Raw genomic sequence first — 144,179 nt, forward strand, 5'->3', positions numbered from 1 at the left:
CTGAGGTTGAAATTGTCGGTCAATCTGAAGACACTGTTTTCAAGAGCTGTCCTGGTAGTTCCAAACACTGAAGAACTTCCTACCATTTGAGCTGAATTGCTAGTATTTCATACACTTTTGAAATATTGGCCAGAAGTTAAGAATCTCAGAAAGCAGCAAACACTATTGTTGGATTGTAGATATTAGAGTAGGTCTTATGATGATAGCATAGAGCACTAAGAATGTGTTCATGCCACTGGGAAGTGTTTTCTCTGGTGGATTTTATTTCTCTTTCTCTCTCTGCCATTTTTACATTTCAATGCATAAGCAAAGTAGTGATTTAGTAGACAACAGGCTTAACATCTTTCGAGAACATGAATGTGAAGAATTCAACAGGTTGACAAAACTCTCAATCCACAAAATGAAGATTCACTATTAATCTTATTCAAATGATTTTGATAGATTGAAATGTTAGTACACGAAAAGATAACAGGAGGTTTATAGGATACATAAAATGTGTTCTAACACCTGTGTAACTAAACCTACCATGTAGCAAGATATCTATCACATTCTTTCTGAAATCTTCATATAATTTTGTATATTTTAGTAAAATTTACTTTTAAAACATTTCTGGCTTTGTAAATTATGTGTTGGTTTAAGGGGGAAAGGTTATAAATGAACCGATAATTCTGAAACCTTATATATGTGCAATACAATATATCATGGCTTTAGGTAAAAGGAAAATATCTTTTTTTTTTTTTTTTTTTTTTTTTTTTGAGGGATGAAAACTTCTTTTCACACGGTTTCTTCATGGTACGTACATCTTATTCCTCAAGAAAGATGTAACAAATTATTCTTCTGACACCAGGAAGAGATGACGTTCATTTCAATTCGAGTTCAAAGGCACAGTGAGATAGGACTCCTAGGAGCTAAAGTTCAGTGGCTGGAGCTGGGTCCAGTGTGAGAGAGTAAAACTCTCACGAAGGGGCTTGGCATAGACTTCTCCGGGGCGGGACTGGCCCCACTAGTATTTGGGAGGCTCTGAACAGCCGGGTGACAGCATGCAGGGACCTTCCTTTGTAGGAAAGGCCATGTCAGCAGTGCACTAAATAGTTCTGACCCAAACGCAGCAGCGCAAGAATCCGTAGCGGACGCGCGGGCTGGCGTGACCTCTGCAGTTCCCGGTACTGCACGTCGCAAAACCCCAGCAGCGCGCATCGCTCCCAGTCAAGCAAATATCCCGCCTTGAACCTCAGAGAATTGTTTGGGGGCAGGGGTGGTGGCCATACCTGGACCCATCTTTTGTCTGGTCAGGGCTGTGCTTAATTCGCCTTCGTCTTATTTGTTCCTCACACCCACTTCTTTGGGGTAGGTGTGACTTTGCCCCATTTCACACATTACGTAAGAGATTAATTTGCTAGAGGACACCGAAATAGCGGAAAAGGGAAAGGGATTGTTGGAAAGATTTTAACTTCAGAGTCTTAACATTCTCTTAGGATCCTGCAGGGAGACTTTTGGCCAAGTCTCAGTTCCTTCATTTGTAAATCAAAGAGGTTGATCCAGATCCGTGTTTCCCCCAATTTTAGGGTCCTTAAGAACTACGTGGGACAGTCATTTTTTTTAATGTCTATTTTGGAGCCAACCTATTCTGTTATATGGTTCTACAGGTCCAGAGTGAGGTCCAGGAAACCGTGACTTTCAAAAATGATCCTGATGCCGGGCATGTTATGGCCCAGAGACTGGGGAGGCTGAGGCCAGAGGATTGCAAGTTTGAGGCCAGCCTTAGCAACTTATCAAGACACTGTCTCAAAAAATAATAAAAATAAAATAAAAATAATTAAAGAAAGGTCTAGGGGTATAGCTCAGTGGCAAAGCATCTCAGAGTTCAATTCCCAGTACACCCCCACCACCAAAAAAAATTGACCTTGGTGAGAAATTCTATTTAGACCACCGTTAAAGCCAATTGTTAACTTTTACAAACACGAAGTTCTGTTTATGTACTGTTGCAAACACATAAATTACAAATATTGACTCATTTAATTGCCATACCTGTGCAGTAGGGCAATTCTTAACTTCATATTGCAGCAAAGCAGTTTGAAACCTGTGCCCTGTTCCTAGGCTTTATTCATCTCCATTGTTAGCTCAGCCTCAGTGATCTTTGCAGCCTCAGCATCTACCTGCCCACTGTCCTCTGTGTACTTGACTAGCAGCTCCCAGGAATGAGATCAGTACAGGCTGCACCCTTGCAGGACTATCCAGACACCAGAGTGCAAACTCCAAGAACTGCATCTGGAAACCGCATCTTTACCCAGCCAAGTGCCCCACACTCTGGTGTGCTGCATTGGCACAGTAGAGATCCTCTTGTCATCTCACCAGCAAGATGTTAACCACCTCTGATTCTCTGTCCTTGGCTCTCTTTTACAAGGTTGGATGCAGCCTTTTGAAGATCAAGTTGCAAAGACAGAAAGGAAGTGCTGGGGAACCCCACTCCTGGGACTTTGCCTTGAACTGATTTATTTGCTTACAAGAAAAAGGTAACTGTCTGGATACAAGTCCCTTTAATGTGGTTTATGGGGTGACTGTCACTGAGCTTTCATTGATTTATGTCTAGGACCTGTAAACCTTAAGTATGTTTTTTTTTTTTTTTAAATCATTTGATCTTTTTGGAGGAAATTTTATGTGTGTTTCTGGTATAATGCTAATGCAAAGATGGATGTAACATCCTCCTCATCAGTCATCAGGTTACAATTTAATAGGTGAGAAAGGCAATTAAAAGGAGAGTTATAATACAGTACAGAAATAATATGGTACAAAAATGAACAGGATATTGAGGTAGCACGGAGAGGGCTTCAGGGATCCTAGCTCAGAGGTGGTGACATTTCGTTAGAGATCCCAAATTCAGGTGTGTTTGTTGTCACAAAATCTCAGGGTGTATGCATCTGGTTATTGGACATCACAATGATAAATTAGACATAAAATTCAGGTGGAGAGTAAATCTTTCTCTAACCACTTAGAACCACAGTGATCCATTTGGTGGAACCCGTCTTTGGGGCAGAGATCAGATGGCAGAAAAACAAGACTCAGGATTGGCATGAGAGAGGCAGGCTTCATCTGCATACTATTTTAAAAATAATTTTGAGCATTTGATTTGCACAATTAGAAGCTTTCATGAATCATTTTCAGTGGAGAGTTACTTGCAGCAGAAGGATCAGATGATTCAAAATTTTTAACACGTGTGTTGTAGCAGGTTGAGAACTGGGCTCCTGAATTTGTCAAGAGTAGCTTTATGGAAATCTCTAAAGATGTCACTGTGGTTAAAATTATACCATTTGTGGTGCAAATGTTACCTTTAGTTTCAATAAATCCTTCAACAGGAAATGTCAATCTACATAGTCTGGTAGAGAAAGAAGGAGTCTAATTTTAAAGTAGGACTTCATGCCCTATGATTCAGGTAATAATTTAAAAAAAAGAAAATTCTTCTCCTAAATAAGCACTGTAGGTCTTTGAATGGGCTTATAGGACAATAATTAGAGTAATGTATGTATCACTGATATTACTATTGCATACAATATTACCACATTTTCCCATTAAGTCTACATTTCTACCATCTTTTAAAATTTATTCTCCCAGTAATTCTATTTGCATTTTTTGGGGTACTGTGATCTAACTCAGGGGTGCTTTTCTATTGAACTACATTCCAAGCCTACCCCCTTTTACTTTGAGACAGGGTCTCACTAAGTTGCTGAAGCTGGCCTTGAACTTGCAATCCTCCTATCTCAACCTCCTGAGTTGCTGGAATGATAGGAGGGCACCACTGCACTAGGCATTTTTTTTACTGCATTTTCTGAAGACAAGATGAACATTCATTTTTCCACAGCAAACTTTGTCTTGTAGAAAAAATATTAGAGACCCAAGGTAATATAACCATTCTCCAAAGAGACTTCATCATCATTTTGGAAAGTGTCTTTTTGGATTGCCCATTTTGGGTTGGGGTTTCTAGCACTCACAGGTTGCTTTTATCTAATTGGGATTGCAGTGACTTCAAACTGACTTGTGTCTCTCTGCAGGCTGGGATATTTCCAGGGTGCAACCCTTTGCTCCCATAAAGATTATGTGACATTTACTATCGCCACTATCACTTGATGGGCCTTGATAGCTGAGTTTTCCTCAGCCTCACGATTCTCTTTGAATGTTGGTCAGGTACTCAGCATCTCTTCCAGGTTGACTGGTGCCTCTAAGTCAAGAGCCATGCTTACTGCGGAGCAGATCTTTTTGGGTTTCCCTCCTCATTTGCAAACTGATCCTGCTGCCTTGGTAGTACTTTGATGCCATTGCACAAATGCTGCCCAGTTGCCATCTAGATTTCCTGGTCATTTAATGTGTGTGTGTTGGGGTGTGTGTGAAAGAGTGGGTCTGAGATATCCAATTCACCATAATTAGAGGGAAACTCTGTAATTGACTTTTCATATTGCTCAATTCAAGTGGCAATTGAATTCACAACCTTCCTTATCTCACAAGTGAAATTTAGGTCATTTATTGAGAAAGACTATCCTAGAGTTTCTTTTAGAGAGAAGATATAGCATAGAATAGTGGTTACAGAGACTAGGGGTGGAAGGATGAGGAGATGATGGTCAGAGTACAAACGTACAAACTCTCAGATGCACAAGAAGAATGTGTGTGTGTGTGTGTGTGTGTGTGTAAGGTACATTGCATAGCGTGGCGAATATAATTAATAATAGAGCATCATACATTTCAAAATTGCTAAAAGAGCAAATATTAAATGTTATTGCAAAATGTTAAGCACTTAAGGGTTAAGTATTGGTTAACTACCTTGATTTAATTATTCCATGCTATATTCATATATCATAATATTACTTTGTACCATATAAAATATAATCTTAAATGATCAATTTACAATAAAAAGTGAAAAAAAAGTAATATCATAGGGGAATGATAATTGTGGGAAGCCATGTAGTAGAGAAGGGAAATGATCCCAGGGTTTTTGCTGGGACATTCCAAGAGGTATAGCTTTTCTATTCAGTTTGGTAGCTATTAGTCATATTGGACTGAGTAGTTGCAACTTATTCATCTGAACTGAGATGGACTGAAAGTATAGAAATAGACCACTGTTTTAAAAGAACTTGGAATGAAAAACCATAAAAAATCTCATTAGAGTGTATATATTCATAATATGTTGAAATGGTAACATTTTGGATTTGAATTAAACCAAATATAGTATTAAAAACTAAGAGAGGGAGAGACAGAGAGAGAAAGAGAGAGAGAGAGAGAGAGAGAGAGAGAGAGAGAGAGAGAGAGAGAGACTCTCCTTTTCTCTTACCACTGGTTGGAGAGTCACTGGGTTGGCTGGAGTTCAGTAGCCATCTTGGCCCCCTGATGCATATGGAGGATGGTGGAGTAACTTGATTGAAGAAATCTAATATCTTGACAGGCTGGAATTTCCTCAACCACAGAAGATTGTGTGCTTGTTCTATTATGTGTGAGAAAAATAAACTTTTCTTTAAGACCTTTTTTTTTTTTTTTTTTTTTTAATTTGGACAGTCCAACTAATGGCTAGTTGCAAAGGGAATACACCAACGTTCAGTTCACTTAAAAGAGATTTAATACAAGGGATCAAGGGCCAGTAATCTTTAGAATGATAAGAGCAACACTGAATTCAGGAGGGAAACACTGGAATTCTCGAGTTCAAGAACATACTTTCTCAGTTGCAATTTAGGAATCAGCAGAAATCTGCTTGAGGAAACATGCCTCTCTACACTGTCAAAGCGAACATTAGACACACGACACTGATTTTAGCTGCTGCTACTGCTGCAGCAACTTCAAGATACCAAAGAAGCTGAAGAATAGATGCTGACAACGCGGGCAACGCTACTGCTTCTGGACACTCACTTTTCTATGTCCTAGCTTTCCAGAAGATGCAGTGGAAGACGGGTTCCATTCTTCCCCACCTTGCAAATAACATGAAAATACACCTGTTTGGAGGAATCTAATTTATATTCAGAAATTAATCCATGATATTTAGCTTTTAGTATTCTGGACTCTGCACGTAAGAGAGGAAGAGAGACAAACAAGACCCTTCTTCCCTCTGCCAGAGGGGGTTAGTGATTGCTTAACTAGAGGAAAGAACTGAAAAATGGAAACATTTTACTACTATTTGTACTAGATGCTGACATCATAGGTGACGTGGGAGGAAAAAAACTAAAATTACCAAAGGATTCTGAGATTGAGAGGAACAATATATTTCCCACATAATTTTAAAGGCCTATTTCCCCATTATCTTGTTAGAGAACATGAATCTCTTTGCCATTTAGGAAGATACACCATCTTAGCCTTTAGTATGGTAAATAAGCACATCTTTGTGTATAAGTGAGTGAAGCATTTTAAGTGAGTCTCAAGATGATTTCAATTGTTTCTAAAAAAATTAAGTTTCTCACATTCACATGATTCTAATTCTTTCATTATTATTTCAAAAATTTTTATTTTATTTGTTCTGATTAGTTATACCTAACAGTAGAATGCATTTATACATTTTGATAGATCATATATAAATGGGGTATAATAATTTTTTTATTAAGAATTTTCATCCTACTTAAGAAAACAGCTGCCAATATTCTAAATTATTGGCATATTTTCCTAAAGATGGTATTTTTACCTAATATTCCATCGGTATTATCTGATGATTTTGAAATGATGACCCTTGTTTGCTATTTTTGTCTTTATTATGTCTTTCATTTTTCTCTTAATAATTTATGTTCTAGTTCTTTTTTCCTTCTCCTCTTCTTCTTATTATTATTGTGTTGGGAATTGAATCTAGGGGTACTTTATCACTGTCCTTTGTCCCAAGTCCTTTCTATTTTGAAATAGGGTCTTGCTGAGTTACTGAGGCAGGCCTTGAACTTGAATCCTCCTGCCTCAGACTCCTAAGTTGTTGGAATTACATGCATGAGTTGTAGTGCCTGGCTTTATTTTTCTGTTTAATATTACAAAGATTAGAATCCTTTGAATAACCTCACTGAATAAAACCATAAACTATATCTCCATGTTTATAAAAGTGCCTGAGGATATACACAGCAGCCAGTTGGTCAGATGCATTAAACACCAGAGAGTATGAAGACTAGCTAGAGCAAAATATGGTAGCTCTCAGTACAAGTGCACAATCCACCTCCGATAGGACACTTTGTGTAAACTCAGGGCAAGCAGTAAACATGATAGCAGGACTTCTGACTCATTCAGATAATGTCTGGGATGACTTCTTACCCTTTGATTTAATGAAATCACAGCATAACCATTTATTTTTTTGGTTCTGGCTTTCTGGATGACTAATTAAATACACCAAAGAAAAAAATTTGTCCAGATAATTCTGGAGGATATGCATTTCCATTTTCTTTCAGTTTAAAAATGTCATAATCTAAATTGGGCCCAGTCACACCTGCAATTCTAGCTACTCCGTAAGTTGAGACAAGAGAATCACAAGTTCAAGGTCAGCTTGGGCAATTTAGGGAAACTGTGTCAAAATAAAAAGAAAGGGCTGGGGACATAACTCAGCGGTTGAGTGTAACTGTGTTCAATCCCCAGAAATGGGGGGGGGGAAGCATAATTTAAAGTCCCATCTCTTCAAACGGTGGCTGGATAAAAAAACCACTTGACATCAGTGGTGTGGAACTCTTCATAAGTGAAGGTTACCTTGCACATTTACTAGTTCTCTCTGACCACAAGCTTGGATCTGTGCCTTCACCCACTCACAGGATGTACAACATGTCACCAGGTGAAAACATAACCATCGTTGAAGACAAGGCAAGTAGCGTTGCACCTTGCCTATGTTTCCATTATTGTCCCATTTCATGAACTCCACTCACCTACTAGGTAAGTTGTTGCCACGTTGCAGTTCAAAAGGAATTTGCAGTCACTTTTCCGAAGTGCTTTTTATCTGTGTTGGATTTTTAAAGTGTTGTCAGTTTGATTCTCTTCTGTTCTTCGTGATCTAATGTGTCTCTCCATTAAAATTAAAATATTCATGCATTATGACCTTGTTCAACATTTTTATTTTTATTTTTCATTATTGGAGATTGAATCCAGGGGCACTTTATCACTTAGCTATATCCCCAGTCCTTTTTATTTTTTATTTTGGGATGGGGTCTTGCTTAGTTGATGAGATTCCTAATAGGTTTCCCAGGCTGTCCTTGAGCTTGCAATCCTCCTGTCTCAGCTTCCCAGTAGCAGGGATTACAGGGATGCACCACCATGCCTAGTCATTTAAAAAAATTTTTTAAGAGATTAGTCACCTCATTTTTCATATCCAGATTAATAGCATAGTGCTTACCTAGATGGGGCCTCTGCCTAATTTGCAAGATTATTTTCTTCTATTTTCTGCTGAAATTATTTCTGTAATAATATTTAACCCTGGAAATTACTTTCGGCCTTATGCCTTAGACTTTGTGGTGGGAGAATTTTTTTCTGTTGTGCTCTACATCTTCAGTCTAACTTTCTTTGGCTTGTGGACTTTGCTCTTGAACTGTATCAGATCCCAGTAATTGATTTCATCTGTGCCATTTTCATTTGTTTACTTTTTTTATGGCTACCTTCTCTGGCTCATAGTTTTTTAAAGTCTGTTTCTAAGACTTTTCTAGATACTTTATCCACTATAAATTGTTTTCCATGGATTCTCTTATAACCTTTCCTCAGTCTTTCTCTCTCTTTCTCTCTTTTTTTTTTTTTTTTGTGCTGGGAATTGAACCCAGGGCCTTGTGCATGCAAGGCAAGCACTCTACCAACTGAGCTATATCTCCAGCCCCGCTTAGTCTCCTTTTAAGCTCATCTAGGTCAGACTTAAATCAACCATCTTTGCATAGGGCTTCTTCATAGTCTCACCCCTGAAGTGTGCTCCCTCTTTAGTGAGGGTCCTTGAGTTCAAGAATCTGTGCTCTTCCCATAGCGGCAATGTGAAGAAGAATGTGCTTGATATTTGCATTTTCCCATTGGCATGGGATCTTCCCATCCTCCTCCTGCTTACCCTTTCTTTGACCAAATGTTATTTATAAATAAGACTCTCTGGATAGCCACTTGAAAGGCACTCCTAAATATATACATCCATCTGTTGCTTTTTCTTCATAAACAATACTGTTCTTAGTAAAATGATTCTCCATCCCTTCACTGAAAATGTCAGTCATCTCAGGGCTGAATGGACACTCCTACTGGCCTTATATGCTGCAAACACACCACGGCCTAATTTCCTGGAACTTTCATTCAAAATGGAGGTAAAACAATATTCTTCATTGGTGTTCAGATTTGGATTCTGGGCTCTTCCATGCTGCGACCTTGCTCCTAAGCTTGCAGGTGCTGCTACGTGCTCTTATGTCCATAGATGTTGACCCACAGGTGTGCCTGAACATTCCTGCTTCGTGACGGTGTCCTTAAGAAAAGGAAAGATTATTTAATAAGAATCACCTTTAGTAACATGTTCCATGTTTTCTGATGATAAAAATAATAGATTTTCTTGAATACAAATAGGAGACTATAATGGCTACTGAGCAATGGAGAAAAAACAACAACCACTTTTCTAGCACCAGAAAGAATCATTCTCTGCTTTGTTTTATTTGCCTCCATTATCTTACATGCAGATCAGATCTTATGTTTCTTAAATACTGTGATGCATATGACTTTCTTTTCCACAAAGCAATCTATCCTTTTTTCACATGTCATTCGACGACCTTTGAAAATACATACAATATTTCACTGTATAATAATTTTAACCCACTCTTCTCTTTCTGAATATTTAGATTGTTTCCAGTTTTTGTTTCTTTGTCTTTGTGGTACTGGAGATTGAACCAGGACCTCGCACATACACAAGCCGTCTACCACTTCAACATACCCAGCACTGCTTCTGTTTTTTAGCTATCTCAAACATGCTTTGTCTACACATCTTAATAGTTCCCTAGAGCATATTTCAAGCAGTTGAAATACTACTGCTAAGATAAAAATACATCTCACAGTGTATGACTTTCCAGGAAAATTGTATCAACTTACTCTGCTCCTGATGTCAAGGAACCAAACTATTTTGGTCTTATTATTTTAAATGTTTGACAATTCATAGATGAAATGTCATTTAAGTTGACTATTTTGAAAATTTGTGTTTATTTACTTCCCAGTGAAGTTGGACTTTTGATATATCTTTTGAATATTTAAAGAATCACAAGGGCACTGATGGCATATGCCTATGATCCTAGTTAATCAGGAGGCTGAGACAGGAGGATCTCAAGTTTGAGGTCAGTCTTAACAATTTAATGAGAACTTCAGCAACTTAGCAAGACCCTGTCTTGAAATTTTAAAAAAAGTTAAAAAGACTGGGAGTGTAGTTTGTGGTAGAGTGACCCTGGGTTCAATCCCCAGCTGAGAGAGAGAGAGAGAGAGAGAGAGAGAGAGAGAGAGAGAGAGAGAGAGAAGAAAGATATAAAATAATCATCTTTCAAAAAGGAGCTCTCTTCTGAGCTCCAGATAAGGATATTTTGTAGCCTGTTTGACGTCTACTCTAGGATTCATCAGAGGCATTATTTCACCCTCAACACTTTCAAAACCAAAGTCATAAACTGACTCCTGCTCTTGTACCTCCTTGTCTGATAATGTTGTGTTCCCGGTCTGATAATGATGTCATCACTCACTCAACTGGTTTTTTTAAACTATGAATCATTATACATGAAAAAGCAGTGTACGATATATCCTATGTTTATATAACAACAACAACAACGATAGTAGACATCACATATGTGCCCTCTGGCTTAAGAACTAATTTATCAAACTCACTAGAGGTTCCAGTGTGCCCCTCCTTCATCTACTGCCCCTTTCTTATTGGCATGGAAAATCACTAATCCTGAATTTGTTTTAAAATTGTTGTTGCCTTACATTTCTTTAGGGATATATACATATGCAATAAAAGTACAGGTAGCATATTGTTTAGTTTGACCTATTTTCAATTTTATGTAAATGCATCCTGCATAATGTATTCTTCTGTGATTCATTTCACTCCTTTATTGAGGTTCATCTTCTTTTTATTGTATACGAATGGGGTACATCATTTCATTTCCATGGTTGTGCACGATGTAGATTCATACCACTTGTGTAATCATACATATACACAGGGTCATGATGTCTGTCTCATTCCACCATCTTTCATACCCCCCACCCTTCCTCACTCTCATTTCCCTCTATCTAAAGTCCCTCCATTCTTCTCTCACCCCCACCCCCATTATGTATCATCATCCACTTATCAGGGAAAACATTCGACCTTTGGTGTTTTGGGATTGGCTTATTTCACTTAACATGATATTCTTCAATTCCATCCATTTATCTGCAAATGCCATAATTTTATTCTTCTTTATGACTGAATAACATTGCATTATGTATATATATCACAGTTTCTTTATCCATTCATCTGTACTTCACACCAAAAATACAAAGAACCCAATCAATAAATGGGTCAAGGAACTGGACAGACACTACAGAAGAAGACATTCAGGAGATTAACAAATATATGAAAAAGTTCAACATCTCTAGTAATTAGAGAAATGCAAATTAAAACAACTCTAAGGTTTCATTTTACTCCAATTAGAATGGCTATTACTAACAACACAAGCAATAACAGGTGTTGGTGTGAATGTGGGGAAATAGGCACACTTGTACATTGCTGGTGGAGTTGCAAATTGGTGCAGCCATTCTGGGGTTCATCTGGATGATGAAATCCTATTTTCACTTTAATAATTCAATAGATTCCATTGAAAAATTAACTTTTTATGCATGCTTTTAGTTGTTTCTGAGTTTCTATTACTGAAAACAGTGATGCAGTTCTGCTCGGAATATCTTAGAATATGCTTCCTGATACATGTGTCTGTCAGGCACGGACGTAGAAATGGAATCACTCAACTTAAGGATAAATGTATCCTCACCTTTATTAGACTTCATCAAAGAGTATTACGAAATGGTGGTACCAGTTTGCACTTCCACCCGTGGGAAATGACAGTTCTCACCACTTTACATCTTTATATTGCCCAACTTTTAATGCTGGTCAATGTTGTGGGTGTGAAATGGCACTTTATTGATTGTTCACTCAGTCGTCTCCTAAATAAGAATGGGGTTGAACACTATTTTATGATTTTGCCCACTTTTCTATTAGATTATTTTCCTTTTATATCACTGATTATGCTGAATACATAACAAAGTATTTTATATATTCTGAACACAAATTGTTTATACATCATATATGTTAGACATTTTCTGAGTTTAAAACTTGATTTTTTTCATTCTCATTGGGCACCTTTAAAGAAAGATTCCCCCATTATGTTTATTTATTAAAGTAAGTTCTAAAACAAAATAAGAACAACAAGAGAAAATTTGAAGACCCTGCTTGGGACCAAAGTTCATTAAAGTTGGAGATGTGTTGTAGAAAATATCCTTCCTTTTCCCTGGTTCCTAACTGGAGAATCACAAAGCATTGTAACTAGCAAATAGGAGGTCTCTACAAGCTGAAGCCTTCCCATAGCAACAGAATCATTGCTTTTAAAGACAGGGTTTAACTGAAATGTTCATTTCAAACTTCTACTCCTTGAATGTGGTGAATATCTTTATCTCAATTTAAATTAAAAAAAATATTACCATGTCCATGGAATAGGAAAGAAAGCAACACAAATTTAGGTAGCATGAAAGAGAAGGAAGGGAGGGAGAATGGATTAACATTTGACTTATTTTGAGTAAAAAAATGTCTTGATGAAAAACTCATCTGCATGTATATATCCTTGTTTATAGTAGCACAATTCACACTAGCTAGATTATGGAACCAGCCTGCATATACTTCAACAGATGAAAGGATAAAGAAAGTATGGTATGTGTACACCATGGAGTTTTATTCAGCCAGAAAGAAGAATGACATTGTGACATTTGTAAGAAAATGGGAGGAACTTGAGAGTGTTAAGTGAAATAAGCCAAACTCAGAAGGTTAAGGGTCATATTTTCCCTTATATGTGGAAGCTAGAGAAGAAAAAGGAAAAGAAAAAAAACTGAGATCTAATAAAAATAGAAGGGAAATCAGTAAGAGTAGAGGAAGTTAGCCAGAAGAGTGGGAAAGGGGAGGTACTGGGGAATGACATAGAGCAACTTATATCACGTGTATGTAAAAATATGTAACAATGAATCCCACTATTATGTACAATTATAATGTACCAACAAAAATTATTTTTTAAAATTCCCTGGTATCTGAAGTCTCAGTGCCTGAATCCAAACCTTTGTACTGAAGTTCATGACCTTTGCAACTTTAAGCAAATTGGGCTTCAGTTTCATCACTTATTTAAAAAAGAAAAGGATGATAATGATTTCTATTGCACAGAATTTTGTTAAGTGAGATAATTCAAATAAAAGTGACACAAATAATTCCAGGTACACAGTGTTTCCCCAGCAAATATTATCTATATTATTTTTGCCTGTCTCTATTTCCAATTATTTTAAGTGCCACAATCATTTTTAAGTTACCTTGTTATCTTACAACACATTTTGCACTACTAGTGCTAACTCATACACTATCATCTTGCTTTTCTCAACACTTATATGTGTGACCGCATCAAATATATTTTAAACAACACAAGAGAGAGGATTATGACCACCATTCTTTAAGAATTGATCTCCTTCCTAGAGCCAAAGATAGCACTATGTAGAGTGCTGTTCCAATGAACAGTTGTTGAAAACCATTCCTTTAAAACTTCAAGTCTGGTTATTTTCCGTAGCACTGAATGACTTTTTCTCATTAGGCTTCATAGAATTCATGGTAAGTTCAAAGAGAATGTAACTAACTTCTACTACTGATTAAAATGAAGAAACAAGGAATGGATACCCAACTCCAACACCTGAGCTGATTAAAGAAACAAAGATAAAATGTATGGAAAAATGATTTTCAAATACCAGGAAGTGCAGAACAATGAGGTAAGTCTAGCTTAATGTGTGGAGATATTTTCCAGGGCATGTCTCAGGAGGGGATATAGGCAGGCCCTGGCAGTTTCTCTGAGTTAGGAAGACAAGCAGGAGTCCTGGGTGGCCCAGATGAAGCTTGTGGGACAGGGCACTACAGAGGACAGAGCTACAGCTACACAGAAATTTAGGAGATCTGTAGTGGGTACACCTCAAAATTAAAGCAAATCAAGTAGTCAGAAAAAGAACTGATACCACCGTTTACTGGTAACGAGTTCTACTCCTTCTAATGTTGAAGATTGAACACTAGAGAAGCACGCCAAGGCAAGCATATTAAGCAGGTTTTATTTAAAGGTAATAATACAGATTTCTCCTGGCAGGAAGAAGGGGGCCATGGCTGCTGTTCTAAAGTCCCAAGAAGTGAGCGCACCCTACATTTTTTATAGGTTAAAGTCTCTTTTGTTCTCCAGTTCTTTCCCCCCTTATCTCTCTCTCCTTTCTGCCTACGTGACTAGGCCTGGTTTTGCATTAAGTGAGAAGCCATGCGCAGGGGGAGGGCCAAGGTGATTCAGCAGGCAAGGGCCCAGGGGGCATTAATTAGCAGCTCCATGCTTGCAGTCCTTGATAAAGGCAGGTAAATTTGGTAATCAATGGACTCTAGAGATCCTTGACATTCCATTCTTCCAGGGGCAGTCTCCAACTTCCAAAGGCAGATGGCTACAGGGCTTCATTTCCTCCAATTGACCCGATTTCCTATTTCTACACTAACTACCTGTCCTTAATTCTGGCTTCAGAACCACCCAAAATGAGCAGATGCAACATTTCCTGAAGCTCATATAGGGTTGGGAATAGACCAGAGGGTAACTTCTCCCCACACCTCCTAGGGAGTTGCTTCCTTATTTATAAATTAAGGAGTTTTTCTTAGATCTCATTCTTATTGTTTCTGTGAATTATCCTTTCTAAATTTGTTTCTTAAAAAGAGAAGATTCCAGATTCCACCCTCAAAGATTCTGATTCTGTACATCTGAGGTGCAGTTATGGAAACTGCCTTTTCAGCCGGCTCCGTCCCTTGCTCCCCAAGTGAGAACCAGCTGCTAGACTCTTCTCCATGTGTCTGCCCAGGGGTAAAAACTCTGGACCTTTTTAATTGAGAAGCAGCAAGGAGTTCCCACAACTGTTGGCTGCCCAGCTTCCCATCCCAAGCCTCCTTGACTGTAGGTTGCGGTCCTTCTGCTCCGTGCTCTTGGCTGTCACCCTCCTAAGAACTCCTAGTGCCTCCCGGACCAGAAGAACCAATCACAGAAGGAGAGAGTCTGCCCCAACCCGCGGTGCACAAGGTGCGCAACGTGCTGTGTGAGGGTTTTTGCACCTGCAAAGGCAAGCCCGCGCTCTGGGTCACTGACCAGTTGAGCAGCAAGCAAGCGGGGTGGGTGTGGATCACAATGCACGCTCAGATGGGTAGAGAGGCCGGGCTCAGGCGGGAGGAGCGTGGGCACCCTACCCTGTTTGTCCTGATGACCTTGCCCCTGGCCTAGCGATCGACTATCCGCACAATCGGTCCATAGCCAGACAGATAAACTTTGAGCTATAACTTCCCTCGGCCCCTTCCCTGGTCCTGGGCGCCCTCTGTCTCCGGGTGGGGACAGTACAGGCCCGGAGAGGAACCAGGTTTAGCGCTCAAGAGTGGGAGACCCCTGGTGGTTTTTTGCTCTCTTCCTGGGCTGTGTGTCTGCGGCGATTGGGAGGAACCGGAGCAGCGCGCTGGGTCTCTGAAACTGCGGGATTAATAGTCCTGTGTGGCTTCGTGCGTGGCGGTCGCTGCCCTTCTGCTGCTGGGGTGGATGGATGAGCATCCGGGGAAAATCAAGAGGCCGCTGTAGAGCTCCGCCTAGACCTCGCGAAGCCCTGGCTCGGAACCCATGGGACGCCGCGCAGCAAGGTTCACCAGCCTCCAGCAGACAAAAACACCCACAGCAGGCTCCCTGGCGCCTGGTTAAATGAGGGACGGACTGATGAACAGGCTTTGCCAACCTGGAGGAAGGGGCAAGCACCAGCAATCCCTGGTTCGAACTTCACAGTCCTGCTGGAGGTGAAGTAAGCAAGCCCCAAACTGAGGGTCGAAGAAGCGCTCCGCATGGGAACGTGAATATAAGCAAATGCCTTCAGCATCGGGTGCTGCTTTGGAGAAGCTGGGAAAACGTGAGCACTTGATCAAGGTGATGATGGCAACTCTTTTGTAACTCAAAGGACAGATGTTTATGTAAAAGTTGACTGTATTGGAATAATCATGAAAACTTACAGATTAGCTACAATCACGGCCCAAATTCCAGGTGCTTTATGACGTTTGGATTGAGAAAACTGTGGAAGTCTAACTGTAAAAATAACATTGAAAGGTTAAAAGAAAAGAAGGGGAAATGATAGCTCTTGCTAATCCATAGTATTCCTTAAATCATCTGTAAGCTGCGCACATGACTAGCACCAACTGCATTGGTGGAAAATAAATCATGGCTCACTGGGACTTGCTTATTCTCTTTTCATTGTAGAATCTGGAAAAACCAGAAAGCTGTGAAAAGCAAAAGATGGTAGAGAATGGATATGAAGTCTGCCATCTCTGAGGACAGAGAATTTCCCCTGGGAAGAACCATTCATAGGGAGCATTTGCACCTGCCTACACTAAGCACCTTGCAGGCCCTAGTAGAGTCTAAATTTTATTATAAAGATGTGATATTCCAAAATGGGAATGTGAAGCTGGGGGAGAATGTAACCTAATCCATATTGTTAAAAATTACTCTGGCAACTGTGTGTACAACAAACTCTGGGGGTGCAAGAGTAGATGTGGAAGAGAGGGTGCCTAGGATTCTAAGGATTTCAGAGATGTTGGAGGCCTTGGTGGTAGTGGTGGTAGGGGGTTAGAAGCGTTGCATTCTATATTTATTTTGAAGGGTGTTTTAGTCAGCTTTTTTGCTACTATGACTAAAAGGATCTGAACAGCTGTAAAGGAGGAAAGATTTTTTTAAGGGCTCGTGGTTTCAGAGGTCTTAGTCCATAGAAGGCCGGCTCCATTCCTTGGGGCTCAAGGTGAGGCAGAACATCATGGAAGAGTGTGGCAGAGGGAAGCAGCTCACATCATCAGGAAGCAGAGAGAGAGACTCCATTCTCCAGATACAAAACATATACCCCACATCCACACCCCAATTCCCACCTCCTCCAGCCACACCCTACCACTTCAATTAATCCCATCAGGGATTAATTCACTGATCGGGTTTAAGACTCTCACATCCAATCATTTCTCCTCTGAACCTTCCTGTATTGTCTCACATGTGAGCCTTTATTTTTTTGGGGGGGGGTACCTCACATCCAACCATAACAGAGGGTAAACCCACAAAATTTGCTATGGATTGGGTGTTCCATAATTGGGAGAGAAAGAGGGCTCAGTGCAGATTCTAGGGCTTCTTACTTGAGCATCTCTGGGAGTAAAGTCTCCATTAATTGATACAGGGATGTCTGAGGAAGGAGCTGCTGTGTGCACCAAGAGTGGTACATGTGTGCATGTACATGTATGTGTGTGTGTGTGTGTGTGTGTCCACATGTGTATCAAAAATTCTAATTTTGACATGTTTATTTGTGGCTGCTCATCTGCTCCACCTAAAAGATAAGGAGTACAGTGGAAGTACTGATGAGTGTCCAGAGAGACTAAAAAAGGGACGAAGGACTGAACATAGGAGGAAAGAACGTAGACCAAGATAAAAGGAAAAATGGAAGAAAAAGAGAGGGAAGCTTAAGCTTACAAGAGTATCAATGCTGGTCATCAACTGAGAAGTATAATTGAGGTGCAGTGAAAATTCTCAGTTTATACCCAAAGAATTTAAAATCAGCATACTAGTGAGGCAGCCACATCAATGTTTATAGCAGCTCAATTCACAATAGCTAAACTATGGATAAACCTTGATGTCCTTCAACAAATGAATGGATAAAGAAAATATGGTATATATACTCAATTGAATATTACTCAGCTTTAAAGAAGAATGAAATTATGGTATTTGCAGGTAAATGAATGGAGCTGGAGAATATCATGCTAAATGAAATAAGCCAACCCCCCAAAACCAAAGGCCAAATGTTTTATCTGGTAAGTGGATGCTGATTCGGGTTAGGGAAGAATGAAGGAACTTTGGATTGGGTAGAGCGTGGGGTGAGGGGAGGGGAGGAGGCATGGAGGTGTGGGAAGGATGATGGAATGAGATGTATATTATTACCCTATATACATATGTGATTGCACAACTGGTGTGACTCTGCTTCATGTACAGCCAGAGGAATGAGAAGTTGTGCCCCATTTGTGTACAATGTGTCAAAATGCATTCTGCTGTCATGTGTAACTAATTAGAACAAATTTAATAAAACAATTAAAAATGCAGGAAAACTTCACAGGGATATATCTCAGCAGAGGATTAAAAAAAAAAAAAAAAAGCCTGCTTCCCCCTCACCCCTTGCTAGATCTCCTCTTCATTTGGTGGCATGTGTGTTTTTGCTTCCTTGTAGACCACCCTCGTTCATTTATAATGGCAGAAACACATGCTTTCTGCCAATCTCAGCTTCTCTGCTTCTCGAGTATCAAATAGTCAATGTTTCCAGTCCCTCTTCATTTGCTAGTTATTGGAATAGCCACTGGGCCTGTGCTTGGAAATACTTGCCTGATCCTATTTTAGATGGCAGTCTCCATTTTCTCCTCAAGTGTAAAACGAACCCTCACACAGGGACCACCTGCCTACAGCTGGCCTGGTCAGGGCCTGTATGACTGGAGCAGAGCCCCAGCTTGGTTTTCTCCTTTGCAGCTGTGCTGTAAGGGTTTTAGCACAAACTCCCTTTGAATTGGTAGCAGTGATGGAAAAGAATGCCCAGGGAAACTTGAGACACAGGAAAACCTCAGCTTCAGCTGGGGTTTTCAGCAATTGCTGAAATTGTTTCACATTCCTGGGGACAGAGTATTTGCCCTGAAAAGGAACATACCTGCTCATTCTCTTGAAACTTTGCATCTTGTTGGCTACAGGTAGTGAGGAGTTTGAATTTTATTATAGCAATGACAAGAGTGCCTTTGGCCAAGTGACAAGTGGTTATTTTGCTGTTGTCAAACTAAAAACAATATTAATAATAAAAAAGATCTCTTTCATGCCTAGGAGAGGTGGGAATGGATCTGGAGGAGTTAAGGCACCTCTACCTCTACCTGGGGAGTCTATTGCAGAGAAAGAGATTCAGAGTTGGACTGGGCGTGTAAAGGATGACGGACTGAAGAAGAGAGAAACAGAGGGTCTGTGAACAGAGGCAAAAGCAACAGGAAGGGTTAAGGAGAATTAGCTTCTGGAGGTGAATTTGGGATCAGAGCCTGGACATCCCATTCCAGAGTTTTCAAGGATTTTCAAAAGCTCAAAAGGGATAGTGGATTCACAGTGGACTAGTGTCTCCCCTGCTGAGAATCCTTTTCTGTTTGGGAGAGGATTGGGGTGGGGGTCTGTCTCTAAGCTCTCAGCCAGAAGCTCCAGCAGCTAACCCTTTCTGTGAGGACCCCCAGAGCCCTACTGGATTCCCCAGTCTCCAAGGAGGGGACCGTCTGCAAACTGGGAATTTTTCTTCAGGAAGAGAAATTCCCACAGCGCCACCAAGTGGGCGGATGGTTCCCTTTCCAGCCAGAGGGGCTCAGAGATGGAAGGGGGTGGTGTGTACGTATGGGGCCAGGAGTGTCATATTTTAGTTCAATCTCTGTTCGGGGTGAGCCAGTGATTGGTAGTTGACTCATCTTTTTTTTTTTTTTTTTTTTCAATCTCATTCGACATTCCAGTATAATAGTACATATTACCATATATTTTATTTATTCATTTATTAATTATTGTGATACTGGGTATTGAACTCAAGGGCCCTTTACCCACTGAGCTACATACTCAGCCCCTTTTTATTTCTCATTTCGAGACAAGATTTCCCTAAAATGCCTGGAACTTGCCATCCTCCTGCCTCAGCCTCCCAGGTCTCTGGGAGTACAGGAGTGAGCCACGCCTGGTTACCCCACTTCACATATTAAACAGGACAATTTGCCCAAGGCCACAGGACTAATTGGGGGTGGGAGATAGACTGGAGGGCCAAGGTGGGGTTTAACTTAGAATTTCAGTTTCTCTCCTCTCTTGGGGGTCCTATTTCCCTACTTCTAAGTTAGAGATCTGCCAGTGTGTGATTCCCTGTATATTAATGTTCAGATTTATCACTTACGTGATTTTACAAATGCGGATCCTGGGAATCGATTCCAATACTTAAGCTCAGTAGGTCTGGACTGAGGACTAGTCATGTGCATCGTTTATCAAGTGCCTAAGAAACTCAGAATAGCGCTCCTTCGCTTCCGAGGAGAATCCTCATAAATCCTCCGCATCAGAATCCCCCGGGGAGCAGTCCAATCGCACACTGCAGCTCCAGCCTCAGAGGCCCTGATTGCACAGGGTCGGAATGTGGCCTGGTAATTTCCGTTTCTTTGGAGATGAGGCCAGTGTTGCTGATGGGCGGCTCCACCTGCCCCTCGGTGGCTTCCCTGTGGCGCCCGCGGTTCTTCCTGCTCTCAGGTCCAGGGAAGGAGATCGACACCGCCACCCTGTCCCCGACCGCCTGCAGGAGCCCGCGCTGTCTCAACGCCGTCAGAGGACGGGCTTGCTGCAAAGGGGAGGGACGCGGAGGCCGGGAAAAGCAGGGCCAACGTGGATCGACACCCGGGAAGCTCAACCGCAGCCCAGCCTTCCATTCTCCGGCGCCGAAGAGTCCCATCCCTTTAGGTGGCAGTATTCCTGGCGCCGAGTGGAGGGATGGAGCGGGAGATGCGGAGTCGCATGCTCCCCTAAGGTAACCTGTTCCTCTGAGGTTGCTAAAACTCCTATTGACAGACGTTTTGAGGTTCAACTTATCTTTCAGTTAACTAAGACCCCCTCGCCTATTTCTGGGCAATCTGTCTCTCCATCCCTCTGTCTTGGAAGTTTTGTGAAAAGCCAGCGCAGCGCTGTTCACTTTCCTAGCAACTCAGCATTTCTGGTTCTGACAACCTGAGGTGGCTGCGCGGGAGTAGGGTCAAGAGAGACCTGGGGGAGGCGCGACAGGCACGCAGCGCTCACCAAATGCCAGGCATCCTGCTTTGGCACATTCCATAGGGTTGTCTGATTTAATCATCTTTTTGTTTCACAGATTAGGAAACAAGTTAACTAAATTGCCCAAGGACCATCTTTGGATAATTCTAACTCACGCCAGAAGTCAAAACTCAAGATCTTTTATTCTGCCAAAAGTTGCCTTTGCTGCATTTCTATGCATGCAGGTCCTGTGATTTACTTCTTCCTGCTCATTAAGCCAGTTCTGTCCCTGTGGACAGCTTCCCACCTCATCATCCCTGTCAGCAGCTATGGTAAACGAAAAAATGAACAGGAGGATGAAAAGAATAAGCAGATAATTAAAAAATCACCGAATAAATAAATTAATTCAGTTATAAAGGTATTGCATAAATCCAGATTATCTTTATTTTTTATTGGCTTCCCTCCGTAAGGGAAGTTCCCACTGTGATTATGGATCTGACAATCTCTCTTTGTATGTCTGTCAGCTTTCGATATATATTTTTTTGTCATCTTGTGTTCTGTGAAGAAGATTTATGACCTATTTTGTGAGAAGATTCTGTATTTTATCACACATTCACTTTAAGTTCTACTTGACTTGGTATTGATTCATTACTTTGCTTTCAGTTTAACAATTCCTAGTGGATATTTTTTCATCCTTTTAAACTTTGTGTGTTATTTTAAAAATGCCTTGCTCTGCACTGAATGTTTATGTCTTTCTCAAATTCATAGGTTAAACCTCTAATTTCCAAAGTGAAATTCCAAAGTGGAGGTGAAGCATTTGGGAAATAAATAAGCTTAGATTGAGTCATATGGAGCTCCCAAGATGGGACTAGTAATCCTTCTAAGAAAAGGAAGGGAGGTAGTATTTTTCTCTTTTCTCTCTCTTTTACTATGTGAGAACAGAGCAAGATAACAAACACATACAAGCAGAGAGAAGAGATCTCAGAAAGAAACCTAACTTGTACCTCAGAAGGTGGAAAGATCTCCCATGTTCTTGGATAGGCAGAATTAATATTGTCAAAATGGTCATACCACCAAAAAAGTGTTATACAGATTTAATGCAATTCCTATTAAAATCCCAATGACAGTCCTCATAGAAAAAGAAAAAGCAATCATGAAATTCATTTGGAAAAATAAGAGGCCCAGAATAGCCAAGGCAATCCTTAGCAAGAAAAGTGAAGCAGGAGGCATCACAATACCAGAACTTAAATTATACTTACAGAGCATGGTATTGGCACCAAAACAGACATGAAGACCAATGGTACAAAATAGAAGACACAGAGGTAAATCCACATAAATACAGTTATCTCATACTAGACAGAGGTGCCGTAAACATACATTGGAGAAAAGATAGATTTTTTCAACACATGATAGAACCATTTTGAAAGAGGCAAATTTTATTTGTGTTTGCTTTTTTCAAAACCTGTGTTTGCTCTTGCATTTTAAAAGCCAGAATATAGCATTTAAACTATTTTCACATAACACCGTTCCTAATTCTTCACCCAAGTCTTACTCACCCTTCAGAATCCAAAGTGATGTGTTTCCTCTCTGCCTCAGACCTGGTTTTCACTTAAGTCAATATAACCATCTGCCAGGTTTTAGGAGTTTAACAATCTGACTGAACTGATTCATAGCAAGGTGTGAGTCACAGATCTACTTCAGTCTTCTATGGTGAATTGGGATTAAAAGCAAGTCCATTAACTTACATAATTATTCAAATGCTGAAATGGCTTATTTTAAAATAATATCAAATATAAACATTAAATATTGTGGAGTTGTGTTATTTTTAAAATTTTTTAATTTTTTATGGAGAGATGAGGGTGGGCATTTGTTAATCACTGTTGCTCCCAAAGCCAATCCATGTGTCTGGACTTTTAGAAAGAATGTAAATTTTAAAGTTATTATTATTATTATTATTATTATTTATACTGTAGTATCCATAATAGTCCAGCTACGGGTCAGAGTGGCAGGGCAGGGCCAAAAGATTGCATTATGTCTGAGCTATTCCTGAGGTGCTTTGACCCATGCAGCATCAACAAGGATCTTGGGTAGGGGCAGCTGGAGATGGAAAAAAATACAGAGTCAAAGAAACACAGACATTTTTAAGCACAGCTGGGACCAGGTGGGACACTGCCCTCTGATGGAGTAATAGTGACCCAGAACTAGCTCTGCAAGGAGACCTGATCAGGAAGTTAAACTATAAGGGCATTGAAAATTGTTCAAGACTTGTGAGTTACCAAGAGGTTTCTTTGTGCACCAAAAAGTTACAGAGCTAGAAACATTTTTTCAGGAAGCCCATCATACTGGAACATCTGATAACTGTTCGCGTCAGAGCCGAGCATCAAGGCTGTTAATAACACCCTTGCCTTTTTGGCAAGGAATGTTTCCCAGGCTTGGTTTTGCTGGCACTGCAGGATCAGACCATGACCAGGGGCTCAGCTGCTCTCCACACTGAGATGTATTTTTTTAGGCCAGGGATTCTGACAAGGTACACATTTCTGATTATAAAGCGCTTTAGTAAATAGCCTAGCCTGTGTTCTTTTCTTCATCTAAAACTTCCCATTGCTTCCTTGTCAGGGTCACCCTGGCTCACAATCCAGTCCTCGTTGTAATGGTTCCTTCCCCCAGGAACCCTCCTGATCCCTGCTCTGACCCCTAAGACAGCAGTGGTGCAAACACAAAGAGCTGGACTCATAAACAGACACCTTACCCAACACCAGGGAGTGTGAGAAAAGCAGCACAGACCTGGCTCCTGGTCCCCCAGACTCAGTTCTTGGATTCCCTTTCTGCATTGTAGTGATGAAAGTTAGCCTAGGGAAGACGGTCGTGTGGGGTTTCACCTTTCATTCATTGCTAGTCATTGAACTACCAGACTGACTCCGTCCTTCGGTGTACCTGTGAGTCAGACATCCATAAATACCAGGTGTATTTTCAGCATACAGTCTGTACAGAGTTGGTGTGTTCTATGGATATTTTTATTGAATTCCTTGAAGTATATTCCAGATCAGAGATTCAATCTGTCAAGTTTCAAAAGCAATTCTGATTCCCAGAGGTAAGAACTGACCCTGGATTTCCAGTTACATGTTTACTGGTAACTCCTTTATTCTCAAAAATACTTACCAAGAATATCAAAAGGCTGATCCTCACCTCAGATCGTAAGTACCTCAGCAGGATGGTTATATCTTTTAGCATCATGCTTCCACGTCAGAGGGTTCCTACCACATCTTAAATGTTCAATAAACACTCGTGAGTGAAGAAAGCTGTTATGTGATTTCTGCTTCCACGTTAAGGGGAGAGCTTGGTCATGATGGCTGAGCAGCATCATTGTCAAAACAAATGGGACTTATTTCCCCGGGGAGCAGATCCATTGGTGCCACCCACAAGAGGCCACAGAGAATCCAGACCCCTCCACAGCTCTGCGGGATTTTTCATTCTCTTCCAGCACAGAGAGGTAGAATGGAATATTCTCCTGACGTAGATATTTCATGAAATGTCCTAGTAGCTGTCTCAGTTTGCCCTTGCTTCTGTATCTGTCCAGGGTGTAGGCCATTCCCACTTCGCAGCTGGGGTCCATGGTGGCCCACGTGACCGGGTGCCCTTCCGGGCCCTGCAGACAGAATGCTGGCAAGGTCTGTATGCAGCGCTGGATGTAACGCAGGCTCTTCTCATTCTGTCCTATGTCCCAGTTGTCATTTACCAGTGCAGAATGACAGACATCCAGTTGGGAAAACTTAAAGTTGGGATCCCCGCTGTGGAAACAAAACCAAAACCCAAACTTTCATTTCCATTCCTATAATTTATGAATATTGACATGTTCCAGAACTCCCAGGCCTTGGTTAAACATCCACCATTGCCAAGTTGCTCATTTTGAATATTGACAACCTGTATTCCTCCTAGGGAATGAACTCACTCCAAAATGGATTCACGTGCATTACTAAAATATACAAGGGAGAATAATTTTAATAAAGAACACAAAAAACTTGGCACAAAAAGCCCAAATAACCCAATAATAAATAATAAATGGGCAAAAGAACTGAACAGAAACTTCTCAAAAGAAGAAATACAATAGACCAAAAAATACATGAAAAAATGTGCAACGCCTTTAGCAATCAGAGAAATGCAAATTGAAACAAATAATAATAAGTGTTGGCAAGAATTTTGGGAAAAAAAGTACACTTACATTGTTAAGTTTGTGGGACTGCAAATTAGGGCACCCACTCTGGAAAGCAGTATGGAGGCTGCTTTAAATACTAGGAATAGAACCACCATATGATCTAGCTATCCCACTCCTCAGAATATATCCAAAAGATGGATCTAAAATCAGCATACTGTAGGAAACACAGCCACATCAGTGTTTATAGCAGCACATTCACAACAGCCAAGCTATGGAATCAGCCAAGGTGCCCTTCAAACAACGAATGGTTAAAGAAAACATCATACACACACACACACACACACACACACACACACACACACACACACTGGAGTATTACTCAGCCATAAAGAAGAATGACATAATGACATTTGCCAGTAAATGGATAGAACTGGAGATTATCATGCTAAGTGAAAAAACCTCAGCTTAGAAAGTCAAAGGTCAAATGTTTTCTCTGATTTGTGGAAGTTAATCTAAAATAAGGGGTAGCTGGGTGCAGTGGCACCTGCCTAGAATCCCTGCATTTTGGGAGACTGAGATAGGAGGATCACGAGTTGAAAGACGGGCTCAGCAACTTAGTGATGCCCTAAACAACTTAGTGAGACCCTGTCTCTAAATAATATATATATAAAAAAGGGCTGGGGATGTGGCTTAATGGTTAAGTGCTCCTGAGTTTGATTCCCAGTACCGAAAGAAAGAAGGAAAGAAAGAGAGAAAGAAAGAAAGAAAGAAAGAAAGAAAGAAAGAAAGAAAGAAAGAAAGAAAGAAAGAGAAAGAAAGGAAGGAAGGAAGGAAGGAAGGAAAGAAAAAAGAAAAGAAAAGAAGAGAAGAGAATAAGGGGGGGGAGAAGAGATGAAGGAGTCTGTCAAAATAGAAGGAAGATTGGTGAATGAGATGAAGAGGATTGAGGGGGAGGGAGGAGGGACAGGGTGAGGGAAGAGCAGAACCTTCCTATGTATGTACATGAATTTACCACAGTGAATCTCACCATCATGTCCATCCAGAAGACACTAACTAAAACAAACAAACACGCAAACCGGTAAATTGGAAAACACTAGCAGAAAGTAGAGTAGAGGGAGGGAATGGGGTGGTGGGAGGGAGATAGGGAGGGAAAGAGGAAATACTGGGGATTGAATCAGAGCAAATTATATTCTGTGTTTTTATAGTTATGTTTTTATGTATAACTAAAAAGGACAAATTTTTAAAAAGCCACTGAAGAAAATGTGTTTCTGTACCTCTCAGACCCATCATCTGGGTGGTCGGCCTCACGCCGGCTTCCAGGCTTGCTCTTGGTGGAGGCCTTGAGCTCCGGGCTGTGTTCCGTGAGGTAGAGGAGTAACTTAGAATAGTTTACCTTCACTGACTTTGAAAATGCAATGGCTTTTATCTCCTCTCCCAAGCTTTCTTGACATCCTGGGAAGAAAGATGGGAAAGCAACACAGCCATTGAGGGACTTTGCTCTCTGTTTCCATTGCTTCTGCCTGGCTCACGACTCAATGCCACTCTTGGTTCTTCTCAGTCTTGAGCTTTACCAGAGTTAGTTGGAGCACTGGCCACACGTTGCTGTCCCCCTTCCCAGCCCTCAGGGGTTCTGAGAATGGGCATTTCTAATACGCTCCCAAGGAAAGCTGGTGTGGCTGGTTGGGGGACCCACTTTGAGAACCAGTGTCATTGCCTCTCACTTGGTACCTTGGATTTGGAACATCTGTTTCCAGTTTATGACCCCACAGTTTTTCAGGACTTCCTGCAACTTTTGAGGTTCTTTGGAGAATACACGGTACACATTTGTGTATGGATCCATGTCATCGGTCATCTCCTGCAAGGGATGTTGAAAGGTCATATCCTATCATTCCTTGTGTTTTTTCTTCATCTCTCTTGTATTGAAATCTAGATGCCCAGAATCAGCACAGAGCTTGAGCAAGACACTTTAATGGATGCATGCATTAATGAGACATCAAATTCCCCAAACCGTCAGAATATCAGCCTGTTAGGATAGTAATAATTCAAAGCCAAAAGTCTGCAAAATGGAATAGAGTAACTGGAATTTTTTTGAAGCACTCTGGGCAGTTTGGTGTGGCATCATTTTTACAAACTTGTGCCACATCTATTTCCTACCACTCTGACACTTGACACTGTTCTGTTGAAAGATCATCCTCCCTCTTGGGGGTCATAGATGTGGCATGTCTCCATGTGCAGTTGCTTTTAATACTAATCAATATATCCGTAGATTCAGATTATAGAGAATACTGGGGCGATTTCATGGTGCTAGGACACAAAATAACATACAATAAAGTTTAATATTAGTACTTAGATGAAATCATAAATAAGCAATTATGATTTGCTCAAATTTGTAAGGAGCCTGTGATTTCTTTTAGTATACAAAATTCTCTAAAAGTTATATATGAGAGTGTATTCCTCTGAGCTTTGATGTGGTGTTTGGTCTTCATTGCTTTCTTAGTGTTTATGATTAAGTTTAAGGATATTTTCCCCACTTAATAAATAAGTAGATTAATCATAGGTACAATTTGTATTCTTCCTATGTCTAGTTAGAGTTTTAGTCCATCATTGAGTACATGAAATAGAATAAATATTAACTATAAGCTGATTCCTCTATTCTTTGTTAGTAATAACAAAAAACATTCCACTATTAATAACAAACATTAGCTTCTTTCCCTTTCTCTTTTCCCCTGAGCGGGCACGTTTTGTCCGCTTAGAATAAAGTTCCTCGTGTGGGACCTGTATCTGCGGAGCATTTTTTCTGGGAGTTATCGACGAACCAAAACTGCCCCCTTACATCTAACTAACATCTGGTGCCGAGACCTGGGATGGGTTTTTTTTCCGCTGACTAAGCAAGCGGAAACCCATCCGATTGCTCCTGCGCCTGCAGATTCAGGCTCACCTTCCATTTACCTGGATGCCCAGTTTTCTGCATACAACACCGGACTCCAAAATTGGTGAGTTCCCCTTAGGCAGGCCCCTGACCATTTAAACACATCTCGGCTACCCGCAGCTCCCGCTGCGCCCCCTCAGTCCCTTCCTTATTTAAGAAGCTGCTGCCCCCAGTTCCCTCCACCGGCTCGCACACAGCCTTTCACTGCCTGCCCTGCAGCTTCATCCCTCGCCGCCCTGCGACTTCACCCCTCGTGGCTCCTGCCGTTCAACTGCTGAGGTGTGGGGGTACCTCCTTGGTCCTCATCATTGGTCTTAGTTGTTGGGTGGATGTCTGAATTTTATGGTGCTGTGATTCTTTCTCAGGGTTTGAAGCTCACTCTCTTCTGCCACTGCTAGTCCCTCTCGCCGCTCTGCGACTCCCCCCCGCCCCCCCCCACCTCACGGCTCTCGCTCGAAATCCTGGCCAGGTCTTCAAACCCTCTCTTGGCTTTTTGCCAGGTTAAACATTGATTTCAGGTGACGACCTAATCATTGTTTTTAACCTCTCGTTGCCTGGCACTGTGGATTCTGGGACGCCAAATCCACTACCCAGGTGGGTCTCAGATTACCATGGAATTCAAAACATCCAACCCAGTAAACTCGCCCCTGAGATGCTTAAATCATCTCAAACCCCCTCACCTATTCCCTGAATCAGAGCTAAATTGTCCTTTAGATAGTAAGTCAGAATGCTCTATTTATGACACCCTAAATTCTAGCTTTATACTAGGTAAAATTGTATGCCTAATTATGCTAGTTATAATTAAGTACATATATGGGCTGCCTGGTGAATGGAAAGGAACTTTTCCCCTTCTTGTTTTTCCTTTCTTTCTTGCTAAACCTCTCTTGGCTTCTCCCCCACCTTTTAACCCTTCTTTCCCTTCCGAGTTCACCTCATTCTGTTTCTCCTTCCGCTCCTCCATTCAGCCCACCAAGTCCCCCAACCACGAGGTCTCATACACACATTCTAGCTCCTTTACTGGAGGTGGCTGACATGGAGGGAGTAAAACCTGAACAAGTTCTCTTGGCTAATTCCTTATTTTCAAATCTTTTCTTTCTTATCTTAGCTCTCCCTACAGACTCAAGAAATTAAAAGGACCTAAGCATCAAGTCTCTGCTAGAACATATTAGCCCCTTTCAGATTCAGATCTCAGTCAAGGGTTACATTGAAATGTAAATGAAGAAAGGCTCAGTAGGAGACCAGGTTCAAACCCAAGAAAAAAAAGTATCCATTTTAAATTTCTCCTGGGCTACAACTCAGAATACTTTTCTCCCTTTCAACTTTTCTCTCCTTCTCATTTTCTCATGCTTTAATTAATAACCATTATCATTTTTCTTCTAGGAGTTTGTTTTTCTTAAATGCTGTATTTTTGAGCTCACAATTTTGATCCTACAGACCTAGGTTAATGATTTTTGATCAGTTCTTTTTATTCAACTCTAGAGTTATTTTTGGACATCTGTTACATTGCAATGGAGATAAATATTACAAGGCCTTTGCTTTTGTGTTAAATATAAGCGTGCATAAAAATTAAATTTTTAAAAATGGATCCAAATATTTTTTAATTCACGTGATTTAATAAGGTTCAATTTAAATTGGGTAAACTAATAAAAGTAAAATGTCCTTAAAATTAACAAGTCTCTAAGTGGTCAAACTAATAAAATATTAATGTTTATAAAATGTCTAACATCAATTTTTCTAGGAATTTTCTTCAACAGAAAAGAGACAACAAATACTATTGATACACTTGTCTGATATCTTGGTTTTTCTACAATAAGATGAGTGAATTGGTATCAACATGTATGGGATTACTCAAATGTGTTTGTTAGAGACATCTAATTAACTTATAAGGTTATTCCATGGAGTAACATACTTAAAAACATTATTCTTTGTATATTAAATGTGTTCATATTTTCCAGGTATACAAGCCTTTAAAGCAGAAAATTTATCAAGCTGCTGTTCTCCAAATTAAACTTGTCTGTAATGGTAAACCTATCATTTAATATTCTGTTATAGGACCTGTCATCAATAGGGTATATGTAAAATAACATTTAAGAAAGAGTGTAATATGCAGTAGCAAAAATGGAACTCAGCCAAAATTCAAGATAGCTATTGCACAAACTGAATGTTTTACTGTTGGTAATTCTATTTTGTATTTTCCTTGTAAACTCTAATTGTTGCCTGATCAATATTTTGCAGAAGTACTGCTTCAAGAGCGAACACCGTAAATTAACTTGGAATAGTAAGCCATCACCTACAGAACAGATAATGTAAACCCCAATTAGATAAAAAGGGGGTAAATAACTGTAAAGTTATAGACATTAAAGCTAAAGCCCAGTACTCTTACTTTATGACTGGTGAAACTGACTTGCTTGATGGTTAAGATCAAACTTTTTTTTTTGGGTGCTGGGGATCGAACCCAGGCCCTTGTGCTTGCAAGGCAAGCACTCTACCGACTGAGCTATCTCCCCAGCCCTAAGATCAAACTTAAAGATAGAAATTACATACAGAGGCCAAGAAAGGTCTTGCCCTCAAAGTCAGCCTGAACCCAGGGAATAAGAGGACTTCTCCAAGGAGCTTTGCAATTCTGGGTCACACAACCTCCTGAGCAAGGAGATTGATGATACTGCTAGAGAAAAAGCCACTCAGTGCATCTGCTGCAGAGGAGGGTCATAGAAAAAGGGAGATATCCCTGGCGCTTTCAAGGAAAGCCACGTCATCGAAAAGACCCTGCCTAACCAAATGGCACTATGGAGCTAAGAAGCTGCTCTTAAGTTCTCTATGAGTGACCCATTGGAAACTTAGCTGACTCTTTAACAGACAGGAACAGGTCACTTTGACCAGTTTGATCTTAAACACCTAGCAAATCAGTTAAAACCAAAGTATAGCCATTCTTGGGCATTTAAAAATAATAGTAACTATCAAGAGAATCTGCTAGAGTCAGAAGTTTTTAGTCAGTTTAAGGCCTACAGACACAAATAGGCTTAATCTATGTTTGCTAGTGACAGAAGTATAGAGATCTCTACTAAATGTTGTGTTCACTTCCTGATAACCTAGACAATATTAAAGCTCCCAAATGAAGGCCTGTCCTCTCCAACCTTTGCTAGGCCTTGTTAAGGGAACAACTTCTCAGTTCTTCCACCCCCTGTCCTTTACTTCCATGTCAATTAATCAACTTATATTGCAGAAATATCAGGATCTCACAAAAAATTGGAGCCTGGCTGCAGATGTGCCTCCAGAGAAACTATGAAGTCTCCAGTTCTTCCTGCCACAATGATACCAGCTCTACGTCCACACCCCAGCAGGAAGTAATTACAGAAGACTGACCTTCATCCATGTACCCAAAAAAAAAAAAATTTTTTTTTTTATAAAAAAGGAAATGGGGGAATGTTAGGTATAAAGCAACCTTTCTCTCCCGCTACAGGAACCCAGCCTCCCAAACCACCTGTCAATCTGCCTTACGCCCGCCTTTCCCGTTACGGGAATTTCTGGCTTGTCACCGTAACCTTCCTGCCCCCCCACATTACGTTCCAATATGTCATTGGTCCATCAGTCAATCTATAATAATTCTCCTCCGCGATTGGTTCCTCCCAGCCCGCGAAATTCCAATATCTTACAAGGAACCCTACGCCATCTTCTTCTTTCCCTTTCCCTTTTCCCCCCAGCGGGCACGTTTTGTCCGCTTAGAATAAAGTTCCTTGTGTGGGGAAAAAAAAAAAAAATAACTAACATTAGAGTTCTTGGAAGGGGTATTTAATGACGTATTCTTTCAGGGATATTAAAACTAATCTATTAAAAAATAGATGTGGCACAAGTTTGTTGGTGCCCTCTACCTTGCTGGGAACTGTTTTTCTTTTTAAGCTATCATACAGTAAAAACATGTTTATTGAATAAGATCTTTAATTATACTCTTGAAGATTTTTTACTTAACATTTCCTTGTATTAACCATGAAATGATATAATCAATACCACAGAAAAAACATAAAAAGACTCTGTGAACAATAAAGATTCAGACTCAGCCTCAGAACACTTGGTGTCTGTGTGCTGTTTCTCTACCACGCCGACGCCTCCCATCCACCTTGGACCCCTGACTGCTGCCAGGGCTGGACCCTGGCAAACTTAGAAAAAAAAAAAAACACTTATAATCTCATTCTTATAATCCACTAATTCCATGGAAAGATGAGTATCTGTTCCTAAGAAATAACCATAGGGTGAGTTTTAACGGTGCACATATTCTGTTGTAAATTACATTGTTAAAGAGTGAGATGTAAAACTGTGTAACTAATTTTGAAGAAACCTTCAAGAATTTGAGGGTTCCTGAATAAATACGGTTTCCTGCATATAACCCAACCAAAATTTCAAATTCAATTTAGTAGATATTTTAAAAGATAATTTAAAAAGAACAAAACAAGAGGAAAATTAAAAACAACATTGGCAGTGAAAAGCATAGGGTACAAGACAGAGGAGGGAACACAAGAATTATAAGAGAAGGTTATGCGCTTGCTAAGAAAGATGCTACCCTCAAGAACGAAACTGACCTTCAAAGAAAGAGAACACCCCAGCAGGAAAGATTAGAAATTAAATTAAAAGCCTGCCATTTAAAAAGTGTCCAGAATCAGACTAATTTTTCTTTAAATTATACCTATGCCAAAACTAAACACATAATTTTAGTTCTAGACCATGGTAACAGATGGAAAAATTCCTAACCCTAAATCTGGTAGAGAAACAACAAAAAGAGATTTATTGATCATTTTCACTTTGAATACAATGGACAAATTATGGATCAAATGTACAGTAGTGTGTCAAAAGAATAATAGCTGTGAATAAATAGAGTTTAATTTAGGAGGGCAAGAATGCTTCAGATTAAAAGGTCTCTCAGTATAGTAAACTAAAGAGGGGAAAATTACATACATCCACACATTGTTAAAAAGAAAAAACATCAAATAATATAAAATTCAGTCTTTATTTTAAATCTGAGCTCCAAGAAAATGGGGGCAGTGAAAAAATAAACACTTGAAGAAATAAACATATTTTCAAATGTAAGTTGTTATGTCCATTTCATTCAAATAAAGAATGAAATAATGATAAAACCAATATTGTTACTTGTATTATTATAATTACTTTTTTGGTTCTACATTGTGCAGTAAGGCAAGAAATTGAACAGCTGAAACAAATATTAGGAAAAAAGTAACAAATTACCTTTGTAAATTATAGTATTGTATATTCAGAAAATCCAGGAGACCTTGACAAGCAATAGCAACTCACACAAGCAGGACTTTGAAAGAATGGTGTGGCAAATTTGGAAACAAAAACCACTAATAGAAGTCAATAGCAAAATAATAATACTTTGAAAAAGAAAGTTAATTTAATAGTACTAACAAATAACATAAAATACCTGTGAATAAAGTGAATGGAGAGTCATATGGATAAACCAAGAACACTAACATTTTACTAAATGTTAATTTACTAAATAATACAACAGGAACTGAGAAAATCTAGATATATAGACCATGATGCTAGATGAAAAGATTTAGTATCACACAAATATCAGTCCTTTCACAACTATTCAATAAAGCAAATCCAATTCAAATCTAATTGCCACAGGTATTTGGTGGGTAACTGGAAAAATTAAATTATATAAAAATTAAGTCTTCCTAATGATTCAGAAGACTGAGGCAGGAGGATCTCAAGTTTGGGGATAGATTCAGCAACTTAGCAAGACCCTGTCTCAAAGTATAAAATAAAAAGGAGCCAGGCACCATGGCACATGCCTGTAATCCTAGTGACTCGGGAGGCTGAGGCAGGAGAACCGAGAGTTCAAAGCCAGCCTCACCAAAGTGCACTAAATAACTCAGTGACACCCTGTCTCTAAATAAAATACAAAATAGGTCTGGGGGGCTGGGGATATAAATAAAATACAAAATAGTTCTGGGGGGCTGGGGATATAACTCAGTTGGTAGAGTCCTTGCCTTGCAAGCACAAGGCACTTGGTTCAATCCCCAGCATCGCAAAACAAAGCAAAAAAGATCTGGGGATGTAGCTCAGTGTAAAAACACCCCATCCTCAGGGCAAAAAAAAAAAAAAAAAAAAAGAAAAAAAGAAAAGAAAAGAAAAGAAAATTAAAAATTTCTTCATGTCAAATCTCCATTAATCAATAAAATAAAAATAATTATAAATTGGAAAAAAATTGTAGTGTGTCTCATTCATGCTAGTATCCCTAGTACCAAAACACTTTTACATAATTTAAAAAATGACAAAAAATATGTAGAACCATAAGAATGGGATCCTAATTAGAATAAATTATACTCCATGTATGTATGTATAATATATCAAAAGACTGTACAATAAGATACCATTTTTCATCCACGAGTTTGGCAGAAGTTAATATTCAGTGCTGAGGAGAATGGCTGGGGATGGTTCTTCCATTTACTGCTAATGGAAATAAAATTGCAGCAATCTTGTGGGACAGCAATCTGGCAGTGATTACTAGAACTTTGAAAAAAAATGCTCTTTGTTTTGGTAATGCCCCTTATGGAAATCAGTCAGAAGAGAAAAGGTATGAAGACATGTATCTGGGATGTTTATTGAAGCATTGCTTGCAGAGGCAAAGAGCTGTGAGCACTTCGAAACCAGTGACAGGAGACTGGCTTCCAACATTACCATAATGTACATTTACTGAAATACTATACAGTTTTAAAAAGAATAGATTAGTGCTTCCCTGATGAACCAGGAGGGATGTCCATGGTGGGCTAAAGGTAAAATAAAGAGTTACGAAAGAAGTAGCAGATACCCCCATGTGCATTAGTATGAGTAAGAACATTGATTACTTCAAGGGGGTGGGAAAGAAGGCCAAAGGTTATTAACTTTTTAGAACAAAGCTGGAGTTTTCTACCAGTATAATTTGCATATATTACTTTGGAGATGAAAACTTAACAAAGAAAAAAAATAAATTTTTTTCTAGTTAAATTTTCCTGCATTGCACCCTTGAACATTTTTATTAAAATTGAATGGACATTTCTTTCTTTTCTTTTCTTTTCTTTCTTTTTTTCTTTCTTTCTTTCTTTCTTTCTTTCTTTCTTTCTTTCTTTCTTTCTTTCTTTCTTTCTTTTTATTCTATTTCATGCCAATCAGAACAGCAAGCATCAAGAATATAAATAACAATAAATATTGGCGAGGAGGTAGGGGGAAAAGGAACACTCCCACCATGTTGGTTGTCAGGGACCAAGAAGTTCTCATTCTGAGAACATTCTGACCTTTACAATAAGCAGCAGCGCCCCTCCTCCCCCCTCCTGGCTGATAATTCTGACAGTATGGCGCCTATGGTGCCGTCCCTGCTTCTCTTCTGGGACTTCACCTTCCCGCCATTGCGAACCTCACCTTCCCGCCGGCGCGAACTTGCAGCCTATCAGGAGCCCAATAGAAGAACACAGCCAACCAGGCTGCACCTCGTCATACCCCTCATTCCCTGAGCATATAAATACCCCTGTGTGAACAATAAAAATTTGCAGCTTGATCAGAATTCCTGTCTTGTTGCCTCTCCCTGCGTCTCTTGTCCCTTCATTCCTTCTCTCTTAGGTTTGCCATCCGCGTTGATGTCCCGCGGGTCGGGACAGTTGGCGCCCAACGTGGCTCGAGCCTTTGTTTGAGAAGCGAACGCTGCCCTCTGGGGAAGACTTGGCCAAGCGGGATTCGGGATCGCCTCGGTGGACGCGACCGGGAGTCAGATCCAGGAGGAGAGTGAGGCCAGTGCAAGGTGAGTGACGCACCATGGGACAAGCAGTTTCGTCACATGATTTGTTTCTGACGGGTCTCAAGGAGGCCCTCAAGACTCGGGGAGCGCGTGTTAAGAAAAAGGATTTAAGATCATTCTTTTCATACATAGAGGATTTGTGTCCTTGGTTTCCCCTCGAGGGGTCAATTGATGGTAAAAGGTGGCTCAGAGTAGGAGACTGCCTCAAAGATTATTATGAGACTTTTGGTCCTCAAAAGGTGCCTGTCACTGCCTTTTCTTATTGGAATTTAATTAATGAGATTCTTAAAACCTCACCCTTTGACAGTGGTACTTTAAAACTTATAAAGATTGGGGAGCAGGCAATGCAATCCACCTCTCGCCCCCCATCGGCATGCCCTTCGGTTAGTATTCAAATGCCCCCTACTCAGCCTTCTCAGGACCCTGGGACCCTCCCAGACCCCAGGAACCTCCCAGACCCCACCTTACCAAAAAAGTCCCCTAAAAGTCCCCCTAAGATTTATCCGGTTTTAAATCCCTATGATGACGTGACCCCAGAGGATGAGGCTACCATGGAGGAGGCAGCGGCTCAACACCATTCTCCAGACCTGCCACCTCTTAAAAATCCACTTTCCACTTATACACCCCCTGCCTTTCGTGCTCCGGCCCTTCAGGGACCTACTGCCCCCCCAGACATTTTTTCCCCACTTCCCTTGCCTAATCTAACCCCTTTACGCGAGTCTCTCCAACATAGGCGGGAACAAATCCAACTTTTAAAAGAACTAAAAGCCCTTGATGCCGAGCTTCGCTCACTGGCCTTGGGCACGGAGTTAACACAAACTGGCCCAAGACCCCTCAATACTCGTAAGGTGAAGCCACGTGGTCAGCCTGTTCTTGCCTTTCCAGTCACTCGCAGTCAAGCAGATCAGCCCGCACAAACTGAAGCAGAGAATTTAAAAGGAAGTCAGGAAGAGGAATCAGGGGAGGAACAAGAGGTAGAACCAGAGAGGGAACAAGAGGAGGACCAGGAATCAGGGGATGAGGAGGAGCCCACCTCTGGACAGAGTGGAGCCCTTGGTTCTTATAAAAGGCTGAGCCTCCGCTTTCTTGAAAGACTTAAAAAGGCTTGTACACAGTATGGCCCCACTGCACCTTATACACTGGCCTTGCTAGAGAACCATAGTACACAGTGGCTCACCCCTAATGATTGGAAATTTTTGGCCCGAGCCACCCTCAGTGCGGGTGACTTCCTGTTGTGGAACGCAGACTTTAGGGAATACTGTCGGGAAACTGCCCAAAAAAATTCAACCAAGGCTTCCTCTAAATCCTGGACCTATGTTAAGCTAGTGGGTACTGTGCCATTTGATATTAACCCTAAACAGGCGCGCTTTCCTACTGGGCTCCTAGCACAGGTTCAAACTGCTGGTTTGCATGCTTGGAGACGGCTCCCTCAAAAGGGCTCGGCCACCACCTCCCTAGCAAAAATTCGTCAGGGTCCTGACGAGCCTTACAGTGACTTTGTTGCCCGGCTTAATCTAACTGCGGAGCGCTTACTTGGACCAAGTGAAAATGAGAGCTCCTTTGTAAAATATCTTGCCTTTGAAAATGCCAACCCAATATGTCAAGATGTTCTTCGGCCCCACAAAGATAAAGGGGACCTTTCTGACTTCATTAGGCTGTGTGCCGGGGTAGGAACAGCCCATGCCATGGGTCTCGCCATTGGCGCCGCCTTCACCAAGGCCCTTCACCACCCTGGCCCACGTACTTGCTTTACTTGCAAACAACCTGGCCATTTTGCGCGAGACTGCCCAACAGGGAAACTGGGTCAAGGACCCATATCTCCTCAAACAAGGACTAAACCACCTCCGCTCACCCTTTGCCCTAAATGTGGTAAAGGTCGCTACTGGGCCAAGGAGTGTAGATCCAAGACCAATGCCCTTGGACAGCCTATTCCCTCTAACTTCTCGGGAAACTCCTCTCGGGGCCAGCCCCTGGCCCCGACCACCCCCAGAGCAAACCCAGGGGCAATAAGGTTTGTTCCCTCTCAGACTCCCAACCCAATCCAGGCTCCCTGTCCTTCTCCACAATCACCTCCCTCCAACGTGCTACCCCAGGCAGCACAGGATTGGAACTCTGTGCCTCCACCGATACAATATTAGACTCTATGCAAGGACCTCAAATAATACCCACTGGGGTTGTAGGCCCCCCTCCACCTCATATGTGTGCTCTTATTCTTGGGAGAGCTCCTACCACCTTACAAGGTGTTCAGGTCTTCCCTGGCATCATTGATGATGATTACACTGGAGAAATTAAAATACTGGCCACAGCTGTTAACGGAGTAGCTGCCATCCCTGAAGGAACAAAAATTGCACAATTAATACTCCTTCCCCTCAATTCAGGAAATTCACCAGGAAACACAGCCTCTTTAGGTTCCTCTGATGTGTATTGGGTCCAACCTATCTCCCACAAAAGACCCACTCTTACCTTATTTATTGAAGGAAAGAAATTCCAAGGGATCCTAGATACTGGTGCGGACGCCACAGTTATTTCTCAAAAACATTGGCCATCAGAATGGCCCCTCACCTCATCACTAACTGACCTTAAAGGAATAGGGCAGTCAAGAAACCCCTTAGTTAGCTCCAGGGTGCTTAATTGGACTGACACAAAAGATAACACAGGGAATAAAGGAACTGTTACCCCCTTCGTTGTTCCTGATCTCCCTGTCAACCTTTGGGGACGAGACATTCTAAGCCAAATGAAAGTTATTCTTGCTAGTCCCGACTCTTTAGTCACTCATCAAATGCTTCGTATGGGCTTTATCCCTGGTACAGGCCTTGGGAGGCTAGGACAAGGACAGGTTGAGCCTGTACAGCCCATACAAAAAACAGACAAATTTGGACTTGGGTATTTGGATTTTTAGTGTCAGTCCCTGACCCTCCTGTACCCCATGCAGACAAAATTATTTGGGAAACTCAAACTCCTGTGTGGGTGGATCAGTGGCCCCTTACCCAAGAAAAATTAGAGGCTGCCTCCATGTTAGTACAGGAACAGTTGACAGCCGGCCATGTGGAACCCTCAACCTCACCCTGGAATACTCCTATTTTTGTTATTAAGAAGAAATCAGGCAAATGGCGCCTTTTACAGGATTTGCGCGCTATCAATAAGGTTATGCGCCCGATGGGGGCATTACAGCCAGGCATCCCTACACCGGTAGCTATTCCTAGGGACTATTATAAAATGGTCATCGACTTAAAAGATTGCTTTTTTACTATTCCTTTACATCCTGATGACAGACCCTATTTTGCTTTCAGCCTCCCCCGCATCAATTTTCAGGGCCCTATGCAAAGATTTCAATGGAAGGTCCTTCCCCAGAGTATGGCTAACAGCCCTAGTCTTTGCCAAAAATATGTTGCTCAAGCAGTAGACCCTGTGAGAGAGCGGTGGCCACAAGTTTATATATTACATTATATGGATGATTTGTTAATCGCTGCACCTAATACCTATGATCTTAACAATTGTTATTTGGATCTCTATAAAGCCCTTACTGCCTTGGGACTTCAGATAGCCCCTGATAAGGTTCAAACACAGGACCCCTACACCTACTTGGGCCTCAAACTTCAAACTAATCAAATTCAAATCCCTAATATACAATTGCGTGTGGACCATCTCCACACTCTTAACGATTTCCAAAAACTACTAGGGGATATCCAATGGCTAAGACCATATTTAAAACTACCCACCTATGTGCTTTTGCCTCTTAATGATATTTTAAGGGGAGATTCTGACCCTTCTTCTCCTCGAGAGCTTACTCCCGAGGCACGGCAAGCATTAATTCAAGTCACAGAAGCCATCGCTCAACAATTTGTTACACAAATATCTTATAACCTTCCTTTGGTTTTGGTTATATTACACACCCCTCATACACCCACGGGACTATTCTGGCAGCGGGATCCACATTTTAAAAATAAGGGTTGCCCCTTGCTCTGGGTTCATTTGCCCGCCACATCCTCTAAAGTTATTGCTGTCTATCCTGCTCAGGTAGCTTCTATCATTATTAAAGGTCGCTTGCTTTCTCGACAACATTTTGGCAAAGACCCTGATAACATTCTGATTCCATACACTAAGGATCAAACCCAATTTTTGCTACAGACGAGGGATGAATGGGGTATTGCTCTATCAGGCTTTTTGGGAATAATCGATAACCACCTTCCCAATGACCCCCTTTTGCATTTTGCTCAGTTACATCCATTTATTTTTCCTCGGGTTACTCGGAAGGCTCCTATTCCACAAGCCCTTACTGTTTTTACAGATGGCTCCAGCAATGGCCGTGCAGCCTTTGTTGTTGATAATCAGCCTACCACCTTTGACACTGCTTATCCATCAGCACAGCTTGTAGAATTGTTTGCTATAACACAAGTCTTTATGACATTTTTTGATAAACCTATTAATATTTATACAGACAGTGCTTACATTGCCCATTCTGTGCCCCTATTGGAGATTTCACCCGCCATTAAGGCTTCCTCCAACGCAGCCTTTTTGTTTAACCAGCTTCAACAACTAATTCAGGCTAGAAAACATCCATTTTTCTTAGGACACATTAGAGCACATTCTGATCTTCCCGGTCCCCTATCACGGGGTAATGCTCAGGCTGATGCAGCCACTCGGTCCCTTTTCCCAGTTCTTATTGGATCCATCCAAGAGGCCACAGATTTACACAAACTTCACCACTTAAATTCTCAGAGCCTTCGGTTACTCTGTAAAATTACCAGGCAACAAGCAAGGGAAATTGTAAAAGCGTGTCCTGCTTGCGTTGTCTCCCTTCCTATTCAACATCTGGGTGTTAACCCTCGAGGATTACTGCCCAATCAGATTTGGCAGATGGATGTTACTCACCTTCCTGAATTTGGGAAAACAAAGTACATACATGTTTCCATAGATACCTTTAGTGGCTTTATTTTTGCATCACCGCATTGCAGAGAAGCTACCAAGGATGTCATTTCTCATCTTGTCTCAGCCTTTTCCATAATGGGAAAGCCAGCACATATTAAGACAGATAATGGCCCTGCATATACCAGTACCAAGTTCAAACAGTTTTGTGCCACTCTTCAAATCTCTCATACTACTGGAATTCCATATAACCCTCAAGGTCAAGGCATTGTGGAACGTGCACACCTCACCTTAAAAACCTGGCTTACCCGCCTTAAGGCCTCTTCCCTTGCATTTACCACTCCCAGGGATCGCCTTAATCATGCATTATTTGCTCTTAACTTTCTTACCCTAGACAATGAAGGACATTCGACCGCAGACAGACATTGGCATCCCTCTTCTAATTCTGCTCGCCCATCTGTTATGTGGCGCGATCCTTTAACAAATAAATGGAAAGGCCCAGATCCCGTCCTCATTTGGGGACGAGGCTCAGCTTGTATTTTAGATCAAGAACAAGCAGCCCCAAGATGGTTACCAGAAAGCCTGGTCAAACAGGTCAATGATTTACCACAACCCAGGGATGGAAACCTTCCCCCTGAGGATGAATCTTCCTCTCTTATAGATGCAGCCGACAATCTATGCGAAAAATCCCCTGAATGACAGACCCTGTGACTGCACACCATTGCTTCTCTGGATAATGGCTGCCTGTTCACTGCTCTCCCACAGCCATGCAGGACTTGAGGACCCTGCTAAGGTCCCCTCCTTTGCTTGCTGCTTATTGTATCTATAGGTCCTTTGATATTCAACAAGATCATGGCTTTTCTTAAAGCTCAAATTGAGGCTATACAGGCGAAACCTATTCAGGTTCATTACCATCGACTGGAGATGATGGATCGTGATGGTGATCTTAAAAGATCATCACCCCTGTGAGCTGAACTGGACAGCCAATGACGGGTAAGATTCGTGAGAGCTCATACCAACCTAAGACAGGAAATGAGGGCCAGAGCCTCATTATCCAATGACGGGTAAGGATGTTGCTCTGTCACGGACAACCTAAGAGAGGCGCAGTTCCCGAGGGATTGTCACTCCAGCTCTGTACCTGTTCGGACAAGCCGCGCCCCTGCCTCGCCACATAACCTCTATCACCCCCTTAAAATATGGCTATCGAAAAATGGTCAATAATTTTATATAAGAAAGGGGGAAATGTCAGGGACCAAGAAGTTCTCATTCTGAGAACATTCTGACCTTTACAATAAGCAGCAGCGCCCCTCCTCCCCCCTCCTGGCTGATAATTCTGACAGTATGGCGCCTATGGTGCCGTCCCTGCTTCTCTTCCGGGACTTCACCTTCCCGCCATTGCGAACCTCACCTTCCCGCCGGCGCGAACTTGCAGCCTATCAGGAGCCCAATAGAAGAACACAGCCAACCAGGCTGCACCTCGTCATACCCCTCATTCCCTGAGCATATAAATACCCCTGTGTGAACAATAAAAATTTGCAGCTTGATCAGATTTCCTGTCTTGCTGCCTCTCCCTGCGTCTCTTGTCCCTTCATTCCTTCTCTCTTAGGTTTGCCGTCCGCGTTGATGTCCCGAGGGTCGGGACAGTTGGTGGGCATGCAAATGAGTACAGCCACTAGAGAAATCAGTATGGAGGTTCCTCGAAAAGCTGAAAGTAGAACCACCGTATGATCCAGCTATACCACTCCTAAGTATTTATCCAAAAGAATTAAAGTCAGCATATTTTAGAGATACATGCATACCCATGCTTACTGTAGCACAATGCACAGTAGCCAAGTTTTGGAATTAACCTAGGTGTCTGTCAATGGATGAATATACACAGAATATGTGGCATATGTACACAGTGGAATCATAGTCAGCCACAAAGAAGAATGGAATTATGTCATTTGCAGGAAAATGGATGGAACTGGAGAACATAATTTTCAATAAAATAAATCATGATTTTGGATGAAATAAGTCAGGCTTAGAAAGATATCAGAAGTGTTTTTCTCATATGTAGAAGCTACAAGGAAAGAACAGAGGGGGAAAAAAATAGAAGGACTTTATGAAATTAGAAGGGAGACCAGCAGACTAGAGGAAGGTGATCAAGGGCAGAGAGGAGAAGAGGGCCGGGAGGTATTGAGGAGTGAAATTGATTGAATTATAAATTCATCTATACTATAAGTTACATTGCTCAAATACACATACTAATTATAAAGTCACAGAAATAGAAAGAAACATTTGAACACCTCTAATTATTTAGTATACCAAACTTTGAAGAAATTGGATGCGGAATTTAATAAACTATGTATTAATCCTCAAACTCAAATTGTCGGGAAGCCAGGATCAAATGAACATCTTTCGGGCAGGTGTCCATAAGGAAGCCATAGCAGGTCTAGGCTGGCCTGGTTTCTGACCACTACACCCCTTATTTCCTCAAATTAGGGTCACTATATTACTTTCTGACCTGATTTGCAAACCAGTCTTGACCTGGAGTAGGTTATTCCTATTTGGGAACTCAGCTATTGTAGCTGTAATGAAGTAGGGTTGGCCCAGAAGCTTCAACTCACTGACTTGATGTTCATGGGGTTGGGGAAGTTCATAGACTTTAGGGCCAAAAGAGATGCAAGTTTGTATTTCAGCTTAGTCACTTACTCCTTCATGTGACTTCAGCCAAAAAAGATGGCAAGTAATATTTACGTTATATGCCATGTACCAAGTCTTTGATATAAAGTATCTAATTTAAGCCTTTAATAATCCCACAAAAAAAGGGAATAAGAATTATTCCCACTTTACAGGTGATAAAACTGAGGTTCCGAGAAGTACCTGTGACCACTTAGCTAGTAGAATGCCTAGATGAATCCTGTGCTCTAACAGGATGGGTGGGGATGCAGAGCCCGTCTGAGTGACCAAGTTCTGAAGGAGTGTCTTTAAAGTCTCCCAGATTTTCTTTGGCCGTGCCTACGTCCCTGGTGAGTCTGAACCGAGGAGGCTCCTCATATCCTTTGGAGTTGATTGGTTCCACCCACCTGGTCTGTGCGCCCACCTGTTTCTGAGGTCTGATAATGACCGTCTGATACTCTGGCCAGGAGTCCACCAGCACCTCCATGTTGAAGGGGTTTCCGTGGTTGATGTAATACAAAGAGCCATACACCTGAGGGAGGAGCAGAAGGGAAGGTTGCCCTGGTATCCTCAGAGATGGGGTCCTGAATGTGATGACGAAGAGAGAAATGGGGACCCAGAGAGAGTAGCAGGAGGAGTTCAGATGGTCACTAGATGAGTGCTCTCTCCAGGACTATGACTATATGAGTGAGAGTGAAGCTACCAGCAAACAGGAAGGACTTGCAGCTGTCCTTGTGGCATGAATACCTTTGTGCACTAACCTTGCTGGGCACTTGCTCTGCTCTTAACGCTTACATGGCATGGGTTTATTTAGTGCTCACACAACTTCAAGAGGAAGGTGCTCATATATTCCCATTTCACAGGTGCAGAAACCAAGGTACAGAGAGAAAGAAGCCTGCTCAAAGCTGCCCAACTAGAAAGTGGCAGCAGAGGCATGCATACTGTTTAGCTTGGCTATCAAACCTGTGTTCTTAGCCACCATCCTTCACTGTCTCCAAATCAATGATAAAACCTGCAGAGTGGACCTGGCTGCTTCCTTCTGAGAAGCAGCAGCTGCTCTAGATTGGCCTTCTTCACCCCAACTCCATCCTCATTTGCAGCTAACTCTCTGCAGGAAGTCAGGGAGGGAGGATGAGAGTTATGAGTCCTCTGTTTTCTCACCCTCAACACCCTGACCTTCACCTGTTCCCTCACCTTCAGGGATTCAGGGATGCTCCTAGCCAAGGATTTGTATAGGCTCAGCAGCTTCTGGGAACAATGAAGCAGCAACATTTCATGGGGTGCTTTGGTCCTCAAGCCCTTCAAAAAGAAACTCTGAAAAGATAAGTCAAAGGAGAGTTTTAAAGGAACAAAGGAATTAAAAATGCATTTTATACATATGTTTTTAGGCAGTACTCTTGAGGTAGATTCCATTAGAATCATCCTTACTGTGAAGACACCAGAGCTCAGAGAGACTAAGTAACTTCCTCAGGCTGTACTAGAAATGAGTGGCAGAATCAGATTTTGAAACCACATACAAGTGACTCCAAAACCCATGTTCTTCCACCCTCATGGAAAGAGTTAAAAGAGAATATTAAGAGTGTAAAACAAAACAATAATAAATAAGGTTGAGATTACAGCAAAGGCAGTTTGATTCTGGTGCAGAGTCGATTTGCAAATTGGAAACAGGCTCAGTTAGACTGCACCAGTGTCACAGAAGGAAGGTGAACTTGGGCCTCCAGAGTGAGGAGAAGTAGGCAGTGCCACTTGGCATTCTTTGGGGGAGAAAAGCAAAATTGAGGTAAGTTTGACACAAATCAGGGTGGCTGTAAGTTGTATAAATTCACTGGAACATCCAGGTCAAGAAGCAAACTGGCCAATCCCATTTCTCAGATTTTGCAAGGTATACTTAGATCCCATAAGATTGTTCCCTCCTGTGAACTAGTTCCCAGCATGATGTGTGTGTGGCAATTTACCCCATCATTAAAATCTGTAATGCTTAGTAAAAAAAAAAAAAAAAATGTTGCTTACTTTTTGACCATCTGTAGTCATTTTGATTTTTATACTATCAAGGGTTCTATGAGGTTCCCAGGTGCCTGCCATAGACCCCTGCACCACTACCATTACCCTTTCCCTATGTTTTAGCATCAGAACCCTTCTTTCACTGGGAATTGAGATCGCAGCCTCTGAGCGCAGTCATGAATGGAAAACTTAGAGCAGGGATTGGCATACATTTTCTTAATGGGACAACGAGCACATATTTTACGCTTATGTACATTTTTGAAGTTGTTCCATCTTCACTATGATAAATGAAAAGGGAATTTTCTCACACACAGGCATAGTCTTCAGTTAGACTGACATTCACTATTCTTGAAACTGTGCCAAGAATTTAACAATAATTTGGAGAAAGCCATTGTCACGAATGATGTGCTTTAAGGCTGGGGATGGGTTCAAATTTTAGCTCTCCCTCCTACTTCTCTGTCAAGTTGCTTAACCAATCAGAGCTTCAAAATGTTTTCTCACCAGAGTGAATATCTTTCAGAGTTATGGAATTACACAACACAACACATATAAAATGCCCGGCACTACACCCAGCATAAGGTAAGTATAGTATTTATATGTTAGTTTTTTTATGATGATTTTGTATTGACAAAGTTGTCCACTATAGATTTAACAATTATATCCATTAATGTGTAGAGTAATTAAACACATGAAGAAATTTGCCAATTTAGTTAATATAAGAGAAAGAACCCAGGGATATTTGAAATAGTCATTAGCAAGTAATTTAATATACGTGTTTAAACTTTTTAACCATGGAAGTAAAATAGTTAATGAATATGTATTGATTGACAAGCAAGATGAAGCATGTATTTTCTTTCCTGGGGTTGAAGTCCTATTAAAATTACACTGTGTTCTGTAACGTGGTGAAGCAATCTTTAAACAGAGGCATCCTTTTAGAGAACTCAGAATTTCAAAATGTTTGAATTGTTTTAGGAACTTCTGGAAAATAGAATCAGGTCTGTGCTACAGTCCAGGGTGTCTTATGCTGTTTTTGTAAATGCCAGGAACAGCTACTCTTTCTTTTTTCCATTTCCAAACACTTTCCTTGCTTTCTGTTTCTTCCCCGATTTACCTAAAATTATCTTTATGACTTTCATTATTATTTTTCCCCTTTGAACTTCCAAAGTTTCAGAAGTTTTAATTCAAGATTAACCAGGCTTGATCAGATTCCCACAAAGAACGTGTGTTTTCTGAGAACTCTGTGTCCTGAATGGACACATGAGAAGAAAAAAACCTTTGGTTCTCCATAGAGATCAGCTACCACGTCTTCCTCCAGACTACCTCTCACACCCATTTCCTGCTCGGTCCCCTTGGGCTACTTTAGTCCAGAGCCTCCTCCTTCTCTCATTAGAATATTGCTGCTATCGTTGCTACAGGAGCCTCTACTTCTGAAATACACCTAAAGAAAAATTTTCTCTACCCTCATCTCAAATTTTTGTCTCTAAATCAGAAAACTGCTTACAACTCTGGGTGAACTCCTCCCCTCACTCATTTAATTGTGATGAAGCGTACATAATATCAAATTTACTTTTTTTTAACCATTTAAAAAAGTGTGACTTAGCAGCATTCAATGCATCCAGTGTTGAACAACCCTACCACTACTTCCAGAACTTTTTTGCTATTTCGAACAAAAACCATGCCCATTCAGTGACAGGTATCCATTCCCCTGTGCCTTGTAACTGCTATTCCACTTTCTGTCTCTGGGAATCTGACTATTCTGGGGACTCCATATAAGTAGAATGATATAATACTTGTTTGTGTCTGACTTACTTCACTCAGCATAATGCACTTGGGGTTCACTATAGAAGAACCTTCCTGACATTGGAAACTCAGCACAGGTAAAAGCAGATTCAGGAGCCGAAGGCCAGGGGTCAGATTCCAGCTCCACCCGTGAAGCGCCCCATGCAACCTTTCTAGTATCAAGTTTCTCATAAAAAATGGGAATTATGGTCCCCACATAACAGGACTCTTCAGTTACAAGTAGCAGAGTAGTTCTGGCTTCATCTGAGCAAGAAAAGAAAATGAATTATCAAGATGTAGAGCAGTTCTCAGAACCCAAAGAAAGTTCATTCCGGTACCTGCTAAGGACGGGAATCAGGCATCTCTGTACAAGTGAGTACAGAGATTAAAGGCTGATTTCTTTAGGGCATTGGGAAAACGGGAAATGTTAACAGAAAAATCTGAAACTATATATGTTCACTACAGCTTACCTTAAAGGGTTGTTCCTAGGATTAAATACATGTAAACAGCTAGCACAATGACTTGCAAGTCTTGAACACACAATACACGTCAGTTGCTATTAATTCTCAACAGTAAGGGCAATCATTGCAAACTGGCCTCTCATGAACTTTTGATAGGAACGTGAGCAATTGCATGTTTTCTAGAAAGGCCTTTGGCAGCATGTATCAAGAATCTCAGAGTTACTCCTATTTCTTCACCCATTAGTTATGCTTCTAGAAATCTATACCAGATTATAACCACAAAAACTGGCAATCATGTACAAAGATGCCCCTTATGCTGTTATTTTTAATAATAATAATATAGTTATGGAAGCATTTTAAATTTCCAAAATAGGGAAATATTTATTCCCCTATAGCATAGCTAGGGCATATGATCAACTGTTTTGCAGACTTTAAAGTTAAGTCTAAAGATGCTTCATAAAATTGTCTGTGATGTTGCTCACATGGAAAACCCACAAGCCTGGTTAAATCCAGTTCTCCTACCCTGGGCTGGACCTGTACTGCTGCATGTGGCTGGAGAAAAGGCACACATTCACACAGACTGCTCCTAATTCAAATTCGTGATCACACTCCTCAAGTGGACCCTCAGGACCTCCAGACCATCTTCAGTCACTCCCCTATCTTCAAAACCACACTTCCTCCCTGTTTTCACTTTCTCCCGGTGACCTTACTCTTGGTTTCATTGAGAAAATGTAAACAGTCACACGTGGAGTTCCACAGAGTGCCTCTGTCATGATTTCCTTCTTGTGTTAGTCAGACTGTGTTACTGTAACAAAACATCCAAGGTAATCAACTGAAAAGAGGAGAAAATTGTTTTGGCTTACAGGCAGAGGTTTCAGTCCATAGTTGGTTGGTTGGTTCCGGTTGATTTTGTGCCTGGGCTGTGTATCACAGCAGGGAGAGCATCGGGGGCAAGCTGCTCACCTCGTGGTGACTAGGATGTAAAAGAGAGAGGCAGGGTCTGGATTTCCACCTCCTCTTTGACAACACACTCCCAAGGACCTAAGACCTCCCATCAGGCCCCACCTTTTAAAGATACCACCACCTCCCAATAGCACTGATTTTAGGTGCTCAAAGAAACCTACTCTTGGTCATTTTCTTCTTTGTCTTAAAGATTACGTTAGCCACATTTTCTCAGAAAGTTGACTATGCCTGGAGTGAGGAGAGTTGGTACTTAGTCTTGAAGGAAAAGTACTCCAAGGGCCCATCTCTGCTCCTCACTGATTCATCCATTCACTCATGGATTTGAAGGGCCCATCTCTGCTCCTCACTGATTCATCCATTCACTCATGGATTTGAAGGGCCCATCTCTGCTCCTCACTGATTCATCCATTCCCTCATTCACTGAGCAGAAGTTCGCTGATTTCACACCACGCCAATTGCTGTGCCAGATGCCAGAACTACAAAGAATAAGACATGATCTCACTTTCCAAGGAGGTTCTTCTCCTCTGGAGGAACGTGCTGTAAGGGGTTTGCAGAATGGGCACGATTCTTTGCCATTTGGTTGATTCCCATCATTCTAACCGACTTGTTCTAAAGATGTGGTTTTACCTCAAAACATCTGTTTTGTGTTAATGCATTTCCAGGCAAGTCACATAAAGTACCTTCTTTGCAGTCGTGGTTTTTGTTCATTATCTTCCTGTCCTATGGAACAATCATCTTCGTTTGATTCTTCAAAAATTCTCTCAGAGTCTCAGGTATACACCACCCACCACTGTGCAAAATGCTTCATGTATAATTTGTGATTTAATGGAATCCTCACGACAACCTGCACAGTAGGTATTATTATTTCCATTTTGCTGACGGAGAAAGTGAGACTCCAAGATCAAGTACCCAGGTACCAAGAAGAAAAGTCGAGGTTTGAGCTCTGATCTGTTTGATTTCCAAAACTGTGTTCAAATGACTGTGCTTCCTTTTGTATTGATTCTGTCTACAGACACACACACACACGCCCTATGGGGACTGTATTTTCCAGAATCATTGTGACTGAAAATGACTTATGATCCCCTTACAAGCCATTAAAAATTACTTAGAAATTCTATTTATTTATTTATTTTTTAAGTAAACAAAGTACAGATTTATTGAAGGTGAAGGTGAAAGCAGCACTCTGCAAGATAGAGTGCCAAGCACAAGAGAGACTCTGTATTTTTTTTAAGAATATGTCTATTTATATAATAACTTTAAATGTCATAGAAGAGATCAGGTATATGAAATACAAATATATATTATATCTAATTATATACAGTCAGGTGTTCATTTGTATAAGACTAGAAAAAAGTTCAAAAGTTCACATGCATATCTTACTAATGTGCTACTTTGTTTCATAAAGACTCTCAGGTGGGTACACACACATGTATATGTGGGTGCACACATATACACAGATAGCTGTTCATCTATCATCGTTACAGAATTAATCTGGGCTAGCATCACATACCTTCTTAACTATAACAAGGACATTTTCCAATGTCACTAAATACTCTTTGGAGAAATCATTTTAGTGATTTTCTGGTAATCTTTTGCTTGGATACACTATCATTAATTTAACCATGTCTCTGTGATGGATTTTGGATTTTTTCTAAATTTGCAGTATTTTGACACTACAATAAATTTTATTATATTTTCATATTTATATGTGTGTATTTTTTTTTACTTGGGTTGAGATTCTATTTATGGAATTATTGAGTAAGAGGTTTTGCTCTACTTTTAACTTTACTAAAACATAATTCAATCCCCCCCCAAATAATTCAGTGTTTTGCCAGTTTATGCTTGGGTGGTATCACCACTACTCAACAGTTTTTCCTTCCTATGATTCCACTCCCTACTCAGAGGGGGGGCAGAAAAAAAAGGATCACACACAATAAAGACTTTAGGATTTTTTCCAGTTTAGCACATTCTTCATGACCACTGAAAGTAGTACACCTGCCATGGCAACATTATAGCCAGTGTTTCAAAGTCTGAGGGTCTGGAGGGTCCCTAGAGGCAGGGCCTGAAGAGAGTATTCTTTTGGTTTGTGTCTGAAGAGCTGAAGGTATCACATTAAAGATTCTGGTCCCAATTCAAAAACAACGGGGTATGAGGAGGTTCATTGTACTAGACACACTCTGGTAAGAGCAGAGCTGATGGAGATCACCAAGGAGCCCCAAGGTCTAGATGTAGCTCTGGACTTAGTTTCTTAATTCTAAAATGAAAGACTTGGATTGGGAACCCTTTGCTTCTAATAAGACATGGAGGTCAGGTGACTCATCTTCCTTCTCTTTCTGAACACTTGTCTTATGTCTCCAGGCATTTTTATTTGTGCATATGTTTCCTGAGATTGTTTCCCAGAGGAAAGGAAAGTAAAGTGTTAACAAGATGTTTGTGCTTTATGAATCCCTGAATCTGCGGACTGTGTGAATCCTTGGAAAAGATCACTGAGGAATCACGAAGGTGAGGGAGTAGGGGGAGATCCAGGGGGCGTTGAAGTGTGAGGATGCTCATGTCAGGGCTCAGAACACTCCTGGATAGGTGGAAATAGAAATCTGAAGTCAGATCCCATCTCAGGAATGATCTTGATACCTATATCCCGTCAATCACCTACTTTGCTGTTTTTTTTTGAACATTGAGTCAATCCTACTGCTGCTTACAGTGGGTTTCCTTATCCCATCCAGGCAATTGCTATTCCCTGTGGCTCAGTCTCATGGCCCACCTGTAATGAGGTGATGAGCATCATCTGTCTGACGTAGATATGATCCTACCACTCCCTTATTTTAACAAATAGATATTCACATAATATAATTTGTCCCATTATTGTTTTAGGGATGCTGTATTTGGCAAGTATTAATTTGCTTATTTTTGATTTGTATTCTTATTTTTCCTTTTTGTCCACCAGTACAAAGTATTACTTTTGACTTTTTTGTACCTGATTGTCTTGTGTCTGTTGACAGTTATGAGAATTTCCTCATAACTGAGAAAACTGAGAATCAACACATTTCCCATCGAGTCTGAGGACTAGCAATTATAATTCAGTTAGATTGGTAACTAACGTAGGCAGAGGCAATTGGCCAAACTTTGCCTTAACTATCTCATCAGAATTTTCCTAAGGATTTTTCACATCTTGCAAAATTATGAAAAGAATGGTTAAATTGGTAACTACGCATTCTGGGGCACAGAGATGTGAGATCATTGACTGTATGACCCTAACCACTACAAAGTTGGAAAGCTAATTCATCATTCAAATATCTAGTTCATTTAATACTAAGATTAAGCCCTTTTATATTTAATAAAATTATTGTTGTTGTTGGTTTTTTATGGTTTTGCTATTTTTCATGTGTTCTCTGCTTCTCTTTTTTCTGCCTCCTTTTAGAGTAGTTAATGCCTTCTCTCTCCTGTACAGTCTTACAAGTTATTTCTCTTATCTGTTTTTAATGGTTAATCTAATAATTATATTATGCAAGATTACCCTTACCTCACTTTCCCTTAAATTGAGATTAAGTCATATAAAATATAATTTCGTTTCCCCTCTTGTGCTATTCTTTTTTTTTTTTTAAAGATTTACTTTTTTTAACAGACTGCATTTTGATTCATTGTACACAAATGGGGTACATCATTTTGTTTCTATGGTTGTGCATGATGCAGATTCATACCATTCATGTAATTGTACATGTACATAGGGTAATGATGTCTGTCTCATTCATACCACACCTCATTTCCCTCTACATATTCTAAAGTTCCTTCATTCTTCTCTCACCCCAATCCCCACCCCCATTATATATCATCATCCACTTATCAAGGAAAACATTCAGTCTTTGGTTTTTTGGGATTGGCTTGTTTCACTTAGCACGCTATTCTACAATTCCATCCATTTATCTGCAAATGCCATAATGTTATTCTTCTTTATGGCTGAATAATATTCCATTATATATATACCACAGTTTCTTTATCCATTCATCTGTTGAAGGGCATCTAGGCTGGTTCCATAATCTAGTTATTGTGAATTGAGCTGCTATAAACATTGATGTGGCTGTGTTACTGTAGTATGCTAATTTTAAGTCCTCAACAAGTTTCCTTTACATATGCTAAAGCTCTACAGAATACAGTTATTATGCTTCAATTAAACAATCAATTTTAAAAACAAATTTAAGAAACAAAAGAAAACATTTAAGCACATATTTCAATGCTCTTTCTTCCCAAGCGTAGTTCTAAGATTCCATCAAGTGACATTTCTCTTTGGCCTGCAGTCTTTCTTCCTTGCAGGACAGACTACTTCATTTATCTAAAAATTTTATATTTTGCCTCCATTTTAAACAGATATTTTTCTTGATATGGAATTTTAGGTTGAGCATTATATTTTTTAAAAAACATTATTCTGTTGTTTTCTGAACTTTGTTATATATCTCCTGAATGCCAGTCATTATTTATACAATTATTCCACTATGTAATGATTAATTTTTCCTCTGGTTGCTCTTTTGATTCTCTCTTTCAGTTTTCGGTAGTTTAATTATATATCTGGGGGTTTCTTTGTGTTTATCCTGCCTGGAATTCATTGAACTCATTAAAGAAGTAAAAGGATCTTTACCCCTTTGTCTCTTTAAAATAGGTAATTGTCTTTACAGATGGTTGGGAAAAGAACTGTAATTCTAAACATCAACCATGAATAATAACCAGCTCTTGCTTCTGCTGCAGGTGTCTGTGAAAGGTGCATATGGACACCCATCCAGCTCCCAGCTCTTGGCCAGCTGGTTTCACAGCTGAGTTATTAAGTAATGCCTGGGCCTACAGGAGCAGAACATAGTTCAGCTTCTGGAAAAGACTCTCAGAATGCACAATGCTAGCCAGCAAGTACAGGGCCACCTCCTGAACATGGAACCTGGAGGGAGGGGCTTGCCCTCACACTGGGATCTCAGAAGTTTGCACAACTTGGTGCAAGTGTTCCATTAAGAACCTCAGCATGCATTTCTGGGAAAACGGACCAAAGTACCTTTCAAAACCTGCATCCTCAGAGGATATATTTCCTGTTCTGGAACAGTCTGCTGCCTCTTGTCTTTCCCTACAGACCTTTGCAGAGCCTAAATGAGAAGACGGCTTTCAGGTGAGAACAAAGGAGAACTGATGATCTGAGACCCCTCATCTCTTTTTACCTCCCTATTGAGGCAGAATGAGCAAAATACTCCTGTTGGATGTGGATAAGAATTTTTGAGCTCATGTGGGCTGAGAATTTTTCCAGGGGTAAATGAAATTCTTCCATTGGAGAAACCAGTTTCAGACAACTGCTGTGTGCAGGGCAGCTTGCTAGATCTGTCAAAAATCCTTGACTGGATGAAGCCAGGTTTGAGACTGTATTGATGAATAAATATGAAGGGACTTGGGAGCTTGCTATCAGTGGGTGGGAGACAGAAACTATAACAGCACCTGAAAGGGGCATGCTGGCTCAGGTGACATTTATTTGACACAAGGTGTGCACACGCCATGCAAACCTTATCTTATGTAATCCTCTGTAGCATTCTAAGGCGGTCGGCCTTACCTAAGGTAACTGACATATGGGGAATTGAAGTGCCCTGTTTAGTCATAGAGAGACAAGGTAGATTCTCACATGGGGACTGAAATAGAGAGGAGATGAGTTGTTAACTTAAAACCATAAAAAATAAATGTAATTTAAAAAAAACTCACTTATAATGTTATTTGAGTTTTCCTTCTGAGTTCTTATCTTTATACATATTCTATACAAATGTACACAAAAGTGACATTTCTATCTTTACACAATTTTCCCCAAAGCATTATTGCATTTTTGCCCCTTGGAATTGTTTTTGCTCATTGGAATTGTTTTCTCTGGACAAATTCCAAGCACTGGAGTGACCATGTCAAAGGTACTAAATGTCTTTTATAGGACTTTGCTCATTGCAAAGGACTTTGCTCATTGTCTGGCAACCCACCAGAGCGCAGCTCCTCTGGGTCTCCGGTGTAGGGTCTCAGAGGAGAAGTCCTTTTTGTCTTTCTTTCATTTTTTGTTTCTAGTATCAAGAGAAGATATTCTTTAGGTAATAATGTTAGCATTAACTAAAATAAGTCATACATATTGAGTCACCCTCAAGACAGGCACTTTACTCTAGACTTAGAACACATTATCCTGTTTACTAAGTGCCATTTTACATGGATTCATCCCATTTAATCCTTTCCGATTTGATTGAAATCTAGAACAGGTGGTTATGCAGAAGAAATGTTACTCAGTGGAGCATATTTGGATGGCAGTGTGGATTGACTGTTGCTTCTGTGAAGACAGATGGAAATGTTCATCACCCCAATTTGATCATACTCATGTATCACCCTTGCACACTCTACAACATTGATCTGTAAAATTAAAACAATAATGAATAAAAAGAGTATTAATAATTGTAATCATTGAGCACCTGCTGTGTTCCAGTTGCAGTTTCAAGCTGCTTATCTGCAATGAATTATTTAATTGTCTCACCTCCCCTATGAAATTAGTGCTATTATAGTCATGACCATTTATAGGTGAGGAAACGAAGAAGCCAGCGAGGAGGTAAGTAACTTTCAGTATCATGCAGCTTCTAAGTGGCAGAGTCAGGCTTGTCACTGATAGAAAGTTAACCTCAAAGGATGCTCATGTGTGCTTGGAGAATAGATTTGTTAATCCCGGTGCATTCTTAATTGTTGGAATCGAGGGTGATATAAAAATGAAAACAAATGTTTATAAATACTTTTAAAAGCTTGTAAAGGTATAGTAATTTCAGAAAGAGGCATCTGTCCTTTCACTAGTCCTATTTGTGCTTGGAGTTAGAAATTTAGTGAACAGGCATCATTGGAGCAGCAGAAATGTAGCTCTGGACATTAACCAGAACTGCCTCTTGTGTCTCTGTCTTCCAGCTGTTCTCATCCCTTGCTGTTTCTTGATCCTCTTTTTAGCCTAAAGTACCTGCCAAGATGTTTCCTTTGCGAAGTCCACAGATGCTGCAGATGCTAGAGAAGTCCTTAAAGAAGGGCCTCCCTGAGTCCCTAAAGGTAAGAGTGGAGCATTGACTCGGTGGTGGGGCGGGGACATCATATTATGCCTAAGAAAGGTGGGAAAAGGAAGGGTCCTTCACTGAACACCTGGGGTGGGCCAGGCACTTGCTCTGTGGCCACCGATTTAGTTCCCATCACCGTGAAGCAAGGCGGGTCTATCAAACCCATGGAGCTGAAGAGCAAATGGGACCGAGGCATCCGCCCTGAGCAAGACCACACCACTAGTGAGTGGCAATGCTGTGACTCAAATCTTGTATGATCCTTGCTGTGTGATGAATCAGTCATTCCTTTGTACTCTTGCAAGAAGTGCGTTATACAACATTGGAAGTCCTCCAGAGTGGCAAAGTTGACTGTAATGAACACATTAATGTTTAATTTGTTTTCCTAAAAATCATGTGTCTGGTAAGACATCAACCACATGATTCTTCTTTGAAGATTAATAAGAAATCAATTCCTGTTTTGTCAAATCCCTGATGATTATACGTAATTTTGGGTTGAGCAAGAAAAATGGATCAATGATCTTGCACATAGAAATTTTCCCACAGTAACATATATTGCAAAGGATCTAGAATATTACCAGAGTTAAAGAGTGTCTTTGTATTATGATAAAGATGTTAATTCACCAAGAAGACAGAAAAATGAGTGGAGATATTGAGATAATTACTGATAGACATATAAGGAAAAATAGAGAAACCCACCACTCTTTTCTCAGTAATTTATAAAACAGGTGGAAAACCTGAAGTACTTTGAAAACATGAATATACTGAACTAACTGACATTGAAAGAATATTTTCTTCAACAACAGCAGGATACATATATATTCTGGTCAAGTCATGGAACATTTACCAAGATTGATCATCTTTTTTTAGAATTTTTAAATAATTAAAACCACAAGAAATATCTCCCTATATTAAAATTAAAATTTAAAAAGTGAATATTTCCGGAAATTCTCTAATTGTCTTCAAATGATTCAAACACACCTCTAAAAAAACCATGCTTCAAAGTCACAAAGAAAACTAGAGTGTTATAACTGAATAAAAATGAAAGTGCAAGATATAACAATATGTGAGATGCAACTAAAGTATTGACAAGTGGGAAATATGTAGCATTATCTACTTATATAAAAAATTAACCATATCATCTCAGTGGTTTAAGTTTCCACCTTAGAAACTTGAAAAACTAGGTGTAAATTAACCCTTTAGCAAGAGGAATGAAGGATTGAAAAAAAAATCAGAAATTAATGAATGTGAATGGAGGAGAAAAACATAAAGAAAATCAATACATTCAAAATCTAATTCTTAGGAAAGTTTGGTATAGTTGATAATATTAAGACCAAACTGACCAAGAAATAGAGATGACATAGATTATCAATGTCAGGAATAAAATAGGGGACATTACTCCAAACTGAATAGATATACTATCCAGATAATAAAGACATACTATTATGAACATTATAATCAGACATTTTGCAATTTGTTCTGTAAAAAGCAACAATCACCAATCTAAATTGCTCCATATCTATACATGAGCACATGATAACAAGGAAATCTCCTCATCCAGGTAGCTTCACTGGCAATCTGTATCACACATATGAGGAAAAAATAATGCCAATTCTACACAAATTCTTTCAGGATAGAGCAGAGTAGGGAGAACACCTCCAAGTTCATTTTACGAGTCAAATTACCCTGATAACAAAACTAGAAATAGGTATTGTAAGATAACCACAGGACTATATCCAACATTAACACAGATGCAAAAATTCTCAACAAGATACTATTAACTCAAATACAGCAGTGTTAAAAAAGAATAACATATCATAACCCAAAGGAATTCATCTTAAGAATCCAAGACTGGTTCAACATTCAAAAATCCATCAGTTAAGCCGGCAACTCAAGGGGCTGAGGCAGGCATACTGCAAGTTGGAAACCAGCCTTGGCAACTTAGTAAGAACATCTCCAAAAAGGACTGGGGGATGTGACTCAGAGGTAAAGCACCTCTAGGTTTCATCCCCAATACCACAAAAAGATCAATCAATCAACAATGTAAGTGCAATCAATCAATGTAAGTCACTATATCAACATATCATTAGATTAAAGAAGAAAAACCTTATAATCATTTTTAAAGGTACTAGTAATATTTAATGTTCCTTATGAACATAAAATTATCAGTAAACTAGGAATAAGTAGCGCAAGACTCAGTATTTCCCCTAAAATGTTAGCAAGGCACAAATGTCCACCCTCACTATTCCTACTCAGTGTGACACTCTCATCCTTGCCAGTAAAATAGTCTATTTGCAGAGATCATGATTGGCTAATATAGAAAATATTAAGGAAGATGCAAAACAATCTTCTAGCTGTAAGTCAGATTAGCAATTTAACAGAATTCAGGGTCAACATACAAAACAACAGAAATCAGTTATATTTTCTAGCAATGAACAATTGGAATTAAAAATTAAAAATTATTACAATTTATGATAGCATACACACAAACACACACAAAACCCCTAAGAGCTCTGAGTATAGACCCATGTTAGCTTACATTTTATTTTGTCAATGACTCACATATTTGGAATCTTCTGGGCAGAGTAAGGATGATGTGTTTAGTATAGTTACTATACTGATCTTCCTGATGGGAAGCCTGGTAAGAATGGTATAATGTTATTTGCTACCTTTTCCTGGTGCTCTGATACCCTGTATAGGGATCATTTATGGATTAAGCCACAGGAACTTTGGGTAACCCCAAGTCACTAATCCAGTGAGTCACTGACAAAAGGGCAGGGTCCAGAGTCAGACTTCGTTGACGTAGCAAATTCACTATTTGCTGGGTAACATTGCAAAAGTTAAACAGCTTTGAGTCTCTGCCTTCTTGCATGTAAAATAAGTAAAACCAGAAAGTCAATATTTTTGGTAGATATTCCCAGTAGACATCCACTAAAGTCTCTGATAAAAGGAATGCTTGTGCTGTGGCCTATTTTCTAAATGGTGACACTGAATAGGTGTATTGTACTCTGTTATTCAATTTGTAGGCGCTGCTATAGGGAAAGAAAGGAGGAATAATTGCACTTATATCTGTATATTTTCAGTGTATGTGAACATCACTCATCCCAAATTCCAATGTTTAAAAATAAAGATAACCTCTTTATTTTCCCCCAAACTACATCTAACTTCCATATTGAGCTTCTGCAGTTGACAGGGAATTTCATAAAAGAGAAAGAGGGAGAAAACTCAAATTACTAAAATTTGGAATGAACAAGGAAATATCACAACAGACACGAGTGAAATACAAAACAGAATCAGAAACTATTTTGAAAATCTATACTCCAACAAAACAGAAAACCTCAAAGACATCAACAAATTTCTAGAGACATATGAATTACCTAAACTGAACCAGGAGGATATACACAACTTAAACCAATTTCAAGCAATGAAATAGAAGAGGTCATCAAAAGCCTACCAACAAAGAAAAGTCCGGGACCAGATGGGTTCTCAGCCGAGTTCTACAAAACCTTTAAAGAAGAGCTCATTCCAATACTCCTCAAAGTATTCCATGAAATAGAAGAGGAGGGAACACTCCCAAACTCGTTCTATGAAGCCAATATCACCCTGATACCTAAACCAGACAGAGACACATCGAGGAAAGAAAATTTCAGACCAATATCCTTAATGAACAGCAACACAAAAATTCTCAACAAAATTTTAGCAAATCGCATACAAAAATATATTAAAAAGATAGTGCACCACGATCAAGTGGGTTTTATCCCAGGGATGCAAGGTTGGTTCAACATTCGGAAATCAATAAATGTCATTCACCATATCAACAGACTTAAAGTTAAGAATCACATGATTATTTCGATAGATGCAGAAAAAGCATTCAATAAAATACAGCATCCCTTCATGCTGAAAACACTAGAAAAAATAGGGATAGTGGGAACATTCCTTAACATTGTAAAGGCCATCTACGCTAAAACCCAAGGCTAATATCATTCTAAATGGTGAAAAACTGAAAGCATTCCCCCTAAAAACTGGAACAAGGCAGGGATGCCTGCTTTCACCACTTCTATTCAACAGTATTAACTCAGAACATATAAACATTTCAAAGAAGGAGTAGGAAATCTCAGGATTAGCTCTGGTCCTTGGATATTGAAAAGTTCATCATTCCATGGACCTTGAGCAGGGTGACTTTCCACCCCACCTCTGAGGCCCCATGTTCCTGCTGCACTTGGGTCCTGAGGACCTCACGGCTACTACTGTTGTATTTCCTCTCCCGTAATCAAGTGTTTCTTCCAATTTGGAGGATGTCTGTCTCAATTTCTTTTTTAAAGTTTTTTTATTTTTACAGACTGCATTTTGATTCATTGTACACAAATGGAGTACACCTTTTCATTTCTATGGTTATGCACAATGTGGATTCATACCATTCGTAATCATACAAGTACATAGGGCAATGATGTCTGTCTCATTCCACCATCTTTCATACCCCCTCTATGTGCCTCTTGAGGGTAAAAATACCTGAATAGATGATTCTAGAGAAGTTTAAATGGATTGTCCAACGTGTGATGTTCCTGGACATTACTGTCACCAAAGCCCATGACTTGGACACTATGCTCTCTCATGATTAAATAGACAGAAGCCCATTTAACCTCTCTTAAAGCTTTAAGTGGCATGTGACCTTTGACACAGAAATTTCCTATCTGAAATTTGTAATAGGCATATTTTCAAACATGTAAGCAAGAATTTTCCTTGAAGAGCTAACCTAAATTATCAGGGAAAACTGAAATGACCAGCAATAGGAGATAGGAAAATTTTATTATAGTTCTTCCATGTAATAAACATGTACTCATGAAACACAACCATGTAGATTTCTGCGTATTGACATGGAAATATGTGCATGCACAGTGTATGTGGGTAAAGCACTAACTCTCACTTGGTTGAAACGTTTTAGGTCTACGGGACTGTCTTCCACATCAACCAGGGGAACCCCTTCAAGTTAAAGGCGCTGGTGGACAAATGGCCAGATTTTAATACAGTAGTCGTGCGCCCTCAGGAGCAGGTAAGTTGTCTGGGGTGGAATGAAGATCACTCTGTGTTCACATTTGCTGAGTGTGTAACACAGATCTGGAAGTATGATGGATGCCAGGGAAACAGAAATGAATCACAGTGATGGTCCTCTAGTCTCGTCCTCAAGGAGCTCACAGCCCGGAGAAAAGCAGAAAAGCAGAAGAATTGCAACTTGGTGTCAAAATGTGCAAGAGCACACAAGAACACTTGTATTCTAAGAAGCTGTTTTTGGATTAATATTATAATATTATACTTTAGAGGTCAGAAGTAGCACTGGCTGAAAGAAGATTAAAACTAGTGATTTCAGAGGTTGTAGGGAGAGGGTCAAAAGACTTCCAGGAAGGCTGGGGCGTGGCTCCTAGAGCAGTTGCCTAGTATGTGCAAGGCCCTGGGTTTAATCCTCAGTACTGTGGGGTGGGGAGAGGTCCAGGTAGATATTTCACCCAAACTGGATTTTGATGCTTAATTGATTTTCAGAAGCTGACAAGAGCGCGGGGGACACATTCTAATCTGATAAAAACACGTGAAGTTAAAAAGAATGATATGGGAATATAAGTTTACAATATCTATACTTGAGTATTATATTATAGGCACCAGATCTTTCAAAACTCACCCAAAATGATGAACGCACTTCAAATGCAAATATGTTTTAAGCACATATTTTAAGAAGGAATAGGTTTTACTACACTGAGATTTCCTCTCACATCAGTCAGAAAGGTAGTCATCAGGAACACAAACAATAAAAATGCCGGAAAGGATGTAGAGAAGTGGCACACTTTTACACTGTTGGTGGAACTGAGAATTAGCACAGCCATGATGGAAATAAGTATAGAGGCTCCTCAAAAGACTAGGCATAGAACCACCATACGACCCAGCTGTAGCACTCCTTGGTATTTATCCTGGAGAATTAAAGCCATCTTACTACAGTGACACATGCATACCCACGTTTACAGCAGCACAGTTCACAACAGCAAAACTATGGAACCAGCCTAGGTGTCCCTCAGTGAAGGAATGGATATAGAAGATGTGGCACCTAAATACAATGGAGCTTGACTCGGCCATAAAGAAAACTGAAATCATGGCATTTGCAGGAAAATGGATATAACTAGAGACCATCATGTTAAGTGAAACAAGTCAGACTCAGAAGGTTAAGGGTCCTGTGTTTCTCTCACATGTGGAAGCTAGAGAGGAAAAAGAAAAACAAAGGTGGAGGTGGATGTCCTAAAAACCAAAGGAGATAAGTAGAGGAAAAGGACCTAGGGGAGGGACACAGGGAGGGAGGGGGGAAGTGCTGAGGAGTGATATTGGCCAACATATTGTTATAGTTTGTGCATGTATGAATATGTAACAACAAATTCCATCAATACATACAACTATAATGCACTAACAAAAATATGGAAAAAAATAAAAAAGAAGGATCAGGATTTAAGTACCTTAAAAAAGACCTTGCATACAAAAATATAAAGGTTAATCATATGAAATTCAACAACACATCAAAGAGATTATACACTGTGACCAAGGGAGATTCATCCTTGGTATGCAAGGCTGCTTTAAAACATGCAAATCCATCAATATGATATACCATAGTAATCAGATGAAAAGATCGACACCATGTGACCATTTCTTTTTTTTTATTTTTTTTATTTTTATTATTATTGTATACAAACGGGATACATGTTGTTTCTCTATTTGTACATGGAGTCAAGGCATACCATTTGTGTAATCATACGTTTACATAGGGCTATGATGTTTGATTCACTATTTTTTCCCTTCCCCCCCACCATTCCCACCCCTCTTTTCCCTCTATACAGTCCTTCTTTCCTTCATTCTTACCACACTCCTTATCCCTAGCCCTAAACCTAACCCTAAACCTAATGCTAACCCCTCCTACCCCCCATTATATGTCCTCATCCGCTTATCAGCGAGATCATTCCTCCTTTAGTTTTTTGAGATTGGCTTATCTCACTTAGCATGATATTCTCCAATTTCATCCATTTGCCTGCAAATGCCATAATTTTAACATTCTTCATTGCGGAGTAATATTCCATTGTATATATATGCCACAGTTTCTTTATCCATTCATCAACTGAAGGGCATCTAGGTTGGTTCCACAATCTGGCTATGGTAAATTAAGCAGCAATGAACATTGATGTGGCTGTATCTCTGTAGTACGCTGATTTTAAGTCCTTTGGGTATAGGCCAAGGAGTGGGATAGCTGGGTCAAATGGTAGTTCCATTCCAAGCTTTCTGAGGAATCTCCATACTGCTTTCCAGAGTGACTGCACTAATTTGCAACCCCACCAGAATGTATGAGTGTACCTTTTTCCCCACATCCTCGTCAACACCTATTGTTGCTTGTGTTCTTGATAATCGCCATTCTAATTGGGGTGAGATGAAATCTTAGGGTAGTTTTGATTTGCATTTCCCTTATTACTAGGGATGTTGAACATTTTTTCATATATCTGTTGATTACTTGTACATCTTCTTCTGTAAAGTGTCTGTTCATTTCCTTAGCCCACTTGTTGATAGGATTATTTGTATTCTTGGTGTAGATTTTTTTGAGTTCTTTATAGATTCTGGAAATTAGTGCTCTATCTGAAGTATGGTTGGCAAAGATATTCTCCCACTCTGTAGGCTCTCTCTTCACATTGCTGATAGTTTCCTTTGCTGAGAGAAAGCTTTTTAGTTTGAATCTATCCCAGTTGTTGATTCTTGCTTTTATTTCTTGTGCTATGGGAGTCCTGTTGAGGAAGTCTGATCCTAAACCAACAAGTTGAAGATTTGGACCTACTTTTTCTTCTATAAGATGCAGGGTCTCTGGTCTGATTCCGAGGTCCTTGATCCATTTTGAGTTGAGTTTTGTGTAGGGTGAGAGATAGGGGTTTAATTTCATTCTGTTGCATATGGTTTTCCAGTTTTCCCAGCACCATTTGTTGAAGAGGCTATCTTTTCTCCATTGCATATTTTTGGAACCTTTGTCTAGTATGAGAAAATTGTATTTATTTGGGTTTGTGTCCATGTCCTCTATTCTGTACCATTGATCTACCTGTCTATTTTGGTACCAATACCATGCCGTTTTTGTTACTATTGCTTTGTAGTAGAGTTGAAGATCTGGTATTGCAATACCCCCTGCTTCGTTCTTGCTACTTAGGATTGCTTTAGCTATTCTAGGTTTTTTATTCTTCCAGATGAATTTCATAATTGCTTGCTCTATTTCTGCAAGGTACATCATTGGGATTTTAATTGGAATTGCATTGAATCTGTATAGCACTTTAGGTAGTATGGCCATTTTGACAATATTAATTCTGCCTATCCAGGAACATGGGAGATCTTTCCATCTTCTAAGGTTTTCTTTAATTTCTTTCTTTAGTGTTCTGTAGTTCTCATTGTAGAGGTCTTTCACCTCTTTTGTGAGATTGATTCCCAAGTATTTTATTTTTTTCAATGCTATTGTGAATGGGGTAGTTTTCCTAATTTCTCTTTCTGAAGATTCATCACTTATGTATAAAAATGCATTGGATTTATGAGCATTGATCTTGTAACCTGCTACTTTACTGAATTCACTTATGAGTTCTAAAAGTTTTCTGGTGGAATTTCCAGGTTCCTCTAAATATTTAATCATTTCGTCAGTGAATAGGGATAGTTTGAGTTCTTCTTTTCCAATTCGTATCCCTTTAATTTCTTTGGTTTGTCTAATTGCTCTGGCTAGAGTCTCAAGGACGATGTTGAATAGAAGTGGTGAAAGCAGGCATCCCTGCCTTGTTCCAGTTTTTAGGGGGAATGCTTTCAGTTTTTCACCATTTAGAATGATATTGGCCATGGGCTTAGCATAGATGGCCTTTACAATGTTAAGGAATGTTCCCACTACCCCAATTTTTTCTAGTGTTTTGAGCATGAAGGGATGCTGTATTTTATCGAATGCTTTTTCTGCATCTATTGAAATAATCATGTGATTCTTAACTTTAAGTCTGTTGATATGGTGAATGACATTTATTGATTTTCGAATGTTGAACAAACCTTGCATCCCTGGGATAAAACCCACTTGATCGTGGTGCACTATCTTTTTAATATATTTTTGTATGCGATTTGCTAAAATTTTGTTGAGAATTTTTGCGTCGCTGTTCATTAAGGATATTGGTCTGAAATTTTCTTTCCTCGATGTGTCTCTGTCTGGTTTAGGTATCAGGGTGATATTGGCTTCATAGAACGAGTTTGGGAGTGTTCCCTCCTCTTCTATTTCATGGAATACTTTGAGGAGTATTGGAATGAGCTCTTCTTTAAAGGTTTTGTAGAACTCGGCTGAGAACCTATCTGGTCCTGGACTTTTCTTTGTTGGTAGGCTTTTGATGACCTCTTCTATTTCATTGCTTGAAATTGGTTTATTTAAGTTGTGTATGTCCTCCTGGTTCAGTTTAGGTAATTCATATGTCTCTAGAAACTTGTTGATGTCTTTGAGGTTTTCTGTTTTGTTGGAGTATAGATTTTCAAAATAGCTTCTAATTATGTTTTGTATTTCACTCGTGTCTGTTGTGATGTTTCCTTGTTCATTCCGAATTTTAGTAATTTGAGTTTTCTCCCACTTTCTCTTTGTTAGTGTGGCTAAGGGTTTATCAATTTTGTTTACTTTTTCAAAGAACCAACTGTTTATTTTGTTAATTTTTCCAATTGTTTCTTTTGTTTCAATTTCATTGAATTCGGCTCTGATTTTAACTATTTCCTGTCTTCTACTACTTTTGGTATTGGTCTGCTCTTCTTTTTCTAGGGCTTTGAGCTGTAGTGTTAAGTCATTTATTTGTTGATTTCTACTTCTTTTTTTGAATGCACCCCATGAAATAAATCTTCCTCTAAGTACTGCGTTCATAGTGTCCCAGAGATTTTGATATGATGTGTCTTTGTTCTCGTTTACTTCTAAGAATTTTTTTATTTCCCTCCTGATGTCTTCTGTTATCCATTCATCATATAATAGTGTATTATTTAATCTCCAGGTATTGGAGAAGTTTCTGTTTTTTATTCTGTCATTTATTTCTAATTTCAATCCATTATAATCTGATAGAGTACAAGGTAGTATCTCTATCTTCTTGTATTTGCTAACAGTAGCTTTGTGGCATAAAATATGGTCTATTTTAGAGAAGGATCCATGTACTGCTGAGAAGAAAGTGTATTCGTTCTTTGTTGGATGGTGTATTCTATATATGTCTGTTAAGTCTAAATTGCTGATTGTGTTATTGAGATCTATGGTTTCTTTATTCAATTTTTGTTTGGACGATCTATCCAGTGGTGAGAGAGGTACGTTAAAATCGCCTAGTATTATTGTGTTGTGGTCTATTTGATTTCTGGAATTGAGAAGGATTTGTTTGACGTATGTGGATGAGCCAATGTTCGGGGCATAGATATTTATGATTGTTATGTCTTGCTGATTTATGCTTCCCTTAAGCAGCATGTAATGTCCTTCTTTATCCCTTCTGACTAGTTTTGGCTTGAAGTCCACATTATCTGAAATGAGGATGGATACTCCTGCTTTTTTGCTGTGTCCGTGTGCATAGTATGTTTTTCCCCATCCTTTCACCTTAAGTCTATGGGTATCTCTTTCTATGAGATGAGTCTCTTGCAGGCAGCATATTGTTGGATTTTTCTTTTTAATACAATCTGCCAGTCTATGTCTTTTGATTGATGAGTTCAGGCCATTAACATTCAGGGTTATTATTGTGATATGATTTGTATTCCTAGTCATTTGACTCATATTTGTTTTTTGACATGATTTGGTTTCTCCTTTATTTGGCTATTCCTTTAGGTTAGCCCCTCCTGTTGCTGATTTGCATCGTTGTTTTTCATCTCTTCCTCATGGAATATTTTGCTGAGAATGTTCTGTAATTCTGGCTTTCTTTTTGTAAATCCTTTAGCTTTTGTTTATCATGGAAGGATCTTATTTCATCGTCAAATTTGAAGGTAAGTTTTGCTGGGTATAAGATTCTTTGTTGGCATCCATTTTCTTTCAGGGCTTGGTATATGTTGTTCCAGGCCCTTCTAGCTTTTAGGGTCTGGATTGAAAAATCTGCTGATATTCTTATTGGTTTCCCTCTGAATGTAATTTGATTCTTTTCTCTCGTGGCCTTTAAAATTCTGTCTTTGTTTTGTATGTTAGGTATTTTCATAGTAATGTGCCTTGGTGTGGGTCTGTTGTAATTTTGTATATTTGGAGTTCTATAAGCCTCTTATACTTGGTTTTCCATTTCATTCTTCAGATTTGGGAAATTTTCTGATATTATTTCATTGAATAGATTGTTCATTCCTTTGGTTTGTTTCTGTAAGCCTTCCTCAATCCCAATAATTCTTAAATTTGGCCTTTTCATGATATCCCATAATTCTTGTAGATTCTGTTCATGATTTCTTACCATCTTTTCTGTTTGGCCAACTTTGTTTTCAAGATTAAATAATTTGTCTTCAATGTCTGAGGTTCTGTCTTCCAGGTGTTCTATTCTATTGGTTATGCTTTCTATGGAGTTTTTAACTTGGTTTATTGTTTCCTTCATTTCAAGTATTTCAGTTTGTTTTTTTTTCAGTATCTCTCTTTATTGAAATGATCTCTTGCTTCCCGTATTTGGTCTTTTAACTGTTGATTGGTGCGATCATTTAATGCCTGCATTTGCTCTTTCATCTCCTCCTTCAATGCCTGCATTTGTTCTTTCATCTCCTCATTTGCTTCTCTGATTGTTTTAATTATGTACATTCTGAACTCCCTTTCTGACATTTCTTCTGCTGTGCTGTCATTGGGTTTTATTGATGTAGTATCTAGGTTTGTTTGGGACATTTTCTTCCCTTGTTTTCTCATATCGGTCAGCTGTCAGTGGGACACTAAGATATTGCAGATTTCCGCTATTGGCTTATAGTGTCCCGGTAGATTTCCAGTGTATCACCTCCCAGCCTTCAGTAGCCTGAAGTCTTGGAGGAACTTGATAATGCAGTGCTTCCGAAGAAAGCTTCCCCTAGCCCCCTGCTGGTTCCAGGGCTTGGAGCTGGCTCTGTGCGGGAAGGCTCTCACTGGGGGCCTGCACTGTGCACCTGGCCGTGTGGGGGGAGCCCACTGCCGGAGTGTGGAAGGCTACCTTGGGTAGACTCTAGCTGCCCTGCCCTCCTCTGATAAGCCACCTCTATCTGGGCCTGCCACCCGGGCCAAGCTTTACCCAGTGGGCAGACTCACCCGTGGCTCTATTTTGGTCCGAGTCTCTCAATGCCTCCCCTTCTTAACTCCTGGGTTCTGTGCAACTGGGATGCAGTCCCTCTCTAGTCCGCCATCTTGGATCGCCCTCCCATGTGACCATTTGAATTTATGAGGAAAAAAAAAATTTGACAAATTCCAGCATCCTTTTTTGACAAAAACTCTCAACAACTTAGGTGTACAAAGAAAGCACCTCGATATAAAAATTTATATTGAGTAATCCTTCTGGGCATGTATTTCAAGAAAAATCATCACCACTTTGAAAATAAGCATTTTCATATTTATTGCAAATAGCCAAGACATGGAAACAACCAGGAATCCATGGACAACTGCATGTCTGTATGTGCCTATGTATACACACACACATATACACTTCTATTATATGAAATTTCAATTTCATGATATGTATATAGTTTCATTAATTACATAATTAGTTATATTATCTAATTAATATAACAAATATATTATCATAATTATAATACTAATTATCATAATTGTATAATTGTGATAATAATTATTATAATTATAATTATATTATATTAAAATGTTATTCAGCCTTAAAAAGAGTTTCTGCCAGCTGTAGCTCCTGGGCCCTGCCACTCTGCTGTCACCCTCAGTCAATGCGTCTTTGGCCCATGTCTTCCTAAGGTGGACAGGGCAGTCACCAGGGTTACACAGACTTGCCAGCCCTTGTAGTCCCTGCTGGTTAGACCTGTAGAAAGGCCACATGAAGGCGCATGTAGGCACACAAGTCCCTCTGGATTGTTTCCCTTTCCTGTAATGACTTGGCTTTCAGACAGTAAATAAGGGATGAACAGGGCTCCTGTTGGAGTTCCCCTGCCATCCACAATGGTCTAGTGTGGAATCTGACAACTGGAACCAGAGAAACCTGGACCCAGTGCACAGGATGGTTTTGGTGCCCCTGCTTCCCAGGTGCCAGGGACTGCGAAAGAGCTGCCGCACACAGCGGATCCTGGAATTGGTGGGCTGGGCCTTCTGGCACGTTGCTGCGTCTCCCACTTCCTGTTCAGGCCATTAATGCTGAAATGCAAATGCATACCTAAATAAAGGAAGTTCATGGTGTTCTAAAAAAGAGAGAGAGAGAGAGATTCTGCCATTTTGCCTAATGTGGGTGAATCTGAACATTATGTTAAGTGAAATAAACCAATCACAGAAAGAAAAAATTTGCATAATCTCACTTACATGTGACTTTTAAAAAAAATACAGGTGTGCAGACCCAGAGAAGACAAAAGTAGTTAACCAGGTCGTAAGTGGTGGGGGGCGTGGGAGGAGACAGGCCAAAGGAATCGTAACTGATATGTAGAATGTCAATACTAAGCACCTCATGTGCAACAAGAAGACTGGAGGCCATAAAAATGTACTACACTTTCTGCTAACTTAGTAAATTCAAACTGCTATTCCCACAGAAACAGAGAAAAACTGGTAACTCTGTGAGATGATGGATCTGCTAATTTTTTTTCAGTGTAATAAACATTTTGCTAACTATATTATCCCATAAGATCATGTTGTAAACCTTAGAAACATGCAAAACTTTTGTGAAAACACCAAGAAATGACACAGAAAACTAAAATAAAGAAACTTAAATTATTAACATCTAGAAATTGAATAATGTTTGCTTTTTAACTGTTACGTTAGAAACAGTGAGTGTCAATGGTTTTATGATCAAGCTGTGAGTTGCTTCTGTTTGAAGTTTTCCGCCTGCTCTGCACTAGCCAGGGATCTGTCCTCTGGTCCTTCCTTCATCTTCAGATAATCCCAACTCTCATTTGCTAACTTTGAGAAGGTCTTTTTAAACAAATTTTGTGTTTTCATTTTGTTAGGAATGCAAGCTGTTTATAACAGTGGTGCTTTGTGATTTATATTTTAGACACAATGTATATTCATTTTGTATAGCTTTATGATGTATAGATAAAAATTGTAATACAAGAATACCTGTGCCAATTTAAATATTATCGAGTTCAAAATGTTTGTTCCTAGACTGTTTAAAATAGAGTAAGATTTCCTCCTGTAGCTGAAGCATGCCCTTTGACAATATCATTTTTTGTATTTCTCCTTGAGGAATACAAAATTATAGAAAAATGTTTAGAGCACCTTTGGTTGGTTGAAATTGTAATGGAACACGTTGGGCTAGCAAAAATTTTTTAAACAGGAATTGAACAGAATCCTTGACTTGGTATCATGATGTAAATGATTGCAGAAAGTAGTGATAGTATGTGCAGAAAATATCTATATTTAATCTTGTAATATAACAATATGGGGCAATATTAGAACAAATATTGAGATCTCTTGGTATGATAAATTCAACTTATTCCCTGTTGCCCAACCAAACAGGAGATGACAGATGACCTTGATCACTACACCAACACCTACCAAATCTATTCTAAGGATCTCAAGAGCTGTCAAGAATCCCTTGCCTTATCAGATGTCATCAATTGGAAACAACATTTGCAGATCCAAAGTAAGGGGGCTAGGGTGTGTGCTGGCTGTCAGACCTCAGTGTCTACCTCTGTAGGGCCACTTTTCACCCTGAGCACATTCCCATACAACCCTTATCTCCTTCCCCCAAGCCTCAGAATCTCAACCTAGTGTCCACTGCTTGTATTGACTGTCACCAACTGTGCAGGGGAGTAGAATTCAAACATTGTGCACTTCGTGGTTGTTATTAGGAAGTCTGAGCAAGGTAATTCTTAGTAAGCTGAAGATTCAAAATATATTCTGCAAACATATTCAGCATCCCTCAGGCTGTTGGGTGTGAGAGCAGAGGTTGCCCTCTTGTCTTCTATTCCTGGAACTACAGCTGCTAGTGTCACAGAGGAACCTCCAAGTCACCAAAGAAGACACCTGCTGTGGTTGTGAACCTCTAGAGTCAGACTTTGAAGGGCGCCCCCTTGCTTGCCTCCTGCTTTGTGATCTGTTTGGTGATGTAAGGTACCTATTGCTCAGTTTCCTCATAAGTAAAAATGAGGAAAATAAAACATAGAGTCAGTGTAAGAATTAAATGAACTATAAGGCCAATATCTGGGCATATAGCAAATGCACAAAATAGGCTACTATGAGTTAGATACCCCTGTCTTTGATTTCAGAGTGATACTGTCAGCATTTCCAGTACTATTTTTGCATAAGAGAAACCCGTCCCAGGGAGTCACTTGGCCACATCACACTGTTGGTGGCAATTCCAGAAGCAAGAGTGACTCACTCTAAGTCCTGCATGCTTCTGTTGGGCCCTTTCTTGTCCCTTCCATGCAGTGACTTCTCTCCTTATTTACTCCCTTCTAGGTTCACAGTCCAGCTTGGATGAGGTGATACAAAGTCTTGCAGCTGCTAAATCAGTCCAGGTCAAGAAAACACAATGCATTCTCTACATGATGCCTCAGACAGCAAAGAAACTGGTGCCTTTCCTGCTGGATACAAAGAACTTACGTTCTGAATCCAGGGCACCCCGGGTCATGTGAGTGTGATGAAAGATGCTCTCTCTGCAGGGCTCCTGTGTCACTAGAGTAGCTTCCCAACCTCTCTCCGTATGTTCACCCTTACCTCCCAGACTCCCTCTCCTGGGTGATGACCTGCCTAAAAGTCACCATTTCTCACCTCACTTTGAACAAATGCAAACCCTTCTATGGACCCCACAAGACCTGCACCCTCAGTTCCTGGAGGTCACCTTGGCCCTGTTACTCACTCAGCATCTCTGGCTGTCCTTCTGCTCCTTGACCTCATGTGCTTGCTCCTGCCTTTGCATTTATCAAACTTGGTCTTTTCTTGTCTAAAATGTCCTTCCCTTGAATCTCCATGTTTTCTCATTTTGCTTCTCACACTCTCAAATTTTATTTCCTATGGTAGTTCTTTATGAGCACCTTTTGTAAAACCCTTGCCCTGTCCTAATTCTTTATGATAAAACCCAATTTTAATTTTCTTTATTGGACTTGCCATTACCTGAAAACAGCTTACTGGAGAACATTACTACCTGTTTGTTGCCTCCTCATGATATTTAGAGCAGGGATCTTCTCTGTATTGTTCACTGATAGATTCTCAATAGCCAGAATAGTATTTGGCACATAGTAGGGTCTTATCCACTAATGAATCCACTTTCAAGGAGAAAATGTTTCCAAATAATGAGAATCTAAACACATTACATATTTTCTTCTGTTAATTTCCATGGTAACTGATAGTGAGAATTTCATCAGTAGATCATTCATCCCATAACACTCTGTGTGTTTATATGCCTGGAAGAGACTTATTCACATTGTAAGTCTAGAAACTGGAACTGTGTTGGGTCCTTTTATCTACTCTTGCAATGTAGTCAGAGGAGGAGACGTTATTCCTATTTCCTGAGAGAGCAGACTGATGTTGAAGTGGCTTGCTCACCACATGGTGGGGTCTAACTGAAGCTTGGGTCTAGATCTTCTAACCTCACCAGTCTATTTCATGGATTGTCCCGACCCGCAGGACATCAATGAGGACGGCGAACCTAAGAGAGAAGGAATGAAGGGACAAGAGACACAGGGAGTGACAGCAAGACAGGAGTTCTGATCAAGCTGCAAATTTTTATTGTTCTCATGGGTATTTATGCTGAGGGAATGAGGGGTATGACGAGGTGCAGGCTGGTTGGCTGTGTTCTTCTATTGGGCTCCTGATAGGCTGCAAGTTCGCGCCGGCGGGAAGGTGAGGTTTGCGCCGGCGGGAAGGTGAAGTCCCGGAAGAGAAGCCGTGGGCGCCATAGGTGCCATACTGTCAGAATTATCAGCCAGGAGGGGGGGAGGGGCGCTGCTGCTTATCGTAAAGGTCAGAACGTTCTCAGAATGAGAACTTCTTCTTGGTCCCTGACATTTCCCCCTTTCTTATATAAAATTATTGACCATATTTCGATAGCCATATTTTAAGGGGGTGATAGAGGCTATGTGGCAAGGCGGGGGCGCGGCTTGCCCAAACAGGTACAGAGCTGGAGTGACAATCCCTCAGGAACTGCGCCTGTCTTAGGTTGTCCATGGCAGAGCAACATCCTTACCCGTCATTGGATAATGAGGCTCTAGCCCTCATTTCCTGTCTTAGGTTGGTATGAGCTCTCATGAATCTTACCCGTCATTGGCTGTCCAGTTCAGCTCACAGGGGTGATGGTTTATTAAGATCTAATATTGATCAGATGTTGCACCATCGCGACCCATCATCTCCAGTCGATGGTAATGATCCTGAATAGGTTTCGCCTGTATAGCCTCAATTTCAGCTCTAAGAAAAGCCATGATCTTGTTGAATATCAAAGGACCTATAGATACAATAATCAGCAAGCAGAGGAGGGGACCTAGGAAGGGAAGGAGATAGGGAAGGAGTCCACTGAATCCAGTCCATAGTGGATTATCAGCCAGTGCTCGTCGGCGTTTTTCTAAGTCTTCCTGCAGCTGTTTGATCTTGTCCTTAACAATTCCTGACTTGTTGGCATAGAAACAGCATTTTTCCTGAAAGCCAGACAAATGCCTCTCTGTTCGGCAGTTAGAAGATCTAAACCTCTCCTATTTTGTAGGACCACTTCTGCTAAGGAATCCACCTGATCTTGAAGATCTTGTATGGTGCTCGAAAGTATCTGTACATCAGAAATCAATTGTCTGGATATGAAAGAAGCTACCTGAGCAGGATAGACAGCAATAACTTTAGAGGATGTGGCGGGCAAATGAACCCAAAGCAAGGGGCAACCTTTATTTTTAAAATATGGATCCCGCTGCCAGAATTGTCCAATAGGTGTATGAGGGGTGTGTGATATAACCAAAACCAAAGGAAGGTTATAAGATATTTGTGTAATAAATTGTTGAGCAATGGCTTCTGTGACTTGAATTAATGCTTGCCGCACCTCAGGAGTAAGCTCTCGAGGAGAAGAAGGGTCAGAATCTCCCCTTAAAATATCATTAAGAGGCAAAAGCACATAGGTGGGTAGTTTTAAATATGGTCTTAGCCATTGGATATCCCCTAGTAGTTTTTGGAAATCGTTAAGAGTGTGGAGATGGTCCACATGTAATTGTATATTAGGGATTTGAATTTGATTAGTTTGAAGTTTGAGGCCCAAGTAGGTGTAGGGGTCCTGTGTCTGAACCTTATCAGGGGCTATCTGAAGTCCCAAGGCAGTGAGGGCCTTATAGAGATCCAAATAACAATTGTTAAGATCATAGGTATTAGGTGCAGCGATTAACAAATCATCCATATAATGTAATATATAAACTTGTGGCCACCGCTCTCTCACAGGGTCTACTGCTTGAGCAACATATTTTTGGCAAAGACTAGGGCTGTTAGCCATACCCTGGGGAAGGACCTTCCATTGAAATCTTTGCATAGGGCCCTGAAAATTGATGCCGGGGAGGCTGAAAGCAAAATAGGGTCTGTCCTCAGGATGTAAAGGAATAGTAAAAAAGCAATCTTTTAAGTCGATGACCATTTTATAATAGTCCCTAGGAATAGCTACCAGTGTAGGGATGCCTGGCTGTAGTGCCCTCATCGGGTGCATAACCTTATTGATAGCGTGCAAATCCTGTAAAAGGCGCCATTTGCCTGATTTCTTCTTAATAACAAAAATAGGAGTGTTCCAGGGTGAGGTTGAGGGTTCCACATGGCCAGCTGTCAACTGTTCCTGTACTAACATGGAGGCAGCCTCTAATTTTTCTTGGGTAAGGGGCCACTGATCCACCCACACAGGAATTTGAGTTTCCCAAATAATTTTGTCTGCATGGGGTACAGGAGGGTCAGGGACACTAAAAATCCAAATACCCAAATCCAAATTTGTCTGTTTTTTGTATGGGTTATACAGGCTCAACCTGTCCTTGTCCTAGCCTCCCAAGGCCTGTACCAGGGATAAAGCCCATACGGAGCATTTGATGAGGGACTAAAGAGTCGGGACTAGCAAGAATAACTTCCATTTGGCTTAGAATGTCTCGTCCCCAAAGGTTGACAGGGAGATCAGGAACAACGAAGGGGGTAACAGTTCCTTTATTTCCTGTGTTATCTTTTGTGTCAGTCCAATTAAGCACCCTGGAGCTAACTAAGGGGTTTTTTGATTGCCCTATTCCTTTAAGGTCAGTTAGTGATGAGGTGAGGGGCCATTCTGATGGCCAATATTTTTGAGAAATAACTGTGGCGTCCGCACCAGTATCTAGGATCCCTTGGAATTTCTTTCCTTCAATAAATAAGGTAAGAGTGGGTCTTTTGTGGGAGATAGGTTGGACCCAATACACATCAGAGGAACCTAAAGAGGCTGTGTTTTGTGGTGAATTTTGGGTGGCAGGAGTGTTTCCTGAATTGAGGGGAAGAAGTATTAATTGTGCAATTCTTGTTCCTGCAGGGATGGCCGCTACTCCGTTAATAGCTGTGGCCAGTATTTTAATTTCTCCAGTGTAATCATTATCAATGATGCCAGGAAAGACCTGAACACCTTGTAAGGTAGTAGAAGCTCTCCCAAGAATAAGAGCACACATATGAGGTGGAGGGGGCCTACAACCCCAGTGGGTATTATTTGGGGTCCTTGCATAGAGTCTAATATTGTATTGGTGGAGGCACAAAGGTCCAATCCTGCGCTGCCTGGGGTAGCGCGTTGGAGGGAGGTGATTGTGGAGAAGGACAGGGGGCCTGGATTGGGTTGGGAGTCTGAGAGGGAACAAACCTTATCACCCCTGGGTTTGTTCTGGGGGCGGTCGGGGCCAGGGGCTGACCCTGAGAGGATTTTCCCAAGAGGTTAGAGGGAATAGGCTGTCCAAGGGCATTGGTCTTGGATCTACACTCCTTGGCCCAGTGGCGACCTTTACCACATTTCGGGCAAAGGGTGAGCGGAGGTGGTTTAGCTCCTGTTTGAGGAGATATGGGTCCTTGACCCAGTCTCCCTGTTGGGCAGTCTCGCGCAAAATGGCCAGGTTGTTTGCAAGTAAAGCAAGTACGTGGGCCAGGGTTGTGAAGGGCCTTGGTGAAGGCGGCGCCAATGGCGAGACCCATGGCATGGGCCATCCTACCCCGGCACACAGCCTAATGAAGTCAGAAAGGTCCCCTTTATCTTTGTGGGGCTGAAGAACATCTTGACATATTGGGTTGGCATTTTCAAAGGCAAGATATTTTACAAAGGAGCTCTCGTTTTCACTTGGTCCAAGTAAGCGCTCCGCAGTTAGATTAAGCCGGGCAACAAAGTCACTGTAAGGCTCGTCAGGACCCTGACGAATTTTTGCTAGGGAGGTGGTGGCCGAGCCCTTTTGAGGGAGCCGTCTCCAAGCGTGCAAACCAGCAGTTTGAACCTGTGCTAGGAGCCCAGTAGGAAAACACGCCTGTTTAGGGTTAGTATCAAATGGCGCATTACCCACTAGTTTAACATAGGTCCAGGATTTAGAGGAAGACTTGGTTGAATTTTTGGGGGGCAGTTTCCCGACAGTATTCCCTAAAGTCTGCGTTCCACAACAGGAAGTCACCCGCACTGAGGGTGGCTCAGGCCAAAAATTTCCAATCATTAGGGGTGAGCCATTGTGTACTATAGTTCTCTAGCAAGGCCAGTGTATAAGGTGCAGTGGGGCCATACTGCATACGAGCCTTTTTAAGTCTTTTAAGAAAGCAGAGGCTCAGCCTTTTATAAGAACCAAGGGCTCCACTCTGTCCAGAGGTGGGCTCCTCCTCATCCCCTGATTCCTGGTCCTCCTCTTGTTCTCTCTCTGGTTCTACCTCTTGTTCCTCCCCTGATTCCTCTTCCTGACTTCCTTTTAAATTCTCTGCCTCAGTTTGGGCGGGCTGATCAGCTTGACTGCGAGTGACTGGAAAGGCAAGAACAGGCTGACCACATGGCTTCACCTTACGAGTATTAAGGGGTTTTGGGCCAGTTTGTGTTAACTCCGTGCCCAAGACCAGTGAGCGAAGTTCGGCATCAAGGGCTTTTAGTTCTTTTAAAAGTTGGATTTGTTCCCGCCTATGTTGGAGAGACTCGCGTAAAGGGGTTAGATTAGGCAAGGGAAGCGGGGAAAAAATGTCTGGGGGGGGCAGTAGGGTCCCTGAAGGGTCGGAGCACAAAAGGCAGGGGATATATAAGAGGGAGGTGGATTTTTAAGAGGTGGCAGGTCTGGAGAATGGTATCGAGCCGCTGCCTCCTCCAGGGTAGCCTCATCCTCTGGGGTCAACTCATCATGGTGGTTTAAAACCGGATAAATCTTAGGAGGATTTTTAGGGGACTCCTTTGGTAAGGTGGGGTCTGGGAGGTTCCTGGGGTCTGGGAGGGTCCCAGGGTCCTGAGAAGGCTGAGTAGGGGGCATTTGAATACTAACTGAAGGGCATGCCGAGGCGAGGCGAGAGGCGGATTGCATTGCCTGCTCCCCAATTTTTACAAGTTTTAAAGTACCACTGTCAAAGGGTGAACGTTTAAGAATCTCATTAATTAAATTCCAATAAGAAAAGGCAGTGACTGGCACCTTTTGAGGACCAAAAGTCTCATAATAATCTTTGAGGCAGTCTCCTACTCTGAGCCACCTTTTACCATCAATCGACCCCTCGAGGGGAAACCAAGGACACAAATCCTCTATGTATAAAAAGAATGATCTTAAATCCTTTCTCTTAACACGCGCTCCCCGAGTCTTGAGGGCCTCCTTGAGACCCGTAAGAAACAAATCATGTGACGAAACTGCTTGTCCCATGGTGTGTCACTCACCTTGCGCTGGCCTCACTCTCCTCCTGGATCTGACTCCTGGTCGCGTTTACCGAGGCGATCCCGAATCCTGCTTGGCCAAGGCTTCCCCAGAGGGCGGCGTTCGCTTCTCAAAGGTTCCAATCAACCACGATGGGCACCAACTGTCCCAACCCGCAGGACATCAACGAGGACGGCGAACCTAAGAGAGAAGGAATGAAGGGACAAGAGACACAGGGAGTGACAGCAAGACAGGAATTCTGATCAAGTTGCAAATTTTTATTGTTCTCACGGGTATTTATGCTGAGGGAATGAGGGGTATGACGAGGTGCAGGCTGGTTGACTGTGTTCTTCTATTGGGCTCCTGATAGTCTACGCATTCGGGAAGGTGAAGTCCCGGAAGAGAAGCCGTGGGCGCCAGAGGCGCCATACTGTCAGAATTATCAGCCAGGAGTGGGGGAGGGGCGCTGCTGCTTATTGTAAAGGTCAGAATGTTCTCAGAATGAGAACTTCTTGGTCTCTGACAATGGATGTCTCCTAAAGCCTCTTAAAACCATTGCAGGAGTCTTCAGACTTCAGTATTTCCTAACAGGATCCATCTGCACCCCGTATTGTTACCTCTCTCTGGACTTCAACTTTCCCATGTGTTCAACATGGTGGCCAAGGACCATGGTGGATAAGATTTCATGACTCTAAGCTCTGTCTTTACTTTTGCTAGCATGTGCTTTGGGCCTCTCATTTATTTTATTGTATATTTTTAAATTTTTTATTTGTTTTAATTAGTTACACATGACAGTAGAATGCATTTATGCATTTTGATAAATCATACAAAATGGAGTATAATTTATCATTTTTCTGAATGTACATATTGTAGGCTCACATTGGTCATGCAGTCATATATGTGCATGAGGTAATAATGTCTGTTTTACTCTACTCTCCTTCCTACCCCCATACCCCTTCCCCTTTCTTCACTCCCCTCTACCTAATCTAGAGTAACCTTCTTCCCCACCTCCATATTGCATCTGCATATAAGAGAAAACATTCAGTCTTCAGTTTTGGGGGTTTGGCTTATTTTGCTTAGCATGATAGTCTCCAGCTCCATCCATTTACCAGCAAATGCCATAATTTCATTTTTCTTTATGACTGACTAATATCCCATTGTGTATATGTAACACAGTTTCTTTATCCATTCATCTGTTGAAGGACACCTAGGTTGCTTACATAGTTTAGCTATTGTGAGTTGAGCTGCTATAAACATTGACATTGAAGTGGCTGCATCACTGTAGCATGCTGATTTAAGTCCTTTGGGTATAAAGCAAGGAGTGGGATACCTGGGTCGAATGTTTACATTCTTTTCTTAACTGTAAAATAGGGATGAGATCGTCCACTCCATCTTATATGGGGAGTCATAACAACATCGAGAAGAATAATAGTTCATTTTTGTGAAGTTTTTATTGTTTGTGTGGCACTATCCTAGGTACTTTTCATGCAATAGTTCTTATAATATTCCTTTCTGTCTTTTGACAGAATGCTATTAATATCCTTGTTTTACTTAAGAAGAAATGGAGGCAGACAGACATTGTTAACCGCATGAGATCGCACAGCTAGTCTGGCTACTGAAACTGTGGTCCTACATGCCTCTCAATATAATTTTTGGGAACAAATATAATGCCTCACAGTATGCATATTATGCACTGTTCTCCTCCCCCTTTCCTCAACAGTAACCAAGAGATGTTTAAAGTCTCATCGCTGGACGTGACCCATGCTGCCTTGGTGAATAAATTCTGGCATTTTGGTGGCAATGAGAGAAGCCAGAGGTTCATCGAGCGCTGTATCCGGACCTTCCCCAGCTCCTGTCTTTTGGGACCTGAAGGGACGCCTGTGTCATGGGCCCTGATGGACCAGACTGGAGAGCTGCGAATGGGGGGCACTGTGCCTGAGTACCGGGGACAAGGCCTCATCTCCTATATTACTCAAGTCCACGTCCAGGTTCAAGAGAAGCTTGGCTTCCCCACTTATAACCATACAGACAGAGCCAACAAAATCATACAGAAACTGAGTCAAAATCTGCATCATATCCCCATGCCCTGCGACTGGAATCAGTGGAACTGTGTGCCCCTGTAAAGCCGGTCCCCCACACACAGGAGCACTGGTGACTGGAGGAGCCGATGAGTAGACAGAGAAAGAGCAAATTAGAACCAGCTGTAAAGGAGGTCACATCGTGGGGCTCTGGGGAAGCAGTGTGAACGGTCATCAGGACCACTGTGGTCCCTGCACTCAAATTACCCTTCAGATCCAGTAGACTGGGCATGGCGAGACCTCTCTGTAGGGGGCCATTGGCCTTGTTCCCTTCCTTCCGATTCTAGATTTCGGTGACACTTTTTCTTTCTACCTGTGTGATTCCCTACTGCTTCTCCTAGAACCCTGGTCTCCCACATTGATTATTACCAATGGCAGATATCTCTAGTTATGTCAAGATGTGGCTTTATCTTGTGATGGTATTTTCTTCCCTCTTTTCCTAGAACCCCTTTACTTAGTGGTTAAGGTATGACCTGCCTCTTAACTACATACTTTTTAGAGATCCCTTTGCCAATGTTCTTGGGTCTTTTTAATAATCATGTTGATATACTCCATGTACAAATATGTGGTAGCAAGTGGATACTATACCTGGGAGATTTATTTTTTAAAATTTAAAAAAATTGGTTACTGTAATGAAAAGCTGATAAACACAATTATTATTAAATGGAGATTTAATTTTAAAAATAAATTTATAAATTAAATGGAGAATTAATTTTTAAAATAAGTTTATTTTTTGTATGTAGCATATACAACTTGATTTTGTGGAATACATGTATACATATTTATGTCTGTGGATTGTAGTAAACAAAGAACAGACCCATTATGTCACAAAGTTACCCATTTTTTTGGTTTCTTTTTTTTTTTTTCCAGAAAAGTTCTACCTTTATTTATGTACAAAATTCATTTTTTTTGTGTGAATTTTTTTTTTATTGTAAACAAATGGGATACATATTGTTTCTCTGTCTGTACATGGCGTAAAGGCATACCATTTGTGTAATCATAAATTTACATAGGGTAATGTTGTTTGATTCATTCTGCCATTTTTTCCCTTCCCCCACCATTTTTTTTTGTTTCTATGTCAAAACAGCTCAAATCTACTCATTTGGCATGATTCCATATCCAGTATAATTTTTTTACTCATTTTAAAAGAACATATAGTCTTCATGTTTTACATTAGATCTCTAGATCTGTCCATCCTACATATGTACTAGTTTCTATGCTCTGATTTACATCTCTTCCTTCCCACCTCAATTTTGTTCTCTATCTTTGCTTATTTGATAATTTTTAAAGATTCCACATATAAGTGAGATCATATACTATTTTTTCTGTTGTCTTATTTATATATTTCTAGGTTCATCTACATATGGCAGGTTCCTGTTCTTCTTTAGGGCTCAATAATATTCAATTGCATATATATATATATATATATATATACACACACACACACATATGTATACATATCTGTAGATACACCTCTATCTATCTATCTATCATCTATCATCTCTCTATCACTTACTCCATTTGTCCATCAGTGAACACATAAGTCATTTCCATATCTTGACTATTGCTTCAATGAATACAGGAATGCAGATGTCTTCATGAGGTGGTAATTTCACTTCTTCTGTATATATGCCCCAAAGAAAGATTTTTAGGTCATATGGTGTTCCTATTTTTAATTTCTTTAAAAAGTTCCATATGGTTTTCCATAAAGGCTCTATTAACCTAATTTTCCATCAATTGTGTACAAAGGCTCCCTTTTCTCCATACCCTTTCCAAGTAGGAATAGTTATTTTAGAGGAGGAAACCATTTATATCCATAACCCCAGGCCACCCAAGCAGTAAAAGCCAGCCCAGGAACCAAACTCAGTATGGCTCCCGAGTCACTTAATCTGTGACTAGATGACCGAGGACAGGGCTTAACAAATATTAACTCAGGAGCTGCAGCACGAGTTCTTGACTGTTGTCTCAGTTTCCTTTTCTATAATTGGAAAGAATAATAATTGTGTTAATCAGCTTTTCATTACAGTAACCAAAATGCATGATAAGAACAACTCAGATGAGGAGATGTTTATTTTGGGCTCAGAGTTTCAGAGGTTCAGTTCGTGGTAGGCTGAGTCCTGAGCTGTGGTGAGGCAGAACATGACAGAGGCTGTGGCGGAAGAGAGCTCAGCTCATGGCAGTTGGGAAGCAGAAAGAGGGGAAAGGGCCAGGGACCCATCGAGTCTGAGGCCACACATCCAGTGATCTGCCTCCTCCCCACTGGCCTGCTGTTAACACCCAGAACTCCATTCAAAACATTGATCCATCAAATGGATTAATCTACTGCTGAGGGTACTGTGCTCATAATCCAGCCTTTTTACCTCTGAACATTGTCATGTTGCCTAACACATGAACTTTGGGGGAGACATTTTTAGATATAAATCATAACCATAATGTTGTTTTGTTTTGTATGATTATGTCAGGATTAAAGGAAATATCCTAAATGATATGCTTACTGTACAGTTTGGAAGATTAAGTATTTCTTAAACATATTTTATGTTTGGGTGGGTAATCATTACCTTATAATGACATCAGACTCTGCACAACACTCTCCTACTATGATCCATGACATAATTCTGTACCAGAACCCTCCCCATTCCTTAGAAAACCCCCAGAGAGTCAGTTGTATTATGAGTTTACACCCTTTTAGCTAGTCAATTCCAAATGAGATTCTTGCAGGAATCTCAGATACTCACCCAATTCCCTGGGTACTTGCTGGACTATTGTTGACTGGTGGCTTCCCCTAAGGACACCCAGATGTTTACCCAGAGATCTTGATGATTCAGGTTTTTCTGCTTCAGTGGGTTTCTGAGTGTCCTTAATCCTCTGCAAAAACAAAACCAGAAAATGATTAGAACTTTCTCCTCTGGGAACCCAAGTTAAGTGAAGTGTGAAATTGCTCTGAGTTACCCTTGGTTTGGGCCCCCAGTTAACCCTTACCAGGAGAAGATGAGCCATCTCCAAACCCACAAACTTGCTAAAACTCTACCTGAGTTGGTTAGATAACTGTACTTAAGTTCAAGTGAAAGGATTTAACTTGAGCTATCTTGAGAAAAAAAGCAAAGTGTTTGATTGATATAAGGATCAATAAAAAATACAAAAATTTTCAGACAGGAAAATTTGATTCCAAGAAAAAAGGTTGGATCCCGGAGATGGAAGGTTGCTCTTTCTATTACTTTGCTTTTCCTGTACAGACAAGTTTGAAAACGAAAACAGAAACAAATGTATGCAGTGGTAAAATATATATGACATATTTATCACTTTAACCCTCATGAGTGTACAATTTGGTGGGATTAAATATATTCACCATGTTGGGTCACTATTCCCAGTAATTACTTCCCAAACTTTTTCATCTTCCTGGACACAAATTCTGTACCCATTAAACATTCACTCCTCATCCCTGCATCCCGCTCTTGGAAACCTCTCTTCTATTCTCTGTCTGTATCAATTTACCTACTCTAGGTATCTCACATCAGTGGAATCATATAATACCTGTCCTTCCACATGACTGATTATTTCATTGAACATACTGTTGTCAAGGTTCATTCATGTTATAGCATTTATAAAAATTTCCCTTCTTCATGGTTAAATAATATTTCATTGAATGTACTTAGTACATTTTTTTCTTTTTATCTATTCACCTGTTGATGGATCTATGGGGTTTTTCCACCTTTTGGCTCTTGGGAATAATGCTACTATGAATATGGGTATGTAAATATCTGTTTGAGTTTCTGCATTTAGTTCTTTGGTGTGTTATCTCTAACAGCAAAAATTCTGAGTCACATGTTTAAATTTTTGAGGACCTGCCAAACTGTTCTCCATGGTTGTTGTACAATTCTACATTTCCACTAGCAAAGCAAAAAGGGTTCCATTTCCTCCACATCCTTATAGATAGTTGTTATTTTATTCACATATATTTATGAATAAAAATATATATATATAGCCATCATAGTGTGTGGAATGGTATTTAATTGTGGTTTTGATTTGCATTTCCCTAATGGAGGATGATATTGAGCATCTTTTCATGTGCTTATTGCTCTTATTTATTTATTTATTTATTGAGACAGGGTGTCTCTAGGTTGCTTACAGCCTCACTGAGTTCCTGAGGCTGCCTTGGAACCTGATATCCTCCTGCCTCAGCCTCCTGAGCTGCTGGGATTACAGGCAGGTGCCACCTCGCCCAGCTAATTGCTCACTTTAAAACACAGCTCTAAATTTTTACATTTCTGTTATTCAAGAGGCCCCTGGGGGGCACTGTGATCTCTTAGTCACAAGTCCAAGTTTGTCAGGGTAGTTTCTAAGCGGGTCAGGTGAGATGCCGACTTCTGAACCAGTTATGGCAAGATGTGTAGCTCAGCGGTGGTACCAGACCATCCGGTCTGGCGTCTCTGTCGGAGCCCAGAAAGGGTACAAGAAAGCAGTTAGAGAAGTAACTATTTTGATGTAGAAATGCAATTTAAAAAAAGTCTTTATTTTCTTTTACTTGTATTAGAATGAGACTCCTGACTATAAGCACCATGCCAACGTGGTGAAATTCTTCAGCAAACTCTCCACGCGGGCACAGAACACCTCCTACGCACAAAGCAGCAAGTCCAGCCGCACTTGCCGTGCTTAGTTTTCTGACGGCTGTCACCTAAGGAACGTTTAGGCTTCGGCCTTTCTACTTGTTTGGGTGGTAACTTTCGCATGTCCTTATTCTGCGGGTAACAAATTGATCTGCTCTTCTTAGAGGGGAAGGAGATAAAGGCTGTTTGTAGTTTGCAAGCTTTTATGCTTCTCTTTCTTGATCTTTTAGAATTTTCCTCTAAGATGGGGAGAGTTTTGAGGCAGCGCGTGTGGGAGGATTTAGAAAGCCTTGTCTTGTGGGCGGCGGGCGAGGGCCAGCGGAAGAGCTTTGGTAGGGTGATGTACAATCATCACTTTGCACAGAAACTTTCCTAACCTACCCAACATTTCCACAAGGGAGTGGTAAGATAGACACAGGAAAGGCCTGAACGGTGGCCTTTCAAGAGAGGTTAAGTCGTCTATCACTCTCAGGTGATGCACGTTAATGATAAAGAGATGAAATGATAAAGAGAGGCCTCGGTTCAAGTCTCAGTTCTCTCTCTTGCTAGCTACGTGATTCATGATAGAACCTCTCTCTTGCTAGCTACGTGACTCATGATAGGATGCTTCAGCTGAGTCTCACCTTCCTCGCTGTAGGATGGAATGAGGCCAACTTACAAGAATGTCAAGATCAAATGAGATATGAAGCACCAAGTTTCTAGCAGATAGAAAGAAGGAGTTCAAAAGCTATTGAGGATGTTGTTATAATGGGTATTTTTAATAAGTACATTTCCCTATCCCCATTATTGCCAAAATTCTTTCTTAGTAGCCTTGGTGGGTGATGGACTCTTGACCACGTCAGTCTTCACAAGCATAGTGAATTTTTCCATCCATATTTCTATTCACTCAACAAATTAAGTCTTGATTCTTGACTAATGCCCAGAGACTATGATTGAGCTTGAAGGCACAAAGGTGATATAATAATCTTTGGAATCCAACAACTGACCACCTCGGGGGTGGTGGTGGTGGGGTCTGGCCATATAAAGAGATAATTCAATGAAGAACTAAGTGTTCTAGTAGAGTTGTTTACAAAGGAGTCCAGACCTGAAACCCGAAGAGTTATATGAACACCTCATTGCATGGGGCAATTGGAAGAGTAAGAATCTGTTGGGTGAAAAGGAGGGATGCTCTTGGAAGCATTCCAACTCAAACTCATAACTCACTGAGAGGTGAGAACCAAGAAAGAGCCTGCCCCGTGGTGCACACCTGTAATCCCAGCAGCTCAGGAGGCTGAGGCAGTAGGATCGAGAGTTCGAAGCCAGCCTCAGCAGAAGCAAGGCCCTAAGCAACTCAGTGAGACCCTGCCTCTAAATAAAACACAAAATAGGGCTGGGGATGTGGCTCAGCCTGGGTACAATCCCTGGTACCCTCCGTCTCCCGTCCCCCAAAAACGAAAATGAGAAAGGAAGATGAACGAGTTGGGGAAGGGGTGTTTATTTGTGGCTTTCTTTATTATATATGGGACTTGAATTTGCCATCCTACTAGGAAAAAGACAGTGTCCTAATCCACCCTGCTTCACAGAATGTTGGTCCTTTGGCTCCATACTTTTTTTTTTATATATTCAGTCAAAACTCATATAGGAAGAACATTACAGTTCAACAATTTTACTTCAACTCCCATTAACAATGCAAAAGATAATGAACATACACTTCCCCCCAAACATTTCCTCCACTCCTTTATAATTTCTCCTTCCCACCCGAGCCCTTTCCTACTCCCCACGCTGTCCCTATGGATTGTTTAAATTTCTCAGCATACAGTAACTATTTTCTCCACATCGTCTCCAGCGTTTATTATTCTTTGTATTCTTGATGACTGCCATTATTATTATTATTATTTTCTTCTGGTATTGGGGAGTACACCTAGGGCCATTTAAGCACTGAGCTGCAACCCCAGCCTTTTTTTTTTTTTTTTTGATTTCGAGACAGGATCTTGCTAAGTCGCTGAGACCAGCTTTGAACTTGCCTTAGCCTCTCAAGCCTCTGGGATACAGGTCTGCCCCCACACCCGGCTGATGACTGCCATTCTTAACAGTCTCTTTTGAAAAGCACAAGTGTTTCACTTTGATCAAGTCCAATTCATAAATATTTCTCCTATGGATTATACCTTTGGTTTCTTATCCAAGAAAACTTTGCCTGTTGTCACAGATTTCTGTCCAGTCTTCTAAAATTTTTATATTTTTAGATTTTACCTTTAGCTCTATCCCTTCATTGAGTTAATTTTTGTGTATGATTTATAGCATGGTCTAAAGTTCATTTTATTGCATATGAATATTTAATTCTTCCAGGACTGTTGTTGAAAATTATAAACCAATGTTTGTACCTTTGTCAAAAATCAGTTGGGGGGAATGCAAATTAGTACGGCCACTATGGAAAACAGTAACGTGATTTCTTTCTTTCTTTTTCTTTTCTTTTTCTTTTTTTTTTTTTTGGTAGTGGGGATTAAACCCAGAACTGCTTAACCACTGAGTCACATCCCCAACCCTTTTTATTTTCTATTTTGAGAAGGTCTTGCTAAATTGTTGAGGCTGGCTTTGAACTTGCGATCCTCTTGCCTCATCCTCCTAATCTGCTGGGATTACAGGTATGCACCACCGTGCCCAGCATGTGATTTTCAAAAAAATAAAAAATAGAACTACCATATGGTCCAGGTATTCCACTCCTGGGTACATATCTGCAGGAAATGAAGTCATCACAAAAAACATACCTGTATACCCATGTTTACGGAGCACTATTCACAATAACTAACATATTGAATCAGCCTAGGTGCCATCAGCAGATGACAGACAAGGGGGAAAAATGAAGTATTATTTAGTCATAAAGAAGAATGAAATCTTGTCATTTTCAGGAAAGTGGATGGAACTGGAGGGCATCATATTACGTGAAATAAAGCAGACACAAAAATACAAGTATGCATGTTTTCTCTCCTATGTAGAAACTTAAAAAAAAGAAAAAAGAGCTAAAAGTAGAAGGGACTTTCAGTGAAGGGACAGGGAATCAGAGGGAGAGAGGACAAAAGGGAGAGCAAGAGAGGGCACAAGGAAGACATGATCAAGGCCTGATATAAGCATATATGCAAATGTCAGTGAAATGCATTAATTTGCATAATTAATATTGGTTAATAATTATAATAATAAAAATCCGTAGTTAATGTATATGCAATTCTATTTCTGAATTCTGTCCTGTTCCACTGATTTGTGTGTCTGTCTTACCAACAATCACATCCTGATTATTGTAGCTTCATAACAAGTTCTGAAACTATATATTAACACATAGCCAAATGAATTTTAGAATCAGTTTACAATAACGGCTTGCTGAGTTTTTATTGGAATTGAATTGAGTTAATCATTCTTCGCACAGGTGCAATAATTCCAAACAAAATTTATGGAAACTGAATCTAACAATATACAAAAATGATAATAAATCTGATGAAGTAGGATTCATTGTAGGGAAGCAAGTTGTTTGAACCCAGGGTCTTGTGCTTGTGAGGCAAGCACTCTACCAACTGAGCTATATCCCTGGCTCACAAGTTTGTTTCAATATTTTTAAAAATCAGTCAATTTAATTCAAAATACTAACATGCTAAAAATGAAAACTCACATAATTGTCTCAAAGACAAACACTTGACAAAACCAATATTTATTCCTGAAATCTCTTAGCAAGCTAAGAAGAGAATAGCACTTCCTTACCTTGATAAAGGGCATTTAAAAACATTTGTACAGCTAACATCATATGCATTTGATGTTAGTATATGATGCATTGAAAGCCTAATGGTAGGCTTTCGATGAAAATATGTATTTATTGTTGTTGTTGTTTGTGGTCCTGGGGATCAAACCCAGGGCTTTGCACATGCTGTCATATCCCCAGCTTTGACCATGCAAAGTTCTTAAAGGAATCTTGGGGAGTCCAGGTATTGGTGAAGCACCCTGGAGAACCACTGGCACACAAGAATCAGGATTCTCTCCATGTGGTTCGGAGTGGTGGGGATTTCTGACCAACATTCTTAGAGGTACAAACATTGGAGTTTGATAAGGGGTGGGGGGCATGTGTTCCCATTAAAACACACTCCCTTTCCTCAGTTTTAGTTCCTGGTCAGTAATCAGAGAGGAACCTAAAGTCCAAAGATTTCAATGTGTTGGCTTTTTAGAAGTGTCTGAAAATAAAAGATTCCTTGCCCCCATTTTTAAAAAAGAAAAGCCTGATCATTCTTTGGTCTCTTTATATTTAGTTTTCAGTAGTTTAATTACATGTCTGGGTGTGTTTTTTTTCCTATTTATTTTAACTGGAGTTCACTGAACTCAACTCAAAAGTGTAGGATCCTCACCCTTTTGGCTCTCTAAGTAGGTGATTTTCTTTACAAATGGTTGGGGGGAAAACTCTGATTCTAAACAGTGAATCTGAATAATAAGACAGCTCTTGCTTCTGCTGCAGGTAGTTGTGAAGAGGAAGGGAAGCAAAGGGGTATTGCTTAGGGATTCACCTGCCTCCAGCTCCTGGCCAGCAGGTTCACAGCTCGGTTGCTTAGTAATAACTGGACCTTTGGGAACAGAAAGTGAGGCAGCCTTCTGGAAAACAGCCTCAGAATGCACAGAGTGAACCGGTCAAGGGACAGAGCCACCTGCCTGAGCATGGGACCTGGAGGGAGGGACTTGACCTCACACTCAGGTCTCAGAAGTTTGCACAGCCTGAAGTTCTATCAGGAACTTTAGTACCGCATTTCTGGGAAAACAAGCCAAAGCACCTTTTAAAATCAGCATCCTCAGAGCATATATTTCCTGTTCCGGAACAGTCTGCTGCTTCCTGTCTTTCCCTATAGACCTTTGCAGAGTCTGAATGAAAAGACAACTTTCAGGTGAGAACAACGGAGAATTGATGATCTGAGACCCCTCATCTCCTTTTATCTCCTTATTGAGGAAAAATGAGCAAAATACTCCTGTTGGATGTGGATAAGAATTTCTGAGCTCACTGGGGCTGAGAATTTTTCCAGAAGAAATGAAGTTTTTCCGTTGCAAAAACCTACTTCAGACACAACTGCTGTGTGCAGGGCAGCTTGCTAGATCTGTCAGAAATCCTTGACTGGATGAAGCCAGGTTTGAGTCTGTATTGATGAATAAATATGAAGGGACTTGGGAACTTGCTATCAGTGGGTGGGAGACAGAAACTATAACGGCACCTGAAAGGGGCATACTGCCTCAGGTGACATTTATTTGACACAAGCCATGCAAACCTTATCTTATGTAATCTCTGTAGCATTCTAAGGCAGTCGACTTTACCTAGGGTAATTGACCTATGGGGAATTGAAGTGCCCTGTTCAGTCATGAAGAGACTAGAGTGGATTCTCACATGGGGACTGAAATAGAGAGGAGATGAGTTGTTAACTTAAAATCAAGAAAAAGAAATCTAAATTTAAAAGCTCTTCTATAATGCTACTGCCTTGTTTTTCCCTTCTAAATTTTTATCTTTATATATGAGTTGTCTATAAATGTGCACATGAAAACTGTGTAAATATGCTTTGCACAATTTTTCCCAGAGCATTTCTGTTCATTGGAATTGTTTTCTTTGGACAAACCTTTGACTGTGTCAAAGGTTCCAAGTGCCTTTTACAGGACTTTGCTCATTGCCCATCTGATGACCCACCAGAGTGTGTGCCTTCACTCTCTCCCCAGGTTTTAGTCAAGTATACTAGTGAAACAGCGTATTTGTGTCTTAAATATGCATGCTGATACTTTAATGTTACATCTTCAGTGTTCTGGTGCCAATTTCTATTTTATTATTTTCTTGTCTTCTTCTGAGGTGTTTCCAGCCAGACTGTCAAATGAACCTTCCCAAATATTACACTTCTGTTCTGAGACTTTGATTCTTGGCACGGGTGCTTCTGTTCTGTTCTGGAGCTATTTAATGCAGTATATGGTAACAATACCCATGCCTTTCAAGAGGTGACCTTCGATTGGTAATTTCTCTTGGTCCACTTTGGGTTGCTCTAACTAAATACCACAAACTGGATGTCTTACAAACAAGAAAACTCTACTTCTGACAGTTATGGAGGCTGGGAAGTCCAAGATTTTAGTGCCAGCAGCATCCATGTCTAGAGATCGCTTGTTTTTTGATTCTTTGATGGTGTTTTTCTCCTGTGTTCTCATTTGGTGGAAGGGATGTTCTCATACCAATCCCAAAAATTCTTACCTGGTTAGCATCATCACCTCGGGGACTAGTATTTGAATATGCTAATTGAGGGAGGACATAAACATTCATATCATAGCTTACCTGTTGAATGAATGGAAGAATCTTTTAATTTGGGGAAATGACTAATTAAATGATTATATTAATATAAGTAGTTTGTACATTCCATCATTAAGCAGATATGTACTTATTCCTTAATGTGTACTAGACAATGTGATAACCTTTGAGAAGGAATGGATTAACAATTTGAATATTAGTTTGTGTCCAGTGAAATTAACAAATTAGAAGGCAGACCCTAATTCATTGTTACCAGATTTGCAGGAAAGAGAATGATTCATTCTGTCTGAGTTGAGGTATCTCAGAGGGAGTCAGTCAAGGACAAACTGGCATTCATTAGGACTTTGGAAAAGGAGCGAAAACTGGGTTTTGAAGATAGTGTAGGAGTAGGACATAAATAAAATGGAGATAAGTCAGAGTACTAAAGCAGGTATTGAATTAAAGAAATGTTCTGGGGTCTTATGTGGAAGAGAGAGACCATAGATGAGATGAGTAGTCAGCACTTAGTGGTTAAAGGAATGTTTACAAGGGGCTGCAGATGTAGCTCAGTAAAATGCTTGCTTGACATGTACAAGGCCCTGAGTTCAGTCTCCATCACTACAAAACAACAAATCATTTAAGCAGATCCTACGAGGCCCAGAACCTGCTCCCAGAAACTACATTCACAATGCAGCCTCTGCCTCAGTGGGTTTGTTTAAGACTCTCCTTCCCTTAAATTATGAAGGGAGTTCAAGGGTCAGTGAAAAGTCTGTTGTTGCCCCCAAATGATTGACAGAAAATCTTGGGGAAACACACATAGAAAAATCAAAGCATTCATTATTCCAAGCTTCTCCCAATATATGAAAGCCATAGACCAAAAGGTTGAGTGACGTCTTCGGTAATTGGAGCCAATAGAAACTAATATCAGCACTATTCCTCCAAGTACAGGTCCTAGTTCATCACCCCCAAAAGACCAGCATTCCTAGATGCCACCTGACAAGGAGAAGCATGCTGTGACCCATTCTTCAGATGCTTGCAATTTGCTGCAGTAATTCAAAATGTAGAAACATTTCTTCATACTTTTTAGCAACATACACTGTACAAATCCAACCCTTAGGTTTAGGGAAGGGGCAAGGTTCAAGAAGAGATGAGAACTGGGGGATAGGGTGAGTGAATTGGTTTCAAATTTCACTTGGTAATAAAAAAGAAAATGACATATTTTGAATAATTTTCATACCAAAATCACTACTTCAAAATGTGTTGAAATCTATACCACTGTTGCACACACATATAAATTTAATTCTTTCTATGTTGCATTTTGTTTTTAGTTTTGCGTATGTTTTATTTCCCTTAGTAGAGTATGAGTTCTTAGACAACAGGAAGCATCTATTATAGTTTGTTATGAGCTCACAGTGGCACTTACCCACGTATGTGTATCAGTCAGGGTCAAAACACAGGATCAGAAACAGAAGATCTGTTGTAAGGATTTGACTTTATGCAATGGTGTTTGCTAGTTAAGCAGTTTCTGGAAGGCTGTTTCTTCTTTTCTAGTGCTGGAGATTGAAGTGCACACAGGTGTTGGGAGGGAAAATGGATTTAAAGTGTGAGAACACCCACTGGAATTCACAGGGGCAGACAGAAACTTTGCAGTTCTTGCTACTGTGGCCTTGGCAGTGGTTGTCTTTCCAGGCTCCTTCATTATGGAGCTGAATGCACACTCTTGACCAGGATGAGAGAAGTCGATGGTTAATCTGGGGGAACAAGCTGGCAGCTTTGTCTGAAGAGGTGACCAAGAAAAATGGTTGCTGCTCTTATTTGCCTCCAAATATCTCACTTAAATCTCTCTTGTGGTCCATGCTACCCACAAACCAGCAGTTAAGTGAATTGCATGAAATACTGTTCTGCCTGGCCAAGGTGGTATCTTACAAAGCCACTGTACCAAGTTCTCAAACAAAAGAAATTCCAGACTTAGGTAAGGAGAAATTTTATTTAGAGGATTATTGCAAAATGGGGGGAAAGGGCCTATTGTAACAGGGAGATTTGTCAGACCATAATATCTAGAAACATCTGAAAGTTAGAAAAGAGAAGATCTTTTCTTTTATAGAGAGAAGTGAGCAAGAGAGGGTGATGGAGAGGATACCCTCATAATAAGGAGAAACTTTCTGCATGCCAGAACTCAGGTTGAGGGTAAGTCAAAATCTAGAGTTCTGTGAGGAACAGAAAATCAAAGGGTGGACAGTTGGCTAATAAAGTATGGACTTTGTTCTGGGGCTGGGGGTATGGCTTGCCTGGCATGCACAAGGTCCTGGGTTCAATCCCCAGCACCACAATAAATAAGTAAATAAATAAATAAAAACTTTGTTCTGATGGCTCATCGAGAATGAATAGTTAAGCATTTCTGAAGGAGAAATAGACAGGGTGAGGGAGAACTCAGGGTGGGGACAGGGCTAGGGAGAACTCAGAGACGGGAAGTGGACTGAGGGACCACGGTATCAATAGAGGCTCAGAGGACATGTCCCTGTGTTCAGCTTATTTTTGCTGGGGGCTGTTAAATAGGGATTATAGCTGAATGGACCTGGAGGAAGGAGAGAAAACGAATGAAATTTTGGTTAATAAGTATAGTCTTATTAATTAATTAATGGGTGATAGCAGTTCAGCTCATTTTTTGTGAAGCAAAGAATGGGGCATCCGAGGATCCACATTTGAACTTGTCCTAGGGCAATAAGAAGGAAATTGGGGAATCCTAAGTAAGGAATGGACACAAATTGGATGGAGCAATTTTTCAACCGTTGTTACTTTGTTGAATCATAACCCTTGAGTAAAGCTCAACATTGTCAGTCCCTCAAAGAACTGTATCTGTTGAAATACACTTCAGCTTTACCCACTTGGTCTGCCTTGAGAACGAATTCTATGAACCTTCTTGGAGACTGATTTGAAGGATATTGTTGAGGATTTTACCCACAATAGCAATGATTCCTGAATAAGACTATATAGAAAAAAATACTCTGCAGATGTGCTTGAAATAATACAGAGCAAATGAAACCCTCATCTGCTGTAATAAGAACGCAAAATGGTGTATCCACTTTGGAACAAGGCAGTTTCATATGAAGTTAAACATTCACTTACTGTGCAACTCTTGAAGTGCACTCTGAGGGAAATAATAACATACAGCCACACGAAGATTTGTACACTAATGTTCTTTGTAACTTTAATTAAGAATCACCCCAAACTATAAAAACCCGTGTCCTTCAGCAGGTCAATTGAGAAACGAAAAAATTCAACTGTGCAATCTCTGCAATGGAAAACTTCCCAGCAATAAAGAGCAATGTACTATTGAAATACACAGCAACTTGGATTTGATAAACATACCAGTCCCAGAAGTTACATACGAAATAATTCCACTAATTTGATCTTTTGTTAGAGAAGATTATAGGGACAGAAAGCAGCTTAATGAGACTGGAAGTCTGAAAGGTATTGGTGGGCAAGCTCTTGGAGAGTATAGGAAATGGTCTGTATCAATGCTTATGTATGCTTAGAGAATAGATCTATTAATCTGAGTGCATCCTTAATTGTTAGAAATCAAGGTGATACAGAAATGAAAACAAATGCTCACAAGTACGTTTAAAAACTTCAGGGGTTGTAGGTAAGGTTATTTCAGAAAGAGGCATCTATACTTTCCACCATTCCTATTCTTTCTTGGAGTTAGCGGAAGTTTAGTGAAGGGGCACCAAAGAGACAGCAGGAATATAGTTTAGGATGTTAATGAGAACTGCTGTTGTGTCTGTGCCTTCCAGTTCTTCTCATTCCTTGATGTTTCTTGATTCTCTCATTAGCCTGAAGTACCCGCCAAGATGTTTCCTTTGCAAAGCCCACAGATGCTCCAGATGCTAGAGAAGTCCTTAAGGAAGAGCCTCCCTGAGTCCTTAAAGGTGAGAGTAGAGCATTGTCAGGGAAATATGTAGTACTAACTGCTTACGCTACAAAATGAGCCTAAAAATGGGAATAGTCTCAACTCAATGATTTAAATTTCCACCTTAGAAACTTGAAAAAGTAGATGGGAATTAAGCCCTTCTCAAGCAGAATGAAGGAAATTGTAAAATAAATAGATTAGAAAATTAAAAAAACAAATTGAAGAATGTGAGTAGAGAACAACAACATGAAAACAACACAAAACCCCAAATCCACATCCAACTTATGGTTCTTATAAGTGTTGGACAATGTTGATAATATCGTGACCAAACTGACCAAGAAATAAGAAGATGCAGATTACCAATGTCAGGAATAAAATAGAAAACCCTACTACAAACCCACAGACATCATAAACATGATAAGGACCTATTAATCATCAGTGTTGTTTTCAAAGATTTCAGTATTTATTCTGTGAAAAGCACACAATACCAAAGGTTGCTGAAGAGGAACATGCCTCCTGAATTGCCCTCTGTATGTAAATGAAAACATTCCAACAAAGAAAAGCCATGTCATCCAGGTGGCTTCACTGGTAATCGCTACCATACCCAAGAGAAAAATAATACTAGTTCTACCCAAATTCCTTTTTTAAAAAATTATTATTTATTTATTTTTAAATTTTTTACAGACTACACTTTGATTCATTGATTGATACACAAATGGGGTACCTCATTTCGTTTCCATGGTTGTAATTCTTTTAGGATGTAGCAAAGTAGGGAGAATACCTTTAGGCTCATTTTATGAGTCCAGAATTATAGAAATACACATTGTAAGGAAAGTACAGAATTATATCCATCACTAACATAGATCCAAAAATTCCTAAGAAAATACTATCAAATCAAGCATAAAACATTTAAAATATATATGATATCATGAACATGGGCAATTTATCCTGAGAACTCAAGTCATATTCTAAAATCAATCAATGTGGGATACCCACTCGCCCCCCAGTGTGGTGGTGCATGCTTAAAATCCCAATCACTGTGGGGAGGGGCATGGCTAAAGCAGAAGGACTACAAGTTCAAGGCTAGTATATCTCCAAAGAATTCGACAATGTCAGAGTGAGGATTGTTTATTTTATTAGTCTGATGTTTAACTACATATATAAAATATTCTCAAGATTTCTTGCAAAAATCTGTTTTGCTTAGAGTAATGATATACATCCTGAAAACACAGGAATAGGCTCATTATGGTTAAACAAGGCACTTTGCTGTCCCTTTGTAAAGCACTAACTCTCACTTGGTTGAAACGTTTTAGGTCTACGGGACTGTCTTCCACATCAACCAGGGGAATCCCTTCCAGCTAAAGGCGCTGGTGGACAAATGGCCAGATTTTAATACAGTAGTCGTGCGCCCTCAGGAGCAGGTAAGTTGTCTGGGGTGGAATGAAAATCACTCTGTGTTCACATTTGCTGAGTGTGTAACACAGATCTGGAAGTATGATGGACGCCAGGGAAACAGAAATGAATCACAGTGATGGTCCTCTAGTCTCGTCCTCAAGGAGCTCACAGCCCGGAGGAAAGCAGAAAAGCAGAAGAATTGCAACTTGATGTCAAAATGTGCAAGAGCACACAAGAACACTTGTATTCTAAGAAGCTGTTTTTGGATTAATATTATAATATTTTACTTTAGAGGTTAGAAGTAGAACTGACTGAAGGAAGATTAAAACTAGTTATTTCAGAGGTTGTAGGGAGAGGGTCAAAAGACTTCCAGGTAGACATTTCATCAGAAGTGAATTTTGATGTTCAATAGATTTTGAGATGCTGACAAGAGCAGGGAACACATTTTAAGCAGAGAAAATAACTCCTAAAATATGGGAAGGTAAATACAAAGTGTGTTAGAGAATTATGACAAACAGTTTATAATATCTAGGATATTATTTTTAGTCCCAGACTTTTAAAAATCACTCAAGCAAAGCAATTGACATACTTAAAATACAAATATATTTTAAGCACATTGAAAAAGATCAATTAAAAATTCATGCATGCAAAAATACAAATGTTAATGTTAGTATCATTTTGATATAAACTATTAACAAATGGAATATAACTGCATAGTGCTTAAGCAGAAATGAATAGATAACAATTATTATCATGAATACATACAAAACTCACAATTAGAGGTAGATACCCAGTGAAATCCTCAATACTTCGATAATGTATTTGTGTGTGTAGATCCCACACATATCTTTGTATGAATGTTGAGAAGTAAAATCAATAAAAAACGGCTACAGCTAAGATGTGTTGTTAAGATATATTCAATGTTAAAAGATACTGTTCGTAACATCAGAAACATTAATTGTGGGAAATAGAATAAAAGCCTAGGGTTTTTGTAAGTGAAGTAAGACAAGATGTTATTTGCTATAAATAGACGCTAAAAGAATAAAATGTTTTCCTCAAGCCTCGAAATAACCACAAAACACAAACTATAGCAGCTAAAGGACCAAAAAAGAAAGAGTAATCAAAACGAGCAATATAGGATATTATCAAATTACAACATTAGACAACAGGAAAGGAAGCAAGGAAGAAAAGATGGGAAAAACAACCAGCAATCAAATAACAAAGTGGCAGTAAGAAGTTCTTACTTTACAATAATAACCTTGAATACAAATGGATCAAAGAGACCCCTCCAAAGACACAGAGTGGGTGAAAGAATAAGGAAGCAAGCTACAGGCTGCATCCCATTAATTTTAGTAAAAGCAGTTCTAAGAGGGAAGATCGTAGCAAAAATGCTTTTCGTGAAAAGAATGATTCCAAATAAATAGTCTAATATTAGATCTCAAGGAACTAGAAAAGAAGAACAAATTAAAACCAAAGTTAGCAGAGGAAAGAAAGAGCAAACATTCAAAAAGGAACAGATTGAATAAGGAATACAAAATTCATAGAAAAAACCAACCAAACAAAGGGCAGGTCTGTTTGAAAAGAACAAAATTGACAATACTAGTCTAAGTAAAAAAGAGGGAAGACTCAAACTCAAAATGAAATGGACGATATTGCAACAGATACATCAGAATAAAAAGGATTACAAGAAACTATTATAAATAATTATTTGCCCCAGATGGAATATTCTGGAGGAAACAGATAAGTGTTTAGAAAAATACAACTTACCAATATTGACTCTGAAAGGAATAGATAACAAATCAAGGGATTGAAGGAGTGATTAAAAAAAATAACCCGGGCTGGGGAGATAGCTCTCTCGGTAGAGTGCTTGCCTTGCAAGCACAAGGCCCTGGGTTTGATCCCCAGCACCGCCAAAAAAAAAAAAAAAAAAAAAAAAATAACCCCCAAGAAACAAAAACTCAAGAGTAGATGATTTCACAGCTCGATTCTGCCCAACAAGCAAAGAAAAATTCATACCAGTGCTCCTTGAATTCTTCCAAAATGTGGAGCTTGAGGGAATACTTCTGAGATACCCCGTGAGGGCCACCATCACCTTGGTACTTATTAAACTCAAAAAACAATTGGCCTGTTACTCTGATGAACATTTTGTTGTAAAAATCCTCAATGAAATATGAGCAAACTAAATTACATAATACATCAAAAGGTATATACACTGTGACCACGGAGATTTATCCCTGGCACGCAAGACAGGTTTAGCACATTCAAATCAGCCTCTGTAATACATCATGTTAATAGAATAAAAGATAAAGAGCACAAGGCCATTTCCATTGAGGTGGAAAAATTTTTTTGACAAAGCTCAATATTCTGCCTTGGCAAAAATCTGCAACAAATTAAGTATAGAAGGGAAGTTCTTCAATATAAAATTAGAACTACCATTTGACCTCACAGTCCCTCTCTGACCATATATCAAAAGAAATGAAATCACCACTGTGCAAAGACGTCTGCACTCCCATATTTATTATAGCACTAGTGACAATAACCCAGATAGAGAAACAACCTGAGAGTTCATGGACAGATGGATGGATAAATTCAGACACACACACACACACACACACACACACACACTCACTCACTCTTATGCAATAGTATGTTATTCAGTCCTAAAAAGAAAGGAAATCAATATCAGAAGATGGTGAAGCAGATTAAGCTCAGAAAGGAGGCACTGAGAGAATACCTGACCGCGAGGTGGAGAACAGAGTAAATCATCTAAAACTCAATATTGGACTGCCTGAGATTTGGAGAGACTTGAAGTTTGGTTATCAGAACAGAAAATTTAAACAAACAAACAAAAGCAAAAAGAAAAGAGAAGTAATCTTTTCGTTTTGAAGCAATACACAGTTTTCTATACCAATATTAAATTCAACTATTCTGCAAAATGGTAAGGCATACATTTCTCATCAAAATAATATATAACTTGAAAACAAAGAACAGAAAAAAATAAAACACACACACACACAGACACAGACACAGAAGAGAAAATAAGGACAGAGATCTTTACCCTTGAAACTACACCAGGATCAGGGGAAAAAAGGAGTAGCAACAAAGAGCAGGGGGACAGGAAAACCACATAATCTCACTTCTTTAACAGCAGCTGAAGGAAAAGCTGAACAAATTAAAACACAATAGAGCTGGGAAGTCACTGAAGGAGATCTAGCAGTTTAGCCCAGCTTATGGATGGAAAGCCATGCTGGTCATGGCAGCTGTTTATAGAATCCACATCTAGCCAGTCTCCCTAGAAGAAATGACATGAACGCCGTTTCTCCCTACAGGTAGATAGCAGCAAATAAAACCAGGGAACACCTCTGCGGTGACTGGTCTACAAGGAATCTGTAGCGGGATTGCTGCTAATTGAAAGCTGCTGAAATTCCCTCCTGTCATTACAGAAAAGGGGAATGGGGTGGAGCAGACCCCAGAGCTGGACGCTCCCAGGAGATGCTAGCCTAACCCTGCTCCACACAGCTCCCGCGAGAGCTCAGGCAGAGATGGGAGCAGAGACCCACAATCCGTGGCCATGGGCAGGGAGAACGCAAATGCAGCTGGGACGGTGGTCTCTGTGCCGGGCAGCAGAGGGGACCAGTGCCTGGGACTCACAGGTGCAGGCAGTGGGAGCTGGGACATAGGCAGGAAAACTGCCTCTGTCTCAGTGGAGAACAATGACACATGTGATTTATAACCCTGGTGAGGAAGTTGGGACACAGGCAGACTGCTGGCTGAGTCTCTTCTCCTAGGCACAGGGATGGTGACCCAGGGATCTGTGATCTGCATTGGTCAGGCAGACCACCCACAGACAGCCCATAATCATAGGTCTATGTGCCCTGCAGACCACCCACAGAGAGCCCGAAATTACAGGTCCCACACTTGCAGTCACCAGGCTCTATGCCACTTTGAAGAGGCCCTGTGAAGGGGAGCGGGTACATGGCGTCTCCACTGAAGTCAAATCAACAGCCCAGAGATCTGCATTCTGTGCTCCTGCATCCAACAGAAACAGCCAGCAGATACAACACAGCAGCCTCCAAGTATCAGCCTCAGGCCCCTGGGCTGAGGAAAAAGAACCAGCTGGCGGGAGGTCCATAGCAACCAGGGGAGTGGCTCCTGTGCCCCAGCACCTCTGGGGGACCAGAAGCTAAAGAGAGATGAACAGTTTCTAGAGGTCCCACCTCTTGGTGAAACCCAAACCAGGAAGACTCAGTAAGAATTGTCTCCACTTTGGCGTGGTTCACTATATGTAGCTCAAAGGTCATAAACACATTACTCTTCACTTTGATTAAAGAGTTTTTCCCCTAGTATTCAGTATTGTGGCCTCAACCCATTTGACTGCATTTCTTCTGAGGTTTTAAACACTACTTGGAAGAATTCTCTTGGTTTTCCTAGCTTAGGTTGACACTTGTTCCACTTAGCCCGCCTTTTCCTTTTTACAGCACCTGCTACTGCCTCATTATCTCCCCTCCTTGTCCATATTTATCTTCTTTTTACCTTGGTTTGTATTATTCCTATCTTTTCTTTTTCTTCTTTCTCTCTTCTTTTAGCCAATTTTCTTGCTTCCCCTTTTCAGCCCTTATATAGTGCAATAGCAATTTTTACTGTCTTTAATAACTAATTTTTCAACCTCTTGCAGAACATTACTACCACTTTATAGCTGGATTAAAGGAGCTGTGAAGAATATCAACAAGTCTTTGTTTTTCCTAAGGTTGATTAGTATGTAACTTTGCTCTGAAGTTTGTTGGAAGCAAATAGGTGTTACGGTTTGGATGTGAGGTGTCCCCTCAAAGCTCAAAAGGTTCAGAGGAGAAATTTTGGGGTTGTAAGAGTCTTAACACAATCAGTGAATTAATTCCCTGACGGGGATTAATAGTGGTAACTGAAGTGGTAGGGTGTGGCTGGAGGAGGTGGGACTCAGGGCCTGGCTTTGGTGTATATATTTGTATCTGGCAAGTGGAGACCTCTGTCTCTCTGCTCTCTAATCATCATGCGAGCTGCTTCCCTCTGCCATACTCTTCTGCCATGATGGAGCTGGATGTATATGGACTGAGACCTCTGAAACCATGAGCCCTTAAATAAACTATTCCTCCCCTACAGTTGTGCTGGTTGAGTCATTTAGACAAGTAGCAAAAAAGCTGACTAAAACAATAGTGTTTAATTTTATCTCTCAAAGCAAACCTGATACTGTGAATAGCAGAGAGCACACCACATTGAGAGTAAGTATCAATATCTGGATATTCATTCAGCCAAGGATTCTTAAGAGAAAGAAGCTCACTAAATTGTTATATAAACGAAGTGATAGTCATAGGTAGCGACCTTGCATGCAGGATGAAAACCACCCCAAATAGCCCACGAAATTTCAACAACTGATCCCATTGACACCACAGTAGAAGAAATGTCAGAGAAAGAATTTAGAAAGTTCATAGTTAAAATGGTCAATGTCTAAAAGAAGACATAAGAAGTGAACCTAGAAACAAAATACAGGAAGTGAAAGATAATTTCAAAAAAGAGATAGATATTCTAAAAAAGAACCAAATGGGAATTATAGAAATGAAAGATGCAATAAATTAATTTAAAAATTCAATAGAAAGCATCACAAATAGAATAGACTACTTTGAAGACAGATTCTTAGGCCTTGAAGACAAAGTGTATATTCTTGAATATAAAGTTGAAAATAAAGAAAAAATGTTGAGACCATTAACAGACTATTGAAGAAAACTGGGATAACTTCATGAGACCAAATTTAAGAATCACTGGGGTTGAATTTGGTTCCAAAATACAAATTAAAGGAATGTACAGCATTTTCAATAAAAATAATACTGGAAAAATTTCAAATATTAGAACAAGATGGAAATCAAAAAAATAAGAATCAGATAGAACCCCAAATAGGCAAAATAAAATAAATCCTCTCCAAGACCCATTATAATGAAAATGCCTAACATACAGAGTAAGGATAAACTTTTAAAATAAAAGCCATAAGAGGTAAAGAGCAGGTCACATTTATAGACAAGCCAATTTGAACTTGAACTAATTTTTCATATCAGACCCTAAAAGCCAGGAGGGCTTGGAATAATATTTATCAAGCCCTGAAAGAAAGGTGGATGCCAACCAACATTACTATATCCAGCAAAATTATTCTCACAACTATACTCAGTGAAATATTTCACGAAGAAGAAATAAAACATAAAAATGAAAGCAAGCATAGGGATGAATAACAATAGAATTGTCAATTTAAGTGAAATCAAGTCTGAATTAATCATTAGAAATAAGTCAAAATGGCAGAACATAAAAAGTATCTCTCTAAAATAATATTGAATGTAAATGGTCTAAATTCTCCAATCAAAAGACATAGATTGACAGATTGGATTAAAGAACAAGACCAGACCATATGGTATTTGTAAGAGACTCACCTTATAGGCAGACACCCACAGACTGAAGGTGAAAGGATGAGAAAAGACATAGCATACAAATGGAAATAGAAAACAATCAGATCAGCAAAAGTAGAATTCAAACCAAAATTAATCAGAAGAGACAAAGAAGGTCACTTCATACTAGTTAAGGGAATCATCCAACAATAAGAAATAATGGTTGCAAATATTTATTCCTCAAGCAACTGTGAACCTACATACATAAAACAAACCCTGCTCAGTATAAAGAACCAGATAGACCACATTATAATTATATTGGGTGATTTAAACACACCTCTCTCATCTTTACATAGGTCATCCAGAGAGGAACTAAGTCAAGACTCTTCAGAACTAAAAAATACCATTTATCAAAAACAGATATTTATAGAATATTTCATCCATAGACAACTGAATTAATTTCCTTCTCTGCAACACATGGAAATTTCTCTAAAAGATTTCATATTTGATGGTATAAAACAAGTCTAACAAGCAAAAAAATAGAGATAAGTTTTTGCATCCTATCAGATCATAATGGAATGAAATTAGAAATAAAAAATAAGATAAAAACCAAATCACTCTAACACCTGGAGATTAAACAATACACTTTTAAATGAGGAATGGACTGCAGAAGAAATCAGGAGAGAAAAAAATTTCTTAGAAACAAATGAAAATAGAGATACAACATATCAAAATATCTGGGAGAGTAGGAAAGCAGTTCCAAAAGAAAACTTTATAGCTCTGAGTTCCTACATTAAAAAATAGGAAGAAAGCAATGAATAATATAACATTTCACCTCATGGTCTCAGAAAAAGAAGAACGAACTATACCAAAATCAATAGAATACAGGTAATAATTAAGATCAGAGCAAAAATTAATAAATTTGAGAATTAAAAAGACACAAAGGGTCAATGAAGCAAAGAGTTGGTGCTTTTAACAAGATTGATAAACTAACCATTGGTTTCATTGGTTTTTGTGGTTCTATAATGAACTAATTAAAGAAAAACTATGAATAAATAGAAGAAAGACCAGTAGTGTAGAGAAAAAGGAACAGATGAGAGAAGAGGGGAGGGAAAGGGGAAGTACTGGGGACTGAATTAGAGCAAATTATATTCTGTGCTTGTATAATTATGTCAACGTGAATCCCACTATTACATATAAATAATGCACTAATGAAAAAAAGGAGATACTACCAGTTTTCATAAAATGAATGAATCCATACAACATATGCTAAGTGAAATAAACCAAACACAGAAAGAAAAATTTTGCACAGTCTTACTTATATATGAATCTTTTAAACATCCACATTACATAGAGAATAAAACAGTGATGAACCAGGTATAAAGTATGGGTATGCAGGGGAGACAAGAAGATATCGACTAGAGGAATCTAAATAGCAGATATAAATAATGAAGAAGTCTAACCTTTTAATGGATAGTAAAGGCCACAGTAATGAAATGTTAATTTTTGTCCTACTAAATTAGTAAATTCTACCTGTTATTCCCACAAAAACAAAGAAAAAATGGTAACTATGAGAGACTTCGGGTCTGCTAATTTGCTTAAGTAAATATTTTAATATTTATATGTATCTAATAATATGTTGTTAAATATATGCAATAAAATTTTTTATAAAAAACAGAAATAACAGAATACAAAAATAAATTTAAATTCATAACTAAAATCTAAAAATGAAAGCATGTTTCCCTTCTGAATGTTATATAAAAACACTGACCGTTAGTGATATTATTGCTGAGTTGTGAATGCATTTCCATGCAAAATTTGCTGCTATTCTTTGCTACCTGGGTATTAGTCATCTGGACCCTTCCTTCAGTTTCAAATTATCCCCACTTTAATTTACTAACTTTGAGAAGGACTTTGTGAACAAGATTCGCGTTTTGATTTTGCTAGGAATACAAATTATTTTCATTAACGATAGTGTTTTGGTGTTTATGTTTTAGAGATATCATGGGTCTTCATTCTGTATACTTTTACCGTATATATTTAATAAGTTCAAAATGCTTTTGTTCTGAGACTATTTAAAAGAGTGAGATTTGTTCTTGCAACTGGAGCTTGATTTAATGATATCACTTTTCATTTCTCTTGAGGAATACAAAATGAAGGAAAAGTACTTCTTTAGTGTATCTTTGGTTGATTTGAAATTGTAATGGGACACACATTTGGTTCACCAATGTTTTCTTTTTAATATAAGTTGAATGGAGTCCTTGACTTGGTTTCCTGATTTAAGGATTCAGGAGTTGTGATAATATGTGAAGAAAATATCGTATTTAACTGTGTATTGTAACAGTATAAGGAAATGTTAGAAAAAAATATTGAAATCTCTTTGTATAAGCAACTTGACTTATTCCTTGTTGCTTAACCAAACAGGAGATGATAGATGACCTTGATCACTACACCAATGCATACCAAATCTATTCTAAGGATCTCAAGAGCTGTCAAGAATCCCTTGCCTTATCAGATGTCATCAATTGGAAACAACATTTGCAGATCCAAAGTAAGGGGGCTAGGGTGTGTGCTGGCTGTCAGACCCCCATGTCTACCTCTGTAGGGCCACTTTCCACCCTGAGTACATTCCCATACAACCCTTACCTCCTTCCCCCAAGCCTCAGAATCTCAACCTAGTGTCCACTGCTTGTATTGACTGTCACCAACTGTGCAGGGGAGTAGAATTCAAACATTGTGCACTCCGTGGTTGTTATTAGGAAGTCTGAGCAAGGTAATTCCTAGTAAGCTGAAGATTCAAAATATATTCTGCAAACATATTCAGCATCCCTCAGGCTGTTGGGTGTGAGAGCAGAGGTTGCCCTCATGTCTTCCCTTCCTGGAATAAGATTGATAGCTGCTAGTGTCACAGAGCAACCCCCAAGTCACCAAGAAGGACACCTTCTATGGTTATGAACATGCCCGGTAGAGTCAGTCTCCAAAGGGTGCCCCCTTGCTCGCCTCCTGCTTTGTGATCTGTAAGGTGATGTAATGTACCTATTGCCAGTTTCCTCTAAGTAAAAATGAGGAAACTAAAACATAGACAGAGTCAGTGTAAGGATTAAATGAACTATAAGGCCAATACCTGGGCAAGATAGGCTACTACAGGATGGGAGTGTAGCTCAGTGCTAGAGAATCTGTCTAGCATAAGTGAGGCCCTGGGTTCAGTCTCCTGCACAGTAAATATTTTAGTATCTATAGGTATCTAATACATAGGATAGGCTACTATGAGTTAGATACCCCCGTCTTTGATTTCAGAGTGATACCATCAGCATTTCCAGTACTATTTTTGCATAAGAGAAACCTGTCCCAGGGAGTCACTTGGCCACATCACACTGTTGGTGGCAATTCCAGAAGCAAGAGTGACTCACTCTAAGTCCTGCATGCTTCCGTTGGGCCCCTTCTTGTCCCTTCCATGCAGTGACTTCTCTCCTTATTTACTCCCTTCTAGGTTCACAGTCCAGCTTGGATAAGGTGATACAAAGTCTTGCAGCTGCTAAATCAGTCCAGGTCAAGAAAACACAATGCATTCTCTACATGATGCCTCAGACAGCAAAGAAACTGGTGCCTTTCCTGCTGGATACAAGGAACTTACGTTCTGAATCCAGGGCACCCCGGGTCATGTGAGTGTGATGAAAGATGCTCTCTCTGCAGGGCTCACGTGTCACTAGAGTAACTTCCCAACCTCTCTCCCTATGTTCACCCTTACCTCCCAGACTCCCTCTCCTGGGTGATGACCTGCCTAAAAGTCACCATTTCTCACCTCACCTTGAACAAGTGCAAACTCTTCTATGAACCCCACAAGACCTGCACCCTCAGTTCCTGGAGGTCACCTTGGCCCTGTTACTCACTCAGCATCTCTGGCTGTCCTTCTGCTCCTTGACCTCATGTGCTTGCTCCTGCCTTTGCATCATCAAACTTGGTCTTTTCTTGTCTAAAACGTCCTTCTCTTGGATCTCCACTTATTTTCTCTTTTTGTTATTGCTACTCATACTCTAAAATTTTATTTCCTGTGACAGTTTTTGAGAGCACCACAGGTAAATCTATTACCCCTGCCATAATTCTTCATGATGAAATCCAATTTTAACTTTATCATATTTATTATTACTGTACAACAGCTTATTGTGTATTTATTTACCTGTTTGTTGTTTGAAGCCTTCCTGCACCCATTTAAAAATCTCACAAGAACAGGAATATTCTCTACATCATTTACTAATAGATTCTTTATAGTAGTATAATGCTTGGCACATAGTAGGATCTTAATAGATATGCCTTTATGAATTCATTTCACAATGTTTTCCAATATAAAGAACTTGAAATAATCATATATCCTCCCCATTAATTTCCAGTGTAATATGTAGTAGAACCCATTGATTGGAATTCTATCTGTAGATGATCAATGTTGTTGCCATTGGGGTGATAATGTGCCCAGAAGAGCTAGATTCACATTGCAAAGTGAATTGAAGCCTACAGAGCACCTCCTGGTCCAGACAGAGCCTCACAGGATCCTCTTACACACCCTGTGAGGTAGTCAGGGTAGGAGACATCATTCCTATTTTTTCAACAGAGAGCAGGTGCTAACCATGATCTGGCTTCATGGATGGCGATGGCCATAACTATGGTTTGAGTTTAGATCTCCTAGTCCCACATAGTGGGATCTTGCAAAGGGACTCTCAAAGCCCCTTTCCTCTACCAAAGCAATCTTCAGACTTCAGTATTCCATAACGTGAACCATCTGTAGTCCATATTTCTGTCCCTCCTGGGACTCCAACTTTCCCATGTGTTCAACATGGTGGTCAAGGACTCGTGAATACACACATTCTCAGATTCTAAGCTTTACTGCTTGCTAGAATGTGATTTTTCTATGTACTTGGTTTTTGTTTACCCACTTTTATTATCTGCAAAAGAGGGATGAAATCATCAGTTTTATCTTGTGTGGAGAATCACAGCAAAGTTAAGAACAATACTTAGTTTCTGTGGAGTTCTTTAGTATATTATGGCATGGAATTCATTTCTGTCTTTCGAATTAATATCCCCAATTTATGCAATAAGCAATGGAGGCAGAGAAACATTACATTACCTGCCTGAGATCACACAGTCAGATTATGAACCCAGCTGAGGCTATACCATTACCTGTGTTCATACATGCCTCTCAGTATAATCGTAGGAAAATAAATAAAATGCCTTCAGTATGCACCATATTATGGGCTGTTCTTTTCCCTTTTTCTCAACAGGAACCAAGAGATGTTTAAACTCTCATCGCTAGATGTGACCCATGCTGCCTTGGTGAATAAATTCTGGCATTTTGGTGGCAATGAGAGAAGCCAGAGATTCATTGAACGCTGTATTCTGGCCTTCCCCAGCTCCTGTCTTCTGGGGCCTGAAGGGACCCCCGTGTCATGGGCCCTAATGGACCAGACAGGCGAGATGAGAATGGCAGCCACTGTGCCCGAGTACCGGGCCCAAGGCCTTGTCTCCTGTGTGATATCTACTCAGACCCAGGCTCAAGAGAAACTTGGCTTCCCCGTGTATAACCACACAGACAGAGCCAACAAAGTCATACAGAAAATGAGTCAAAGTCTGCATCATGTCCCCATGCCCTGTGACTGGAACCAGTGGAACTGTGTGCCTCTGTGAAGCCGGCCCCGCACACAAGATAGTGTTGGGTGGTTGTGATTCGGCTGGACAAGAGGAGAGAGAGAGAGAAAGAACAAATGTGACCAGAGTAAAGGAGTGGACACTGCTGGGCTCTGGGGACCCAGCAGGACCACCATGGTCCCTGCACTCAAATTACCCTTCAGATCCAGCAGGCCTGGTATGGCCAGACCTCTCTGGCCTGGTTCAATTTCCTGAACTCCTGAATTTCAGCGACAACTTTCCCTTTTCTTTCTTTTTTTCCCCTGTGGTGCTGGGGATTGAGCCCAGGGCCTCATGTTCTAGGCAAGTTCTCCACCTCTGAGTTCCATTCCCAGACCCTCAGTGACACTTAATTCAGCAGCCCAATGCCCCACTGCTTCTCCTTGGACTCCTGACCTGTCTCACATGTGGACTGTTGCCAATGGTCGGATCCTGCCAGTTTTGCCAGGTTGTGCTGTCTGAAGAAGAGTATGTTTTTTTTTTCCCCCCCTCTTCTTCTATGACTCCTTTATTTAGTGGCCAAAATGCATTCTTTCTCTTTAGTAGATATTTTGAAGTGATTCTTTCATGGGTTACTCTTTGATCTCTGACAACCATGTTAACTAGTATAAAAACAAATATATAAAATGGGTGGAGACAGTAGCTGGGAGACTCATTTTTCACAGTGTATTTTATTGTGTATATTTAATGATGGTTTGGAATACACATAGATAATAAGATTTACTGTAGCCAAACAAATTAACAGGAACATCGTCTTGCATAGTTACCTGTTTTCTGTGTGTGAGTGGCAAGAGCAACTAAAATCCCATTGAGCATGAATCTCACACAGTACAATTTTATTACTTAGAGTCTTCGGGCTGTACATGAGACCTCTAGACCTATTCACTCTACAAGTGTGCTATTTTTTTTTTATTCCTGACTTACATCTCCTCTCCTTTCCCCACTTCTAGTAACCACTATTTATCTCTCTATCTCCATGTATTTGACTTTTATTTTATGATTCCACATATTCAAGCTGCATATAATATTTTTTTCTCTGGATTCTTTCACTTAATATAATGTCATCTAGATTCATTCTTGTCATGACAAATGTTAGGATCTTGTTCATTTTTAAGACTGAATAATATTCCATTATACATATACATATATGTTTATATGTGTGCATATTATATATACATACATACACACTGTAGTTTCTTTCTTCTATTTGTATATCAGTGGACATTTAGTATTGCTTCTGTGTCTGGGACATTGGGAATAATCCTGCAATGAACATGGAAGTGTAGAGTCTTTCTGAAGTGTGATTAAATTTCCTTTGAGTATATGGCCAAAAGAGGGATTTCTGGGTCACATGGTAATTATATTTCTTTGAAAATATCCATGCAATTTTTCCATAACAGTTATACCAATCTACATTACAACTGCTAAAAGAAAACATAGAGTTAACATTCTAATACATTGGCACAGGCACCAACTTTCTTAACAAGACCCCTAAAACTAAAGGAATAAAATCAAGAATCAGTAAGTAGGATGGTATCAAATCAAAATGCTTCTTTGCAGCAAAGAAAACAATTAAAAATATGAAGAGAGACTACAGAATGAAAGTCTTCGCCAGCTGTTCTTCCAACAGGGGATTAATATCTAGAACAAATTTGAAAAACTTACACACACACACATACACACATACACACACACAAACACACTAAATAACCCAATCAATAAATGGGCAAATGAACTAACAGACACTTTCCAAAAGAAGAAATGCAAATAGTCAACAAATACATGAAAAAATTTTCAACATCCTTAGCAATCAGGGAAACGCAAAAAAAACTACACTGAAATTGAATCTCATTCCAGTTAGAATGGGAATTATCAAGGATGCAAAAACAATAAATGCTGGCAAAGATGTGAGGGTAAAGGTACACTTATACATTGTTAGTTAGTGTTTGTAAATTATACAAACACTTTGGAAAGCAGTATGAAATTACTCAAAAGACTACGAATGAACTACCATATGACCCAGCTATCCTACTCCTTGGTATTTATCCAAAAGAACTAAAGTCAGCACACTTAGTAATACAGGCAAATCAATGTTAATTACAGCACAATTCACAATAGCCAAGTTATGGAACCAGTTTAGGTTCCCATCAACAAATGAATGGATGAAGAGACTGTCACACACACACACACACACACACACACACACACACAAAAAAAAAAATGGAGTTTTATTCAGCTGAGAAGTAGAGTGAAATGATGTCGTTTTCTGGTAAATGGATGGAACTGGAGAATATCATGCTAAGTGAAATAAGCCAGACACAGAAAGTTAGGCATCAAATGCTTTCTCTTATATTCAGAAATGTGTGTGTATGTGTGTGTGTGTGTGTGTGTGTGTGTGTGTGTGTGTGAGAGAGAGAGAGAGAGAGAGAGAGAGAGAGAGAGAGAGAGAGAAAGAGAAAGAGAGACATACAAAGGAATAAAAGAGAGAGATCTCATGAAAATAGAAAGGAGACCAACAGAGTAGAGGAAGGGAATTGAGAGGGAGGGAGGAAGGAAAGGCATAGGGAAGTACTGGGGAATGAAATCTATCAAATTATGCTGTCTATAGATGAATCCTGCTTATACGTAATTATAATTCACTAATTAAAGTAAGAATAAAAATCGAATGGATTAATGCACCAATAGAAATGTGGAAAGAAAAAGAAATAGAATGGAGTTTAGTAGAGCAGAGTTAGTGGACCACTGGTAAGGAGGAGGGAGAGAAAGGGAAGGTCCCAGGGACTAAAATTAATTAAACTGTTACCAGTAAGTACAAATGTGTCATTATGAATTCTACTCTTAGGTACAATGATAAGGCACCAATAAAAAATTTAAAAACAAAGTATTGAGTTTGATGTAGTCCTATTTACATGGTCCATAGGGCTGGTCAAGTCCGCTGTTTCCTTCTTCATCTTCTGTGTCATGCTTTGTCTATTCATGAAATGGAGCTTTAGACTCCCCAATGTTCTTGTGTTGCTACTTATGCTTCCTTTCACTCTGGTCAATGTTTACTTCATACTGTCGAGTGTACTGTATTGCATGCACATAAATTTATAATTGTGATTTCTTCTTTCAGAACTGACCCTTTTATCATTATGCAATGTTCTTCTGTTTCTCTTCTGATGGGTTTTAATTTGACATTAAAAATTTCTGATAGAAGTATTACCATTCCTGATTTATTTTGGTTACCATTATGTGTGAAATATCTCTTGTCATCCTTTCCCTGTCCTTCAATCTTGAGTGTGTCTCTTGCAAACAGCACATAGTGGGTGTGTTTTAAAGTTTTTGATTATTTAGGGCCAGGCACAGAGGTGCACACCTGTAATTCCAGCAACTCAGGAGACTGAGGCAGGAGGATTACAATCTCAAGGCCAGCCTCAGCAACTTAGTGAGACCCTGTTTAAAAAAGTAAAATAAAAAGTGTTGGAGATGTGACTTGGTGGTGAAACAACCCTGGGTTCAATTCCCAGTACCAGAAAAAAGACAAACAATGACAACCACAAAAACAACAAAGAGTTTTCTGCTATTCTCTGTCTTTTGTTAGCAAAGTTCAATTCATTTCCATTTAAATTAATTAATGATAGAGAAGAACTTACTTTTTCTATTGTCTTTTTTTTCTTTTTTCTTTTTATTATTATTATTATTTTTTATCTTTCTGCCTCTTCCACTTGAAGTTTCCTTTGGTTTAGTGATTCTTTTTGTTACGACTTGCTTTGATCCCTTCTCATTGTCCTTTGTGAATGTTCTACAAGTATTTTATATGGGTTACCATGAGGCTTACACAAAACATTTCATAGCCATACAATCTATTTTACTACGATAACAACTTTTGTAATCACTTACAAAAACTCTTCACTTCTACTTCTCCCCTATAAAATTCTTATTGATATTACAAGCATCATTTTTAGTATCATCTATCCATTAACTGATTTTTATAATGCTTATGCTCTTGTCTTTGAATTTATAAACTCAAATTTATAAATTTCAAATGTGTTGAATTTATAAATTTGAGTTTATAAGCTCAAATTAACCATGACTTATGTACTACCATTAGAGCATTAGTGTTTGACTATATATTTATCTTTACCAATAAGCTATATGCTTTACAATGCTTGTGTTTGTTGTTTAGTATCATTGAAAGACTCATTTTTAGCATTTCTTTTATGGTGATGAACCTCCTCAGATTTATTTATTAATCTGTGAAAGTCTATTTCCATTTCATCTTTGAAGGATAATTTTGCCGGACATTATATTCTGAGTTGATAAGATTTTTTTTTCACTCAGCACACTGTTTAAAAATTTTTTCTAATTTTTTAAAAATTTTGTTCTAATTAGTTGTACATGACAGTAGAATGCATTTATACATTTTGATAAATCACACATAAATGGGCTGTAATTTCTTATTTTCCTGATTGTACATATTGTAGGATCACATCAGTCATGTAGTCTCATATGTACGTGAGGTTTTAATGTCTGTTTCACTCTTCGAATTCTCCTTTCTTCTGTCCCTCAAAGTTTCTGCTGAGAAATCTGCTGGTAGTCATAGATGTTCACTTGTACATGAATTTTTTTTTCTTGCTTCCTCAACAATCTCTCTGTTTTTGACAAAATTCCGCAATTGAATTATGATGTGTCTCAGTGTGAATTTCTTTGTGTTCATCCTCTTTGTAGATTTTCGGGACTCTTAATCTGCATTTCCATTATTGTTTTTTGATTTGAGAAGTTTCCATTTGTTATTTCTTTAAATAAATCTTCTTTTTCTCTATTCTCCTTCCAAATCTTCTATAATGTATAATGTAAAACTTTCATTAGTTTTACTCCTGCTCAGTTTTGCTACTCGATTGGATAATTTCAAATGATCTGCCTTTGGATTTGCAGATTCTTTCTTGTGCTTTATCTAAATTTGCTGTTGAACTCCTCTGGTGAATTTCTTTGGTTCAGTTATTGTATGCTTTAGCTCCAAAACTTTCCTTTTCTGTTAGAGGTGTATGTGCGTTTCTTTGTTGATATTTCTATTTTGTTCATGCATTTCTCTTAGTTCACTGAGCATTTTTATGGTGGCATTACAGTTTGGATCTGGCATGTCCCTAGAGGTTCCTGTGTTGAAGGCTTGGTCTCCAGGTGGTGGTGTTATTGAGAGACGGTGGAAACTAGGAGGTGGCCTCCTTGGATGAGATGACTCACTGGACCCATCAAAGCATGCCTTTGAAGGGTGTATTTTGTCCCTAGATGCTCTCTCTCTCTCCTTCCTGGCTGCCATGAGGTGACCAACTCTGCTCTACCATGTGCTCCCCATCATGATGTTCTGCCTGCCTGGTGATGGGGCCATGCACCCAGGGACTGAAACTTCTGAAACCGTGAGCCGAAATAAAACTTCAAGTTGATTTTCTCAGGTATTTTTTCAGAATGATGAAAATCTCACTAATAGGCAGTTACTTTGGATTCTTAGGCAACACATATACTTCCATTTCATCAGAGTCAATTCTGGAGAGTCCTTTTACTATTGTTGTTGTTGTTGATTTTGCTTTTTTGATCCTATTTTCCTATTACTTTAAATTCTTTGACACTTTATGTTGATGTCTATGCATTTGAATAAAACAGTCACTTCTCTCAGTTTTTATGCCCAGGCTTCCTGCAGGAGAAGACCTTTGCCAATCAGTCTGACTAGAGATTCTGGGGGTGGTCATGCTAAACTTTTCTGTGTGTTTTCTTTGTGCTTATTCATGTAAATTCCTAATTAGAAGAATTTGTCAGTTTTCCTCAGGAGATTTTAATCTCTGGCTTGCTCTGATGTCTGTCTGCTGTACAGTTGGTGCTCTGAGCAGCAGCACACTGACTAGCTCCTTTGCTGTTTTTGTTCTCAGTGGCTCCGAGGCATATAGCACATGTTGGGTCCTACCAATGATCCAGGACAAACAAGGCAGAATCCAGTGTTTCAGGCAGGTTCCCAAAACATCTGAAAACTGGACTTGTATCTCAGTGTTCTTTCCTAGGGAATAGCTGAGGCTGTGAGTTTGCACAAATATGTCATGGTGATGCAGAGGGAGGGGCTCCTGTAGGTGAGCATGCAGTATTTCAGTCATACTCTTAGAAGCTCCCCAGGTTCATAGAGTATGCCAGTTCCACCAGCGTAGGTGAGTGACACAGAGGCCAGTCCCTGGGGCAGCCCCATGAAAAGCAGAACGTTGAGTGGATGCTCCAACTCATCCCTTACTAGGGAGAAGACAGGAATTCAGGGATTTTGCCAGCTGACTCTATTAAGTTGAGGAGAAGGACTATTGCCCATGAGTGTCCAAACCATCGCCTTTGCTCTCAGCAGCCTGCAGTCTGGATTCCTCTCCTACTCGTGTTCAGACTCAGGCAAAACAAACCAGCTCCTTCAGCAGCCTCTGAAAAGTCAGACAACAGGACCCACGCTCCAGCGTCTTTAGCGCTCATGCCCTTCATTCCTCTTCTTCAGAAAGCCACATTGTGTTACTTACCCTATTAGCTCCTCACCTGCAACTGATGCTTCTAAAATGAGCTCTGATCAAGTATCTTCTATTAAAAATTTCCCGTATTCAAATAAAAACTTGCCATTTTCTGGTAAAAACAGATAACACCTAGGATCAGGTTGCTCTAATTCTATTTCTGTAAGTACTGTAACTCAATCTAACCATCTGCAACTGTTCAACCTCAAAATGTTTCCCTTTCTCTATTTTCACGGATGTTTCATTTTTACAGGTACTGTAAGTCAAATAACAAAGAAATTCAAACATTTCAAACCATGACTATAATACCTAATAAAGTAAAAAGAAGATCAACATTTTAGGTGTGGAAAAAACCAAGGTGGAATAATGGTTTCTATGAGCTCAATTTTTATGTCTAAAATTCATATGTTGAAATCCTAACCCAAATGTGACGGTGTTAGGAGGCTAGGGGGCGAGAGGGATAATTAGATCATGAGGATAGAGCCCTCCTGAATGTGATTAGTGTCCTCCAAGGCCCCAGAGAGCTCTCTCCTTCTCTCTGCCTTATGTAGAAAATGAACCCACCTGAGACATTGAATCTGCCAGTGCATCGATCTTGGACTTCCTGTCATCCAAACTATGAGCAATAAATACTTGTTACTTAAACCACCCAGTTCATATAATTTTATTAGACTAGCCCAAGTGAATCAAGGCAATGGTATATGACATCAGCCTTAATCAACAATGCCTCTTTTGAAGCAATATATAAAAGAAGTAATTGTTCTTAATTTGGAAGAAGAGATACACATACTCGTGGGACATAACTGAGACTGTCATGTCACAACCCAGAAATAAAAACCTTGAAGCTCCATTAACGCTGACTACTCTCCTGGCAAGCCCCTGGCTTCTCTGCATTTGCAGGGATCTGGCTCTTCTGTGCCAATCAAGGAAGAAGATCTCTAGTCCCCTGAACACCTAAGGCTATGTCTGTGTGTTAGAATGTCCGATATCTTTATTCCATCTTTAAGAGACACATGACTGTACAATTATTTACTTCCCCTTATTGATTCAGAAATGGAGCCAAGGAAAGATGAAATAATTGACCCAAGGTACACTAGGTAAGTGTCAAGACCCTAACCCTGTTAATTTGGACCCTCGTCCTTATCATGGGCCACTTGCAAGGCTACCTCTGCCATCAAAGCCAACACCTCACTCAGACCCCAGCAAAAAAAACAGTTCAAGTCAATACCAGAGCTAGTACTACTGACTCTTTCCCTTGTATCTGATCCCAGTGTGGTAATATTTGTCTATGATCACATATTAACACAGAAAATATAATAACCACAGAATTAAAGAAGAGAAGGAAAGATTCTTAATGTAACACATTCTTTTTCTCACAGAGGTGTGTACCAGACATTGAACCCAGGGGCGCTTAACCACTGAGCCACGATCCCAGTTCTTTTTTATTTTTTATTTTGAGACATAGTCTTGCTAATTTGCTGAAGCTGACCTTGAACTTGTGATCCTCCTGCTTCAGTCTCCAGAGTTGCTGGGATTACCCCTGTCCCTGGCTAATGTGTATTTTTGTTTGTTTTACAGCTGGGGCAACAACTGAAAAAGGTTAAGAGGCTAGTGCAAGGTCCAAGGGCAGCAGATACCCTCTTTGTCTTTTGAATGACTGATTATCTGAGTAAATGTGGGGACTCAAGGAGACAGAGGAGGAGTCTGATTTCTGAGACTGGGGAAAAGGACAACGGTACTCTTCTATTGCGGGCAGCCTTTGTGAGTTATGAACCTTCCGGGGTAAAGGCATCCACTCTGTTGATGGTGACAGAACAGTTTCAACAGACTTTGGCCTTGGAGAAAGAGTGATGGACAATCACAGTGACTTCAACCACAGGAGACAAGAAGACAATTAATATCCTGAAAGAGACAGGACTCCAAAGGCGACAAGAGAAAAATACAGGCAGTCTTGGATTGTACTGCTCCATTGACCAAAGGAACACTCAGGCTGTTCTGAATCTATGTCTAGACACTGGTCATCCCTGTCCCTGCTCCCCTTCATAGTGAAACCCCTGACCAGCCTAGAAAAAGGGTGTTGAGGATAAGAACCGGCCTGGTGTCAGAATTCCTTTCTTGGTTTTCTCACATGGTGGAGCTGAGACTCAAATGATCTTTTTTATGAACCTTCCTTTCCCCTCTCAAGGTGGAGAGGAAGTGCTAGTACTCTGAACTCAACATCTGTCTAATTTCAACACACAGAGTCTGTTTCCTTCTCTATAACAACAAGGCTAAAAAGGGACCACACTGCATCATTGGATGTTAAATAGCAGCCTTGAAAAGGGCAGAGAGGGGGCACAGCTTAGCCTAAAGTAGGAGGACCCTATAGCTTTAGTCACGCCACACAAGCCATTTCCTCTTCAGTGTACGTGTGAGAAAAAAGGGTCAGAGAAGGAATCCTGCAAACAGACCTCACTGATACCTTCCCCACTGCATAGTTTCTACTACAGACTTGAGACCTGGAAAGGGAGGATGGAAATATTGCCTGCAGAAGATGGCCCTGCTTCCCTGCCCGCCCCCCCACCGTTGTGATTTTCACACAGCTTTGGTTTGCATGGAAGTGGCAGGGCTGTGGGGGCAAAGAGCACCTGGGGTTTCCGGAAGAGACACTCAGAGGGCACTTGCTGGAGACCCTGACGGGAGGGGTTGGATTCCACCCCAGCTGACACCCAGAAAATTTTTGCCAGCTTAGTGCAAGGTCCACGTTATAAGAATCGGCTCAGCAATTTCTGGAAGAGACATACCCAAACTCACTCGCTCTTCAAGATCTCACCAGACCGTGCATCAGAGGGAAATTTCCTCTCCCAGCAGTCTGATCCTAGCCACATCTGAGAAGATCTGCGTGAAGATAGCTTTTCAGGTAAGGTCTCAGAAAGTAGCAATTATGTAGTATGAACAAGCCTGGAGATGGATGTTCAAGGTGAGAGTTACAGGCAATTAGCTGGTACTGTATGTGGGATTCTTGCTGAATGCATAGATTTTAGCTGCTCTTGTCAGATGTAAACAGATGAGTGACTGCGTAGCATGATGGGGTGTGTTAATTTGGTAAGCCTTCTTCCTATCTCTATATATCCCATAATATCTTGTGGTGTATCTCAAATATACTAAATATAATAATGTTTTTTAAAGATACATATATAAATATAACTGGCATTTGTTCTGTAAAGAGCAGACTTCTTAGCAGTTTCTGCTCTGAACTAATAAATAAAGAGATTTGGATGACTTTCTGGAAGCAAGTGGGTGAATGGAATACCTGGTGTTTGGAGACACTGCAAACATTACCGTATTGAATCCTTCTGGTTACATAATAAGGTAGGCAGTTTTCTCCTTGCATGACTGGTAAGAAGGTTGAACTTAAAGTCAGAAAGGAAATAACAAGAATACAGACCAGACTGTTTATTTAAATTGTATAGCAAACAAATCATACTTTAAAGATTTACCGCAATCTATGTTCTCTTTTAAATTTATGCTAGTACCATGCATGTTATACAAGAACTGTTTTATGTCCTAAATTTTCTAATTTTACTTTAGCAATCTCCCAGGTCTATGTGTATTATTCATTGTGCCTGTGTCTATTATTTTAATGCCTTAGAATCGCATTGCCCTGTTAAATCATATTCAACATTACCTTCCCCTGTTTCTGAACATTGGAAATTTTTTTAAGCCTTGTGTTTGTATGGCTTTATAAAATTCTATTTCGAGCTGTTTTGTTCTGTTGAATTGTTTTCTTTCAATTAATTTCCACTTCTAGAACAGCAGGGTCAAAGATTCTGAAGTTCATGCACAAGGACATTAACATTACCCAGGGCTGTTGGCTATGATGAGTGTGACAGGCTTTAGCAGTTTTCTATCTATCCTGTTTAATGAGCATCATGCTTGGTTCTTATTTTGTGTCCACATGCTTGGAGGGCGATTCCAAACTGAACAGCTCAAGAAATACAGTAACACAACACCCCACAGAGTTAACATCAAATTATCTTTGCACCTTATACTTATGTACCTTCCTGTGTAACCAGTGGTCCTGAGGGGTTGCACTAAAACGAGAAAACCCTGAGATCTGGGAAATTGAGGTGGACAGAGAACAAGCCAGGAGGAACGACCATCTCAGAACTCAGTGCCAGAGTTTGTTGAAAACTTCTAGTCAAAGACTACCTGGAGCACACCTATCATCTGACAGAATTGGGTTTGTTGTCCGTCACAATGAGGGAAACAGCACTTTGGGGGAAACATGGGACTTTCACAGAAAGCACGCAGGAGGGACCAGAGGTGGGCGACTTTGGAAGGGTTCAAGGAAGCATGGTTTTGCTTTGTCATGGATCCTGCCAGAAAGCAGGGCAAATCTATTTAACACTTTTATTCCTGGAGCAGGAGGAAAGGAACAGGGATAAAGAAGTCGCAATCACATAATAACTGGGGGGGAGGATGTCTGACTGTTTTTGCCGATAAGCCTGTCTTCATGTTTCAAGCTTGAGCATGGAGTAGCCTTGGCTTTTAACTAATTAATTAATTTTTGTCTCACTCCATCATGGTCACGCAGATGCTACTTTTCTGTGAAAGCCTTATGTTTTAAAGGCTGTGTTTTTGCTTTCTCAAATTCACATATGACCCAAAGTGAAAGAGGGAGTATTTTAGATAAATGATCTGGGGTGGAGGGTGCAGAAAGCAGCAGAGAGGCAAAGAAGAAGAGTCAACCCTAACTTCCCTCTACCACTGGCAGTCAGAAATTGATAGCTACTCAAGTCTATCAGTAAGTCATCTTGACTGTTTCACAATAAAAATCAGCATCATTTGTGAAAAGGACTATTATTCTATCTCCCTTGAATTTCCTCAATATCTTAAGAATACAGATCTTCCCATTTCCCCCGCCTCTTGTGTATCATTGTGGAGAGTTTCAATCGCTGTGCCTTTAACTTATCTATCTTTTTGTCTTTCCTGTCTAATCAACTGTTGATCACATCCTGCCTAATTTTTATATTTAAATGTGGCGTTGCTTATTTCCATAAGATTTCACTTTGCTTCTCACCATTATCATGAATTTCTTTCTCTTCTTAAACATGAGGAGTTGAGTTATTAAAGGTATTTAATGTCCTTATCTGTTAGTGCTAATAGCACTAGGTCTGGTAATGTACATTTGAGTTTTAATTTTCTCAGGTAAGGAGAATCCTCACTTACAATGACTATCACAAGCGGCTAGAGGCAGGTGACTCTAAATAGGGGAAAGTTTAAGACCATAGGTCCCAAGCATTTCCTCTGAACCGGTGTTTGCTGAAATTATTTTCCTCCTGATTATGGAGGAAAGTTATTTCTGACTCTGCTTCTTTGCCTCTCTACTGCTTTCTGTTCTCCCAGATCATTTATAGAAACCAGTTTCTTCACATGTGTAATTTTTTAAAATCAGATGCTTGTTAGTTGATAGATTTTGTTGAATTTGTATTAAATTTTTGTTCTGATACACAGTTATTGGAGTCAGTCATCATGAAATTGCTCTGATGTCATTATTTAAGTTGTGAAAATAACCAGATCAGTGATCTTATCTTGGCCAGAACCAAAGTATACCCTCCCTGTTTTTTTTTAAAACTCCCACTTGACCAGGATATTTTGTGTGTGTGTGTGGGCATGTGGCATGTGCCAAGGATTGAACACAGGGTTGCTTAACCACTGAGCCCCATTCCCCGCAGGTTTTATTTTTTATCTTGAGGTAGGGTCTCACTAAGTTCCTCGGAGCCTCACTAACTTGCTGAGGCTGGTTTTGAACTTCTCCCGCCTCAACCACCTGTACTGCTGGAGGATACAAGCTGTTACTTTCCTGAGCTCCGAATATCTCAGTTCCAAAACAGAACAGAGTGACACATCCTTTTTCCTTTTTATGTAGTTAGAATATGAGCTTCAGGTTAGTCCAATTAAATGAAGTGAGTTAGATTTGTAAAAATGATGTTTTTACCTAGAAATTTCTCCTCTACCAACACTTATTTAATCCTCACAAAAATACTCTGAGTTTGATAGTGCTATTATCCCCACTACTTTTGAGGAAACCAAGGAATAGAGAGGTTGAGTAATTTTCCCAAGGCTACACAGCTTGTTCCTATCACTAATAGAAACTAAAATTTAAAAGAGGTAGTATATATTTTTAAATGTGCTCATTACTTTAAAATGAACTGTTGACTTGTCTCCCCTTCGAGTTGGTGAGGACCTCAGGGAGAGGACAAAGCAGATGGGCTTGGCCATGAACACACCACTCGCTGCTCCTGTCTCTGGATCTCCTCCAGCTCTCCTCATTGCTGCGTTTTATCCTGGATGCTCCTTGGTTCTCTCTCTAGGCTAAGGTGTCCTCCACGATGTTCCCCCTGCAAGGTGCCCAGATGCTGCAGACCCTGGAGAAATCCCTGAGGAAGAGCCTTCCCGAATCCATAAAGGTGACGGTGGAAAATTCTGTGGCGGGGAAGAAAGGGAAGCTGATGAGAACGGGAGGAAAGGAGACTCACGTTCCGGGGGCACCTATTTTGGCGCCAGGAACTGCTTCGCATTTTCTTTGGCTGAAGTTTTATTACCTCTTTACAAGATATTCACTGTTATGTCCATGTTATTGGTAAGAAAATGGGGCTGGATTATTTGCCGCATATCCCACCAATAGTGCTAGAATATGAACGTCAGGTGTTCCTGAGCCCAAACTCCACCTTTTATTCCCATCTGACAGAAAAATGTCTCCCCTTGATCCTTCTCAAGGAACATTCCATAACAGCACTTGAGATTTGCCCAGAGTTTTCCTCCAAAGTTACCTGAGATTGCGTGTTAATGTTTAACTTGTTTATTTTAAGAGAATACTTGCCAGGTGAGAGGTCAACCATCAGAGTCTTTTTGAAATCAGTTCACAGGCCAATTTCTCCTTTGACTTGGATTTCCTAATTGCTCTGAATTGAATGTGTATTAGGCTATTCTGGGCCTGGCTCCCAGTATCTTCTTTGACTTAGTATAATTGGTTAGAAATCTTGAATTAAATAAAACACACACATATAAATACTTACATCCAGAACTTAACATAAGAGCAACTCAGTGATAGATTCAGATCCTTGCCCATGTTTTTTCATCAGCAATGAAAGGGGTATGAGCTACTCTGTCAGAGCCTAGGTATAACTCTGTGTGTGTGTGTGTGTGTGTGTGTGTGTGTGTCTATTTAGAGAAAAATTAATTCTAGATTTGTATTTCTTTATAAGACACTACTATGAAATACATATATTTTAGGTAAGATGAATACATTGAATTTACTCATTCTCTAACAGATTTGTTATTCTGATAAAGAAGAGATGTATTACCATTTTTATCTATAGATTATGTATTCATTTATTTATCAGTTAATGAAATGACTGCCCCATTTTTTAATTACTACCAAAACAAAATGATTTCAAATCAATTCTAAAAATAAAGTAAAAAGAACCCTTCAAAACTAACGTCACCCATTTGACAGCCTCTGTTAATGGGAATCAGTAATGCCTAATATGTAACTGCCCTTGTTGAACAAGAGGGATGGCACATTTTTGGTGGAGACTCTATCAGGTAGACAGTCTATGGACACCAGCTGAGATATTTTGATGATGAGTGACTATTTTTAAAAATTCTCCAGGATAAAAAATTTTCTTCAATGCTTTATGATAGAATTTTTTAATTGAAACTTCTCTATTTCTTGTGGTAATAAGATTCAAAACATTTTGAGGAAACTCTTGGTGTTTCTCAGTGGTATTTTCTTGGAACACCTAGATATTGAGATGAGGTGACTGTCTTGACTCCTTGCTTCTTATGAAAGAATAGCATTGCATTTTGTATATTAAATAAATACATTTTCCCTGAATGGAAATCAATAATATTTGTAGGCCAGGTACTATATACATACATATATATATATACACATATGTATGTGTGTGTGCATATATATATATATTTTGCCAGTTACTCACTCAACCCTTACTTGAGACCCAGTTGAGAAAATGTCTATCCATTCTTTTTTTTAATCATTAGACATTTATTCATATGATCCATGATTGATACAAATATGTGTCACCATCTGCAATGTAAGTTATATATACTACCAGGTTATGTACTATTGAAGATAGCTACCTCTTGAGAAAATGAAATAGAATATCTTAATTTACATAGAATTTAGAGAAAAAATATGAAATTGTCAAAATTTATAGTAAAATATTTACGTATTAAATAACAAACACATTTTATCACAGGTATTAACTCTAGTTGATTCAAATTGTAGTAGCTACTTCACTATGTTCTGCTCATTATATACTTATTTCAGTAGGAAAAAAGTTTAATTAATTAAAACTTAGTTTAACTGATTGATTAATTTAAAATAACTTAGAAATGTTGTATGTCTTCTCTTTTCCTTGGTCTCACATCAGTAGTTCAGATGGGGTGAGCAGCAGTGGCAACAGGGAAGGACACTGGTATAACTTTAGTCATTGTCTATCCATGATGGGAACCAATAAATTGTACCCCATTCCTTTGATCTTGGGTCGGCAGCACATTTCCATGCTAAACCCTTATTTTCACAACTTTCATGAGGTCCATGCTGGTTCACTACTGCATTCTCCAACCTCAGAACCACAACGACACTTACTGTTCACAGGTTTGCTCTCATTTGTTCTCATCTTGGTTTCTCTCTTTCTCCCTCTTTCCTTATAACCTGTACGACATGGCAGGGGTGAGAATCTAAGACAGCATTCAGGCTATGAGGACTCAGAGTCCATTCCCTTGAGCACTTGGATATTGGCTCTGTCGATTGGTGGGAGTTTATTTAATCCTTCAGAGGGTAATGTGGAAAGATTTGGTAAAGAGTTTTAAACAAGCACATGACTTTTGAAGCAGAAATTACCCTTCCGGAGAGTCTAAGAAAATATCAGGTATCCAGGCAAACATTCCTGTGCAAGCATATTCTAGGCAGAATTATGTGTTAAAGTGAAAAGACAGATTAAAAATATGTCTATAATATGTTCAATGGTCAAAACAATAAGTATCAGTAATTTCATTTTTATAAGTGTATGCTTCTATGTATGGATAGAAGAAAGTCTGAAAAAACACAATACTAAATCCTAAAGTAAAGGGTGGTTCTCCTAAAATCATTCATTTTATTTGTGTGAATATTTTCCTGTGATTCATATTTAATGGAGAGAAAAAGCTCCTCTTAATTGAAGTAACAAAAAGTAGAAGATGGAGATGGTTTGACTTAGATTCTCTATTTGCCTTCTATAATAAAATGTCACAATTTATAGGAACAATCTTTGTCCTGATCAAACAACACTCTGCCTTTCCTTCCTAATATCTGACCTCTCTTTCATGGAATCCTGCAGGTTTATGGGACCGTATTTCACATGAACCATGGAAACCCATTCAAGCTAAAGGCCCTTGTGGACAAGTGGCCTGATTTTAATACGGTGGTTGTCCGCCCTCAGGAGCAGGTAAGGTGCCAGATGTTCATATTGTTGTGTGCCCACAATGTATCTGGCAATATGGTAAAACCTAGGGATATAGAAGTAAATCACAGTGATGGCAAACAAGTCCCTATTCTCAATAATGTCACTTCCTGGAGGAAAAGACAGATAAGCAGGAAAATTATTTAGTGTGAGGTATAAAGTTACTTCTGGAGCCCAAGTAAAAGCTAATTAAACTGTCGAGGCTCCAGAATAATGATAGAGACACTTTTTTTTTTTTTTTTTTTTTTTGTGGTGCTGGGGATTGAACCCAAGGCCTTGGCTTACAAGGCAAGCACTCTACCAACTGAGCTATCTCCCCAGCCCCTAGAGACACTTCTTGATGGAGGTTTCATCTAAACTTTATTTTGTAGGTAAATATATTTTTGTCAGGCCAACAAAGGATGCATTCTCACCAGAGATAATGAAAAGGGTGGAACTATGAAAATCTGATGGAGCACAATGTGTTAGGTCGACCCTAAAGCACTAAATTTCAATGCTAAAATTTCCATATGCAGCTAAGGGAATGACCTGACATTAATGAAACTAAATAGTTGATTTATTTCAAAGATAAAAATCCATAAGCTTGTTTTAAAATTTCCCCAAATAGGGGAAGAGGTGGAGCAAGATGGTGGAATAGGTTTTTTCCAGCAATCATTCCCCCTATAGAAACGTCCTTTTGAATAACTATCCTTGCAGAAAATTACCTTCACCACAGCTAAGCAAACCAGGTGAGAAATCACAATTACTGGTTGTAGCACAATAATAAGAAAAGACCACATTGAAGAGTGTAGAAAGAACATTGCATGGAGTACAGTGTAGAGAGAGCCACTATCTGCTCAGGGAAAAGAAAGGAGGTAAAGACCAGACTTTGTCTTGGGCCCCAACACAGGACCCACTGCCCCAAATTAAAAACAAAAATTCATGACCTCAATGACCCGAACTCCAGGCCAGATACCTATGGGACTGAGTCTTCAGACCTGTCCTGGACCAAGTGACATCTCACAATCTTAGGCTTCAGACCTGAGTAGTGGATTTGATCTCCAGCCCACACCATTGCCAGGTTGATCCCCTCATTGTGATTATTCTGGTAGAAATTGCATCAGATCAGTAAATCACAATGGGTAGTGTGGACATTTTAACAGTATTAATCCTGTTCCATAAACGTGAAATATCTTTCAATTTATTTGTGTCTTCATCAATTTATTTTATTGATGTTACAACTTTCTAGATAGAATTCTTTTACTTCCTTGGTTAACTTTGTTCCTGAATGTTTCTGATTTTGTTTTATTGATTTCATTTTCAGATGGTTTTCTTGTGTTTTCAAATAGCTTACCTTTGAGTTAACAGATTCTTTCTCCTGATTGATCAATTCTGCTATTAGTGCTCTCTATTGAATTTTTTCCTTTCGTTCATTCAATATTTCAGCTTTAAGATTTCTGTTTCACATTTTTATTATATCAATTTTTCTATTACATTTCTTGTTCTGAACACTTGTTAAATCGTTTCTCTGTATTGTTTTTAAGTTTGGCTGAGTTTCCTTAAAACAGTTATTTCGAATCCTTAGGCAGTTCATACCCTCCATTTTTAGGGCCAATCCTTGGCGGTTTATTTGGTCCTTTGATGCCATGTTTCCTGATTGTTCTGGATCTTGTGACCATGCATTGATGTCTGTGCTTTTGAAAAAGCAGGGACTTATTCCAGTCTTTGTAAACAGACTTTGAAAAGCCCTTTAATAGTCCTTCCAGAGGTTCTGGGCAGGTAGTCTGGTGTGGTCACAAAGCCCAGGATTGCTACAGCGGTCACAGTACTGGGGCACAATACCAGCCCAGGGTCACCAGGACTAGTGTGCCACTGAGGAGCTCCAGAAACCCAGGGTCGGCTGTGACCTGCTGATGCTGAGGGCCACTGAGATTAACCTGGCATGAATGGATACATGGGTGAAAAGTGTTGTTTATGTGCACAATGTAATACTATCCAGTCATAAAAAGGAGAGAATCCTATCACTCACAACAACATGGATGAACATAAACCTATGGTAAGTAGACTAAACCAGGTACAAAGACAAATAGCATATGATCTCACTTTTATATGGAATCAGAAAAAAGATTTTTTTAAAATATTTTTTATTTTTCACAGTCTGCATTTTGATTCATTGTACACAAATGGCATACATCATTTCATTTCTATGGTTGTGCACGACTTTGATTCATATTATTCGTATAATCATACATGTACGTAGGGTAATGATGTCTGTCTCATTCCACCATTTTTCATACCCCCTCCCTCTCATTTCCCTCTACATATGATCTCATAGGAGCAGAGAGTAGATTGGCTATTGCCAGAGGTCTAGGTGTGGTTGCAGGTAATGTTGTTGAAAGTATACAAAATTACAGTTGGATAGGGGGAATAAACTTAATAGAGCTATTGTACATCATGGTAACTACAGTTATTAATCATATTTTATTCTTGAAAACAATACAAGATAGATGTAAAGTGTCTCAACACAGGATTGATAATCATGCGAGGTAATGCATATGTTAATTAGCTGGATTTAGTTATGCCACTTGTATATACACAGTCGTGTTTTGCATAATGTCTTTTCATTCAGTGACAGACTTCATATTTGACAGAGGTCCCATAAGATGTTTTAGCCATTTTGATTTGTGTAAACATAATCTACGAGGTTTGCACAACGAACCCTCCTGACAATGCATTTCTCAGAACATATCCCTATTGTTAAGTGATGTATGATTGTACTTGGGAAAATGTTGTACATCAGTACATACAATTTCATCTATCATTATAAAAAGCAATGAAAAGTGTTAAAAGAAGATACACAATAAAAATAAAAAGACTATTAAAATACAGAGAAGACCATCAGGACAGTGCAGAGATAAGTGATCACACACCCCAGCCCAGGAAGATGGGGAAAGTGCCTCAAATCCCCTACCTTGGATGATATTTCCCTGCTTCATGAGTCTCAGACCTACACATTAGCTTTGGTGAAGGGACAGAGGCAGATCAGGAGCTGCTGCCACCCTGTCAGGAACAAGTTTCAGTTGCACTTGACCATCCAACACCTAGTCTGACTCAGCTAGCAACTGAGCTGACTGAAGAGACCAATTAGATTGCTGCTGTGCGTGCACACTACCTGGACTGTATCGATGACTGGTTGGTGAGATCCATCCTGTGTGCATCCCGTGTGGAGTCAGTTTCTACTTTCAACCTAGGAGACTGACTGAGCCAGGGTCTCTCATCTGAGCCCTTATTTTTGATCCTTTTGATCTTTCATCACTGAGTCGAAAGAGTCAGGACTTAAGATCATGCACAAAAGTTTCCTAAAAATTCCTGGATGGCTGCAGATGTTGAGGAAAGTATGTGAATTTTTAGCAACTTAGGAGGGAAAAGTAGGAAGGTGTTTTTTATGTAAAGCCTTGACCCAGTGTTTAAAATTGTAACTGTATTTGGATCTTGTTATTGCTCCAATACACAGAAATATGTGCTATAGCAACTCTGTATATTTAAATTGTGTGTGTTGAATATTAGAAGAAAGACAGTAGTTATTTTTCCTAAATGATATATCTTCTCCTCTCCACCCAAATTCTTTTCTGAAGTTACTGGTATTTGGGTCAAGGTTTTATTAAAAGTTACATTTTATAACACTGGCACACACAAAAAGGTAGTTTTAAGCTTATTTGCACAGTTCTTTTTTCCACTGAAAATGGAATTCATTGCCTTTATTTTGGTACTGAGGATTAAACCTGGGGTGCTTTACCACTGAGCCAAATCCCCAGTCAATTTTTGTATTTTATTTAGAGAAAGGGCTTCACTGAGATGGTGAGGCTGACTTTGAACAAGCAATCCTCCTGTCTCAGCCTCCTAAGTCTCTGGAATTACAGGTGTGTGCCATCGCACCCAGCTACATATGATCTTAAGCAACAAAATTTGTCAGTAATGTCATAGCTGACTCATGAATATACTTTTGTATTTGTTTTTTTATTTATACAGACTGCATTTTGATTCATTGTACATGAACGGGGTACAACTTTTCATTTCTGTGATTGTACATGATGTAGATTCATACCATTTGTGTAATCATATACATGTACCTAGGGTAATGATGTCTGTCTCATTCCACCATCTTTTGTACCCATGCCCCCTCCTCCCTCTCATTTCCCTCTAAAGTTCCTCCATTCTTCTCTCACCCCCACCCGCCCACCCCCATTATGTATCATTATCCACTTATCAGGGAAAACTTTTGGCCTTTGGTTTTTTGGGGTTTGGCTTATTTCACTTAGCATGATATTCTCCAGTTCCATCCATTTATCTGCAAATGCCATAATATTTTTCTTTTATAGCTGAATAATATTCCATTGTGTATACATACCACAGTTTCTTTATCCATTAATCTGTTGAAGAGCATCTAGGTTGGTTCTACAATCTAGCTGTTGTGAATTGAGCTGCTAAAAATATTGATGTGGCTGCATTACTGTAGTATGCTAATTTTAAGTCCTTTGGGTATAAACAGAGGAGTGGGATAACTGGGTCAAAAGGTGGGTCCATTCCAAGTTTTCTGAGGATTCTCCACACTGTTTTCCAGAGTGATTGCACCAATTAGCAATTCCACCAGCAATGCTGTGCCTTTTTCCCCACATCCACACCAAAACCTATTATTGCTTGTGTTCTCAAGAAATGCAAATTAAAACAACTCTAAGATTTCATCTTACTCCAGTTAATGTATTTTTTGTAGCATTTACCAACTATTTTTTAAAGTTTTCTAACTCTACCCTGGTTGTGGTAATATTTTCCTCTGCTTCCATTTACCCAAATAATTTTATCTGTTTTTTAATAATTTGAAGGGATCCTTCTGAATATGAGTCTTGTTGGTTTTTCTCAAACTACAGTTTGTTTAACTGTGGTATTTTTAAAAGAAAGCATTTATAGTATGATTTCATTACATATGGATGGAAATATTAATTCAGTTATCTGTATTAAATTTAATATTGTCATGTTCTTAGTCTGTGTGTTCTGCAAGTATTTGAATTATAGTAAAATTATTTTTGCAGCAGAAGTTTTCCTTCATTGCTTCCTTTTCTTTTTTGATCAGAATGATTGGGGTATAGAATACTGACTAAATGGTTGTTATGTTTGATTTGACTTGCTAATGCAATATAAAGGTAGAGGATGGCATGGTTCTGGAATTTTTCATCTTGAGTATTTGAATCTCTGATCTTGATCTCACAATGCAAATGACTCAGAAATAATCAGATTGCACCAAAAAGACAGCAATATTTTGTTACTTAAAATATCACGGACAAGGGAACTAGCATTGCTGTCATAACCTATAAGGAATGTGTTCTTCTTTTCCCAATGATGACAGGATATGACAGATGACCTTGATCACTACACCAATGCTTACCAAGTCTACTCCAAGGACCCACAGAACTGTCAGGAATTCCTTGGTTCTCCAGGAGTGATCAATTGGAAACAGCATCTGCAGATTCAGAGTAAGTAAGAGGAATGAACTGTGTGCTAACTCACTGCTGTGTCCTAATGAGGTCCCCATATAACTCAAACATCCTTCCTTCAAAGAAAAGATCCTCGGCTTGCTGTCAATGTTTTTGACCCTATATCTTTAAAGATGCAAAAAATCTTCAACTATGGGAAAGAATGGGTTTCATTTAGAGAACCATAATTCCTATTACCAAGAATTTGGGGCATATTTTACAGATTTATTCATAACCCTTGGGCTTACTGGGTGTCAGAGCAGAGCTTCATCTCTGGCCTCCCATTCCTGAAGTAAGAGCAGCAGTCGATTGAACAGAGAATCTCCCAGCATGCCCTCAGGAACCAGACTTTTTAGGATGGCACCTGCCTATTAGGTTCTGCGATTCTGGCAAAGTGACTTATCCTCCCTAAGATTGTATTCTTCACATGTAAAAATGAGAAGAATAATGGTATCTACAGCACAGAGCACTTAAATAAAATGAAATTGTGAATAAGAAGAGCTTAGTACAATATCAAGGTGTGTCAGTTTATTTTTGCTGCATGACAAACCTCAAAGTTAAGTGAATCAACCATTTTAGCTGGACTTTGCCAAGCAGTTCCTCTGCTGGTCTCTTCTGAGTTTATCACAAAGCCTGAATTGATGGGAGGTCTGTGCTGGTTGCTTTAGCATGGCCTCTTTTGCATATCTGAATGATGATTCTGGCTGTCCTTAGTGCTGGGTTTTGGCTCGTGACATCATGATAGAAGTGCATGTGTCCAGCAAGCTAGTCTAGGCTACTTTTATGATGTTGGTCTCAAGATAACCAAGAACAAAAAGAGAGGGAAAACCCCAAGGCGCAAGTGCTTTTAAACCTTTCCTGCATTAAATTTGCTCTTTCCATTAGTGGAGGAAAGTCATGTATTCAATGTCAGACACAGCACAGGAGTGATCTCTGCCAGGGAATGGATACCAGGAGAGGTGGTCAAATTGTGTCATTACTGAAATAACCCATCACTCAGGGAACAGGGCGCAGTGGATGTTGCCTATTGTGTTTTTTTAACTCATTGCTTTGATGATCAAAACTACATAATTAAATAGTCCAGAAAACTTTGTTCCCGTCTTGATATCACCACTAACAACGTGACCATGCATGGATTCATCCCTGGACTTATTTTCACTTACATGAAATGGGAAATTTACACAAATCTTGACTAAGTGATCATCCTCATGGTGGCAGCACCAAGTCCGGGACCACAGTTCCCTGACCCTCAACGTGACGCTTCCTCCTCCAGTGAGGAGCTTCTCTCGAAGGTATCGTCATCCTGACTTCTCCTTATGAACCCATCTAGGTTGCCAGCCCAGCCTGAATGAGGCAATACAAAATCTCGCAGTAACTAAATCTTTCAAAATCCAACGCTCAGAGAACATTCTCTTCATCAGATCCGAGACCCTCAAGAACCTAAACCCTTCCCTGCAGGATACAAAGACTTTACCGCCTGGGGATGGGATGCCCAAGGCCATGTGAGTCTGATCAAAGGCCAGCTCTCCCTACTCATACCTCGCACCTAAGGAGCCTCCCGCCTCCTCTCCCTGCTTTCTCTCTGTCCTCTGTACAATCCATGTGCCATCCAGTGGTAAGAATAATCTTCTGAAAGAGTGTCGCTCAGACCTCCTTCCTCTTCACCTGGAGCGAGTCTCTGCGCTGACTTGCTCACTTCCTCCAGCCTCACCGACCTTCTTCCTGTTGCCCTGTCATCACGAGCTCTCCATATTCCAGGCTTTGCCTTTGCTGTGCTCTCTTTTCTGTCTCTTAAGGTTGTAGAGGTAGAACAAATGCACACCTTTATCCTTATGAGCTTTGCTTTCTCTCCATAGCAACCAAGACAAGTTTAAATTCTCATCGCTGGATCCTTCCCACGCTGCCTTAGTGGATAAATTTTGGCTTTTTGGTGGCAATGAGAGGAGCCAGAAATTCATCAGGCGCTGTATCCAGAACTTCCAGAGCATCTGCTTGCTGGAGCCTGAGGGGACCCCAGTGTCCTGGGCCCTCATGGATTACACTGGAGAAACGCGAATGGGAGGCACCCTGCCTGAGTACCGTGCCCAGGGCCTCGTGTCCAATGTCATATATATGCAGGTCCAGGCCATGGTCAGACTGGGCTTTCCCGTCTATTCTCACACAAGCAGGAGCAACATAACTATGCAAAAAGTAAGCCAGACTCTGCATCATGTCCCCATGCCCTGCGACTGGAACCAGTGGCTCTGTGTGCCCTTGTGAAGCTGGTCCTGAACACAGCCCAGTGAGGGGTGGGCCTGGGCACGTCACTGGAGGAGCAAAAGGTAGGAGAAGAGAAATAAGCTGAATCAGCAGTGAAGGGCCCTGTTTGGGCTCTGCAGGAGGAGTGTGAACAGTCAACAGGACTTTCCTGGTCCCTGTGCGCATGGACTTCCCTCAGGTCCCTCAGATGGAAGCAGACCCTGTTGCTTCTGCATTAAACCCATGTGATTTAACAGCCCCACACTTCATCAGCTATCGAATGCTCCAAAATACTTCTTCTGGGACTCCTAATGAGGCGGTTGGAAGATCCTTGATAATCCTGCTGGGAGGGGGAGATAGTATTTTCCAGCAACTACGACTAAATCCTCTTTCTCTCTATGGCTTTTCCTTCCATGAGCAGCAGGTGGACTCTCTTCATCAGGTCTTTAGAGAGTAGCTTCTCCTCTGTTTGCGACTTTGTAGGTATGTTAACTCTGTGCCATGCAAATTATTTGGGCTATTAGGTTAAACACACTCAACATGACATAGCCAGAAGAATTATTAAGAAAAAAGACTAACTCCTTTAACTTCTCCTCCCCCAGCTCCCACCCCAGGAAAAATGATCCAGCGTTGCTTCTAACATCTGGGCTTCCCAAACCCACTGCACCCATCAAGTAATAAAGAGATTTTTACCCTTGACTATGCAAGTGTAAGCAAAGTGGTTCATGATGGGGAGATCACAGGATGAATGGAGGGCAAGTGGAAGATGGGAGTATCGAGACCCAGGGAGGTGGACGTTTACCCAGAAGAGATAGGAGCGGAGGGCAGCACGGATCCCTGCTGTCCCTCTGGACCTGGGCACGTTACTTCAGGATGGCTGAACTCTATGAAGTTCAGATAATGGTCTCATGGGGGAGTTCACTGTTGGTGGCAACAACAGGAGAGATATTCTTGGTCGGGACGGGTTTGCTGAGAGTCTCTTTTCCTACCACTCGAGAGAAACAGCATTGCTCCCCAGCACTAGGCAGCAAAGAGAGTTCTGGAATGAGGGGGATCACCTGGATTAAGAACCTTTCTCCTTTGGGTCTGCCTAAACCCAGAATTAGGCTATGGCATTGGAGATGAAGCTCTACCCCATCCACCCACCTCCAAAATGACGGCTAAGTTTTGGTTTCCTGGGCAGTCAAGAGACTGGAGACCCAGTTTAGAGCAGGGTTTTTCTACATTTGCACCATGGACATTTTGAACCATCTAAATTTTTGTTGCGGGAGCTTTCCTGTTGATTGTAGGATGCTAGCTGGATTCCTGACCTCTACCCACCACATGCCAATAGCATCCTCCTTTTTCCTTTTGGTAACTGAGAACATCTCTAGATATTGACAAATATCCCTGGAGGAAAAACTGCCTCTGGTTGAGCAAAGCTGTTTTAGAGAGTAGTTCTCAAACTCGAGTGTGCCTCAGGACCACCCGGCTTTGTAGCTGGGTGTGGGTGTACACCCACCCACAGTCCCAGCACTCAGGAAGCTGAGGCAGGAGCCCAAGAGTTCAAGGCTATCCTCGGCAGATAGCAAGACTCATCTCCCTGCCAAAAAAAAAGTCCCCAGGAGGCTTTTTAACATCCAGTTTGAAGGACCCTACTCCTAGTTTCTCTGATTCAATAGATCTTGGTAAGAACCCCAGAAGTGACATTTCTAATGAGTTTCCTGCTGGTGACAATACTGCCAGTCCAGGGATCATGCTTTGAGAACCACTGGTTTATAGAAATAATAGAATATATCTTATTCCCTGGAACTACAGATGAAAATTCATATCCCACTCTACTTGAGTGTGTTTTACTTTTTTGGTGATGATGTAAATTTGTGTTCTATAAAATTATGAAATCTATAAATTTGGCATTTCGATGACAAGAAAATATTTCATCATACTGAAACAGTATCCTTAACATAAGCCTGGTGCACTTTCAAGTTTATTTTATTTGTGCCTTCTTTTTTTCAGTATTTTTTTCTTTTCTTTCTTTTTTCATCCCTTTTATCTTTCTTCCTTTTTGTTTTCCTGTGGTACTGGATTAAACCCAGGAGTGCTTTACTACAGACCTAATTCCCCAGTTCTTTTTAGTTTTGATTTTGAGACAGGGTCTCACTAAGTTTCCGAGGCTGGCCTCAAACTTGCAATCCTCCTGCCCCAACCTCCCCAAGTCACTGGGATTCCAAGTATGCTCCACCTTGCCTGACTTCTTCCTTCCTTTTCTTAAGGAAAATCCTCTGGTCTGGAAGTGAAAAGGTCAAACAGAGCACACTTTCATTTGTAGGGTGCTCTTTCTCTATGCTGGCAGCACAAAAATACATTAAAATCTTTACAATATCTATTATGTATTGTTAACTCTGTTCTATACAATCAGAACACATCAATGTACAAAAGAAAGATTTCTGTAGAGTTTATATTCTATAATCACTTATTGATATACCATGTTCATTAAAAATGAGGTCCAATACCATTTGCTACAAATACTTAGGATGCCACATTATACCTTCACCACTTCCTCATGAAACCTGCTGACTAGAAAACCCTAGAGATTCTTTTTTAATAAAGGAAAAGAATGTCTTTAGTTATCGTGGGTCATGCTGGGAGAACACAGACCTCTGGATGCTCAGAACTGGCAGCATGAAACTTCTCCTGGGTTGTTTGGAATGAGACCCGGGAGCTGTGATGTTGGAGAGACGTGCCAGTGTCACTCGCAGGGCTCAGCACAGTGCCGCCCTCCAACTCCCTGACTGGGGTCTCCTTCGTCTCATTCCAGATAAGTCCCATCTACCCACTGCCATCACCGTAAGTATTTTGAAATCGGTTACTATCCCATAAGACCGGAAGCTATAATCCCACCTGTCCATTGCGGTCTTCAGGGATGCATGTAGTTTTTGTTGAAATTGGCTTTTACTTATTTTACTTCTTGGGGCTGGGGAGATAGCTCAGTTGGTAGAGTGCTTGCCTTGTAAGCACAAGGCCCTGGGTTTGATCCCCAGCACCCCCCCCAAAAAAAGAACTTTCTTTCTTATTTTACTTCTTTTATTTTTTTGGTGCTTTGCCAACCATAGGAAAGATTATATATTTCTATATTTTTATTAGACCTACCACCCCACTGCATTATACTGTTGGTTTGGAGATGAACCAAAGCAAAACAGCAGATTCAGCCTTTGAGACTTTGGCATTTAAAACCCCTGCATTGCAGAAAGGCAAGGGGGCGTATTCATCACCTAGGGAGACCTAAGATCCACAGCTCTGCTGCTGTCATTTCTAGAAGGGTACAAACTCGGACCCAGACCCCTCAAGAATTCCCTGGGACCAGTAAGGACATAGAGTGTGACACTGAACTAGGGAGAAGAGGCTCAGATGACGAGAACACACCAGTCACACCAGCACCTGGAAAGAGACCCCATGACATTGGGGAAATCGAGAGGCTTGGGACATGGCGGGAAGAAGAAGGCCCTCTCCCCACTTGCTAGTCAGCCGATTTCAAAAATGGAATCTGTAGAACAGACATTTCAGAGGAGAATAAAGCCTGGGTTACACCACAATGTGTCGAGTCATTTCAAACCGCTGCTATGTTGTACTGTTTTATGGTTCCCTTATAAAATTCTTCGATGGAGATACAATCTTTTTACTACTTTGTATTTATTTTCCACTAAGCTAAAGTAAGTGTGCTTTCTTGGGACACTCTCACTTGCCACTGCTGCAAGGGACACGGTGAGGCCAGGGAGGAGGAGCTGCTGGTATTACCACCCCAGAAGACCCCACCTGTCCGTTGGGGGTCTTCAGGGAGGCATGTAGTTTTCGTTGAATGTTACAGGGTGATGACTTCTACTCTTGGTCACAGCTGAGACAGGATGGCAGAAAAAAATGATGGATCACATCTATGCTTTACACTGAGCTTGAGAATTCTGATATTCACTTGCCGGTCATTTAAAGTCTGCAATTTCAATAATTCTCTTTAGAGATTCTAGAAATAATATTTATTCTTGTTTATATTATAAGCATAATTAATAAAATACCTAAAACATTTTAAGCCATAGCTTTGCAATGCCTGAGCACAGTTTGCTTGTCACAACTTGGTGCAGGGTGAAGATGGAGAGAAGTCACTCCTGATATCAGGTGGTTAAAAGTCAAGGATGCTGCTAAGTATCTTGTATTGCACAGGATAGTGCCAAATAACAAAAAATTATCCAGCCAAAAATGTATCTATGGGGGCTGGGATTGTGGCTCAGTGGTAGAGCACTTTCCTAGCATGTATGAGGCCCTGGGTTCGCTTCTCAGCACCGCATACAAATAAACAAATAAAGGCTAATCAGCAACTAATAAAAATATCTTTTTAAAAAAATATGTGTCTATGGTACAGAGGTTGATAGACCCTGATCCAAACATTAGTATTCTCTAGTCTAACTCTTGCAAATACTGATAGTTGCTTATCTTCTTGGAGCTAATTGAGATTATTTACCAGGAGACGAATTATATTTATCACATTCTTTTTCAGGAAACCACAAGAACATGCTCTATGGCATTTTTATGTTACATCAATATTTCGATAACTTCAGGGGAGAATGATATTTTAGCCCATTGCCCTGACTGGGAGTTAAATTCATATCTTACTTTTTGGATATTCTTTTTTTAAAAATTCTTTTTAGGTATACATGACAGTAGAGTATGTTTTGACCTATTACACATACATGAAGTATGACTTATTCTAATTAAGATCCCATTCTTGCAGTTGTACATGATGTGGAGTTTCACTGGTCATGTGTTCATATATGAATACAGGAAAGTTCTGTCCAGTTCATTCTACTGTCTTTCCTAGTCCCAACCCCTGTTCCTTTCATTCCACTTTGTCTAATCCAATGAACTTCTATTCCTCCCACCCCTAACTATTGCGTGTTAGTATTCCACCTATCAGAGAGAACATTCACTCTTTGATTTTTGGGGGATCTGGTTATTTCACTTAGCATGATAGTCTCCAGTTCCATCCATTTACTGGCAAATGCCATAATTTCATTCTTCTTTATGACTGAGTAATATTCCATTGTGTATATATACCACAATTCCTTTATCCATTCATCTGTTGAGGGGCATCTAGGTTAGTTCCATAGCTTAGTTATTGTGAATTGGGCTTTTATAAACATTTATGTGACTTCATCACTTAGCATGCTGATTTTAAGTCCTTTGGGTACAGGCTGAGTAGTGGGATAACTGGGTCAAATGGTGGATCCATTTCAAGTTTTCTGAGGAATCTCCATACTGCTTTCCAGAGTGGTTGGACCAATTTGCAGCCCCACCAGTAATGTATGAGTGTATCTTTTCCCCCACATCCTCACCAACATTTATTGTTACTTGTATTCTTGATAATTGACATTCTGACTAGAGTGATTGGATCTCTCTGTAATTTTAATTTGCCATTCTTTAATTGCTATAGATGTTGAACATTTTTTCATATATTTGCTGACCATTCATATTTCTCTTCTGTGAAGTACCCATTCAGTTCCTTTGTCCATTTATTGATTTGGTTATTTGTTTTTTGGTGTTTTTTGAGTTCTTTATATATCTTGGAGATTAATGCTCTATCTGAGTTGTAGGTGGTAAAGATTTTCTCCCAATCTGTAGGCTCTCTCCTCACATTCTCCATTGTTTCCTTTGCTGTGAAGAAGATTTTCAGTTTGATACCATCCCATTTATTCATTCTTGGTTTTACTTCTTATGCTTTAGGAGTCTTATTGAGGAAGTCAATTCCTAAGCAGACATGATAGAAAGAGTTGGACCTACATTTCCTTCTAGTAGGAGCAAGATCTTTGGACCAATGCCTAGGTTTGTGATCCAGTTTGAGTTGAGTTTTGTGCAGGATGAGAAATAGGGGTTCAATTTCACTTTACTACATATGGATTTCCAGTTTTCCCAGCACCATTTGTTGAAAAGGCTATCTTTTCTCCAATGTATGTTTCTTCTGCCTTTGTCTATTATGAGATAACTATATGTGAATATGTCTCTGTGTCTTCTATTCTGTTCCATTGGTCTTCATGTCTATTTTTGTGCCAATACCATGCCGTTTTTATTACTATAGCTTTGTATCATAATCTAAGGTCTGATATTGTGACGCTTCCTGTTTCATTTTTCTTGCTGAGGATTGCTTTGGCTATTCTGGGTCCTTAGTTTTCCAAATGAATTTCATGACTGCTTTTTTTTTTATGGCCCTGCAATATTTTGAGTCCTGTGATTTTTGATGAAGCATTTTATCACTCTATCTCTTTTCATGTTTGGATGGAAATAATAACTTTATTACAGTTTTGTTCTGAATGTCAAATGAGATAATCATGAAAAACATTTTGTAAATTATCACAAAGATTTTATTAATACTTTTTTCTGGAAATATTTTCAAAGACTAAACTCTCTCTCACTCTGTAACTTCTCACTTTTCTCTGGATTATCTCTATGCCATTTTCAACATAAGTCTGATTTTTCCCTGCCACCAGTCACACAACTGGGCCAGTTTTTCTACTCCCATGTTTTTCCTCTGATCATTCCTATTGATTACCAATTTCTCAAATTAAAATTCATTTTAACACCAGCTTAAGATAAAAATATGGGAGAAATGGTGCTTACAAAACAGCATATAAGCAGACATACAAATATAATTGTTCTTTTTTTGATTCATTTGTATTGTAAACAAATGGGATACATCTTGTTTCTCTGTACGTGAAGTAGAGGCATACCAGTTGTGTAATCATACATTTACCTAGGGTAATAGTTTTTGATTCATTCTGTTAACTTTTTTCTACCCCCCACCCCGCCCACCACTCTTATCCCTCTATAGAAAAAATGTGGAATGCTTCACGAATTTGTGTGTCATCCTTGCGCAGGGGCCATACTAATCTTCTCTGTATCATTCCACTTTTAGTATATGTGCTGCCGAAGAGAGCACATGACTGCTTTTTCTATTTCTATGAAGAACATCCTTGGAATTTTAATAGAAATTGCATTACATCTGTATATCACTTTTGGTAGTAAGGCCATTTTGATGATATTAATTTTGTGTATCCAAGAACATGGGAGATCTTTCATTTTCTAAGTTTTTCAATTTATTTCTTTAGTATTCTGTTGTTTTCGTTGTAGAGGTTTTTTACGTCTTTTGTTAGACTGATTCCCAAGTATTTGTTTTTGAGGCTATTGTGAATGGAACAGTTTTCCTAATTTCCCCTTCAGCTGATTCATCATTGGTGTATAGGAATGCAATTGATTTATGGGTGTTAATTTTGTATCCTGCTACTTTGCTGAATTTGTTTATGAGTTCTAGAAGTTTTTGGGTGGAGTTTTTTTGGGTCTTCTAAATATAGAATCATATCCTTGGCAAATTTGTCTACTCATAAAATTCTATAGCTTCCATCCTGATCTAGCAATTGACTTGGTTTTAGAGTTTTCAGATGCAAAACTTTGCCTCTGAAGACCTTTGAACTCAATGGGATTTTAAAACTTTGTTAATTAAGGAACATTTATATTCCTCCATATACTCAGGGTGTTATAACTCCCAGTGATATACTCAATGAAAATTTGAAGATTTCATGTGACTTTGGAGCTTTTAACATGTTCATCTACTTAGTACCTATTGCATTGAATTCAAAGGATCATATGAGCTTCTTCATATGTACAGTACACAAGGTCTGGTCACAGTAAGAACTTAAAAAATGTTCTCTATCATCATTATTTATTATTAATCATTGTTATTTCTATCACTAGAATGGAAAAATAGGGAATAGATTCTCTGATTCTCTGGTTCTTCTGATTCTACAATTAGTAAAGAATTCACTGACCTATGGTCAGTTGAGCTACTGTAGAGAAGTCTCAGGGCATGCATCTGAGCTTTCCTTTTCTTTTCCCCTTCCAACTCCTCTTACATCTTTAACAATTTTTATTCTTCCTTAAACTGGAGCTCCCAGCCAAGTTGCTCATCTTATGATGCTCAAGAAGGCTGAAAATACTCGGGCGTTCCTTAAAAGGAGTGTAAGGGTTTATTTGAATGGTTAACTTGATTGGATTAAGAGATGCAGATAATTAAGAGGCCTCTGATGTGTCCAAGAGGGCATGTCTAGGAATGATTGGCATGTGGGATAGTGAACTGAAGTGGAGCCCCTCCCTAAGTGTGGGCAGTACTGCCCAAAAGGATGGAATAAAAGCTGGAAGAACAAGGAAGTAGATGAAGATGCAAACTCGTTTCTTCTTGAACGGGTTCTTGATCACTGCTTTCATCATCTGAGGATACTAGACTCTGGCTTCTTCACTCTTCCAAAGCAGACTCTGCCAGAGATTCTCAAGGGAGTTTCCAGAAGCGTTTGCCTCAGACTAGGGCAGCACTGTCAATCCCTCTTGTTCTGAGGCTTCTGTGTCTTGGACTGCACAGCTGCTGGCTCTTCCAACTCTCCAGCTGCAGATGGCCATTGTGGACTATCCAACTTCTGGTCGTGTAAGCCAACCTAATAAATCCCCTTTTATAATCATACTTCCTGTTGATTCTGTTCCTCTAAAGAAACCTGACTAATACAAGGAGCAATCTGTATCATTAAAGAATAAAATAGGTTGTTTTATAAGAACTTCTAGTTATTGGTGAGTCTGTTTGAGTGTTCTTTGAGCATGCTGACTAGATTATTGTTTAGAGTAAGCGATAGGGAAATATCCAATACCCCTTTGAATGTCTCCTTTAAGTGAATTTGATTCAGTTTTTTGCTGCTGTGAATGGGATTATTTCCTTTATTTCCTTCTTGAATTGTTTGTAGAAACAGCTGATTTTTTTTGGGACTCTTGAACACTGAAACTTTTCTGAATAAATTTAAAAACTAATAAATTTTTGTGCATTCTTTAAGAGTTCTTATATATAAGATTATATCACCTAAGAATAGCTTTAATTTTATTCCTTTTCAATTAGATACCTTTTACTTATATTTTCTTGCCTTATGGCTCTGGTAGAACTACTGGTAAGTTTTGAATAGAAGCAGTGAAAGCAGGAATATTTGCTTTGTATTCGATCTTGTGTGGGAGTTTTTCGGTCTTTCACTTTTGAGTATAACACTAGCTATGGGCTTTTATAAATATTCTCTATAGCTTGTGAAAGTTCATTTCTACTTCTAATTTTCTGAGTGATTTTACCATGAAAGAATGCAAAACTTTGGTAAATACTTATTCTGGGTTAATCAGATGCCCATGAAGTTTTCTGTTTGTATTAATTTGATTTATTACATTGATTGATTTTCATATATTGAAACACCTTTCCAATCCTGGAATAAGTCCTATATGGTTAATAGTTTATAATTATGTTAATATACTTGTGGATTTGGTTTCTTAGCATTTTATTAGTGTGGTTATGTATAATACTTAAGAGGGATAGTGGTCTTTGGTTTTTCTTTCTTTGAAGTTTTAGTCTATCTTTAGGATCAGGTAATGCTGGCTTCACAGGTGCCAGCACCAAGGACTACATAGTCTAGGATTCTAGTTACGAAAATCATTGCAAAACCAAAATTATATGGACAAAAAGAGCTTAGAGCTTAGAGTTTGCCAGATGCCATGAGTGGGAGATGGGCTTGACCACAAAGAAACTTAAGAAAATTTATTACAGGTGATCAGGGTGGTGATATGGATATGCATTTGGCTAAATTTTTATAGCTGTGTACTAAAACGTGCACACATTACTCTTTGTAGATTAGACATTAATTAGAAGTGAAAAAAGAAATGACAAGTGATATAAATATATATGGGTATGCTCAAAATATCCAGCTGAGTCCCAGCAGGAACTGTAATTGCTTCTGCTTGAGGAAAGTGGGAAGAAGACCTGCAGATTCCTCCTGGGGAACATCCCCAGAGAGCTCGGCATCTCTGTAATTCCCCTCTGATTCACATGCATTGCCCTCTGAAGTCCAGCATGAAGCCTGGTGATTTCATTTTAAAAGGATCAGACTGTACACCTTTGGTCATTATTTATTCATATAAATGTTAAGATTTCTTAGTGCATGCAGGTCTTCTTTTGACCTGAAGATTCAGTGGGAATCTGCAACCATAGTCAAAGAAATCATCCAAGATAAAAATTGCATTGAGTGACCTCAAAATGGTAACCTATCAGCAAGTTGTTTTGTGTACTTCCCCTTTTTTTGCTACTTAACAAACACAACTCTGTGGGGGACAACATTTTCAAATCTTTATTTTACAAATAGGGAGAAAGCAAGTGAGTCCTCTAAGAGCATGAAAAGAATGTGTGGTAGATTAATGGCCAGAAACCATATGTGTGTCTTTTCCTCTGTTTTTCACTGTCTTAAAAACTTTGGAATCTTTTGATTATTATTTACAAGAGAGCTTTTCCAACAGTATTTATGCATTATTCAAAGGAAGAATTTCTGATTTCAAACACACTATTCAGAATTGATTGCCACCTGTGTTCAAGGAGCGAGGTAAGCTTCTGTATTCAATATACACTTTTAGTGAAAAACTATAGTTCAAATGAAAACAGTAGTAACATAAATCCTAAGTTTTTTGAGCACAGAGATAGAGGGTTTGAACTTTTTTTCTAAAGCACTGAAGTGAAACTGTTACATATATTAAAATTCAATTACTGGAGGTTACTGACATTTATGAAACATAATCATGCTGCCTTCTAAAAATATTAACAATAACTTACATAGATGAGGCTTTGATTAGGTGCCATCCTCATTTTTGTTTACCATCTATTAGCCTCTCACTGAAGGCAATAAATAAATAGAATAAAATGACCTTTGTTTAAGTTAAATGGGCATCTTTAGTTGTCAATGTTAATATTTGTTAGTGTATGCAGGTCGTCTTCTGACCTGAAGATTTGATAGGAATCTGAAACCAAGAAAAACAGCCAAGATAAAAATTCTAAGACTTTTAGGAAGATTAAAATTGTATTCTAACATTTCCCCCCAAATCCCATAATCTGATCTTTAATATTACTGGCCCATTTACCTGTGTAGACAGTGATGTGGGTAAAATCAATGGCTTCTGATTAGGAATGAAACTGGGTTTAAATATCAAATCTTGAATCTTCTTCATACTAGCTTTGGAATTATAGAATATCACTTAACTTCACAAATAATCAATTGCCTTCATGGCAAATAAGAAATGATAGCACCTTTATACACACCCACAGTCACATGCATATTTGTATACAAAGCTCTTTTCATATGTTGTAGAGCTGAGTACATACTAGAAGTGGTTTTGCAAACACAGCCCTCATGGTCTAGGTTTGCCCAGTGCAGTTGTGAATGGAGTAGAAGGAGAATAATAGAAAATAGTAGTTGGCAGAGGACGGAGATGCTTTTAAAGGCTCAAAGTTCAAATAAAAAAATTTAAAATTACTGTTGCTATTTTACAAAATATTCAAATAACAAATTTTAAACATAGACTTTCCACCAAAATAGGACTTCAGGCTAAAGGTAACCCACAAACTAGGAACTTTTGACCCTCAAAATCCGTGATTTAACTATGACACAACAGCAGTTGAGAGACTCAATTCATGCTGGAGTACGGATTTCAAGGAAACTATTAAGCAAAAGAACAGCTTACGTGGAATCAACAGAGCAATCCACCAGACGGCCGGCCCATCAAAGGACTGCACATTATTGGAGGGTGCACATAATCTCAGTGTGCCTAGTGTGTGAAGCTGGAAAGTGAGGTTTCAAATTGAAGAGTGAGGTTTCAAGACTTCAGACGGTATCCACACCTGAAGCTCCACAGGCTGCCAGTCTGATTTCTCAAACCACAGCAGGCCATTGTTCCTTCCTCATAAGAATAGTGCAACTAGCAGTCATGAGCTGTGCTAAACACATCACATTTCACCTACTGAAAAACATGGATTGTCTCACAATGACATCTTGAAGTAGGACCAATTATTATTATTATTATCTTTGTAGATAAAATCTGGTTCAGGGAAGTTAGATTAGTACCAGATTCTGAGTTTGTAAATGTAGGTGGGATGTGTACCTCTATCCAGAGCCCAGGCTCTGTGTTTGATACATGTCCTCCCCTGCCAGAATTATCTATGATGGTCATACACACCCCTACGACCCCAGGTATTCCATCACACCCACCATCCATATATCGCTCAGTTAATTCACTGTGAAATCCAAAACTCTCAGCTTGGACCAATGGAAATGTTGAGTAACTGTAAATTGCAACTTAATTTTAGATCACTGAACTTGATAACCATTCGGTCAGAGACTAAAGCTTGTTTTGTCAATTAATATTTCTACAAACATGAATGTCTTACTCAACCTCTGGTGTCTCACATTCTAAATGAAAGTAACAACTATTCACTTAATAAACTTGTGGAGAAATCAGGGACTATAGATGTAAAAGTGTCTGGAGCAATTCCTGGCACATTAGTTACACGGCATTCTAGAAGAGGAAAAGAGGAACTGGGTAATTTATTAATTCCAGAATTGTCAT

At 39.8% G+C, this 144,179-nt stretch overlaps 4 protein-coding genes, 1 long non-coding RNA gene and 1 other non-coding gene across 15 annotated transcripts in view; 4 read left to right on the forward strand and 2 right to left on the reverse strand.

Moving 5' to 3' along the window:
* Positions 1-603, forward strand: part of LOC124959930 (uncharacterized) — a 3,142-nt gene extending 2,539 nt beyond the window's left edge. For all 3 annotated transcript variants that reach the window (XR_007104007.1, XR_007104008.1, XR_007104009.1), the window contains one exon: positions 1-603. This exon is cut by the window's left edge and continues 51 nt beyond it. This is a non-coding gene — a long non-coding RNA (uncharacterized LOC124959930).
* Positions 604-24,287: 23,684 nt separating this feature from the next.
* Positions 24,288-48,642, reverse strand: LOC124958953 (glycine N-acyltransferase-like protein 1). 3 transcript variants are annotated; one of them, XM_047517564.1, is made up of 6 exons: positions 48,526-48,641; positions 44,616-44,735; positions 43,846-43,953; positions 26,911-27,037; positions 26,457-26,634; positions 24,288-24,817 (listed from the first exon to the last, which is right to left on the reverse strand). In XM_047517564.1, exons 2-6 carry the CDS (start codon positions 44,691-44,693, stop codon positions 24,412-24,414), a joined length of 897 nt encoding a protein of 298 aa, XP_047373520.1. In that variant the 5' UTR covers positions 44,694-44,735; positions 48,526-48,641; the 3' UTR covers positions 24,288-24,411. The 3 variants fall into 3 exon arrangements, with proteins under 3 accessions (XP_047373520.1, XP_047373521.1, XP_047373522.1); XM_047517565.1 differs by lacking the exon at positions 44,616-44,735 and having other exon boundaries at positions 48,526-48,642; XM_047517566.1 differs by lacking the exons at positions 43,846-43,953; positions 44,616-44,735; positions 48,526-48,641 and adding an exon at positions 28,403-28,438.
* Positions 48,643-53,493: 4,851 nt separating this feature from the next.
* On the forward strand, positions 53,494-80,531 carry LOC124958708 (glycine N-phenylacetyltransferase-like). Its single transcript, XM_047517060.1, has 6 exons — positions 53,494-53,768; positions 55,601-55,696; positions 60,641-60,748; positions 70,325-70,451; positions 71,270-71,441; positions 79,334-80,531. The coding sequence occupies exons 2-6, from the start codon at positions 55,619-55,621 to the stop codon at positions 79,734-79,736; spliced, it is 888 nt and encodes a 295-aa protein (XP_047373016.1). The 5' UTR covers positions 53,494-53,768; positions 55,601-55,618; the 3' UTR covers positions 79,737-80,531.
* Positions 71,314-109,626, forward strand: LOC124958706 (glycine N-phenylacetyltransferase-like). 3 transcript variants are annotated; one of them, XM_047517058.1, is made up of 7 exons: positions 88,113-88,341; positions 88,764-89,184; positions 94,382-94,477; positions 95,772-95,879; positions 104,682-104,808; positions 105,748-105,919; positions 107,531-109,624. In XM_047517058.1, the coding sequence occupies exons 3-7, from the start codon at positions 94,400-94,402 to the stop codon at positions 107,931-107,933; spliced, it is 888 nt and encodes a 295-aa protein (XP_047373014.1). In that variant the 5' UTR covers positions 88,113-88,341; positions 88,764-89,184; positions 94,382-94,399; the 3' UTR covers positions 107,934-109,624. The 3 variants fall into 3 exon arrangements, with proteins under 3 accessions (XP_047373015.1, XP_047373014.1, XP_047373013.1); XM_047517059.1 differs by lacking the exons at positions 88,113-88,341; positions 88,764-89,184 and adding an exon at positions 71,314-71,441 and having other exon boundaries at positions 107,531-109,626; XM_047517057.1 differs by lacking the exons at positions 88,113-88,341; positions 88,764-89,184 and adding an exon at positions 91,685-92,735 and having other exon boundaries at positions 107,531-109,626.
* A 7,527-nt stretch (positions 109,627-117,153) lies between these two features.
* On the forward strand, positions 117,154-132,398 carry LOC124960038 (glycine N-acyltransferase-like). 4 transcript variants are annotated; one of them, XM_047518560.1, is made up of 7 exons: positions 117,154-117,341; positions 118,233-118,301; positions 120,799-120,894; positions 123,832-123,939; positions 129,335-129,461; positions 130,792-130,963; positions 131,318-132,398. In XM_047518560.1, exons 2-7 carry the CDS (start codon positions 118,299-118,301, stop codon positions 131,718-131,720), a joined length of 909 nt encoding a protein of 302 aa, XP_047374516.1. In that variant the 5' UTR covers positions 117,154-117,341; positions 118,233-118,298; the 3' UTR covers positions 131,721-132,398. The 4 variants fall into 4 exon arrangements, with proteins under 4 accessions (XP_047374516.1, XP_047374517.1, XP_047374519.1 ...); XM_047518561.1 differs by lacking the exon at positions 118,233-118,301 and having other exon boundaries at positions 117,156-117,341; XM_047518563.1 differs by lacking the exons at positions 117,154-117,341; positions 118,233-118,301; positions 120,799-120,894 and adding an exon at positions 120,908-121,067.
* Positions 132,399-138,550: 6,152 nt separating this feature from the next.
* On the reverse strand, positions 138,551-138,657 carry LOC124960870 (U6 spliceosomal RNA). The gene has a single exon (XR_007104188.1). It is a non-coding gene; the product is annotated as a U6 spliceosomal RNA (small nuclear RNA).
* Between the last annotated feature and the right edge of the window lie 5,522 nt (positions 138,658-144,179).

The sequence above is a fragment of the Sciurus carolinensis genome, chromosome 11, assembly GCF_902686445.1.
Source record: "Sciurus carolinensis chromosome 11, mSciCar1.2, whole genome shotgun sequence".
NCBI classification, from domain to species: domain Eukaryota; kingdom Metazoa; phylum Chordata; class Mammalia; order Rodentia; family Sciuridae; genus Sciurus; species Sciurus carolinensis.

What these genes read in the sequence shown, in the direction of transcription:
- LOC124958953 (XM_047517564.1), bottom strand. Translation starts at nt 44,693, where the DNA reads ATGTTGCTGCTTCATTGTTCCCAGAAGCTGCTGAGCCTATACAAATCC. An exon ending in TTATCAGACCTCAGAAACAG is followed by an intron (nt 27,038 to 43,845) that starts GTGGGCGCACAG and finishes CATCCCTTGCAG; the next exon opens with GAGATGACCGATGACATGGA. An exon ending in CCAGATGATGGGTCTGAGAG is followed by an intron (nt 24,818 to 26,456) that starts GTACAGAAACAC and finishes TTGTTTCCACAG; the next exon opens with CGGGGATCCCAACTTTAAGT.
- LOC124958708 (XM_047517060.1), top strand. Translation starts at nt 55,619, where the DNA reads ATGTTTCCTTTGCGAAGTCCACAGATGCTGCAGATGCTAGAGAAGTCC. An exon ending in TCGTGCGCCCTCAGGAGCAG is followed by an intron (nt 60,749 to 70,324) that starts GTAAGTTGTCTG and finishes CCAACCAAACAG; the next exon opens with GAGATGACAGATGACCTTGA. An exon ending in ACAACATTTGCAGATCCAAA is followed by an intron (nt 70,452 to 71,269) that starts GTAAGGGGGCTA and finishes ACTCCCTTCTAG; the next exon opens with GTTCACAGTCCAGCTTGGAT.
- LOC124958706 (XM_047517057.1), top strand. Translation starts at nt 92,715, where the DNA reads ATGCCAGAACTCAGGTTGAGG. An exon ending in ACAACATTTGCAGATCCAAA is followed by an intron (nt 104,809 to 105,747) that starts GTAAGGGGGCTA and finishes ACTCCCTTCTAG; the next exon opens with GTTCACAGTCCAGCTTGGAT. An exon ending in TCCAGGGCACCCCGGGTCAT is followed by an intron (nt 105,920 to 107,530) that starts GTGAGTGTGATG and finishes TTTTCTCAACAG; the next exon opens with GAACCAAGAGATGTTTAAAC.
- LOC124960038 (XM_047518560.1), top strand. An exon ending in GCCTTCCCGAATCCATAAAG is followed by an intron (nt 120,895 to 123,831) that starts GTGACGGTGGAA and finishes GGAATCCTGCAG; the next exon opens with GTTTATGGGACCGTATTTCA. An exon ending in GATGGGATGCCCAAGGCCAT is followed by an intron (nt 130,964 to 131,317) that starts GTGAGTCTGATC and finishes TTCTCTCCATAG; the next exon opens with CAACCAAGACAAGTTTAAAT.